This window comes from Homalodisca vitripennis, chromosome 6 (genome assembly GCF_021130785.1).
Source record: "Homalodisca vitripennis isolate AUS2020 chromosome 6, UT_GWSS_2.1, whole genome shotgun sequence".
Lineage (NCBI taxonomy): Eukaryota > Metazoa > Arthropoda > Insecta > Hemiptera > Cicadellidae > Homalodisca > Homalodisca vitripennis.
Window position 1 is genome coordinate 14,614,277 of NC_060212.1, and position 144,179 is coordinate 14,758,455.

Here is a 144,179-nt window from a genome sequence, read left to right on the forward strand (position 1 = left end):
TAATTTAATCAACTGTAACCAAGCAAGAAGCATATTATATTGTCTTCTTTTATAATTTTAGTTATTTACAACTATCTTTTGCGTCAGTACAAAATTACTCAATACATTTCTTGTTAGTTTGGTTTTGATATAATTTGTCTGTATGTTTACCTTGTTGTATTTTCCTGCTTAAATATTTGATTCTTGGTACAATAAACGTACACTGTAACGCTATCTCGCGGATATAAACGGAACTACAACCAGTCTACCGCAACAGAGAAGCTCGTCTTTCGGCCGACACTGCTGGAACTAACCATTACATGGGAGAGAAACATAATATATATGTGTAAAAATTCAAATAAATGTATATGTTTTTATAAAAGGATTGTTTAAAATACGTAGTTAAACTAAAGGTTTGGTTGAATAGCCATTCCGCTATCGACATGTATTGGGTTAATAGTTTTTTTTCATACTGTTCAGAAACAAAAGAGAAAAATGAATCACAGTTGTTATGCTTACTTTTAAGATATTTGATAACGCTATCGAGTTTCTCTATTGTACAAGACGTGTAAATATTTTCACTAGCAGATATATGCTTAGTTCCACTGATAATTACTAAATATCACTCATGCTATGAACAGTAATATCGCAGATATATGCTTAGTTCCACTGATAATTACTAAATATCACTCATGCTATGAACAGTAATATCGCAGATATATGCTTAGTTCCACTGATAATTACTAAATATCACTCATGCTATGAACAGTAATATCGCAGATATATGCTTAGTTCCACTGATAATGACTAAATATCACTCAGGCTATGAACAGTAATATCGCAGATATATGCTTAGTTCCACTGTTAATTACTAAATATCACTCATGCTATGAAGAGTAATATCGAAGATATATGCTTAGTACTGTTGTATATGTCTAAATATCACTCATGCTATGAAGAGTAATATCGAAGATATATGCTTAGTACCGTTGTTAATGACTAAATATCAGTCATGCTACGAACAGTAATATCGAAGATATATGCTTAGTACAGTTGTTAATGACTAAATATCACTCATGCTATGAACAGTAATAACTCGAAGATATATGCTTAGTTACCGTTGATGATGACTAAATATCACTGAGGCTATTAACAGTAATATCGCAAGATATATGCCTAGTACCGTTGATGATGACTAAATATCACTCATGCTATGAACAGTAATAACGAAGATATATGCTTAGTACTGTTGTTGATGACTAAATATCACTCATGCTATGAACAGTAATATCGAAGATATATGCTTAGTACTGTTGTATATGTTAAATATCACTCATGTTATTAAGAGTAATATCGAAGATATATGCTTAGTACCGTTGTTAATGACTAAATATCACTCATGCTATGAAGAGTAATATCGAAGATATATGCTTAGTACTGTTGTATATGTCTAAATATCACTCATGCTATTAAGAGTAATATCGAAGATATATGCTTAGTACCGTTGTTGATGACTAAATATCACTCATGCTATTAAGAGTAATATCGAAGATATATGCTTAGTACTGTTGTATATGTCTAAATATCACTCATGCTATTAAGAGTAATATCGAAGATATATGCTTAGTACCGTTGTTAATGACTAAATATCAGTCATGCTACGAACAGCAATATCGAAGATATATGCTTAGTACAGTTGTTGATGACTAAATATCACTCATGCTATGAACAGTAATAACTCAGATATATGCCTAGTACCGTTGATGATGACTAAATATCACTGAGGCTCTGAACAGTAATATCGCAGATATATGCTTAGTACCGTTGTTGATGACTAAATATCACTCATGCTATGAAGAGTAATATCGAAGATATATGCTTAGTACTGTTGTATATGTCTAAATATCACACATGCTATTAAGAGTAATATCGAAGATATATGCTTAGTACCGTTGTTAATGACTAAATATCAGTCATGCTACGAACAGCAATATCGAAGATATATGCTTAGTTCCACTGTTAATGACTAAATATCACTCAGGCTATGAACAGTAATATCGCAGATATATGCTTAGTACCGTTGTTGATGACTAAATATCACTCATGCTATGAAGAGCAATATCGAAGATATATGCTTAGTACTGTTGTATATGTCTAAATATCACTCATGCTATTAAGAGTAATATCGAAGATATATGCTTAGTACCGTTGTTAATGACTAAATATCACTCAGGCTATGAACAGTAATAACTCAGATATATGCCTAGTACCGTTGATGATGACTAAATATCACTGAGGCTATTAACAGTAATATCGCAGATATATGCCTAGTACCGTTGATGATGACTAAATATCACTGAGGCTATTAACAGTAATATCGGAGATATATGCCTAGTACCGTTGATGATGACTAAATATCACTCAGGCTATTAACAGTAATATCGCAGATATATGCTAGGTCAAGGTGCTAATGTTTACAAAAAATAACTCAGGCTATGAACTGTAATGGTAAACTCCCAATTTAAATGGTGTGTAATAAACAAGATGCAATTGTATACTCGTCCCAACCTTGTACATTTCTCAGGATTTCTTTTATTTTGGGAAGAATCTTTTGTAATGTCATATATGGTTCGAGCTACTATTTTCACTTTTGAAAATAGCTTCTTAACTGGTGGGCAGTTTCTTTCATAGGGATTTTTGTGTTATTTCTACTGTTCACTGATTCTAGCATTAATGCTTCAAGTAGGCTTAAACATTTTTTAGAAGCTCAAACACAAATTTTTCATTATTGTTACCTGAATTCATTGACGTATTTTTTATAATTTATTACACATGTCCAAGGGGAAGGGGTCGCCACACAGCCATATAAGAAAGGTCTTTACAGTCTAATTAACACTTGATAATTAAGAATATTTAAGTTTAAATCAACAAGCCGTGTAATTGCATCCAACCGAAGATGTCAATTACACGGCCTCTAAAAACTAGATGTTTGATAACATACGTAATAGTGATTGAAAATGCATTACTGTTCATATTTGAAAACTAAACGTTCAACTAAACGAGAAGTGTGGTATCATAAGACTAGTTATTATAGTTTCTTAAAATAATAAATATATCTTAAAGCTGCACAATTATAGGTAACTAATTTATTTTGTTCTCTATATGGTAATATACGGTAGAACTATACGAGACATAACCTACTGTAAATTCCTGAAATTGTGGAATGTTTCACACTACACGACACAGCAACGCTATCTAGCGAACAGAAGGGGAACTACCTTCTATATCAGAACACAACGCACTGAAACTACATTCTGGAGAAAGATTACCTTTTTATTGTAAATAAGATGATTAGTAGCAGTGTTTAAATATATACTGATAAATATTATATCTTTTTTATTTGTTCAATCTAAATTGCTAGCGCTGACAATAGATTGAAAAATCTGTCATTCTATCGCAATACTGACTGAAACATAAACGTTCATACAAGGCTACACGTTGGAGTGGATATTGGAAATGTTTCTGTCTCAAATAATAATTACACTAGTATTGCTCCAAATGATATGTTGTTGATTCTTATATGAAAAACATAGAATTTTGAAAACAAATAGGGAAATAAGTGCTAAAACCCTAAAATGAACTAAAAATTGTTATATCGCTGCTCATATGTATTTTTAAAATTGTGTGGATATTATTTTTTAAATCTTGTAACAGAGTTGTCTCAAAACATAAGCCTGAAGGCAATCTCATCCCATCATTATCTCAATGACCAATCAAGGAGTTTGGCTGATCGTCAGTTTTTCCTTTTCCTGCTGGAGGAAATGTAAAACTTTTTTGCGGATGTCCTTCTTCCTATCTGGTTGCAGGATGACTCGAGAATGCAATGTGGCGTAATGGCAAGCAGCCCTTACACTTTCAATATGAAATAAGTATCAAAGTTGCAAAAGTCATGTAATTCTAAAAAGTATGTTTAAAAGTTGCACAATATTCATGTTGGGCAAAGATATTCATTGCTTTTTATTTTTCAGCTACAATTCAATGTTCAGGCATAATGTATAAATGTTTGGTTAAGTATTTAATACTTCTATTTAATTGAATGCGCAAATGGTTCATAGCAAACTACTTATACATGTGTGGAAGGAAGGTTTGCTGACAGTTTTGGGCATCTCTACTAGGTAGCGGTGCAGTGTAGAGGTAATATGTTATGACTAAAACAATAAACCTGGAATTTAGATTGGGTTAATATGTTTACGCAATTTTATATCAAACAGAAACATAACAATTATAGCCTATTTCTAAAAATTACCATTATCAGGTTTGATTATTTTTTTATAAATTAAGATCACTAATATATAGGGTATTAGGCTATACTTCCCTCTTGGTTAAATCTGAGTATTACAAATTTATTATATACTCCTAAAAATGTAAAGTTAAATCGTCCGACGCCGAAGAAACAGATCTTAGAAATTAATTTTTGGAGGCTGTGTGGTTGTCGTCTTTACCTAGATGCAATTGCACAGCTAGCTTGATTATTGGTTGTGCGTTAGTAAAGCCTATTTCTCGAGGGGCTAGATACTAGTTCCTCGTCTGGCAGACGGCACGATATCTCTAGAATAAGGTGAACTTAAAATTGTGCATGTAATTTCTATGTAGGGAATTTTTAGATCGATGATGGTGCATATTACACTAAGGAATATGTCTGAGTATTAGTGAAAAGTTTTACATCTGTCTAAGGGTAACTAAGATTGCAACCTGAAAGTCGAAGAATAATTATTTTTTTAACAAACTCACGACAATCATGTGAATAAAAAATTTTCGTTCACAGTTAAAAAATGAGGTAAATAGGAATAAGTTCGGCAGGTGATCAACTGTTTGTGTAAATATTGTTTTATCACTGCACAACCATCTCAATGTTGTACGTATAGATTTGTAATTCCACAAAACCCCAAAAAGTGGTTTGTAGGAACTCTGGGTTTGCAGTGATATACTTTAACAACCGTATGTGACTAGTTTAAAACGAGATGGTAATAAAATCCCATATCGTTGATTTATAGTTTATTAAAAAAATATCAAAACTGTTTAGTGGAAAACTATAAAAATACATTTTTGTTAAAAGTTTCTTTGACGTGATTCCATTACTTTTTTCTTATGTGCCTTAAATTTGGAGTTATCTATTGTTGTCACGACATAACCCCCTATACTGCACCGCTACCTAGCCAGAGATACACGGAATACTATGTCAGCAACGTTCCTGTCACACGTGTTAACTAAGCACAGTCAGATGGTGGAACTCTAGATTGGTATGTCCTTCAGTGTGTCGGGTTATAAAGTAATGTTATAATATAAATACAAAAATTGTCATATTAGTTTTTAATATTTGAATGAAGGAAGAAATGATTTTTTTTATTTTCCTCACAGATACCAAAGATCTCTTAACATACCATGCTTCAAAAACAGGAAATTAGGCTCTCCACAATGGCATGAGCTTGTGTGTAGAGATGGGAATCACGCTTATCTCACTTCACGCCATACATAACCAACATAATCTCTCTCTCCATACTCTCTCTCTCTCTCTCTCTCTACTCTCTCTCCTTCTCCTCTTCTCTCTCTCTCTCTCTCCCACCACATACCCACACACACACACACACACACTCTCTTCGTCTCTCTCTCTCCCTCTCACCCTCTCTCTCTCTCTTCTCTTTCTCACTCTCTATCTGGTCTATATCGGATAGTTTGAAGTTTACCGTTCACAAACCATATATGTCTTGTGTGATCTATGCTCTTGTGATTTGAGGTAATTCACGAACTGGAATTAAAGGCCAAGTAAGAAACTCATCTTCTTGTAGCAGAAGGATGACCGACGACCCACCGTATTTGATATATATAAGTATACACAGGGTAAAAAAACATTCATTGAGGACGTGATTTTGTTTAAGGTCTGTGGAATTATTCCCAGTCCGGTTCTTATAGTTCTAGAGCTACAGGCTGGTGCCACGAGGAAATTTTGATTGTTACCGGTTTCTAATATTTTGAATACCTAACCCTCTTTTACTCAAACATATGGTAGTCCGATCGCTTTATATTTACCCGCGTCTCGAATGTATAGAAGCTGGGTATTGAGTTATATCTCTTGTATAAACTAATACAAGCAAGGGTGTGCTGTTGTTTGGTCTACAGTTTGATTGCCCAACATATAGATGCAGGCCGGGATGGCACAAAAATATTCTGTGCTACTAACTGTGTTCCAACGTTCCAGGTTCTCTTGTGTGCAAGTTAAGACTGGGTTGTTAGTTCCGTTTATATCCGCGAGAAAGTGGTGACAGTGTATCGTTTACTATACCAAGAACTAAAATATTTAGGAAGGAAATTAAAATATATGCAAAAATCTAGACAAATTTATATCCAATATAAACTGCAAAGAATTTTATTGAGTAAAATTTTTTCACTGTCCGGAATACAGATTTTATCAATAATTAAAAATTATAAGTGAAGAAAAAAATCAAAATAATATGCCATCTTGTGCTTGGGTTAAAGTTGATTAAATTAAAATATAAAAGGTTATGTCTGTAAAATAGAAATTACACTTATTAGTTTTTAGTTTAGGTTAAGTTTGATGGTAATATACTCTTAATTTAGCGGGTTAGCATGGGGAACCGAATGTATTTTATATTGGAGGCCGTGCAATTGTCTTTTGCACGGCTGAGTCACTGATATTAAAAGTAATTTTATACAGAGTAGAGTGTGTGTTGTAATGTGGGTTGAAGGTATCGACTACTCATTAGTAAACCCGAAGACAAATCGGTTTGTTTTAGTATTCAGTATAAAACCACAATAACATTATTTCTATTTAATTATTTACATGAATAAGTTATTAGTTTTCCATAAATATGGCTCCAAAACCGGAAAAAAGACAAGTGTTGGACATGTTGTACAGTACGTATTTGTATTATGACATCATACATATATACACAAAATACCAATCTCCAGAAGGATACTGGTACAAAAAAGTTTATTCAAGTTTCTTTATATAATTAAAAATTTGTGGTTTTTACTCGAATTGTCATACACAGACCTGTAACGACCACATAACAATAATTCACAGCGGTATATATATATTTTGGGGCCCCCTTAGATTTCAATATTCTCCAAATTACCACGTTAAATGCATTGTATTACAAGTTCAACACTTGTTACTGTAATTGTTAAAAATTATTTTTTATTTCCATCATCCTATCCGCGCTTTGCTTTGTTTATAATAGTTATTTATAATTATATCTAATAGGATCGGAAAAGAAAACCCAACTTGAAACGTAGTTTAACTATATGCTTATATGTGTTTACTATAAGCTACATGTGTTACTATAGGGCTAATTATGTGTTACTATGTCGCATGATTGTCGTCAGTTTTGTTTAAAAAAAATTAATTGTTCTTCAAACTTTCAGGTTCGTCAGTTCCGTAGTTTCACCTTATAAAACAGATGTAAAACAGTTTCACTAACGCTCAGACCATATTCCTTAGAATGAAATGAAACCATCATCCGGATCTAAATGTTTCCCGTACAAGAAATGAACATGCACAATTTTAAATGATAGTGCATAACTTACTGGATAACAATTTTTTGTAAGTTTAGGTTTTTATATAATTTTGTCTATATTTTGTTACAATATTTTCATTTCTTGAATACAAGTATTTTAATTCTTGGTACAATAAACGTATCACTGTAAACGCTATCCTCGCATCGGCGCGGAATTCTAACAAAGTTTTTGTGTTTTAAAGTTACAAAACAATATGTCAATGTTGTATCAAAGATATTACCTTGCTTTTTATTTTCAGCTACAAATCAAATGGTCTGAACATTAATGTATACAAGTGTGGTTAATTGATTTAAATACTTGTCATTCACTTGGGATGCGAATAGAAAGTTCATAAGAAACTAGAATTGTTTTGTTTACATACGTAGTTCCGGTTGTATCTCTGCTAAGTAGCGGTTTGCAAGTGTAGGGGTTATGTTATGACTAAATCAATTAAACCTGGAATTTAACGATTAAATTAATATTTATATGCTGATACATATTCACACAGAAAACATAACAAATTACCATTTATAATAATTACAATTTATCAGGTTTTATTATTTTTAATAAAATTATGATCTACTAATGCATAGAGGTTTATATTTCCCTCTTAGTTAAATCTGAGTATTAAAAATTGATTATATACTCCTAAAATGTAAAATTAAAATCGTTCCGTTCGCCGAAGAAAACAGATTCTTAGAAATTTAATTTTTTGGAGGCTGTGCGGTTGTCGTTCTTTACCTAGATGCAATTGCACAGCTATCTTGGATCATTGGGTTGTGGCGTTAGTGAGAGCCTATCTATCGAAGCGACCACTACACATTCGTTCGTCTATCTGTCCCTCACAAAACGACTATTTAAAATAAATGATAAACTTTAGGATGAAAGTATTTTTTTAATAATTTGACAAAGCAAAAAAAAAACATGGCATAGTAGTATCTCTTCTCTCTCTTCCTCTCTCTCTCTCTTCTCTCTTCTCTCTCTCTCTCTCTCGTCTCATCCCTCTGCACCCTCATCTCTCTCCTCTCTCTCCCTCACCCCCCCCCTCTCTCGTCCCTCCCCCCTCCTCTCTCTCTCCCCTCGACTGATCACCGAATACTCAAATTACTGAATTTGAGGGCTGAACAAATGATTAAAATAATTATTTGTTTCAAAGGAAACTAAACAGTTTTTATATAATAACTTTTGAGTTAAACGTGTTTAATTTGGTAAAACTATAATTAGATAGTGTATGCTTTTCAATAACCAAATTTATTAGTAATACTAAAACTGCGTTAATTTACCAAGAAAATTTTAATGACTTATAAAATATAAATCGATCAGTTTTAAAACTCGTACTAATTAATTAAAATATAAAGAATTATAAACTTAAAATAAAATTTATGTTTTACATTTAACCACATTTTTTAAAATTATTTGAGTATAGTTTTCTAGCAGCGTCAGCCGAAAGGCGAGATTCCTCTGTTGCCGTAGACTAGCTGTTGTAGTTCCATTTATATCCGCGAGACAGAGGTACCGTGTATGATTACTGTAACCAAAGATCAAATATGTAAGCAGGAAAATTACAAATAGTAAACAATATAAACATAAATTATATCAAAACTGACGTCCAAGAACAGTATAACGTAATTTGGTATTTATGCAATAGATATTTGAAAATAAATAAAATTATAAAAGAAGACAACCGATCTATGCTTCTTGCTTGGTTAAAGTTGATTAAATTTAATCCCCCCCCCACCCCCCCCCCCCCCCACCCCCCCCCCCCCCCACCCCCCCCCCCCCCCACCCCCCCCCCCCCCCACCCCCCCCCCCCCCCACCCCCCCCCCAGCTTGAGACTTTGCATCTTATGCAGTGACAACGTCTGGACTGGACTCCAAGTAGCTTTCGGGTATGTTTTGAACCCTTTTCTTTCCCCTTCTTTTCTTCATTCTGATTTTTTATTTTTTGTGTGTATTAATACCTCCCCCCAACCTGACGAAGAGGGTAGATTTCAATTCTCTAAATGTTGTGTTATACCTTTTGTAACGTGTAACAATGGCAAATGTGCGGAAACCTGTTATCCTGAAAAGATTTTTATACTTGTGATTTTTACAAACTCAAATTTCAATCCTATCAAAAATTCATATTTTATTTAAAAAAAAATGTTCATATGCTTTAAGGTGTGATCTTTACATTATAAAAGTATTCTTCGGGGAATAGTCGTGGATGTTTCTTTACAGATATTGGAAATCATATATAAGCATATCAATATAAATGAGAACATATTCCACATCTGTTTTCATTATAGGTTTACATATTTCGAAACAGTGCTTGTATAATTCAAGTCGTTAAATATTTCGGCCTCTTCGTGGACAACAGTATTCTCAGACAACATATGAAACTACCAATAATGCACAGCCATCTGTTACATATAAGCTAAAGGGGGGGGGAGTAACGCGATCCGGCTGAAGCTTAACCAACAAATAACCCATATGACTCACAATGATCATTATTGTTCATTATCAAAGACTGTAAGCCTGCTAAGTTACGGATGTTGATTAAAAAGGCAAGTTCAAAAACAAAATATCCAATACCAACAATGGTTGAAGAGAGGGATGCTGAAGAAAATGTGTTTGAAAATTCTCCGATATGGATAGGCCTACGCTTTATTCAACCACATTACTTAAATCAATCACAAAGAAACCACTATTTTATTGTAATGTACAACCGGTTTTGGCAGTTTAAAGACACTATCAACTGCATTTCCTTAGCGTCATTCATACAGGAATAAGGGCGACGGGAAAAAACACTGTGACGTAATGTTTTCTCGTGTTATTAAATGAATTTTACGCTAGTTTTTTCACGCCCTGTGAAACTATTACACCATCATTATGTTTTATTAGTTGACGAACACGAAATAAACATTGTTCTTCAGTTGGACATGATTTGTATAACGGTTTTATTTGTGTTCTTAACGAATACATTTATGGGTAGTTCTCGGAACACACAAGTATAATGTTATGTCTAAATAAAAACAGCATACATGCTTTACACATACAAACCTCTATTGTGGGATATATTATACGGGTTTTAACTGTTGTGCCGCTCACCACGTAGATGTAGTGCTAGCCCGGTTATTAGAAACTTTATCTCGGCAGCAATTTCGTGTTTCCGGACGGCATCTCACTTTTAAAACTGGCCCCCTAACCGAGGAACTGTGCTGGAAGTAAAAACCTCCAATGTCCTTTTCGTAGATAGATACTTTGAACTGCGTTTTGACTATCATCCTGGTGTTGAATGAAGAGTCTTGTAGTATTGATTCCGAAAGGCCTTGCAGTAAAAGAAATAACATATTGGAAAATGTAATTTATTTACCAGTGATAGTCATCCTGGTGTTGTTTTAAAATTGAAATAAAGTTGTCTCTATTTCATAGGTTGCCTACGAGTCTATTCGCTTACACAACTTTTAAGCTCTGATTTTAATCAAATAGCCACTTTACTATCAATTCCAATTCAAAGATCAACTAATTTTAATAGGTCGTTTACTGTTCAGGCTTGTCGCCTTTGGAAAGCTCTCCCTGAGGATATTAGAAGTATTGAGGGTCGTGCGTGCTTCCGGGCAAAGGTCAGGGACTTGATGCTGGGGAGTGGGGATCTCTGGGGGTGACAGGCGGTGTATGTGCGGTTGAATGTGATATTGTTGCTGTTATTTTTCTCTTTTACATTGTTAGCTTCTTTTTGACCTTTCATTAAGAATTATATTTTTTAAGTCCATGAGTTATTTTATGTGAAGCGATCTTGTTTACATTTTATTATAAAATATAAGTAGGTTAACAGTTTACATGTTTTATATATTCAATTATTGTAAATTTACTGTAGGCTATACAATATGAGGTTGAGTGGTAGAGAAGCCCAAACTCCGCCTCTTTAATAAAGGCATTTTTTCATCTCATTTCAATAGTAGTAGCAACAAAGGTCAACCACTAGGACACAAGCGAAGAATACAGTGACTGATCTGGACATATTATTGGACAAATCTTCTCCAGATTGGGAATGGTTACATTGTGTCCACAAAGTGATGTCACACTTTGAAGTAAGTTATACAGCATAATAATGAGATTGACATATGATTAAAGAATATTTTGAACAGTTTTATGTCTGTTATTTCGGATCGACATGGGTACCATGGATCACCGTCCAGGTGAACTTTGACCTCAGGATACCTTGATCAGGATTTCTAGAGTAAACTGGTTCAATCACAATTCTATCCAATTCTCGTCGCCTTAGGGGTCAATATTTTGAATTTGTTCACTACAAATTTTCCTTTATAGCTCCATAAATTAAAATCTATAGGGATGAGGTCAACTGAGCACGATGGGAAAGGCCTACACCCACCTCAAACCAATCCAAATTTTAAGCAATTCCTGTTTAAAAAGTCAAAACCCGTTGTCATAATGGGGAGGTGCTCATCGTGTTTGAAAAATCGCATTTCCATTTTTAATTTGTGGAAGAGCATACTGTCTAGCAAATCGAAATAAATCAATATGTTAATAGTGGTTCATCAAATAAAAATGGACCAATAAAACGGTTATCGCGAAAGAGCAGGCCAAATATTTATTTTAAATAAATGAACTGATGTTAGAAAAACACGTTACCACACATTACTAGACGATAACTATTGTTGACCAAGTTGATGAAAACAAAACTGCATAAACAGCTGTTTTTATTTACATCTGTTTCATACATTTGTGATCAATAATAAGTAATTGTAAACAATTAAAAGTGTGACATAACTTGATAACGTACTTTGCCATACTTGTATGTTAAGCGAGCATTGATACTGACCACTATTAAAGCCAAGGAGAAACCAAACAATATGTTCTGGAAATACTGCAAGGAATTAAATTTAAAACTTGAAATACTTTTAAGACACTATTGAAAGTAATTCATTCAGACCTTTCGTGGTTCACAGAGCGCAATGCAATATGCTATGCAATACTAATTTCATATTTCATAATTTCCTATTCTGATTTCATATTTCCTTGTTTTCCACCAATTTTGGAAAGCACTTTAAGTAATACATTTTTTGGAATACAAAGTGAAAATATTATCCTAGAACGAAGAAAAAAAAGCTTAAAACCTCTATATTATTGCCGCTAACCTGGCACAATAAATATTTAAATAAAATTTAACAATTGTTATATTTAAAACATTTTCAACTTTTGAATTTATGAGTTACAAAAATAAATGGTACTGTATATATATTGAGTTTTAAATATTTCAGTGTGCATCCTCCAAAGGCATAAATTTGTGATAATTGATTCAGTAAAGTTAGAAATTACATTAATTTACTCCGGCACATCCGTTCAAATCATAACCATGCAAGGCATGGTGCTGTATATATACAGGGGTGTACATAAAGTCCTGCACGGGTATAATATTTTCTGAACGATAACAGATAAATAAACAAGATTTGGTACATCAATACTACACCTAAAAATCTACTTTTTGAGGGAACTATCAGTTTTCTGTAATATCATGGGGACGTCCCGCAAGGAGTCAGAAGGAAATCTTAAATAGGAGCATAGGTCAATATGGTTTAATGAGTTTAATGCCGCAAACCGCACTCAAAAAGATTGATCCAGTACAAAATGGCGGCTGTTCAAAGATTTTACTTGGTTACATTTTATTAGTAGCCATAACCCAGTAAAGCAAAACTGCAACCAAACAAATACTGCAGCTAACTACTACATTATGCTTGTCAGTTGTACAGAAGTGAATTATGACATTAGTTATCCTCAAGGGTTACAAATTTGGTCCTAATATATTGATAACGGGGTTTTCCGGGTTCTTTTTGAGTGTGGTTTGCGGCATTAAACTCTGCTAGATAAGCCTTTAAAATGATGGTCCATATTGACCTATGCTCATATTTAAGATTTCCTTCTGACTCCTTGCGGGACGTCCCCATGATATTACAGAAAACTGATAGTTCCTTCAAAAAGTAGATTTTTAGGTGTAGTATTGATGTACCAAATCTTGTTTAATTTATCTGTTATCGTTCAGAAAATATTATACCCGTGCAGGACTTTATGTACACCCTGTATATATATATATATATATATATATATATATATATATATATATATATATATATATGACATTGTAACAGCACTAAAAATTGAATTCCAAACGATATATCCGACTTTTAAACATTCCCGTCTAGTCGAATGCAACACGAAAAAACCTAAAGCGTCTGTTATATTTCTGTTATGCAGTAGCGCATTTTCCAATGAATAGGTATTTCATAACGTCGGTGAAGCTAAAACCTATTAGTCGCAGTTATTTCTGGTTGGAGGCAATAAAATGTGTTGAAAACACTATTACCTACAGAAAATCAGTTTCAGCTGAAGTGTCATAAGTCCTTCGACGTAAAGTCAATACAGTAATAATTAACCATAATCTTTTGGATTGCCTTTTGTATTCATCTGTCAAGTGCTTAACAGAATTTAAAGTATTTAAAGAATTATAATATTATAGAATTGAACTCTGGTAACTTTAATATTCAAATTTGAGTTTTCTGAATCCAACCGATTAGAACCAATTTTTTTTTCCTGCAGTAAGATCGTGACCCTTCCCCTAATAGGGTTCACTTTTGGTTGGTTTATTCCTTCCAGTTGAACCCACACTGAGCAAAGCAATAAGCGACATGTAACTTTGGACAACCTTATGGATGTCCAGGAGGCAGCGCAAATCACTGACCGCAAATGTCGAGATTCCGGGGTACAAGGGCAAGGGTAAATCCATAGGTCTAGTCTATTGCGGAAGATGACTGTTAAAGTTGGAGGGATTAGTTTTCTAAGAGTCTAAAGTTCTTGCTGGCCTAAATATAAGGGTATGCCTGTTTTGACTGGAGAGGCTGGTTCACAGCTGGCTTCCGCTTCCTCTTCTTCCGAGGGAAATGACTTGAGATTAGTGTCCTACATTCTTTCTCATGGATCTCAACAGGAGACGGCCCCTTTCCACGAGCTCACCCATCCAGAATGTCCTGTCACTCCGGAAGCAGCGCAAAGGTCCTTTTAGGATGAAGTGTAATTTCTGAGATTTCTTGTCCTAAGAGAAAAAAAACACTGATTCGGCGAGTAGCTTCTATTCTAGTACGGGTGCATTCTTGTTAGTAAAAGTTTATAGAAACTTGATCTCAGATTAGTTTCATGCCGAGGCATGCCTTCATATTTAACATTTTTTTTATATTAAAATATATTTTGTTCTTTTTTGGGTTAACTTTCTAATTTTAAAATATACAATAATTATTTGTTTGATTATACATATTGCCACTGACAAACAACCATAAGTCATCTCAAAGAATGAACAATATTATGTTTTAAATCTAGTCTTAAAACGTTGAGCTGTTCCGTTGAATAAAGTGTTAATGATTTATAACCTCCAAGACTAAACAATGTTTGAATTAACCTCTGTAAAGTTTTTATTGGCACAGAAGGAACTTAACTGAAATTGAAAATGAGCAAAGTTTACTTACTTTGTTACTTGTTGCAAATCATTTATTTTTCAGTCGGAGGAACTTCCTTACTTTAGGAAGAGCCGTGGGAAGAAGAGGTAATCGTTGATGCAAAGTGTCGTCTCTCCAGTTAAACTGTTGTCACAATTTCCAGCAGGACGAGAACCCTTTCACTTTCTAACAACCCTCTTGGGGTTTAAGTTTTTATCTCTTTACGGTTCTCAGACCTCGCTCAATTTAAATTTGGATAATTACAATAATTATGTGGCGAAATCCAAAAAACAGACTTTTTAATTTAATCCTTATATTATCAATGTATAAAATGTAAACTATTTGTTTATAATATTTAGAATAGTACATTGTCTTTAATTCTTAACATCTCATTATCACATATTTAAGTAGATTAGAACATGAGGTTCCCACTAGTCTTTAGAAGTCAAATTTCTTTTTAAAATTAACCAGAAAAAGTTTTAGAACCATTCGGAAATCTATATAAAGTACAAAAAAATGTATGTATAGGCCTATAACGCTTCAATTTTATGAAAAAATTTAGAAGAAATGTTCTGTATATATATGCAGGAAATTTATATTTCGTTTTTCTTAAAATTAAAGGATTAAAAAATAATGAAATAATAATAAAATGTGACAAAATATTGTGAAACTAAATATATTTTAATATGTATGAAGAATCGCACAAATGTAATCAAATTATCTCAAAACACATACAAATCTATGAATAGTTGTCAAAATGTAATGCAACAGCAACTCTTAAGTAAAAAATTATTTTAATAAATACTCAAATTCGTCCTATATAAAAGGAGCGTTAATTAGATAACTGTCGTTACCGCAATCAATATTTTCAATATAGTGTAGCGCCAATGTTACGGTGTAGCGGTTACAACCGATAACCGGATATCGTAAGATAATCGGATCAAGCAACGTCGAGCGTGACTGTTGCTTGGATGGATGTGTCTTTCATGTTATTATAGCACTACTCTTGCTCTGATGAAAATAATTCAGAATATAAAAAGCCTCAATCTTCAATTTTTAACGATAATTATTGTTGTGTTATTTTACACCTGCCAACTATAAACCTTTAAATATATAAAACAGCTTATAAAAAGAAATTTTGCCTCAAAGACTGGTATGTTTCTACGGACCACATTACTTTTACAATATTTTGAATTCTTTACCTTATATTGATGTCTTTTGACCACTAACTTTAATATACTTTTAGCATGAATTAAGATTAAAAATGTGTTTAAGGTTAGATCTTAATAAGAGGAAATTAGGTTTTAATAAGGGAGACTTTTAATTTGGTATTTTTATTACAAAGAGATGACCATGGACAGCCCTTTGGCTAACCTTTTGTCTTTGATAGACTAGCCACATCATGTCAGTGGTTTCGCCCAGCCAATCTCTTTGTGCTATTATGTCAAGCTAGACTTTAAGAGTCGAACGTTTCATTACTCATCTCCCACCCCCGCCCCATTACCATCTTCAGTATATATACACCATTGCAGAGGAGTTCCTTTTTTCGATTCTATACTCTAATATAAAATGACCCTACAAAATTAACATTGACATCCAGAGTTTTCCTTATTTTTTTGAATTGAATTTTCTGGACCTCTGAAATCAATTGGCGTTATCCTTTACACCAGGACAACTCCTGGTTGTCAGAATTGACGATTCAGTTAGAATATGAGACTAATGGATAATTGTGTTGGCACAAAGTGAGCAAATAGTGTACACGATTAATGCATAGTACAAAAAATGCAAAGCTACAATAGATAAAACAAACAAAAATGAATAGAAAATACTATGCCTGATGCGTAATCATATGAATATAAATTGTTTGTTTTTAGTTTTTAGTAAGTTGGTAAAACATTTTATGAAGTTAATTTAGGTGATTAAAAACCTCGATCATTTTCTGAGTAAAGCTTTGTAACCTAGTATTGCAAATAAATGGACTATTGCCTGTGCCTATAAACTGTTTGTTTACGTTTTGTACTCAGTTGGTAACACATATTTCATATTGTTTTCGTGTATTTTACCATTTTACATCCACCAAAACCAACGCGACTCATGATCGATTTCCTTTTTAGGTCCTTCCGTTGATGACACTGTTAACAATTTGTATTTTCCAAGTAACAGTAATTTTTGCAATGATGACTCCAAAGTTTTTATTGGCACTGAATGAACTTTGTGAACCTGAAAGTTAACAAAGTTTACTTACATTTAACTTGTTAACAATTGACTTACTTTAGGCGAAAGAACTTTCCTGTTCTGGGAACTCCTGTGGAAAAACGGCGAATAGAAATGCCAAGTGTCTTTTCTCACCGCTTAACTTTTGCTACGAATTCCAACAAGTCGAGAACACTTTACACTTTAATATTTACAAATGTTTTCAGTTTTATTATTTTAGATCTATCAGGGCTACCCCACTTCAGTTTGCTTCTGAATAACTGTATACCTGAATTGGAAAGTATACGTACTTCCTTCGGTCATAGAATTATGAAATACATTTATAAAATTTCGTCGATTGAAATATTAATTTCATCAAAGTAAGTATTCAGTGATTATTGCATTGGGCATTGCTATAAGCATACAAAGGGGTGATTATATTGTTAATGTACTCTTAAAGTAAGGTGCACAGAGAAAAAAAGCGTGTTAAAAGTAGACACAATCTGTTTATTTAAAATCTAACTATTCTTAATTTTTAAATATTTTTACGTACACTAATACCTATTTAACATTAAAATTGTGATATTCATACACTATTTTGGAACACCTGAAATGAGACAAAACACAAATTTACATCAACTAAATGAGTTCGAACATAGCTTGCTACAACTTTAAAGCTTGGGTTGGGCGTGGGCGCGATGAGCTCTGCCAATGTCAATAACAGTTATCGAAGTCGGATTACTGGAATGTTATTAGCAGCACACAATTTATTAGCAGCACATCAAAGATTTATCTTTCAAAGTTGATCTCCAAAGTTGTAACTGAAGTCACAGCAGATCACTTCCAATCACAACTCCAATCGCAGACGTCTACCCTCAAAGGATAATTCTGTTAACTTTCCCTTTGTGTCTGGAATTGCCAGCCACCACTCAGTTTGTTTTAAGATCAACTGCGCTCGTCTTTAGTTAGAATTAGGCCTCAGAGTTTATTTTAAATCTCAGCTTTAGAATATTCTGTCTGCCCAGTAGAAAGATCGGAGCGTGTGAGGGTGCATAGAACAACATAAAAGGCTCATCCTAGATTGAAAACTAAATGTTTCGTTTTCAACAATATCGAAATTCGATATTGTATCACCAACGAATATTGTACTTTATAGCATTTAAAATGCTCTATGAACCATTCAATGCTGACAGGGACGTTTTTCTATCCTGAACCATTACACAAGAAGGTGGAACATGTCCTACTCTGACATGGAATAGACCTAAAATGACAAACGTAATGAAAACTTGAAATCTAAAATGTAAGAGCTGTATAAAAAAACTTTGAACCGACCATCACCAATCATTTTTAAAACTATATCAGAATTTTGTACTCTTTCTGTACCATTTCGTACCACCAAAAAAATAGGCCCACAGATCTACGTTTTGAAAAATTTTGTCGTAAGTTAAAAAAACTACACAATCTTTTTGTACCATTTTGTACAACCAAAAATTTATTTTTGTATCAGTAAAATAAAGGCTCAGGAAAATATAAGTTTTGCTTACCATGATGGAAGAGAACTAGACGTGCCGTTGCCCGTGCACTGCTAGGTTGCAGCTGACTAGTTGCAGGCGCGTGAGGGACTTGCCGCAATTTCACCTGCTAGGCGTGGTGTCTCTCGAAGTTAAGGTGATTTTTTTTGTACGTGAACAATACTCTACCATAGCGGGTTGGGTAATATAAAGTACTATAAATAGTCCAATTAAAAACCATATTAAATTACACGACCCGGTATGGTAGGGCATTATTCAGATGCACAAAAATTAAACAAAATCATCTCAAACTTCAAAAAATATCACCAGTAACAATTAACATAAACATTAGCCACGGCCAGCAATTGAAAGTGCGGTAAATCCAACACGCGCCTGCAACTAATCAGCTGCAACCAGCAGTGCATGGGCAACGGCACGTCTAGTTAGTTTCTCTTCCATCATGGCAAAACCTATATATTTTCTTGATCCCTTATTTTACTGGTACAAAAATACATATTGGTGGTACAAAATTAGTACAAAAATAAAGTATAGTTTATTTTAATTTACGACAACATTTTTCAAGCTTTAAAGTTGTAGCAAGCTATGTTCGAACTAATTTAGTTGATGTGAATTTATGTTGCGTATCATTTAAGCCAAAATACTGTATGAATATCATAAATATAATATTAGTGTGAGTATAAATATCTACAAATTAAGAACAGCTAATTTTAAATACGTAGATTGTGTCTATTTTTGTATTCTCTGTGCACTTTACTTTAAGAGCAATAAACATAAAAATACCCTTGTGCTTAAAAAAGACGTGCCCAATGCAATATCATTGAATAATACACGAAATTAATACTTTAATCGACGAAATTTTAGAAATTTATTTCATAATTTCTTAAATTCCAAGGAAGTACGTATACTTTCCAATTCAGATATACAGTTACCGTATTCGCGAGCAAATTGATGTGAGCGGGCCGTAATAGATTTAAAATAACAAAACTGAAAAAAATATGTTAATATTTAAGGTGTTCTCGACTTGTTGGAATTCGTAACAGAAGTTGAATGGTGAGAAAAGACACTTGGCATTTCTATTCGCCGTTTTTCCACAGGAGTTCTTTCTTCTAAAGTAATTAAATTGTAACAAGTTAAATGTAAGTAAAGTTTGTTAACTTTCAGGTTCACAAAGTTCATTCACTGCCGATAAAGACTTTGGAGTCATCATTGCAAAAATTACTGTTACTTGGAAAATATAAATTGTTGACAGTGTCACCAACGGAAGGGTCTAAGAAAGAAATTGATCATGAGTCGTGTTGGTTTTGGTGGATAAGAAATGGTAAAATAATAATTATATCACCATCAGCTGATTATATACTGGCCGAGTATTTGGCGGAAAGTGGCAATAGTCTGCATTTATCTAGACATAAATTACACATTACATTAATAAATGTTTATTTAGTCTTGAGTTCTTCCATCCATGGCCTTTCCTTTTCGGGTTAGGACATTGCCTGGTCGGTCCCTGGCAGAGAAGATATATCAATACCTTAACTTCCAAAATTAACAGAAGAAGTGAACTTCGAAGCCTCATGGATAAAATTCAAGCTGCCATATTGGCAGAGAAGATATATCAACACCTTAACTTCTAAAATTAACAGAAGAAGTGAACTTCGAAGCCTCATGGATAAAATTCAAGCTGCCATATTGGCAGAGAAGATATATCAACACCTTAACTTCTAAAATTAACAGAAGAAGTGAACTTCGAAGCCTCATGGATAAAATTCAAGCTGCCATATTGGCAGAGAAGATATATCAACACCTTAACTTCTAAAATTAACAGAAGAAGTGAACTTCGAAGCCTCATGGATAAAATTCAAGCTGCCATATTGGCAGAGAAGATTTATCAATACCTTAACTTCCAAAATTAACAGAAGTGAACTTCGAAGCCTCATGGATAAAATTCAAGCTGTCATATTGTTGGCTAAAAATAATAAAAGAAAAGTTTATTGTGTCACAGAACGATACATTTCTTACAGCAATACTCCATTTATTAGCAATATCAGGTTGACCAAGCGTACTCGGAATATGAGCAAGCTTTTTAATCATGTAAATTAAATTTATCAAATGTGTTACCAACTGAGTAAAAAACATTAACAAACAGTTCATAGGCATATTCTAACTTGCAAGCAGACCACCTATCCGGCCATTGGTGGTGGGCCATTGGTGGTGGTTCGGAAGTCACCTTTAAGTATTTATTGTATTTTTTATTCTTGTATGTTTGTTTACTCTATTGCAGCTTTGCATTTTTTGTACTATGCAGTAATTGTATACCCTATTTGGTTGCTAGTTTTGTATCCCACGTTTTACTTCGTGCCAACACAGTTACCCATAAGCCTCATGTTCTTATTGTTTCGTTATTTCTAACAATCAGGAGATTTCTAGGTGTAAAGGATGACGCTAATTGATTTCTGAGGTTCAGAAAATTCCATTCAAACAGTTATGGAAAGATAAGTAATAAAACGTTCGACTCCTAAAGACTGGCTAGACATAGTAGCACAAAGAGATTGGCTGTGCGAAACCACTGACATGTGGCTAGTCTAGCAAAGACAAAAGGTTAGCCAAAGGGCTATCTCTGGTCATCTCTCTGTAATACAGTACCAAATTAGAAGTCTCTCTTTACCTAATTTTCCTCTAATTAAGATCTAACATTAAACAGATTTTTAAACTTATTTTATGCTAAAAGTAACTAAGTTAGTGCTCAAAGGCATCCATATAAGGCAAAGAACTCCAAAATATTGCAAGAGTAATGTGTTCCATAGAAACATACCAGTCTTTGAGGCAATGTTTGTTTTTATGAGCTGTTTCATATATTTAAAGGTTTAGAGTCAGCAGGCGTTCACAAAAACACAATAATTATCGTTATAAGTTTTAAAATGGTGGCTTTTTATATTCTATTTCCGTCAGAGCAAGAGTAGTGTTTAAAATAACATGAAATGAATTTACTCATACATATTCAAATTTTAAAAGCATGCACGATGTCAGGGTCAGCATGATAAATGTACATAAATGACAAATTAAACTTTAAGTTTCAAAGATGTACTATTAATGGATTCTAGGCCGTGGAACAGTCAATATATACAAGGCATAAGTCTGATGTAGAAAACCCGCAGGTACTAAACTTGTGTGTGTGACGGTAGTATTTTATCTAGTACTGTAGCAATTCTCATTTCTTTCACCATTGATTATCAAATATTTTCTTATTTTGAGATGTTTCTTACACTTGTACATAATGTTGATAATATTTTTTTTTTATTAAAGTAATAAAGTAAAGATGTCTTATTTTACCAGGCGAAGTTAAGCACGGGTCACACTAGGATGATTGTAAGCCGCTGGCTATCAGCGGCTGGCAGTAGCGCCAGCAAGCAGCGGCTGGCAACCCGGTCACATTTCGCTTTTAACTCGCCTAGTTCTAGTTCTAGTCAGCATGTCGTCTGTGGGTCCACGTAAACGAGTAATTAAGCTGTAGATGGAGCTTATATTGGTCACTGTTAAATTACATTAAAAACGTTAAACCAATAGTTAAAACTTTTTATTTGTTTTGTGAGGCCTTTCAATAGCGAGTGAGGCCTCACAAAAGATTATGTGTCTGAAGATGATAGCCTCGCTATTGAAAGGCCTCACAAAACAAATAAAAGTTTTAACTATTGGTTTAACGATTTTAATATAATTTAAGAGAAATTAAACGATTATTAAGGATGTGTGTGAAGGAGCTATGTGAGAAAATGTTCAACCGCAAGAAGAGACGTTGGTGGAGTAGACCTTGGATTATGAGAAGAGAAGAATTTAGGAGCATCTGCAAGACTTCTCCAAGAGTTACAAGAAGAGGACCCTGAAACATACAGAAATGTTTTACGAATGTCAGCTCCTAAATTCCAAGAATTGCTGGAATTAGTTGAACCGTTGATTAAAAAACAAAATACCAAGTTCAGACAGGCGCTTCCGTGTAAGATCAAGTTGGAAAATTACTTTACGATATCTCGCAACTGGAGATAGTTTTTAGGTCTCTAGCGTTGTTGTTTAGAGTGCCGCACAATTCGATCTCTGCCACTGACAGCTCCATGCCAGAATACTTCTGCTGTTGGAAACCACACATGCTTTGGCTTGTATAGCTCGTTTGCACCAGCACCACTTTTTACAGATTTTTTTATCTTACTCAGTTCTTTTCTGTAGGTGTCGCGTAAACTCTTAATCTTCTTTTTCAAGAGTTCAACTGTCGCAGGCATCCCAGCATTCATTACGTTTTCCAACAGTTTTATTGTAGGCTGTCCTCTTTGACATTCCTATTAAGGTAATCCTGTGATGAAACGTCCCACAAGCACGGATAATTTTGAAATAAATTCAAAAATTCAATGACCTGCTTCCCCGACCACTTCAACTCAGCCATTTTTACACTATAAATTAACAGTTACCTACGAAACAGCAGTAGCTAAACGAACCCAATGAACAAAACAAAGGATGTAAACTCAAAACCACGTGTAGTTTACTCACCGCTGACACGCTACTGGGGTGGTCAGATTGCGCTGCAAGCTGGCGCCAGCTTGTGCGAATGAATCACGTTGACCTGCTAGTTGCCGCTACCTGCGACCAAAAGTTGAACATGTCCAACTTCGCCAGCCGCTGACAAATACTCGCCGGCTGGTAGCACCAGCTGCGGGTTCTGTGGTCACATCAAGCTGGTAGTAGCGGCTTCCTTTAATTCGCGGCTGCAATCAGCCTAGTGTGACCCGTGCTTAACACTTTACCTGGGGACCAACGGCTTAAAGTAACTTCCGAAGGGGCGATGGGATGGGGATGGTGAGGGGTGGAGGTGGTAGAGGGAGGGTGAGTGAGAGGGAGAGGGGAAGAAGAGGTGAGAGGGAAGGTAGGGGAAAGAGGGGTTATGATGAGGGGAGGAAGGGAGGGATGGAGTTGGAGAGACAGATATGACATTTTCTTTATTTTACCTCTCCTGGTTTAGACCAGATTCAAGAACTGCCCCGGTTGGAAAACTATATTCAATTTGTTCTCACAAGAATCAGACCAACATTAACTTGATTTAATTTATATATCAATATTTCATAAATGTTTAACTGTCAGGTTTCATCATTTTATTAAATTTAATACATTTTAAAACACCCAATGATCTGAAATTAATTGGTTGAAAAATATACCTATTATTTGTATCCTTTAATAATATTGTTATTGGTTTAGTTACCTTATCATTACTGTTATTAGGATTATATTATTCTGATCTCAGTAAAATTCATAATAGAGACAACTTTCTCCTAATCATATTCATTGGATCAAATCATACCTTTTGGAAAGAACTTAGTCTGCCGTTTGGGAACGATATACAAGAATTTCATTGGCTTTTAGGAGTGCATCAGGACTTCATGGACCCTTTGCTTATCTCATTGTATACATAAAATACATTAAACATCCTTCCTGATTTCTAGCTTAAAGTTTGTTGATGATTTGTTAAATAGAACACTATAATAGTACAGTTTAGTCTGCTACACTGGCAGCAATGGTACTCGAAGAGAGCTTTCAATCTTCAACTGAGTACACTGTAACACAGTGACAACTGAAATCTGCTGTCTGATGAGATGAAACAACGTCGAAACATCTTCACTAGGCGGAGTATCTGCTCCTTTGCCATCACAAGGTTTCCTAAGGAGGCCGAAGCGCAAGGCACAGTAGTGGTACCCACTATGCTTTAGCAGCCATTATAAGTGGTGGGCGACATAGTTTTTGAAGGGAACAATCCGTTTTTAGAAACTTAAAACACTATGTTTTGAGGATTTGATTCCATCCCATTTTCAGGTGTCAAAATTTGTCAAAGCACACATTAAGCAAACACAAAAATTAAAAACTAATCTGCATGTGGCTAAGAACTTGTCCAAGTCATAGTTAACAACAGAACAAAGTCCAAGACCTATGCATATATTCGAAGCAAAGGCATGTATATATATATATATATACTGTAAGGTGAGGTTCAAGGGTCTCGAGCCTCTCTTTCAAGAATTTTGAAAGAGAGATATTAAAACTGTAATCGGCATCGGAAACATTTTATTGTCGATTATTGAACAGTACTTATTGCTGTCACTATGCTGATTTTCACCTAAGTATAGTCAACCAAGCAGTTTTTAATGTGCTTTTACGCACCACTCAAGTCTTTTATTTCAGGTATTAACGGTATGAGGTTCACCTGAATTTATAAAAAAATTACATTCCTCTACGTTCAACCACAGCCCACAACACATTGTATAGGGCTTTAAAAGTTTAGATTTTCATCACTTTATCGATTGAACGATTTTCAAGGGTTGTCATTGTTTCCTTCTCCTCGACATAATCTTTTATATACACCACTGACTCGAGAGCCCAGCGTGATTAGAGCAAGTATCAATCATGTCACTGCAAAGAATGATTGCCCAGAACATCACATCCACACATACATGTGATAAAAGACTGATCAATGCTTGAAACTAGTGTTCCATAACCATTTAGTTCTCTAATCAACCATTAATTCAGCTGTAAGTAGTACTAAAAGTAGTCACATGCCTCTGAACCCAAGCAAAACCCTCTGGTTGTCCATCTGTGTGATTCTACGCTACAACTCTTAAAAGATCCTAGAGACGTGAAACTTGGTACATACATTCTTCTTGGTCTGTGGAAGAACCCTATTTATTTTTAAGGTCAAAGGGTCTAAGAGGAGTCCATACAAATATCTGCCCCTCTGGTTGTCCATTGTGCAATAACTACATAGAAAGGTCCAAGAGGATTTACTTTGGTACATAGATTCCATGTGGTCTAAAGTCGGTGGCATATTTCTTTCGTTACGTTTTATTATTAATAGGTTCTTGGATACTCCATCGTATCGGTTTTTTACCAATCAAATAATAAAATGAGACTTAAAAATTATAAAGTCCACCTTGGGCTGGAGGAAAGTCATACTTAATCAAGCTACTGTCCTACTTTTTAATACTCAAACATATTATTTACAAAGTACTTAGTGCACTCAATTGTGCACCTGATGGGCCAATGAGAATACCTCTAAATCACACTATATTTTGTAGTTTAGGTGTCTCTGATGTTGAAACGATGTAAAAATAAATTTTAAGCTTCTTCATCACCGACTTATATTGGATCTGTTCAGACGAACATGACTCCAGATTCCAGGAGTCAATTCTGTGACAGCATCAGATTCCAGACACTGCTCTAAAAGGAAGGTGAGCAGGAGCTAAACTCAATGTATGGCTTTCTGCACCAGTAAGGTAAGGAATCGCTTTTGTATGCCCATTTTCCTACTAAGTTTAATTCTATGTTAGTACTTTGACGAGTTTTTGGAAAATATAAATAGAGTATTTGGGTTTTTGCATTAACATGCACTGCTGAAAGTATTTTGCATTAACATGCACTGTGTGCTAAACTGCTGAAAGTATTCATAAGAACGCTAATATATCCAAGGACTGTAGCCTTGAATTAACTTGCAGATTGACACATAACGTAGCTATGATCTGAAGGGTTGATTCAATGTGAATGTCAAGTTTAGTTCTAATTAACCGAGTTTAGCGTCTGAAATTTGACACTGTCACAGACTTTGGTTGCTCCTCCGTGTTTAGAGATTTTGTAGTCTCTGATGTTAAAATGATGTAAAGTTTTTATTTGAGCTTCTTCGTGCTCGACTATTTTTATATATCCAGACAAGCATGACTCCACATTCCAGGAGTCGTCTGTGACAGTACAAAATTCCAGATGCTGTACTAAGTGGAAGGTGAAGTGGAGATAAACTCAACATTCACACTTCAAACGGGGTTTCAGCAACAGAAACAAAAATTTACCACTGGACTACAAAAGACAGATGAATTTAGGTTTATAATCGCTTTGGTTCCATTAACTTTAAAAGATAACGGTACTGTTACTTGGAAAAATAACAACCATCCTCAACATTGTTTTGCAGGCCATTTGAGTTAGTTTTTGTGAAAGAAAATGCCAAATTATTTTGATCTGAAGAATTGAAAAATAAAAGTAATTTATCTTGTATTGAAATTTTTGTAGATTCAATCAGTCTTTTTATTAAATTATCTATGTTACCTACTATGCTATAAGAAAGTATCATAAAACATATTATCAGATAGAAATTCGGCAGTGAGGTGTTACATTTGTAATTCAAATAATAATACATTCAGATATTGCCAAAAAACCTGTTGAAGCCAAACATTTTCAATTTGGACTGTCAACAATCCGTCTTTGGATCCAATGCTTTGAATGGCTATACACATTGTGTACAGACGTCCCTTCAAACACTGGCAAATAATGGAAAACGCCAAAGAGCATTTTGACTTCACTAAACGAAAAATTCAGTCAGATTTTCAAACGAAAATGGGAATCAATGTAGAGAAGCCAAAACTAAGAAAAAGTTCCAGTGTTGACATTAATATGGCTAGGAGGTTCTCTATCAATGCTGAACTCAGTCAAGTACCTGGGCGTCATCCTTTGTAAGAGTCCTGAACTTAGAAAGGGTTGTCCAAAGTGAAATGGTCTTTGATACAATGCAGACATGTGATGGGTGGGTCTTGAGGATTTAAGCCGAGGCTTTTGTATTGGCTTTATGTCTACGTGTAGTGAAGGATGTCCATGGTACGGCACATTTGGTAAGTATTTTACTCCAGCACTTAATTATAATAATACTGAATCTAGTCCTGACATCATTTAAGATGGGCCGAATACTTAAATATATATATTTTAGTTTAAAAACAAAGTTTATATATATTTTTTTTTATTTCATGCCTTTTTTCTGCGTTTCTTGTTATATAAATAAAATATGCCAAATTGTAAAAATATATAAAATTATGTGTTTGTTACATGTAAAATTTATTGAGATATAAATAAATAAATAAATATATATATATATATATATATATATATTATATATATATAGTATTTATTTTGGAAATTTATCAAATTATTAATATATGTGGAAACAAAACAACAATGTATGTGTATGTGTATTACAATGTATGTGGAATTTAAATTTTAAATGCTAACAAATTTTAACCTCCACGTTTGTATTTGTAAATTATAGTTCTAATATATATTTACACATGTTTTTCTTGAATTTTCCTCTCAAATAACTTCGGCAAGAAGGGATTAAAAAATCTGCATTGTAAGCAAATGGTTGTTATCGAATAAAAAGTTTCAACTGAAGTGAATTTATCTTTAATTTTCATTATTTACAAAAAGTAATGCTACAGCAGCATTATAATACAACAAATAGAATTGATGAAGCCGGATATGGCAATAGTAAAAATTTCATAAATGATATCACAAAATTGTGGAAGTTTTTGGATGAATAACCAATTTATATTAGAATTTTCACATTACGACCAGGAATGATTCCAAAATTTTCAAGTCACACAGCTAAATCATAAAAAATGCATTTATGGTTAAATTGTTGTAAAATAAAATCTCTTCAAACACAGTGGCAATTATGATTATATATTTACATTTCCGAACTTCATCAACTTATTAACTACTGATAATACAAAAAGGGGTTTCAGTGGTTTTCAATCGGCCCACTTCATGAAGACTGAGTCTCAGAGCTCTCTGCGCTGTCCGGTGGCTTTTCTGCGTACTGTCTGAGGCCTTCAGCGATGCTGGTCTGATGGTAGGTGAGTCCGCTGACTAGCTGCGACTGTGCTGTGTTCAGAACGCCCACTAGCCGAGCTCTGGCAGTAGTTAGGTCCTTCACATCGCTCAGCGCTCGTAGTTGGCTCACACTCATTAGTCGGTCCTCCTCCACCACTGCGGCTGGAAACAGTTAGTTACGAAACTATGATTTTACATACCATGCTACATAACGTATCATCCTGAACAAGCAACACCTGCAAATGTTGAGTTTAGCTCCAGTTCACTTTCTTCTTATTTATCTTTATAATTAATTACAATTCAAAAACACTTTATAAGAATTATATCGAAATGTAATATTAGAGATCCATCACGTCCTTTATTTAACCAATTAAAAATACTCCCATTGAGATATTTATATGTGTACAAAGTGCTAAATATATTTTATGACAGAAGTGGAAATTTTGAGCAAGGTGGGGAATATATATTAAAATTGAGAAATGCTGATAATGTATTTGTTCCAAAACCTAAAAAAACTTATTTTGCCAAAACTTATTAATTTTGGCACCTAGGCTATTTAACTACGTGCCTTATGGTATAAGGAACTCAAGTGAAAAACAGAATTTCTTTTAAATTGAGAGTTTGGCTTTTTAGTTTAGATAGTATTGAAATTTGCTTGTAAATATTATATAAATTATTATTATTTATATTTTTGCATACTTTCTTACTTAATTTTTATGATCTTAAATTATATTATTTATTTTGAAAACTATGTATTTTCTTTTCTTTTATTATTGTAAAACACCTTTGACTATTATATTTTGTTTTTAGTAATATTTATATAGACAGTTTTATTTAGAATTAAAGAATAGGGAGTTCATCAGAAAGTACGATAATAAAACCGATCTAAAATATTCATTTAAAAATTCAAAAATGGGACCTCATAACAAGCTCTGCTTTGGAGGCTCTGTATTTTTCTTAAAGACAGTTAAAGTTTATGTTATTTATATTATTGTTTATATTTTGTTACAATATAATATGTTATATTTTAAATATTATTATGTGTTGTCTTAAGGTCAGACTGAGCACGAGAAAGGCTTTGTTATACTCTATTTTGTTTTCAACATCTTTGTTTTTGTACTTTGTTCAAATTTGAAAAGAATATTTTCAAGAGGATTATTTTTTTATCTGTCTGTCAAACAAACAAAATCAGATCTATTACTTGCTTTGAGAAATCAATTTCTTTCTTTCCTTCTTGTCTTACATGCAGCGTCTGAAATCTGATGTATTACTTGCTTTGAGAAATCAATTTCTTTCTTTCCTTCTTGTCTTACATGCAGCATCTGAAATCTGATGTATTACTTGCTTTGAGAAATCAATTTCTTTCTTTCCTTCTTGTCTTACATGCAGCGTCTGAAATCTGATGTATTACTTGCTTTGAGAAATCAATTTCTTTCTTTCCTTCTTGTCTTACATGCAGCATCTGAAAATCTGATGTATTACTTGCTTTGAGAAATCAATTTCTTTCTTTCCTTCTTGTCTTACATGCAGCGTCTGAAATCTGATGTATTACTTGCTTTGAGAAATCAATTTCTTTCTTTCCTTCTTGTCTTACATGCAGCGTCTGAAATCTGATGTATTACTTGCTTTGAGAAATCAATTTCTTTCTTTCCTTCTTGTCTTACATGCAGCATCTGAAATCTGATGTATTACTTGCTTTGAGAAATCAATTTCTTTCTTTCCTTCTTGTCTTACATGCAGCGTCTGAAATCTGATGTATTACTTGCTTTGAGAAATCAATTTCTTTCTTTCCTTCTTGTCTTACATGCAGCGTCTGAAATCTGATGTATTACTTGCTTTGAGAAATCAATTTCTTTCTTTCCTTCTTGTCTTACATGCAGCATCTGAAATCTGATGTATTACTTGCTTTGAGAAATCAATTTCTTTCTTTCCTTCTTGTCTTACATGCAGCGTCTGAAATCTGATGTATTACTTGCTTTGAGAAATCAATTTCTTTCTTTCCTTCTTGTCTTACATGCAGCATCTGAAATCTGATGTATTACTTGCTTTGAGAAATCAATTTCTTTCTTTACTTCTTGTCTTACATGCAGCGTCTGAAATCTGATGTATTACTTGCTTTGAGAAATCAATTTCTTTCTTTCCTTCTTGTCTTACATGCAGCGTCTGAAATCTGATGTATTACTTGCTTTGAGAAATCAATTTCTTTCTTTCCTTCTTGTCTTACATGCAGCATCTGAAATCTGATGCTATCACAGACTTACTTGTGCACTTATGCACAATAATTGTACTTCTGAATTACACTACATTTTGTAGTCTGGGTGTATCTGATGTCGTTTTCAGCTTCTTCATTCTTCGTCACTGACTATTTTTGGATCCCTTCAGGCAAACAAGACTCCTGATTTCAGGAGTCAAGTCTGCAACAGCATCAGATTTCAGATGTTGCATGTAACAGGAAGGTGAACTCGAGCTAAACTCGACATAAAATTCTTATTAAATAAACCCTTCCCACCGTGGCTGCGTTATGTGTAAACAAGACCTCATAAACACATCCAAGGGATATTCTCATTATTTATATCTCTAAAATCAATTATGTTTTTACTTTAATAGAACAAGCTTCCATGCTTTTTATTTTCCAAAATGTAATTTATGTATAAGAGAATTTAAAAGATTTTACAATTTTTATGATATACACAATTATTATTATGCATGACATGCTGATGACTTAGTTCTACATACAACTACATTAACGTAATATAGTAAAAGTCATAAAACGTTACAAACCAATCTGTTTGACAAACTTCCTGAAGAATGAAGAATATTATAAGTTAAAATCTTTAGATAAAAAATTCCCAAATGGCTGACTACTCAAGCCCTTTACTCTGTTAATGAATTTCTCTGAGCCCAGAGGGAGGTTTCAATGTTTAGTTTATCCTGACGTTTACAATGTTTATATCTCTTTTTACACTGTATTTTTATACATTATATATATATGTAGGTTTTATAGCTGACTTTTTCTATTCTGTAAACAAAATTACGATAAAAAATCTATTCTGATTCGAATTATATTAAACATATATATATAAAACTATTTTTCAAGAATAGAAATTGAACTTTTTTGATGTGCCTAAAATCTCTAAAACAAAGTAAGGCATAAAAGAAAAATTTATTTTCTATTAATACAATTTTAAAAATAATAATCTTAAGTGTGTGCCTAAATTTATGTCTACGAGTTTTTAACACCTGAAGAAGAGTAGGCCTATAGATTCCAATCCTGCAAACTTAACGTTATATTTTTGTAACATTGTACAATGGCAAATGTCTCCAATCCTGTTATAAAAACTTTCAAATCATCCATCTTAATAACGAACTTTGGCAAATGTCTGCAATCCTGTTATAAATCCTTTCAAATCATCCATCTTAATAACGAACTCGAAACAAACAAAGTATTAGATGCTAACTATGAGCACATGCATTTGACGTAGTTTCATCAAAAGGAGCAAATACTATACGGTAAATAAACAAAGAAAACAATCTTAGCCTCTTGGTTAGACAATAAATGCAGATGGATCATGTTTATTGCACGTTTCAAAGTGAGATCGACCAGCACACTGATTTAACAGCTGGAAAGTGTGTTCTGTAAATATCCCATGATGCTAGCCAGTTCTGCAGTAAAATTTACCACATTGTAAATACGACAATAAGAGGATTGCTATTTACGTTCTGGCCTTGGTAACACTGGTTGTTACTAGACACCAGCTGACGTTTCCAGTGCAAAGTTCACATTGTTAAACATAACCTCAACCAAACATTTTTTATTTCACTGTTGTTAATATTAACACCAGGTTGAAAAATGTATCTTAAGTGAAAATGAAATGAAATTGTGAACTTTTTTGTGCAATTTTTCATAACATTCAACGTGGCCTGACACAACAATAGGGCACAGATGAACTTAATTCCTTATATGGTAATAATGTTCAAATGTAATGTGCAATAAAGACTTTGACTTTGACTTTGACTAAAGCACCTTCTACAGCACCGTAAAAAACTGGTGTAACGAATTCAATCACCACCGATGATCACTCCAGGACGAACCCTGGAGGTCGTCCAACATCGGTTGTTGTGAAAAAAGACCGATGCTGTGCATGAGCTGATAAAGCATGATCGTCATGTGACATATCGTGAGATTGAGGCATTTTTTTAGGCATTAGTATGACAAACATCAATAAGATTTTGCATGTGGAAAAGGTTTGTTCGCATTGGATACCGCACAACCTGACAAACACTCAAAAGTAGGCTTGTGTTGGTTGGTGCAAGAAAATGTTAAAGAAATTCGCTCAAGGTGCATCAAAAGCAGTTTATAATATCTGCACAGGTGACGAATCATGGATATATTCATATGATCCTTTAAAAAAACAGTACTCCACCGCAGGCTTAAGTCCAAGACAAAGCTGTAGAGATGTTTTCAAGAACCTGAACATCCTGACGGTCACTTCCATCTACTCCTAGATACTGTCCTTTACTGTGTGACCAAAGACCCCCCTAAACAAAGTGACGTGCATGAATACAACACCAGATATGCAGGAAACTATGTGCTGCCAGGTCACAGAACAGCCATGTATGAAAGGAAACCATTGTATGCAGGAGTGAAGATGCTAAACAAGATACCAGACCACTTGAAAGCTGGAGGCCCTGTGCTGATGAAGAGGAAGCTACAGAGATGGCTGGTAGACAAGGCTTTCTACACCCTAAATGAATTCTTTGCTTGGGGAGACCCCACATAACACTGAAGAAGCTTTTTCATTTCACTTTGTACCTATTATACTAATTTGACTTAAATTTGACGCTGTAACATTTCTTGAAGAAATTGTAATAAAGGATATTGTCTATTGTCTATTGTCTATGGATCTTTCAAGATGAGCCAAATCCAACCAAAGTTATTCGTGGAAGAAGCACATCAAAGCAAATGGTTGCCTTGTTTCTTCGGCATTACTGGTCATGTGGCAACTGTGCCGTTAGAGCAACGTAGGACAGTCAATTCGGAATGGTACACCACTATTTGTTTGCTAAAAGGCTTTGAGAAAACTTCGGGAAAAGACAAAGAAAAGATGCATCATTCTATATCATGACAATGCGAGCTGCCACAGATTGACTGAAAAATCTACTTTTTGACAGGGCAAAACACATTGAATTGATGGGTAATCTGCCGTACAGCCCTGACTTGGCATTTAATCACTTTTTTTTGTTCCCGAACATCAAGAAAGAACTTTGTTGGCAACGGTTTCCTACACCTGAAGAGCAGTTGTTGCATTAAAAACCCACGTTTTAGAAGTACATGAATTGTAGTGGAAAAGCTTTGGAAATCCGTTCAAACGCATGCACAAGTGTATCAATCTTCATAAAGAATATTTTAAAAACAATAAACCGATTTTGTCCTTAAATTCTTGTATTTTCATGCTTAGGCCAGAAACGTAAATAGCAGCCCTATTACCATTTAACAATAAAAATGCCAGTCAGAAAACTGCTGGGCTGGCAGTTCCTTTGAGTTGTTGTGCAGAGGTTCACTAAATCTGTTATACACATGTGATACTTAAAATTCAGTATCACATGTAGTAATCATGAGTTTTCACAGTTTATGATTATGGTAGAAACATAATAATTGATGACTATAAGTAAGTCAGTAATGTGTTATTTTTACACATTATTCCTAGAACACGGATCCAAGAATAATGGTTAAAATTTTCTTTAATAAATTCAAAATACATAACAGTTTGAAAACTTATTTCTCTATGTAACAATACACAGAGAAAACACACAGAGTTTTTATGTATGTTATAGCTCTTTAACTAATTACAGTCTGTATATCCAGATTTATAACAGCACATTTAATTTTTTTTTTTATTATACTTATATTTTTAGTCATGTACACAAACAAAGTGATATAATTCAACAAAATACTATTTAATGTATAGCATGAATTAAGCAATAATATGATAAAGTGGTTGATTCAGACTTTGATAACAAAAACTATACGATACCTAAGTTAAAAATAAAAATGTATTTTACATATAAAAAAATTACACAAAAAATAAATTAAGCAGGTTGTTATAAATTTTTTTTTTTTAATCGGATCACAATTAATTATAACATACACAAAACTGAAATTTTTATTGATGCAAATTATAATTAAATTCACAAAATAAACCATTTGGAATTTTCCCCAACAAATTGTACAATTTTACCACTTTGATAGCCGGAGGGAATCTTGAGTTTTGTAAGTGTCTTTCTTTTATTTTAAAATATATTTTATGAGAAACATAATACTTCAAATATGTTCTAAAAATAAATATATAAGCTTATAACCTCATCTTTAGATTGGTATAATGTATTTATTTGTGTTTATGTTATTATTAAACATAAAATCATGAGTTGAACACAAGTATTACATTTTTCTTAATGATTTCCATTTTTACGGTTAAGAGTTTAAGATTATTTCAATCTTTTTAACCCCATTGTTCAATATATTGAATACATCAGACTGTGGACTCTTGCTAATATGCCCATTGCCCATTATACAGGACATCTCCATATTTTAATGTAGCTGGCTTATGAAATTTTCAAATGCCACCAGTTTTGGTATTACAATGGATGAACAAACCGGCTGCATGCAAACACAACAAACCTTATTACTGGGAATGTATTTCACAATTTAGGAGACAAGTTTAATTATCAGTGTCAGCTATCAGACGCCGTCAGCGTTACTCGTTCTTCACTGTTCATCAATTGTAATTTCGTTGAGTCTGAGTGATTGAAACCGTTTATCGTGTGAAATTGTTTATCTTGTTAGTTAAGTATACGAAGAAATTTCCTGTGATGAACCATTCGTATAAGGGGTAAGAAAGATGTTCATAATAATTGCTTTGGTATTCAAGAGTTCTTGGAATAACGTTGTTTTAAAAAGTATAAATATCATACTATCTTATTGCCTTTATTACCTTTGTAAGAAATATAACAAATTTCAATGTTAATTTACAGTACATATTTTTACAATTTCTTAACACTACTTAGACTTTAGTGTTAATGTGTAAAGAAGAGAAGGAAACAGGATTTTTCCGGCCATTTGCCATTATTTAAAAAAAATGGCCCACTCCTGTTCCCTTCTTTTTTTGCTGCCATCTTGTTTCTGCCATGACAATCGCCATTTGCTATTGGCTTCTGGTTCGACAAAAGCAGACCAATTGTGACCTGTATTCTGCAGTTCAGTTTTAATAATTAGTGTTGTGTTTAGGTTTCTATTAAGTGCATGTTTTAGAGTTAGTGAGTTAGTGACACACAACATGGTGGTTGTGATTCCTGACTTACACGTGTCACAACGCTTTGGTATGGTTTGTTTGTTTTAAACTAGTTTGTAATTATGTGTTAGGTTAGTTATTTACCTGAAAAAGAGATCAGATTGCAGATCTCGAAACATAGTGTTTTTGATTTTAATTTGTATCACTGAACGATGGCAAATGTCCGGAAAAATCCTATTTCCTTCACAATCCTTCCATTTAAAAAAAAACTTCAAACAACTATACCTCTAGTATCAAGGTAAGTTCTTCAACTTTTTTGTAAGTAAAAAATAATGTGTTTAATGTGTTACACACAATTTTTATGTTTCTTAGGGCTAAACAAGAAATTGTATTAAACAATATTTTTATGTATACATGTTTAAATTACTTTTTTCATTATATTTTTCAATTCGATATAAAAGTATACTTACTTATATGAACAATTAAAATAACACAATATTATCTTCAAGAACAATAAAATTACAGCTTCTACTCTACACCATGAACCATTTTCTTCCCTGGGCTTTTCGGCAAATCCATGGAAAACTGTTCATGGGTGTGGTATGAAAGTGTTACAAATTTTATCACTGTACAATCGATTGACAATATTACTCACCGAGATATTGCTGACGCAACTTCCAGCCACCTTCAATAGTTCACTCACTTTGGGCTCACTACAACTATCGATTGATGATATTACTCACCGAGAAGAACGTGCTGACGCAACTTCCCAGCCACCTTCAACAGTTCACTCACTTTGGGCTCACTACAACTATCGATTGATGATATTACTCACCGAGAAGAACGTGCTGACGCAACTTCCCAGCCACCTTCAACAGTTCACTCACTTTGGGCTCACTACAACTATCGATTGATGATATTACTCACCGAGAAGAACGTGCTGACGCAACTTCCCAGCCACCTTCAACAGTTCACTCACTTTGGGCTCACTACAACTATCGATTGATGATATTACTCACCGAGAAGAACGTGCTGACGCAACTTCCCAGCCACCTTCAACAGTTCACACACTTTGGGCTCACTACAACTATCGATTGATGATATTACTCACCGAGAAGAACGTGCTGACGCAACTTCCCAGCCACCTTCAACAGTTCACACACTTTGGGCTCACTACAACTATCGATTGATGATATTACTCACCGAGAAGAACGTGCTGACGCAACTTCCCAGCCACCTTCAACAGTTCACACACTTTGGGCTCACTACAACTATCGATTGATGATATTACTCACCGAGAAGAACGTGCTGACGCAACTTCCCGGCCACCTTCAACAGTTCACTCACTTTAGGCTCACTACAGAACACCATTTCTGTGTGAGTTATGAACAGAGGCATCACAGAAATGTACGGAGTTCCCTCCAATGCCATATTCACTGTATGTCTGCCAAACTTTTTAAGGTACATCCCCTCTTTTCTCAACTTCACTTCAGCCTGAAAATTTAACAAATACAATTTTAAAACCCAACACAAACTGGTTAATTTATTTTATAATTCAAAACTACAAGTTACATAACATTTTAGTTATTCAAAACTTATGTATTTATTTATTGTAATATATTATTCACTCTAGATCTATTGTTTTTCATTCTTTATGATTAGACATGTATATCAAATATTTGACATTGTCATTTGCATCTTTAAATGTGCTTACCAACAATAAAATCTTGAAACCTGACTCAATTAGGTAACTATTGATATTGAGAACGTAGAATTCTTTATGAGTACCTTATTAATAATAAATCGACTTAGTGTTTGAATTTTCTGTAGGTAGTATCCCACTTTTATGATTATTAACAAAAATCTGAAATTTTGTTTGGATAAACACTCGCAGGAATCATTTATTATATCAGTAATCAATCTCATTCTTTACCATATTTTCACTCTGATTTTCCCATCACTTAACTTTTATTACACATATACCCATATACTGCCATGATAGACATGAAACATTTATCATGTAGTTAAAGAGCAATAAATAAACAAAACAGAATACAGTAGAGCGTCAATAAAACAAAAATATTCATATACTGAACACTTGCTTTAAAAGTGTGCACACTTTAAAAATGTGTACTATTTTTCACCTCCTAATGTGCCTTGTACAGTGTCGTACTATAGCGTCATCAGGGACATTGAAAGAAAATTTAATTTAATTTAATTTCTAACTATAGAAAGCAAACTCAAAATATTAAATAGACTTGAAGGACATGAAAATTGCTTGTCTTTAACAAAACATTATAGAGTGGGTAAAGCTACCAACTCAGATATAAAAAAAATAAAAGGTAGCGTTCTGACTTTTGCTTTAAAATTAGTCTCACAAGTCAGAAAAACAACAAGAACCGCAAAAGAAAGTTTAATAGAAGGTGCTGTGTTTTTACAGTTTTCTCAGAGATGAATACCATATCTGGAGCTTTGATCTGTGGCTCTACTTTAACGATAAGTTAGGGGGTCCAGTGACTTTAACGCCAGCACAGGTTGGCTAAAAAATGTTAATTTCATCACGGGACAAGGGGACTAAATGTTCAAGAGGAGACCTTTGTCTTCTGACAGGTCTGCCACAGAGGATTTCAAAATAAAGTTTATGAATTTTTTTTCTACCAATGGCTTTAAGAGATATGATGTTTACAACTGTGACAAAACTGGGATAAACTGGAAGGTTCCACCACGAAAAATCCCTTGCCTCTCTTCGTAAAGCTGTTGCTCCAGTATTGAATGTTAATACGGAGTGTATTACAAGGATGGTCTGTGCAAGTGATAGTAGAGCTAGTGGAGACCATGCGTTAAACCATGCGTTTCCGTTATTGATTATTGGAAAAAGCATAAAACCAATGTGTTTTTAAAATGAGACTCAGTTGCCAGTTAAGTACAGAGCACAAAAAAGATTCTGGATAGATTGTGAAATATTTGCAGACTGGTAAAAAAATATTTTTATATCAAATGTTAAGAATTTCCACAAAGAACAAATTCACGGAAAAGTGTTTCTGGTTATGGACAATATGCCAACGCATCCATCTGTTGAAGTTTTAAATCAGATTGATAAGAGATTAAAAATAATCTGGGTGTTTCTTCCACCCAACATTACGCCGCCGATTTAGCCAATGGATCAGGGTATTATTGAAAAATTTCAAAGAATGGACAAGAAACAAACGCTGAATAGGCATCTTTTGACGGAATATAATGTGGAAAGTGAAGTTCAGTTTTTAAAAAAGTTGAACTTAAAAGACTTGTGCTACATATTAGCAGATTCCTGGAACTTACTAAATCAAAGAAGAGTTAATGAAAGCGTGGAATAAACATTGGCAAGAAAATAAACAATCGGGTGATGACACCGAAGAAAATTAGTCTGAAAAGCCTGAAGAGTGTGAGACATTTCTGGCTCTTAAGAATGCGACGGAACCGACACTCTGGAATAGATCTCAATAAAAATTACATGGATTACAAGATCCTGGATGATAACCGCATCGTAACTTCATGCAAGAGCCAGAAAATCAAGTAAGCAGTGACAGCGAAAAAGATGCAGCAGTCAACACCGTGCCTTCATATTCTCAAGCGTTTATCATTAGAGACAGTAATGTCTAGGTATGAAGCACAGCCTGAATGTAGTTTAGCTCAGTTCCTGCCACTCAAGTAAATAAAGGATTTTACCTAGCAGGGATCACTTCTGGCTGGTTTACACCTTCCAGTTGAACCCACCACTGGGCACAGCAAAAAACCGATGTGTCACTTCAATCTGGGCAACCTTATGGATGTCCAGGAGCGGCACATCACTAATCGCATATGTCGAGATTCTGGGGTTCATGGACAATTCGATAGGTCTAGTCTACTGTGGGAGATGACTGTTGGAGTTGGTGGGGTTTGTTCCCTAACCTCAGAGGTTCTTGCTAACCTCAGAAGTTCTTGCTAACCTCACCAAGGGTATGCCACCCCCTGCCTATTTTGACTGGAGAGGCTGGTTCAGAGCTGGCCTCCCCTTCTTCCAGGGGGACATGACCTTGAGATGTAGTTCCCTAATTATTCTTCCTCATGGATCTCAATAGGAGGCGGCCCCTACTCCCTAACCTTACCCATCCTGAATATCCTGTCACTCCGGAAGCAGCGCAAAGGTTCTTACAGGACTAAGTGCAATTTATAAGCTTCTGGTCCTAAGAGAATAAAAAAAATAAAAAATAAAGGATTTGGCCAGCAGGAAACTAGTTTCATAACTCACACAACCCTTAATCAGAATGTTTCAAATAAACTATTTTACTTATTTCGTACAGTTGTGTTTATTTGCTTGTGAATACATACATGTATAATTTTTAAATATGAGCTGGATTGTTTCTGTAAAATGAGTGCATTTTTCTACATTTAAAGCTATGAATAAATCAAAGTACAATATGTATGTGCATACATGAGTACGTAAGTGTTTATCATTTTTACCCTACCATTCTAAGTGTAACTAGGAATTTGTAGGTTATGTTTGAAAATTGGAACAAATCGGAATTCTGGACTCCCTCTTCAGTCAGAATTAGTTTGAATGTTTTACGCTCTACGGTACTTGCATTAAGACAGGGAGGTGAAATCGGTTGCCAATCAAATAATCTTGGATTACTAAAGAAGCCTTAGATGTAAATAAAAATTAAGTTACTTACCTCAAATCTGTCATCAAATCTAATTGGATTGCAGTGAAAAAATGCAATCAGTTTTGAATTTAAAAACCAATTTCTTAAATCCTTAGCCAAGAGACGTTCATACGGGTTATCCTATAAATGAAAAAAAAACACATCAGTACGCCACATATGAGCCCCTAACTGATTGCAGTATAGTTTACAAATTACCTAAAATATAATCTTAAAGCTTTATAAATTTATCTAATAATACAAACTCTAATTTAGCCCTAAAACAATTATTAGTCTATTTCATAAAGAAATTCACTGATGTGGTTAGCTTGTTAGTACAAGTATTCCTTTCAATTGTATTAATACTAATAACTAATACGATAAAACACGTCTTTTAAACACTATTTTGGCATTATTTCATAATATATATATCTGAGATTTAATAACTATACACATAATCAAACAAAGGACCACTGAATTACACCTTATTTATTAGTATTAATCTGATTTACTCTATCAATTTATGTATTCTGTGACTCGTGATGGATAGCAGAAGAGGTAGCAAGCAAAACAAAAACAAAGTTCTTTTAAAACAAACGTAATAACATTTTTTTGATAATGAGAAAGGTTAATAAAAAGTCAGTAATTTCTCAAATAATCGCACAAGAAAAAGTTTGTTTTTGTTCATTGTTATACTAACTTACATTTGATTGTTCAATGAAACTCAAATCTAAGCTACATGCAAGCCAATCAAATATCCTGATATTATTATTGGTTATGAACCAACCCAAGGCATGCTGTGCTCCATCCTGCATGAAAATGAATTCTTCACCTTCCTTGTATCCTCTATCAAGATCTTGAGGGCGCTACAGCTCTCATATCTTTAAGCCGTCCAAACTCCATTCATAATAGTAACCAATGCACTTTTCTCAAGCAAGAAAATTCCTCCCCATACTTTATGAGATAAAGGTTAGAGTGCACGGAGAGCAAATCTCTCTCATCTTTACACCCTATTTCGACCATCATTTGTGTATAGAGTGAATTTGGACCAATTCGTGAAGAGCACTCTATGCCATTGCCTGATTCTCCAGTTTCGATGAACACTAGCAAATTCATTTCTGGCATTTTATGTCTCTTTGTCAATCGTGACACTCTTACTTGGTAACAGGAGTGCAATTCAGATTCACTGAACTGGTTGCGAACAGTTTGTGCATAAATCAGTGTACCAGTAGTATGTCTTAGGTTACTTTGTAATGTAGATACTACAATTTGACAATTTCTGAGTGCTTGCAGTCGTATATATATATATATATATATATATATATATATATATATATATATATCAACAAATATAAGCTTCAATCAACAATGTGGCTCTACGGTGACCTTGCCCTGACCTTCTAGTGGAATTTTCAGTTTCTAGGTACCCATGTTGTTGGCTGGTGATCACTTGGGATACCTGAAAACAACGGCCAACTTCACGTAGTCCAAGGCCATCTTCCAATAACGTCACTGCCCGGCACATGTCAGTATCACAAAGACAACATCTAATGGATCTGTGGGGGGTCCATCTTCACTAAGAAAACTGAAGGGTGAAGAAGAACACGACACTAAGCAATTTCAAACCAATACGTTTGATCAAAGATCAGGTATACAATGACGATAACTTCCTTGGTAAAATGTTTGCAAAACACAAACGAAAAGCAATAAAAGTAAACAATGGCAATATATAGGCCATCCTTATCACACTATTAGTTTGTGATGACAACATGAACTTTGTACCGGAACTAAGTTAAAAAGGGATCTGACAATAGAGTGGTCCTTTGTTTTTAATGTTTTATTTATATGGGGCGATAATTATTGAACATGATTTATCATCATCCTTGAACAACTTGTGTATATTTAAAACAACCGGAAGAACATGTTGAGAGACTAACCAAGCTCTTAATGTTATTTGTCAGGATGGAGTTATAGATTTTATAATCTACTGCACATGTTGTTTCCAGTGACCACCTCTTAATCGATTAGGTGTCCAAAATGCTGTAACATCCACTTCAATAACAGTAAGCAGTTTCAATGTAAAATGAAACTTCTTTTATGTTTTATTTATCAGGAACATTACACATCAGGTATTAAAACACAGTTTGTGATTCTTTTTAGAGTAATGGTGGGGTTTTAATTCGTATTTGTTCAGTTTGTAGCTGTCTCAATAGTAGACTACATTTGAATAATTCACTAATATTTTAGTTTTTTACCACTCTGCTATACATTGTGATCTCTCATTTTAAAACTTTTTGAAAGACAAGAAATTCTGTGAATAATAAATTGAAACAAGAGGAACGGTTTGGAAGTTGTCTGTTAATAAAATAAGTTACATCATTAAACTTTGTAATGAGGTGTAGTTTTTATTCAAAAAAGAAATGGATAATCCGCACAGTTTTTATCATAAAATTACAATTTTTTAATTAGAAGTATGTCAATTATTGATGAGCACTGTTTCTATATTCCTCAAGCTTGAAAAACTTATCAACTTGTTTTCTGAACTGTTGAGATTATTCGGAACAATCATCAATATCATTCTTTGTATTACTCAGATTATTGAAATTGGGATTTGCAACCTATTGTTTACGAGGTACAAAAGTATCCTCGGAAACTCAAAATAGTCTCAGAAAGCTAACTTAAACATTTAGTAATTTAGTAAGGCCAAACCAAAACGAAACCAATACGAATCAGAACTAAAACTGTGATTTGCTAAATACAATTTTATTTGTTTGTATAAAACAAATGGTATAATTATGACCTAAAAACAACGTAATAAAACCCTGCAAGGTGTATTTTTTTAACACAGTGAGCAAACAAGTGGCTTTGAATTTGTAATAAAAAAGAATTTGAACATGAGTCACACTAGTTTTGGTGGTACCAAAAGGATAAAATACATCCAACAATAATTATTTCACAAAACTTATTTTTCTCACTTACACATAAATAACAGTTATATTACTGTCACAAAACCAACTAAAGATATTGAAAGTTGCCACTTTTAACCAAATAGTAAGTCTGCGTATGGTAGTTGAAGCTGATTTAACATAAACACATGGCTCCTGCCCAATAAGTTTTAAGTGTCTCGAGCTAAAAAAAACACATTGTCTGAAAAAAAATATATTGGTTCATAATCTTAACCTTTTTGGTTTGTTAGGAGAAATTCTTTTATCATAATTTCAAGACACTAAGTTGTGAGCTTAATTCAAATTGGCTTTTGGCTTCTGGCCCATAAATGAAAAGCCCTAGAATTATCTTGGAATTATGGTGATAAGAACATTTTTATGAAGACATCCAGCTGATTAAATGAAACATTTAATTGTATCAGTTATACAAGAGATAACTCATCCAATTCTATAATTTGAGGCACGGAAAAGTGAACGCTCGGACTGCCCCCGTGGGGTTTAAGGCTCAAGTAGTAAATATTTTAGTGGTAACAACCAAAGTTACGTGGCAAAGCCCTGAACATTTGAACTACCTGAAATAATCGCTCGGATCTCACACACCTCGTCCGTACGAATGATTTATGTCCTGTATAACTGATACAATCAAAGATGACTTGTACTCAGTTGAGTATAAACAATGTTCCAGAGAAGAAACCATACCTCTTCTTTACGCGATCTCTTCAATTCTTCTTCCTTCTCTTTTATGCACTGTGAAACTGAAGGTATGAACCATGCATCTCGTTCACCTCTTTCAAAGTACTTTGGCCTTGTAAGGTGCTCAATTTTAGCTCTGTTGTAATGAGGAGGCCTAGGCTTTTGTACGTTTACTCGAGAGGAATTCCTAACTGTTATTCTAAGAGCTCCTCTGTTGATCTGAAGTAGACCTTAAAACAGACAAGTAAATTAACAACCATAGAAACACAAACAACAGATAACCATTTTTTTTTACAGTATTATTCATTAAACTAGACCCATAACTACCAAGACATTACAAAATGAGAACGGAAACTTTATTTTCCTCACCTCATACTAAGTATTTTAGTCAATATAACTGACTATACCTAAAAATACATTCAATGCAACTTTATTCAGGGGGTAAATAAATTCTTACTTTTAAATTTCTGCTGCATTTACTGAATTTTGGATATCAAGGTTTCTTTTATATTATATGGGATCTTATTCAAACAAACATTCTGTTTAGAAGACATACAAGTTGAAATAAAAGTAAAGGAATGTTTCAAGTATGCTACCAACTCACTGATCAATAAAACAGGCCTACAAATATAACATGATACGTTACTTTTAATATTTCTAATGTCTTGAATTTGTTCTATTCTTGACCAAATATGGATTCAACCTTGACAATAATAAATGTAGAATGAAAAAATGTAAAAAAAAAAAAAAAAAAAAAAAAAAAAAAAAAAGTAAAGAATGTCTTATTTTACCAGGCGAAGTTAGGGCTAAGAAGCCCTCTCTAACACTTAATCTGGGGACCAAGGCGGGCCGCTTGCAAGGACAGGATCGCTCAGCGGTCACCTGTCCAAGAAGCAGCAGCCACGCTCGGCGTTGCTTGATCTGGTTATCTTGCGATAACCGCCGTACCCACATACATACATACCATGAATACCCATGTATTCTTCTTAGCTACATGTTAACCATCACGAATAACATTGGCCAGGAGCATTTTTGATCGGATATTCCAAAATAATTATCGATTACATGAAAGTGGCTGCTGGTGGGGAACAAAAACGTCCTTCAATATAGTACCTATTAACCCTTTGAAGGCCAAGCCATAAATTCATTTGTACTTCTAAACACCCCAGCCATTATATCCAGATTACTTGCCAAAAAGGCCAGCCTCAAAATGGCACTTTTGACACACTCCTACAAACACTGGTGTAACTCATCTATAAATAGTAGTATCTTAGTGATGTTTGTTTTGTTTTATTTAGTAGTATATATAAAAGCATCAAAATATATTTTTGTAACAATTAAACTTTTTTATTATTATTATTTTTATTTATTTTTTTCAAAAAATTAGGATGTTTTTTTTATTTTTTGTGTTTGATTGGTGACAACTAGGATAAAAAAAATTATTTCAAGGAAACCATTATTATTATAAGAAAGTATACATATTTTCAAACAAGTATAGAAAAAATCATATGGATATCTTTAGAAATAAAGTTTTTAGAAATATTTTTATAGAAAACTACAACACAGCACACCATGCGAATCAACATGAAAGTTTGGTATAACAAGTGTTTACCTTGTAACTTCTTGTTTGTCCATAGGCCATGTGAATTACTGTACAATGGTCACCTTATAGTTTTCTCTTGTTTACACAATTGTCTTCAAACACTTTATACATGAACATTTAAAAATGTATAGTAATAATAATTATAGTTAACAAATCTATATACAATATTTACACGGTCTTTTGTGCTTCTTTATGCACATTTGTGTTTATGGAAACACTCTGCATGTACTCCTTTGGTACATTTTAAACAATGCAGTCTTGTTCTCCTTCTTTGATTTTTTGTACTGCAGACACAGCAATTCTTTTCTTTCTTTTCAGGAATCTTATCCATTCCAAACCGACTAAGGGGCATTTGGCCATCACCTCCTCCTAAATTAGCTGGAATGTTCTTAGCAATTAGCCAGTCTTGAGCAAGTGTCTCAATAACATTTATTGTGAAATTCAAACGTGACTTAGGTTTGTCTTTGCAGTTCATTTTGTATAGAATATAAGAATTCAAAATCATTCTAGACAAAATATTGAATGTGATCTTACGCCAATATTTTACGGTACGCCTCTCGTCTAGATATGAATATAACATCTGGTCCGTGGTGTCGATCCCACCCATAAATTTATTATACTGGTGGATCATGTCTGGTTTTGTTTTTATTACCACTTTTGTTCCCTTATTCTTGCTTACTTGTACGTTAGCAGCTTTGCTATCAGAAGACACAAGAATCACCTGACTTTTTTGAGATGACTTCTCTCTATAAGCTAAACCTAAAATTTCCTTACTCCTCATGTATCTTTTATCCCCTACCTTGTATTTTCCTAACAATTCATCAGGGATTCCTCTCCTATTCTTCCTGATTGTACCTGTTACAAATGTCATTTTTGAATATAAATATTCAATTAGAGGAATGGACGTGAAAAAGTTATCAGTATACAAGTGATAAGCCTTGTTCAGATAGTTCCCCATGTCCAATAATTTTGTAACTACAGTAAAAGCTAGACCTCTTTTTCTTATGTTTTCCTGGTCTTCATTGCTTTTAGCTCCTTTATAACAAAAGAATGCTAAGCAATAATTTGAGACGGAATCACACAGCACCCAAAGTTTGATCCCCCATTTGTGGTGCTTTTTGTTAGGCATATACTGCAATAGTTGGGTATGATTTTTGGTTCCAACTAGAGACTCGTCAATGCTTAGATGCTGGTTAGGGATATAATATTGACGGAAAACTCTATTAGCATGGTCTACAAGTGGCTGAAATTTTGCTGTGGGGTCATAATATGGGGTACCGTGTTTTGCCAATTTTTTATTGTCAACCATATGAAAAAATCTTAAAATATCTTCAAATCTATTTCTGCTGAACAATCGAGAATACCATGGTGTAACCTGAGAAGAAGAAGAGCTCCAGTACATATCTATAGAAGGTTTTTTATTCAGTCCCATATTCAAATTTGCTGCTATGAAAGCTTTCATTTCCGCAAAAGAAACTTTTTCCCATACCCTGTTCATTCCACTACTATTTATGGCATCTTGAGCATAGCGGTTGGTCTCGGTAACAAAATTTTCAATAAGATTATTAGTGAGAAAAAGCAGCACATACATAATGGGAGCTGAGTCTGGAGGTGGGCAATGTCTTGGACCAGGAATCTCATTGAATGAAAAATCATGTTTAGGCCTAATAGATGAATCATCATTTTCACTGACAGGAACCCATATTCTTTCTGGAGAATAGGCTAAGTCACTATCATTAGGAGTAGCATTAGTACTACCCTTAGGCCTACCTCTAGGCCTTGGAATATTTGTTACACTAGGGCCTAAGCTAACATTTTGCTCAGAATCAGAACTAGAACTCACATCAAAAAATCTAGGCCTAGTTTGTAGGGGCAGATCAAATCTGGTTTGTGATGTAGACGGTCCTAAATTGGCAGGATCGAACGTAGGATCATCGTCCGTATCGTCCAAGTCACTAGTGCTGTCTTCAGAAGAAAAGAGATCATAATTGGAAGTGTCATTACTAATAGTCCTTACATTAGCATTTTGAAGACAGGAAAACAATGTGTCCTCACTTACAGGCGATGCTTCACGACGTCTTTTGTTACTCATTGCTAAATGTAAACCAGAAAAGAAACATTACTAAACTTCACAGCAAATGTAACATAACCTCACATTACAACGTCTAAGAACAAAACCAAGTGTACAAAGCCACAACGAACAAACAGCTGCTACCAAAGAGAACCGAACATCTTGTTTGACACGTCACTGCCTTCTGAATTGCATCTTTCTACTGAACAAAAAAAAGTAAAAACATTTTATAATAATTATAATAATTTGAAAGGATATATGTTTACGTTTCGTTTGATATTATATTACAAACCGAAAATAAAGAGGTAAGGGAATAATTTAATCAAATGAAGGGTGCCGATTTCTCGGCGCGATGCCGTTTTCGAACTGATTTTTCTATGCCGATATCTCGGCTCACGGCCGTTTCGGAAAAGAAATTCGAGAGCCAGTATATCGGCCCGTGGCCGTCAAAGGGTTAAGTAACAGACAATAATTCCAGATACTTTGAGCATTGGAGTTCATGTCCCACTCTAGAGTGCCACAAGGTTCATATTTATTTCTTATTATTTAAATTAGCCTATAAAACCATGAAAATATTATAACCTGACATCAATTAACTGTGGTGGTTCCAGATACGTACGTTAGCTATATAAAATAGGTTGTTCAACCGAGTACATATACTTAAATTTGACAGTAAGTCCTTGAAATAAAAATTGATACAAATAGGCTTATGTATTTTTTCTGTCATGCACATATCAAAATAATTTTTACAGCAATGCACATATATATAATTTTTAAAGCAATATTCCATACTATGATCTGGAACAATTTCTTAAAATCTATTCTTAGGCCTAGTCACAAGATACACAAGATAACCAATCAAACCTTTTAGCCTTACCTTTAAAAGTAGAAATTGCTACATTTTCCATTCTGACCAGATTTCAATGGCAAAATATTACAGACCAACCAAAGCTACAAAAAATTAATTAATTATACTAACGTTAAAATGTACACATGAACATAACCTATTTATTTAGTATTATTATAATCAAAATTATCCAACTGTTTTTTTTTCTATCTGCATAACTACAGACTCTGTTTTTTACCATGCTGCTCTTTTTTTTCGTCTTCTGCTTACCGTGTAATTTATATAAACTCTTACATTGTGGCTTAAATTACCCATATACAGTTAAAGATTATAGCTGTATAAATAACATAATATAAATATCATAATTCTATATTCAATTATGCATAATTATTTATGTTATTTAAAATACATTTATGTTTTTATGATATGTGTTAGTAACAGAGTCGGATGTATCTACCGATGATTATATGAGACTGATGGTTCGGAACTCGGAATATTGCCTTTTTGTCAGAAGCCCATCAGTCTGCCTTATCTCGAAAAGAATGAGGATAGGGGCTAAAGAAATCAAGAATATAACAACATATATGCAATGTGTGTTATTTTGTCTGTTTAATTATGTTTACGGTATTTAAAAATTTAATAATTATTTTTATGAATTTTCATATTAAAGTAAATGTATAATATTATTGAAGTAGTTTGTATCCTTTTTAAGTACTAACGTCAAATTAATTTCATTAGGACTGTCTACAAATCTATGCCATAGTACCTAAAGATAAATTAAATTACTGATCATTAATAAATTAAAGAACCAACAAATGCTCTGCCATTGAATGTTGATAAAGATGTTTCGGATTTATCATTCAAACCACTATTTTACATTTGCATAGTCATCATATCATCAATACTTTTTTTATTCAATTCATTGTCGTTCATATTGTTTCTAGATCCGTAATTGTGAACGCAATAACACTTTTTGGGAGCTCCCGCAAAATATTGAAGGGACCCTTAAATGAATAATAAATCAAATATGTTTCTTCAAAATGTATTCGGGGATTTTGGTAGGATTCCCAAAAGAGACACTGGGTAGCTGAATGAGAGTGTCATTTTAGTGAAACAAATGACAGAGAACATAATAACAATTAGAAAGAATTTTTATCCAGACTTTATCGTTGCTCATCATTCATATTCCTAAACCGAACATTATGTTTGTTGACAATATAGTGGCTGTGGGCCCTCCTACAAAAACCTTTAGATGCCCCTCTTGAAATTTGTAATACATTAGATAAGTGGTAAGATTATGTATTTTTACATACACAGTTTAAACTCATTGTTTAAACACAGTTGTAAACTCATTTCTAGAAATATGCAGGTGATAATTTAGCAATGATGGAAGTTTAATTCAAATATTATATGATAAACTACCATTATTTATACATTTTCTTCTTCACAAATTATAATTTCTTAATGAGGCCCAGTGCCTTATAAGTGATAGTCTTAGAGGCTTTTGCTGAAACTATATTTTTCATAAGTTAATATAACGCAATAACATAAAAAAATAGGAAGAAGTAAGTTTTCAAAAAAGGTTTCAACAGGAACAACATGGTGGCCGATTGTTCTGTCTTCTGCCGCGATGTAGTGTCCTGATGAATGTCGTGTCTTGTGATGGGCCTATTAATCGTCGTGTGTCATGTTATTTATTTACTCATGTGTTGTCCTATGTTAGTAAATTTAAAATTTTGACGACTTCAGATGGATAATCCTCACTTCTTAATACATCTTGACGCCAGAACCCGACTTGTTAGAATTCGAAACTATAGAAGCGTTTACGAATAAGTGCTTCTGAACTGTTTAGTGATTACATATGTTACTATTAACTAGTGACGTTCACAAGTTTCGAGTTTGAAGAATATCCTTGCCTGAAGATTACAATAGTTCAACAGTCATTCGGTCTAGAACACATCTGGTAACTGCTAGTCAGTATTAATAGACAAGAATTTTTATCGTTTACTGAGAAAAGTGATTTTCAATAGTTAATATTTTTAAATAATTATTCACAACGGACACCATTTGTCTTGGGGGAGAGGGGTGTGTTCCATACCATACGGCAAGACAGGTACTATTCTCAAGATCACAAGGGCCCACATTTGTTTTCAGCCGAGAGTTCCCAATAATGCGAGACCACCCCTGGCTCGGGCATCTGAAGATGATTGCTAAACGAAGACTAATGGTCGTTACCTATGTTTGTCATTTGATCTGGAGGTTAGACATTTTGTTTCTTCAGCTGTAAGAATTTAATTATCTGTAAGAAATTCCTCCTTCCGATACCTTCACTTCCCGACATTGCAGGAGGCCAATCATAACTTTTAAACTTGTATGTTTTAATCTGGTTATAAATTAACAATCATTTAAAATTACTTAATATTTGCAAAAACTTTCTTACGTAAATTTGAACGGCCACTATCTTAGAACTTTTAATTGGTTGAATCCGACAAAAAACTTATACAAGCTTTGTGTAAGTGCTGTCTATGGTTTATTGTTATGGTCTAAATCTATTAAGAATTATCACATTTGTTATCGTTTTTATATTTTTCAAAGTTATTGGTTGAACATGTGCGAAACCTATAACTGATGAGACTGGAAAATTTCTTTTCTGTCTGTCCGTCCGCATAATGTATCGATAACTAATTAAGGTACACACTTTAAATATTGTATGGAGCTTTATTTCTATACAGGCAACATCAGTTTAGATGATAGAGCAAGTCCCTCTGTAGGTTCTGTCTTAGTATAAGCGAGGCCTAACTTTCTAAATTATATATCAAGAACTGATTGAGTTGTATATTTAACGTTTTACTGTTACTCAAGTAGCTTTAAAAAAACTTCCTATGTGTTTTTTTTCCGGCCAACTGTAAGTCTGTATACCATAAGATATCTCGAAGAGTAAATGTGGTATGGACTTTAATTTTTCTTGAAGCTTTATTTCTATATTTGCAATATCCAGTTCGGTGCGCCAATATAATTTGGATTAGAGTTAGAATGACTTATCACTCTGGAAGACACCTCGACACTAATAAGCTGTAGGCTTCAAATTTTCATGAAGCTTCATTTCTACATTGTCAAAAGTTAGGTAGATAGTTATTCTATGTCTACACACGAGATTTGGCTGAGCATCAGTGAAGCCTAACAATCCGCAGGATATCTCAACACGATTGAGCTATAAATATGAAATGGTTTAAACTTTATTTCTTACATATACATCGTGAACTTTGATGATGGTGAATTCTTCTCCATGGATTTGACTGAATTTCAAGGATGCCTATCACTCTTAGAGCTCGTTACATTGGTCAGTTGATCTGTCTCTTTTCTGTCTATCTGCCTGTCTGTCCACTTGTACGTAGGATTTCTCCAAAACAAAATTAGCAGTACATGTTTGATTTTCATGAAACTACAGCTAAACCATGCTTTTGCATGTTACACACATGCGCGTGCGTATTCTGGCGTACTCCTGCCTTGTTGTATTCGTTGTACATATTTATAGTTTTTTGCTACTCCAAACATATTTGCTGTAACAACTATAACTCTATGTATGCAACTAGACTGATCTACGTCGTTTAAAAAACAAAATCATTAGTCATGTGTTGATTTGTCAGTGCTATTAAAAATAACTGTACTATCATAGTCACATAAACTGTAAATTAAACAAGCTTTCGTGTTTTGAGTATTTTTGAGAATTTCGATGTTTATGGTTATGCAAAAGCAGTTTATAAACCAATTAGGGCTTAGTTAACGTAGACGGTATGTATTACAAAACTAGGTTAATACTTAACGCCTAGTTGTTAACTTTTTATCTTGTCATTATGGGGGCAATATTAATAATAATGATTACCAATTACTTTTACTTCCACGCCAAATAGCAGTGGATTATTAATCAACTGCACCTAGCAATAGCTCACATAATATATCGGTTGTTTGTATAGTAATAGTGTTGCTGTAGATGATGCCTAGGACGAAACAAATACGAAAGAAGTCTTCAGTGAATGAAAAACACAATTTAGGTGGAGCATCTGTTTCCAAAGGGAATTTGCTTTCCGATAGCCATGGAGCGCCGCCTTTGTCAGCACAGGAACTTGTAGCTAATGAGTACGAGTCGATGCAATGTTTCCATGAAGAATTCAGTATTTACTGTGAGTAGTGCAACGGTAATAGTAATTTATTGTTTTAGTACTACTTTCCAGCAAACTATTAACAAAATCAATGTATATCCAATTTAAAAAGTACCCTACAAATTAATGAATTATACTTGTGTGTTTTAAGGCAATATAGCTGCCATTTACAAAATAAAAAACATTCACTCCTTATTAAGTAATAAATACTTTTATATTATAGTAAATATGTAATCTAAATGGGACAACCATCATAAGCACTACAGTCAGAACAGACTATTTACGTATTAACCCTAGAACTGTTAATCGACATAATTATGTCGGTTAATGCCGCTTTTTTGGTGTTAACCGTCAAAATTTTGTCGATCAAACATTCCCTCGTATAATTACTTTTTATAATATACTCCGGTAACGTATCGATATAATTCATGCACCATTGGATTCGGGAAGAAAAATGCTAAGGAACAGATGAGTTTTATTCCTCTTTGTATTATGGTTATGACGTAGCAAGCTTGTTATTTTGAACGTAAAAGAAAACGCGACGCCGTTTGTTGTGACCGCCATATTGCCGCTGCCGTTCTGTATCACTTTCGTGCCGAGCTGTGGATATTTGTAAGTTTTTAATAGTTTTACGCGTGTTTTAGTGTCGTATTTAATGTGTAGTGTGTTGTTTGATGTCGTAGTAGTGTAAACATATATATTTTAGAATAAATCAATTTCTATTTACTGAAATATGTTTGAGAAATTACCGGCTTTGTGTAGGCTATGGCAAAATGACTTGGCTAAAATTCATTTCACATAATTTGTTATTGTTTTCACTTACTAAACGTTATTTATAGCACTCTTTTAGCTCTGAAGTAACTATTTATTTTTGGTAAATAGATGGTTTTCACAATAATATATATATATTGCCTGTAATTTCTTTGGTTATATATAATAACTGTTTGGGTTATTCTATATTTTTTTCAATATCTTTAGTTATATTTATAGTTTTCTAACTACATAATATTTCCTATTACTTATAAACCGTAAATTTATAAATTTTGGTATAGTACAAGCTTTAGAAACTATTTTATATTTTGCTGAATGAAAATGTTTCGCAAAATTTTTGAATAATGGCAAAATTTAACTTTTTTACTTTTCAAAAAATAATTTATATTAATTATTTCATTACTATATTACTATATATTATAATATTCTATTTTATTCTAAGTAATAAAATATGCAAAATAACATGTATTCATAGATAAATGTATTAGCAAAACTTGTTTTACCAAAGTCTTACGTGTACACCCGATTTTCAGAATTTATACGCATCGCTGCTTTTTGTTCTATAGCTTTATGATGCTTTCATAAATGTGTATAATGTTTATGTTTTTCTGAAACTAGATAAAATTTGACACAGAATGGCTATCTCACTTATAAATATTTCTCACTATAACTTCATTTGCTAGGTATGGTCCCCCCCAAATTTAAGAAATATTTTTCGTAAATTTTATATTTGATTAAAAAAAGTGTTTATTAGAAAATTTTTGATGGTTAATTTTACAATATAGTGCAATTCTACGTTTAATTCTGAACACAAAAATATATACTCTTATTTATATTGCTTTTATTTTATATTTTTAATAATTTTTTTAAAAAAAACCTTGCGCGAAGCTCCAAAACAGCCCGACACTACAGGATGAAATGACCGCCAGTTCTAGGGTTAAGAATCAAAAGTAAGCTCTCACTTTCAACAGTCAAGGCAGCTACAGTCTTAAAATCTATTGAAGTTTTGAGCAAGTTGTGAAAAAGAAAACTGAAAAAGAATATACAGATGTACGCTAGGATAAAAACGTTTCGTTTTTGTACTTTTTACCTCAATATTTTGTTTAAAAAAGCCCTTGCTCAAAATTTATTTTCAGTGTTGATATACGAGTAATTAATATCGGCGGGGTTACATTGAAATTGAAAATAGGAGTTATGAATTAATGTTAAATTTGTTAATTTGTTCTTATGAGTAATATTATACCTATTCCGAGACCGTTTTTTAATTAAAAGATCAGTTTTATAGATCCAAAAATCTTTCAAGAATAGAGCATCTTAATATAAAGAATTTGCAAACCCATATAGAGACGGTTTTTTCGTTTTTTGCGGATGAAGTATTTGATGTAGTGATATTATATGAATGTAGAAAAGCGGAAGTGTGGCCATTTATTTAAGGCAATGTTTCAGTCATAAGATTATATCGACCTTTGCTGCAAAATATTGCACGAAGCCTCGTCTATAGCAAACAGAGCAATACCATTGTGTTTAATAGGTATTTTGGGTAGTATTATTTCAAATGACAACATTTGAAAAAGAAAACACTGTGTAGGCTGATATATTATTTACCACTGTCATATTTTACACACTAGTGAGGTTGGAGGCAGAGGCCGCCTTCTGTCGAGCCCCCATGATGAGGGATAACGGGCATTATCTCAGTAGTGTCCTTAGAAGAAGGAGTGCGAGCTCTCTTCTATACCTCTTCCTGTCAAAGCGGCAAGGGAAGCCGTAATCCCTCATGCTCAGCTTTACAAGTATTTAATATTAAAGCAGTCACGCGCATTCCTACAGTCATCCTCTTCAGTCTACTAGACCAGCCTTTTTCACCCCACTATAATTTATCACCCCCCTTTCAGTGATATGTCACAAACTGTTTTTTATAATTAATACATACTATAAAATTAAATATTCTTGAGATAACGAATATGTGAAATTTTAAAATGGAGACATATCAAGTAAATCTAACTTCACATGGTGTTCAACTGCCTCAGAATCGCTTAGAGATGTTTACGATAATTAATTACAAATAATATACAGTATAATGTAAGAGAGATGTAAGAGGTTATTTGCTCATAACTTTTGCTGGGAACGTCATAGAGATGTTTTATTCATGTCATTGTGTTCCTATTTAATGGCCGTTAAAATTATCTATCACATGATAATTGTTTCAATTTAAAAATTTAAAGTTAACCCCCGTACTCCCCTTTAAAAAGGGAGGATTTTGTATCATCCAAAAAGTATATTAATAAGTAAAAAGGTTTTACATCGATATCTCAGTCAATTTGGAATACATCCAGGCGAATCAGGTCTTAATCTAACACATATCAAGTTTTTAGATCGACATTTATTACAACATATGGTTAAAGAAAATTAAGTTAATATGAATAGAGTGTCATGTTATGGAGGAGTTATAATGTTGTTAGAACAATAGTAATAACACCTTTTTATAACTATCGTAAAATGTTGTTTCAGATGGCCTTCAAATAAACAAACACAAGCTTGCTTATAAAAAAGCTTGTGAAGAAGTGAAAAACATGATATACGATTTACTTCAGCAGCTTCCAAATGTTATCAAGCTATCAAACGTCCACGGAGATATACATAAGGCAAGTTGATACGATTAGATTAAGTTTTAGAATCAGAAGGGAAGACGTCCTCCTAATTCCGTGCATGATAAATTTTATGTTTGTACTAAGTTCTCAAAATGTATTAAATATATAACCTATAAAATTCACAGCTTGTAGATGGATGCATTTTCTTTACAATGACTCGCTTTCAATACTCTAACACAAGTCTAAAGTTAGTTCATAGATTATGAAATATTGTTTATTTCTTTTTAATAAGTCTAAAATTATATAAATTCGTAATTATTATTAATATTACTACTAAAGAGGATTCACAACAACTAGAAGCTTACCTAAGTATGGTATAAAATTTTCATGCCCCTACAACTGCTAGTTCTTGAAAAAAAACCAAGAAAAGTGCGAGAACGTCAAAAATGTATTTACAAATCAAGTTACATCTACTATTATCTTTAAAGCTTCCAGGTTTATGTTTTCTTTGTCTGCATTCTCTATGAGCACTGACTTTCTTCTTTTCTCTATCCTGCCTTCCATTGTGAAAAGTAGGACAGCAATTTCTGTGTTCCTTACATGGAATTTTTCGAGTCCGATCATTGCTTCTTCAGCGCGTTTGGCAGTTTCACTTACACATTTTTTAAATACTTTCAGTCTGGAGACATTGTCATCATTGTCATTACTGCATCCCATATTTCTATTTATAGTACTTCTCTTCCCACAAATATATTTTTAGGTATTCGTGTCCACATGACGTTGTTGAAAGATTAATTGGCATTTTGTATTCTGCCATGCAAACACTTCCGTAACAAAACTTTATTGGATAAATCTTTTTGTAAATTGATGTTATAGCACCCATGATTGGCTTTGGTGTTAGCTTATGTTTGTACTGGCATTCGGTTCCATTGTCCTTTGTCTTTTTGCATGTACACCATAGTAAGTGTGTGAAAGGGCAGCAGTGGAAGTCACAAATATTTTAAAACATGCAATCGTGAAATATTTTAAATCGTGTTTTAGTGCTTGGGTATGCATTTATTATGCGTCTAACTATTCTCAAGAAACTAATCTACTCAAATAAAAATAAATTTAAAATATTTGTTTGGTGGTCTCTCATTTAAGAGAACCGTGCGAATGATTCAGAAATATTTATCTCCACATACACAAAATCCTTACTTCATTGTAAAATGTAAATTGACGTGAACTAATACTATGGTTTGACCATCACACATTTTATTCTACAGATTAACAATTGAATTACAACGGTGCAAAATGAATAAGTGTAAATAAACTCCTACCTAATCTGAAAATGTTGAAACTACTAAGACGACAACCTTATTAATAATACTTCTCCATCGCTTTAGAATACTACACTATTTATGAATTTCTTAATAGCCATTATGGTGAAAAACTACAAGATTTCATGGTGAAATTTAATATGCTTAGATATTTATTTTTATTTCAGATTAAATCACGAATTTATTTGTAGTAATAACTGAATAGCCAGTTTTCTAACTACACTTAGCCTAAACAATATAAACTGGTTTAACATTAATAAATGGATAGTTGTCAATTGAATAACAATCTCTTTATGACAACTTGTTTAAAAATCAATGATATAACATCTAGTTCATAGCTCTCTGGCCTACAGGTAATGAACAATAATGAATGTTTTTCCCCTCTTAACACAACACATGGGTGTATAAGAGGGGCTTAAACACTCCCTCCAATTTTTAAATAAAAAACGTTACAATTGCACCCAGTAGCTTTTTAAGAGTAGAATACATTTAGGAGGTGTTTAAAGCCCCTAATTTTGGAGGATATTATATACTTCCTAAACCACAAAGTATGTCAGCCCTAACCCCAAAATAATTTTCTATGTGCGTCACTGACACAACTAAGTCCACAATCCTACCAAAACAGCCCATGAGAAATAATTATATGACCGCATAGGAAATTATAAGGCATTTGAAAATTGTAACGTTTGTGAATTCCATATTGCCAATCTGAATAATATACCTTCAGGGTTTGTATACATGATACCATATAATTCATTCCCTAAGGTAACGTTTACTAAAATATTATACGTTTTAGTAATAGCCTCTTAATAATATATTATATGTTTTAAAGGATAACTTGGAAGAACAACAAGAAATGGCCTCAAATTTTGATTTAAATATCAGCCAATCAGCATCTAGTAAATCTACAGAAACTATTCAACTGAAACAATTTAAAAGTAAGTTATAGTAGGATTTGATTAAGAAAATATGCCATAAAATTAGCGTACTTCCATTATTTTAGTAATTGTCCTATAGTCGTATTGTGATTTTGACTAGAACACTACTTTGTGTGAAAGAAGGCGCGATAAGGGAGTATATCACTATATTACCATCTAGTATATTTCCAAAATATTATCGAGAACTAATTCCTGAATAAGTAGATACTTGATAGCAATCTCAATGTATAAAGAGGAGAGCCCTCACTCATTCATCATTAATTCTCCAACTTCCCGATACCCAGAAGGTTGAGATTTGGCACCCGTATGCCACAAAAAGAAAACTAAAGCATTCTTGTAAATTTCAAGCAACAGTAGATGCTGAATTAAGGTTGCAGCCCTTTTCAGAACTATATTTTGTTTTCCAACTTCCCGCTGTCCCCTAGAAAGCTAAAGTTTGACACGTACGTGTCTTATACTCTTGAAGACGAATAAACTATTGTTCATGAACGTCATTAACCCATAGGGGTTAATAATATGATTGCAACCCTAAAAGAATTATATTTTAGTTTTTCAAATCCCAATGACCTAGTACGATGACACAAGTGCCTCATGCTTTGAACAGAATAAAAAAGGGGTTTCATGAGTTTCAACCATCCATAGGAGCTAAAATAGGTTTGTCTCTAGAAGAACTATATTATGTTTACCAGCTGTCCGATGTCCTAGAAAGATCATGAATTTTAACACCATATATTATCTTCTCATCAGAATACCGGCACCAGAAATGCTTTAACCAGAAGTAGATTACAATGGCCGAAAGTAGTGACTTTTTTTAGAAAAGTTGACCTTGTTCTGGTAAACATGGCAAACGCAACTGTAACCTTTTAAATGCCTAAGACCAGAAGTAAAAAATTAATATTGTAGTACAGTAGCATTGTAGACCAAAAATCGATAAAAATACAATGACCGGGAATATTCACTTTTGAACCAAAGTATACTTCTCTGAGCAACGTTTAATATGTTGCCTCATAGTTCGTATGACGTTCAGACGAAAGTTCATCACAAGGTCTGAATGAAATTGTATGGTAGTTAGTCAATATGTCTTTCATTAATTGGATCAACACTAATGTATTCAGAAGAAATAAAATATTTTCTCAAAACGTGCATTTGCCCTTAGCACCTCGAAAGGTCAACACTCGAAGCTCCACAAAGAAACTTCCACTGGCTACAGCCCCAGGTCCAGCTCTTCAAGTTGAAGTCTTTAAGGTGCTGACGGCTCTTAGAATATTAAATAGTACCATGTTTAAACTTATGATTACGTATTAACTTGTAAATGCACATTTTTATAATTAAAACTTATTCCATGAACTACTTCCAGAACAGTGACAGTACTAATTATTTAGAAGCAACACGTAGAAAAATTAATTGAGTAGAAGAACATGGTGTTATTAATTTCATGGAAAAATTCAATTTATGCAAAATACAGTGAGTGGAAAAATGATTTTTATGCCTAAACCAGTGAAAGAAATTAAAACTGATCAATACTTACTGCCAACCTAATCTCTCCTACTTATCGTTACGTTTCGAATATAACATATTATTCTAAATCCATTGTCATTATGCCAATTCAAATAGTTTTCTTTTCGAAAATGTCAGTAGGTACTGCTTTTACAAAGGTCGTGTCGACAAGATATTGACATTCTCAATAAATATCCGTAATTTAAATAAATAAAAATCAGTACAAAACCAAGTATTCTTTTTGGAGAACTCATATATTTATGGTTAGACGTCTTGACAGTTCGTCACAATTCGTAAAGGAAAGTAAGAGATGATGAGTATTACTTTTTACGCATTCTTAAACGTTTACATAATATGCACTTTAAATATATAATAACATTTGATAATATTATTATACTTTTAAATTAAAAATTACATTTTTAATGTGTAAATTCACTGCTTGGTAATACTTAATCCATATTTTGTCTAAAGACGCCATTGTTGAGTGCCAGGCGCCTTCCACTCGGAACAACCATAACACCCAAGATCTACAGTGAAACTCCAATCACTGTGATGAGACGTCCTCTCCATGGAGAACTGGCCATTTCATTGAGTGGTAGTCCTCTAATGGTAGGGGCCACATCATGCGAGGATATTCCCACAGTCAACGTGCCGCTACAGGATGGGAGAGTAAGATAAATCAGTATACTTGAAGATTATATTTTACGAGTCATCTGAGAATTTATTTTTTTGATTACTCACTCCATAGCAGATGTGATGTTTAGATCATGCATTTCTAATCAGATGTCATGTTCACTCATTTAGGAGAAATATTGTCTTTATTAGATATTATACAATGTGAGTGACATTCACCACATACCGCTGTGACATTCAGAAGTGGTTGACCTCTGAGCGATTCTATCCTTGCAAGCATTCCGTCTGCCATGCCATTCGTTGTGGTTCGGAAGTCACCTTAGTTGGTCTCCAGGTTAATTGTCTTCTTATCCCTTACCTTGCCTAGTAAAACAAGACATTCTTTGCCTTTACCATGTTTACATTCAAAATAGACGGTGACTTACACTTTCATTCAAGTTTTCAGAGTCCGTTTGCACAGAAACAGTGAAACACCCAAAGCATACTCTGTGGTTAAGTCCGATTTCATGTTAACGCTCAGCAAAAGATTGATCATTTTCATAAGTAGTCATTTTAACCCACATCACACTTCAACATGACTGAAGTCCACTATAACATAACATACATTCTGGTACAAAGTAGTTAATACTCACTGTATAGATTTGTTAGTGCTAACATACAATCAACTTGTACCGTATGACGATAACACATGGGGGTGGTGACTTCTGAGGTCGTAGTAATAAATACTAGAAATACAAAGTTTACTTATAAGTTCAGTTTAATTACGAAAACTTAAAAGCACCACTTTTAGATGGTAAAGGAAAAGTTATGTAATGCCACGTTGCTGCCAATTAGAATATAATAACTAAAAAGTATATCTTCTAGGTGGGCCTAAAATATCCAATGTTCTATTGAATTATGCGTACGACGTTTTACTTTACAAAACAATAATATTTCACTTCCCTTCGCAATAGGTAGACTCACAACCCGGGTGTCGGCGTCTTGGCACGAGTCATTGAAGCTGTAGTCTAAGAACGGTTATTTCTAGAAGAGGAGTAGAAGTTGGGAAGTGGTAGCCATCTATTCAAACAACACGTGAGATACATCAGCTACGTAAACTCGCCTAAAACAAATTCGCGACGGTATTAGCCATTTAATGATACAAATTACTATTTATAACAACGTGCTCGTCGCCATAAGGACGACGCCACAACCTTTATCTATCTCCATCAAGCAAATAAAAGATCTTCAAGGGTAAGTTACTTTACTATTCACGTCTTTACTTTACGATACATTCATTTTATACGTTTGGCATCAAAGGGCTAATTTAATAATACGAAAAGATAAATTTTACTTACGGACAAAGCGCGCGAGGTTACGTAGTTGGGCTGCTACAAAGGGTTAGAAGAAAAAATTCATACGCGTGCCAATTAGGTAGTTACTCCGCCCAATAATTTAGTTCCGGAACATTGGATGTAAAATAATATTATATTATACTGGCTGATTAGGTTGCGAAATTTACATTGTATGAAATTTAATTAACTAATTTACGGTACAAACTATAGATTGATATAAAAATAGATATTCAAAATATAACTTTTAATCTTTGTCTTTTTCAGATATTTTCAATCATGCCAGAGGAAGGAGCTCCATTTGACATTCCCTCTCTTGACGAGACAACAAAGAAGTACTTAAAGACTCTCCGTGATCATCTACAAATTCTTGCCCCAAATAGTCCATAAATGTTCATTTTAAATTGCTTTTTTTAAGTTTTCTTCTCTTTATGCTCCTCTAATATGGTATTTTTGTATATCTCTGTTTCTTTTATTGTAAAAAGGTTGTACAGTTTTCATAGCTTATATTTTCGTAAATGGAACTTGAATATGTCTTCGATAGACAGTTTAAATACGTATAATCAAGTAATACAACGTGTCATTTTTATTTTTACCTACGTTATCTTTAATACAAGTGTATTATAAAACGATGTGATGTTAGTAATGTTTGTTTAAATAAACATATTCCAATTTTTAAACGACTTCTTAGTTATCGGCAATTGAAAGTTAATATCCATACAATTCATTAACAATTTGATGATTATTTATGGTTGATATTGATATGAAAATGTTGATATGTTTGATGTGTTCCTGTATTTTATTTATTAAAACAGTTCAGCAAAAAATATACATTCGGTTGAACCAACTCATACTAAACGCAGAATTGTTTATACTATATCTTGTCAAAAAATCCAACGTTACAGAGGTAGTGCTGGAGCGTTTGGTCCATAAGGTTGAAGTAGCGTAATGTACTGTATTTTAAAGTACATATTTTCAGGTGCGCGAAGAATCGATTTCTGAACATACGTTAAAATTATCTTATCATACTGTAACCAATCATATTTGTAGATACTAATTTACTATTCTTAGTTTAAAATTAGTTTAGAGTGTTAGTGATGGCAGCAGATCTTTTTCGGACATTTGCTATTGTAAAGTGAAACAGTTCCAATAAGTTTCAAGCTCTGCATTTTGATATCTTCCTCAGGTGGATAAAAAAGTTTTTTATTTAAATTAGCCATTGTAACGTAAAACAAAAAGTTTATGTATTTAGTGGTATGTTTTTATTTGTGAAAAACTGAGGAACTTACTGTATTGCCAAACCGCTAACCACAACACGAGGTCCTCATGCCACATAGTGTTGCAAAACACATACAATTCACAAAAACATTACACCAATCATATATTTGTATAATAAATGTCACATTAATATTTTATAGTGGTAATCGAGTACATTTAATTTGAACTTTATTAAAACATAACAATAATATAAACCTTTACACACATTATATGTTATTAACTATTTCAGAAACTACATTTAGTACTTGTGAAACGCTTTCTTTGAAGCAGGTGGAAATACATACCATTAACTATAAAAACTAAACAAAGATTAGTCTTAATTTACATTAAGGTTTATATTTCTTTGCTATTTTTTTGTCTACAATCCTACATTTAGGATGTTATATTTATTTTGAAATTATCTGTATAATGTATTTACAGATAGCTTCCTGTGCCTGTCAATGAGAGTTTTATTTTATTTGTTATGCTGTTGCATCACATTAAATGCATTTTTGTTAACACTTCTTCCTCGAACAGTGACTTGAGCAATACGTCTCTCTATTATCACATGAAATCTTTTGTGTTGCTTCCTGTGCCTTTTATGTCACTTTCTTAACATAAAATATTATATGTATACAACAACAGTGACAAATCATTTTGCACTTAAAAAAATGTATCTCGAGTGATTTGTTTTAATGCATCGATTTTAGTTTCCTTAGTCCAAGTGGTTTATTTACATTTAATCTTTCAAAATTATGAATCTGTCTTATGCATTACATATTTACAACTTATTTATCGAGTTATTACAAAGGGGATTACAACTACAAGGGATTTAGGGATATTCTGTAGCCCCCAGTCAGGCTGAGGATTGGGAAGTACATGTTATATGGTTTATATCAGAACGGCTATAACTTAAGTGAAAATTTAACCAGTTAGAGACTATTAAAAAAAACAAAAAGTAAGGATTTGGCACCTCGCTGAGAATTAGAAAAGGCGTTGAAAGATTTTGTTTCTCTCTGTCTGTTAGTTTGTCTATCCGCAAGATATTTCGAGAGTTAAATCATAACAGAAACTTACCTATAGACTTTAAATTTTGCCTGAAGCTTTATTCTTACTTAGACAAGAATTAATGCTAGGGTGGTGCATCCTCATCTTTAGGTTTTGACTTAGCGTCATTGAAGCCTGTCACTAATTAGCTTATGGCAGGTTAGCACTTAAGGACTATCTCTGTTTTCTGACACATTTCTCTTTTTGATGCTGGGGATGTGAGAATTTCTGTTCGATTTGTTGCAGTATGTCTCTCCGCAGGACATCCCAAGAATCAAATGAACTACAGACTTGAAATTGTGTGCGCAATCTCAGCGAAGCCTGTTGCGTGACACGTGGTTTGGCCTACTCCTACCTTATTTTAATACACTGTAACAAAATCACCTAAATACTTGAACATATCTAAAAATTAATCACATTGGTGAAAGATTCATATATTTTGTTTATTTAAAAGCAGATAGATTTCAATTAATGTTAAAATATTTGTTTATCAAATGGACAGAATTCTCCCGGAGTGCTCTTAAAGCTCTTAAACTGATTTTACAGAGTCCTAAAACGAAAGTAGGCGGATTCCCCACTCCAATGTTGGGAATGGTACGCACGGACACCTGCTGTTATGGATAATAAAATTATGGTTTAAAATATTTCAGGCCTTCAGGCATATTTCATATTTTTATTCTTTGCTAACTATTGTGTAGTTATGTGACGATGGATCGTCTTACCCCTTTACCTCCACATAACAATTCTTGGGGGTTGGGAGTTGTTGGTGAAAATGCTAGTCTTTGTCGATATATTTAACTATGATAACCCGAGTTTACTTCGTATTGCATCGGAAAATAAATAGAAAAGTTTGTGTCTGTTACATTGTCACATTTAAAATATTTTACTCCATGTCTTTTAATTTGTTATACTATGTCTGCTAAACAGCTGACAAACTTGAAGCTGTAGTTTGGGTTTGGTTGGTTTTGTTTTGGTTTGAATTTAAAACTACGAGAATGTTATCAGTTTGAGGTTAGCTCATATACGAACCGATGATAAGTTATTACAAAGTATCGTTTGTTCACATCCGCCATGAATTTTAAAAAATAACTGTTTATATCCAATTGGAAATACGTATGAAGAATTACGTAGAGTGATAGGTGCAGTAATCCGTTTAAATCATACATTTCCATCAATGTGTACAGGCTATGTCCTAACTTGATACCTCGACTTAATAGTATCATACATTTGTCTTTATTAATTTTCAAAGTATTTTTGTTATTTTGTAAGTCTAAGAAAATTGGCATTATGCCGTAATCAAATTTATTTGAATTCAATATTTTGAGAATGGTTTGAGGGTATGGTGTATTGGGGGTAGGGTACGATAAGCAGACCCGGTTTTTTATATCGAAGAATATAGTCATCGATACCTAATATTCGCATCTCAAATCCTAGACTATCAATCGATATAAAAGTACCCATAGTCCTCAATAACAATCATATGTTTTAAATGAAAATATGAATTTAATATTTATAGTGATCAAACAAATTATTATAACCAAAATTAGGAAAACTGAAGAGGACCATATTTACTCCTCTCACAGTTACAGTTGTTTCTTTCCCACAAATTTCACATAATGAGTTTTACGGTACGAGTCCAACATGTTGAAGCCACAAAAAAGCAACGTCGTGTAGTTTTCTAAAATTGACTGCCAATTTTAATAATTACTTATGTAAAATTGAAATATTATCCTACGTGTAATATTTTAGAGTGTTTACAGCTGTTGATATAGATTATTTAAGTTAATAGTTCAAAATAATTAATCAGTATCGATTGATTATATCGATGGTAATGATTAAGTAATATCGTTTGCCAATTTCGATATAAATAACCGGGTCCGCTTATCGTACCCTACCCGTGTATTGGAATGTAGTTTTTTTTTTGTCACTTAATCTACTATGATATTGGCCCAAATACATAAATCTTAAATTTTTTACTGAAAACCTGTTATTTTGAATCTTTGTGTATTACACAATGCATGAGTTATTACAGCAAAACAATAGATTTAAATATTAACAACTCTAGATAAAACCTAACAAAATTAAAATAAGCAAAGCTATGATTTATTTTGGGGAGACTTTAAAAAGTGGCCTACACTCGTTATTGAATGGTTATTATTGAATAATTTGGTGTATTGTCCAACTTCGATATTATATAATAATCATACACAACAAGACTTATAATAAATTAACAAGAATAATACATTACAATAACAAAAGTAATTTAACAATAGCATTAAAAATAACAAAACCAACTATAACCTAGAGCAACATAATATGTATCAGAGATACTTTACAATACTTGCAGCTTGCCCAGATAACAGTGAGCAGCTGCTTTTGTGAAATTGTGGAAAAGATTCTACGCAGAGAGGCACACTCACTGACTGCTCACAAGAACCATTAATATCAATTCATTGCCACTTAAAAATTCTCTGAACATTAAACGTAGTTACTTCTTATTGTTTATATTAAACATTAATAAGTTGATCATATTTTTAATTAAATAAATTGTAATATTTAATATCGAGTTATTGTAACAAATCGTAACGAGTTTACGCTGCTTATTAAAGTCTACCCGTTATTTTATGTTTAGTATTAAAAATAACAATATTATTAGAAGCTCCATCAGGGTGACCCTCACAGGCTCCAAGAGTGTACTCATTTCCTATGAAGCAATTCTTTTATTTAAATTTTGGTTAGCAGTTCCCTAAAAGGCAGGCAAAATAATCAGTTGTAAATAGTTATAGTACTCTGAAATATCAATTGAAAATATTTATATTATCAAATTAAATCTAGTATTGCTTTTCCCTTTATGTATGAATGTAATTTGTTTACAAAATAAATTATATTAAAGATGACGGCAAAACCAAATGTTATGAATCACTGTTTAGTTTGTGTATTTGTAATGATATTATTTATATATATATATATATATATATATATATATATATATATATATATATATTTTACAGCAAAAATGTGTAATACCGAAAACAGCACATTTTAGTGTTCAATGATGGGTTGAAGTTGGTTATTCATAGTTTTGTTTCATTCCTCTTGTCAAATTGTAAATACAATTTTGCATAAAGTATTTTTTTCATTTATATTTGTTAAAATATAATATTTATACTATACAGTCAATATTAGTTTAGTTTTTATAAATATTTACAATTAATTGTTTTGCCGGCCTCTTATGGAACTACAGCCAAATTTTGAAAATTTGTTCTGTGCCTTTCCAATAAAATGCAGTGTACAATTCATACCAATGTATTCCTCTTTCTTGGGGGACCCCCTACTAAATCAATTTTTTTTAGTTGTTGGATTTTCACAATTTAAAAAACCGTTTCTATATCTTTTACGTAAAAAAACATCAAAAATTATTTTTTCACTCATATTTTGCTGTTTGAAAAACCTTGTAAAATAACATAATAACGTGTGAGGGGATGCATCGTAATAAATACTTATAAAGATTTAAATTAACATTAAAAAATCAATTAAAGGTCTTATGATATCCAATTTTGAAAGTTTTGTATTTTCAACTTTTTAAACACATATTAACATTCATTTCTATGCCCATTCTTAATATTATTAATCTCAGATTTTAATTAACCTCTTATGTTGTTTTTGTGTACGTGTTTTGTACTACGGTATACTAAAATTATTAGTTAAAGGATAAGGTTCTTAAGATATATTGCAAAAATTAATACAAAAAATCATGCATGCAAATTCATTTTTTTAAAGCAAGATTATAACATATGTGCACATTTGGTAAAGTCTATCTCTTGAAGGTACACAAGAATGTGTAAGATCACATGGGCTGCCCAAACTAATTTTATTTTTAACACTGTAACTGGGTAGTTTGGTTTTTAAATGTTTAAAAAAATTGGATCCAGTAACATTCCTGATCTTGTAACAGCCCGAGCAGTCATGGAGCCACAAAACATATCTTGTTGGTTGGTGAGAGATATATCGCAAGCTTTTGAGGATAAGGTTTTGTGCTTTTTGTGACTTGAGCGGGCTTTTGATTGTGTGGATCACAACGACTTATTATGAAGTTATCATACTACGGCTTTGACCATAAACCAGTCTTGTTTCTCAAATTCTTCCTTAGTAACAGAAAATAAAAAGTATGCATTGATGAAAATTGGTTTCAGGTAGCAATTTAAAAATTGGAGTCCCACAAAGTTCCATACTTGACCCATTGCTATTTCTAATATATGTAAACGATTTTGTCTTTCTCAAGTTCAACTACAAAGATTTTGTATGCAGATGTACAACTATTATTTATATTAGCAAACAGTTAAATGAATTACACGTCATTGCACAAAACTTAATTTCTGAAGCTTCAAATTTGTTCAGAACTAATGGCTTTCTCTTATACAAATTGAAAACTCAGAACATTCTATTAAATTTGGAGACCTATAGACAACCATAATCTGTATATCAGCTTTTTGGACTATGAAATTCCTGGGAGTATCTGTTGACAGAAACATGAATTGGGATTCTCATATCAATTATCTTTTTTCTAACTTATTAATTAGGATTTATCTCCTCAGGCATCTTACGTCAGGTGTTCGAACTAATTTAGTTATAAAACTGCCTATTTAACTTTTTTCAGTCCATACTTAGATATGGACTGGTTGTGCAGGGCAACCATAAAGGATTAATGACGTACTGATTCTTAAAAAGAAGGCCACAAGAATAATTTCCAAATCAGATAGTTCTAAACATTATAAACCTTTATTTAAATATTGAAACTGTTATAAATTTATATGTTTGATCTGATTAAACATATTTTTTCAAAATTCAAATATAATAAAGCTCATTAGTGATAACTATTCACATAACACCAGAAATAAAACCTCATTAATATTACATTCGATAGACCAAACTCTATGTAGAGTTCACTTAAGATTTACAGTCACTTTGTGTTTTCACAGTTGAAAATAATAAAGTTGTCCAGTTTGGTTACTTTAATTAACATTATGTTCAGAAGAAAAAAAATCTAGCCCTTTTCCATAAACAATGGATACGAGGGTATTATAAGTTAACTGGAATGCTACCTAAAATCGTGCACAACCGTCATAATAACATGCCATTATTTTTAACTATACGTTTATTGCCATCAAGAGGAAAGGATGATTTTGCATTAATTACAAAAAACTGAAAGCACATTTTATTAACAAATGTATTTGTATAGTAAAAATATTACAGAACTAGTGAATCCTACATATTGTATAGTATTAATTATGCTGATTGTATCCAGCTGATATATTAATAACTAGATGTGTTGTCCTGTTTAAGCAATATAAATATTCTTTTAATTGTAACGCCTGAGCAAGCATAAACAAAGACATCTACTTCATTTCCATCAGAGGAATGTATCAACTACTGTAGTGTTCACACAATGGCTATCAGAAAAAAGTTTTACTGGCACATTATATGCAAAGGCACATAAAGTTTCAATATTATCTTTAATTTTATGCTTAGTTTTTTCTGTATAAGATATCTTTGTATTTTTATTAGTTTTTAACAGCTTGTGTCAAAATTTTACACAATTGTTTCCACTTTGTTTTCATATTTCAGTCAAACTGTGATATATATCTACTGAATGGTTATTTTATGTAACTTTTGCGCTCATACGCACCAAATATGCTTGGTGTTTTCCTCATTCATTGATTTGATGGTCATTTAGGAACACTTAGTATTGGTTGTCATGTAATAGTTTTTCTTTGCTAGTTTACTCAGCATATTGCTACTGGATGAATTGAAGAAATTGACAGATTTTTTTGTGTAGAACTTTGATATTCCTTGATCATTCCACAAGTGTTGGAACAATTTTATATGTGAACAACAGCAGGTAAGCTCTAGAGCATTAGACTGTGTCTACTTGTTTATGTCAATTATATCAGCCTGATTCTCCATTATTTTGAAATCAAAAATTTAATTTTAACTATTTATTAATTTGTAACCATTTTAATAGTTCATATAAAAAATGTGCTTGTGGTCCTGTTATGTAAACTCTGATAAATGTGTCCTTCTCAATTATAGCTGCTGCATTATTGATTAAAACTTAGGTGAAAGCAAATGTTATTAGAAAATTAACTTCCTGAGAAACTACTGTGGTAATAAAATGGATCTATTAATTACTTTATAGCATGTTTAAAATTACTTTTCCATGTAACAAATTTACCCAGCAGGGATCACTTCTGGCTGGTTTATACCTTACAGTTGAACCAACCACTGGGCAAAGCAAAAACCGATTTGTCACTTAAATCTGGGCAACCTTATGGATGTCCAGGAGCGGAATTTAGTGCCCAGAATTAGTGCCCTAATTCTTTCTCATGGATCTTGATAGGAGGCTGTCCCCCTACCCCCTAACCTTACCCATCCTGAATATCCTGTCACTCCGGAAGTAACGCCAAGGTTCTGATAGGGTTAAGTGCAATTTATAAGCTTCTTGTACTAAGAGAATAAAAAAATGGTAAGAAATTTTGTTTAGTTGAATTCTTGATCGAAAATGGCTTCATCAAACTTCTGCTTGACTAGTATTTTAATTTGTAATTATAAATTATATAATTAATGTGAATTAGCCTCATTATTACTCAAATTCAATAGATTTTTATATTAGACATTGGTTGCAAATAACATATCATCTGTGAAGGATTTTGTTTTAGCACCAGGCTTTTTGTTTCTGCCAGTCTGTTTGTTTCGTGCATTTTCAAACACTTTCAAGTCCCATCATTGTTATATTCCTCCCCCACTAGACAGTACAATTCTTTTTTTATCTCTCTAGCTGGTTAAATAAAATTTACATAAACTTTTCCTTGCTGATATATTGGGGCCATTAGGACCTTATCTAATGAATAAGACATAGGTGATATGAAAACCTTTAATACTTCATCAAGGGCATCATTAAACTTATCATATTTTCTTTAATATCGTGAATATTTACATTTTCCATATTGCGCTGATTTGTGGGCTACTCATAATGAGAATTGCACAAGTACTGTAGAAATATAAATAATATAATATTTAATTTCCAATTTAATATGCTTTATTGTTTTGGGCTTTTATTTCGTTAAATCTAATGTTTTGTAATTCAATAATAATCAGTATAGATAAAAGTGGTGATAGTTCAGTTAACCTATTAGCACTAATTGCAAGCTGACAACATACTACTGTTATCAAGTCAGTGAATAATTCACTGTCATGCGTTGACATCCCCATGCATGCACATAATATTGCATAAATTACTTTCCTTCTTAAAGCAAAGGTAAAGTGTTTGTGTAAAATAGCATCGTTGTTTTGTTCCATTTTTTTATATAAAACTAGTATTCTATCTCTTTTTTAGTATGGATTATAATAATAATAATACTCTTTATTGCAGGAAACAATTAACATAATTGTATTGCAAGCGTCATATAGAAATAAAAGTCCTAATCTAATAACTAACACAATTAATTTTAATTCTGAGTAAAAAAATATTCGAGTAAATTTAAAATAAAAATTACTTTTTGGGTATGTGCCACCTGCCGCCGTTTTCTCGATAGTGGCCAAATTTTCTTGGATATCAGAAGGGGAGTTGTAATTTTTTTTTTTTATGTTAGTGAAGACTATCCCAGCGACCCATCGCAAACTCGTCAACTGAGTAAAATGCTTTGGACACTAAAAAGTGTTTTAATCGAGATTTAAATTGTTTGTGGTTATTGACGCGTTTTGATCTCTTCAGGGAGCCTATTGATTTAGCCTCACACCAACCTGAGATGGCAAGCGTTCAAAAACAGTAGTTCTGTGCTGTGCCATACGAAAGTTGTCCCGGCCTCTAGTTCCGTATTGGTGTACGTCGCTACCTACCCGAAGTGAGACGCACTTGAATCGGCAGTATAGCACGACGTCGAGAATGTAGAGGCTAGGCAAAGTGAGTAATCCAAGCTCCCCGAAGGCTAATTTACACGACTCTCTCTGATTTAATTTGTAAATGATTCTGACAGCTTTCTTTTGCATTCTAAACACTCTATTAAATTTGTATCTAGAACGGCCACCCACAATCTTAGACCATAAGCTAAATGTGGATGTATTAGGCCAAAGTAAGCTGTCTTCAGAATATCCAATGAACAGAATTTTGCCAAATTGCGTAAGACATAAATGCCAGAAGCAACCTTTGAACAGACACTCTCAATGTGAACGTCCCATGTCAGCCCTCGATCAAGGTGCATCCCAAGAAACTTGTGGATTCTTCTTCTTCTTCTATTATGGGTTTCATCCACCATCACAATTGGTTCGAATTTCGTTTTCATGTTGCCGAAAACAGAAATTAATCACGCTTGTTTTAGAACAATTTGTTTTCAAATTGATATTGAAAAAATGATCAATGCATGAGTTGAGTTCTTCAAAGGCTTTGATTTCAAGATCTGGTTTGGTTTTTGATCTAATGGAGAGAGTCGTATCGTCAGCATACTGAATCATCTTTCCATTATGGATTGATGAACTCAATCTGTTGACGTAGACGAGAAAAAAGGACAGGCCCTAGAATCGATCCTTGTGGGACTCCATAGGGCATTTTAACTTTTTTCCTGAGAGGGTATTCGCGATCTGCACACACTGCTCTCTATCATTTAGGTATGACGAGAGCCATTTGTGAGGCAAACCACGAACACCGCTTGACCATAACTGGTGCAACAGTATTTCATGATGCACACAGTCAAAGGCCTTTGAGAGGTCGAGAAATATGCTAAGCACATGTTCCCACGCCTCTCCAAACCATCGACAACAGAATCAATGAGACTCGTGACAGCATCAAAAGTCGATTTGTTTTTCTAAATCCAAATTGTTCATTACAAATAACTTCAAAGCGATTGAAGAAATCTTCTAATCGTCGAAGGAAGGCTTTTTCGAAAATTTTGCTGAGGACCGGAAGAATGGAAATTGGACGGATAGTTACTTGCGACATAAGGATCGTCCTTTTTAAAAATTGGAATGACTTTTGCTGTCTTCAAAGTGGACGGGGGAAAACGCCTTGGGCGAACGACAGGTTAATCAATTTTGTGAGTGGTACTGAAATGTGCTTAAAGCAGCGCTTAAGTAACCACACAGACATCCCATTGATGTCACCCGACTTTTTCGGCTTCAGCTCCCGCACACACGGACCAACTCCGCCTCGCTCACACAGGAGACAGGACCATGGACGAGACCGGTCCCATAAATGAGTCCTCTCGGGTGCTGTTCCCACTAAAACCATGGGTCCGGCCCAGCAACCGTGGAGAAAAAGTTATTAAATTCACTTGCCACTTCAAGCGGGTTTTTTGTTATTTTACCTTGTATTTTAAGGTTAGGTTTGAAATTTTTTAGGACTTGTGTTTGAGTTGTATTTTTAATTATATTCCACGCACTTTTTGAAAAATTTTCAGAATTCATTAGTCTATTTTCGATATCCCGAGCCTTAGCGGCTTTTATTTCTTTGCGGTAATTTAGCTTGTAATGCTCGAAAGAAATTTTTGAATTTTTCATTTGTCGATTCTATGTAAATTGAATGATACAATTTTAATGTTTTTTCTTAAATTGAGAATGTTTTGATTTATCCAAGTGTTGTGTTTTTTTTTGTCCTGATCGCTCTTTGAATGACTTATAAGGGCAAGTGATGTTCAAATAAAAATTAAAACGGTCTGTAAACGCAGAAAACGCTTCCTCCGCATTATCAAAACTATTAATAAAAAACCAGGATTCTTCTGGAGAAATCTGTTAAGAATTTGGATATTTTTGAATTTTAAGATCTCTTCTTATATTTACCGAAAGAGGTTCGATCTTCGGACTGAGATTCCCGATCACGGCCTCCTGCGCGAAGTGGTCGGAGACAGCCGCGTCCAGAACGGGAAACCGAAACGTCTAATACGTTTGTAATAACGTTTGTCGATGGCCGTACTCGATGTAGCACTCACTCGTGTTGGCGTGTTCACGGACCAAACTAAGCCGAAAGAGGTGAGAATATCGCGTAGCCGCTGGGTCAGGGGATTGGTGTGGTCCAAAACATCGATGTTAAAGTCACCTGAAATGATAAACTTCAACGAATTAGAACAGAGAAAATTTAGAAGGGATTCAAATTTTTCAAAAAAATTTATTGAGCAACCATTTGGGGATCTGTATAAGCCAATGATTGTAATTTTTCCTACGGAATTTAGATTGACTTTTATACCTCCCACTTCAAAGTCTAGATCACAACTGTAATCAACCTTGAAGGGTTGGAATATTAGTCTTTTCTTAACGAAAATTGCCACACCTCCGCCTTTGCAATGTTTTCGGTGAAATATTGCTGCCAATTGAAAATTGTCAATTTTAAACACAATAATCCGCTTCAGGTGAGAAGCTATGCTCAGTGACTATGAAAACGTCCGGATGGAGCTCCCCAGCCATGAGCGATAGCTCATCAACTTTATTAGAAACTGTTTGTGCGTTTTGGTGCACAACAGAAAATTTTGATTGTGAAAAACGGAATTTTGTTATTTTGTTTTTGTTTAAAATTTAGGTTATTCTTTTGTACAATCCGATGCTGATATCCTCGATTTTAAGTCACATTTGATGTCACTAGAATTAAAGAGTTTTTTTTTTGGTTGTAGCCACTCTTGTTGTTGTTGAGCTTCACTACGTCCGTAAACGTCTCAAAGGACAGCGTCGGAGGCTCCACTGCAGCCGGTGTCTTACAGGCAACTGACTTCTTCGACAGGTGGTCAGTCCGGGGCAGAGACGGTCTACAGAACTTGAGAGGAGGCGGACGCGATGTAACAGCACGGCAGAACCTTCCCATTACACTCCATCAGCAGCTCGGCCAGCAGGCGCTTACACTGAGGCTTTAGATGCATCCCATGGTTCGTGAATGCACCCCTTCCGATACGGTTTGAAGTCCACCACCTCCACTCCACTCTGCCTCACGCAGAGCTCCTCTATGTAGGCGTTAATTAAGGATGTCTCCCTGTTGATCGGATGTTGGGCGGGTAAGTCGTGTCGGTGAGGCAGAGTGGATACCACTACCTTAGCTGTCCTCAATTTGGAAGTGATGCAGCGCTCCAGATGTGTGTAGATGTTGCGCTGCTGACCGATGGCGACATCGTTCGTGCCTGCAATAATCACATAGCAGCTGTCTGGCGGAAGAGGACTGTCAGAAGTGACCACTCAGCAGCCCAGCCCCGGGTCTGCAGACACCCTTCACTTTCGTGTCAGCAGTCACCATACAGCGGACGAGGTCGACAACATCACGGCTGTGGCTATCCCCGGCGATGTGGATGCTACGAAAAGGGAGAGATCTTATTTGATTGGGGACCGCCTGGTCTAACTTTGTTTGGTCCTCCGTTTTGCTCTAGACCTCCTTCTCCTTCCCATAGGCTTGCGAATCTCTTGCTTTACATTCTCCATTGCGCTGTTTTTAGCACAGTAAAGCTGTTTGTTGTCTCAAGTGGTAGTGGGCTCCTTTTTCCGCGTTGAACCGTCCATTCGACATCCCCACCTCCCACACCACACTCGCGACTAGCCATAGATCCTTTTAGGCACTTCAGTTCGGCCTCGAGCACCTCCACTGTGGTCCTCAGACTGCTCACTAGCTCTCTAGCTTCGACACACAGTTCGTCCGTACAGGCTACCGGTAATTCACACTGAATTCCGCATTCAGCTCTGGACACCCGGGTAGTCACGAAAGGCCGCGGTGAGTTGGCGACAAATATCTGGTCGGTATATTGTAGCAGGCGCTTGTCATTCTCTATCGTGTGGTCGATGACGTTCTGTAATTGTTCCTTTAGCTCACATATCTTGTCTTTGAGAGCGGCGTTTTCTGCTACTAGATCTACTTCTACTGATTTTTGTTCAGTGTGTAGAACGTGGCACTGGGGAGGAGGGCTGCGAGATCCGGGTGCGAACCATGGACAGCGCAGCGACGGACGGTGAGGTGGGTGACAAGGAGGCAGGTGATGAGGAGATAGGCGAAGAGACAGTAGGTGTCAAGGAAGGAATAGAGAATGCGGCCGTGACAACAGGCGTCGAGGCGACCGGCGGCAGCGTCTTGTCAGATAACGAAGCGGCTGGTAGTGCAGGAGTGGACACTCCGGGAGACGAAAGAACCCCGCGGCGATAACAAGTGTCTCATGGTAACCGGGTGTGGGACCAGTGTGTTTGTCATTGCCCACTGTCAAGTTTTTAAAGTTAGAGTCGGTTTTATGGTTGCAGCACCGCAGTTTCTTCCAAGACAACGCCAGGAAACATCCTCCATTCTTCAGAATTCTGTGATGCCTGAATTTTTTGTCATTATAAATTACACAAGGTTTTTCCTGATTTTGTTTTTTCAATTGTAAAATTCATTATAATGTGCGTGCTGATTTTGTAATATAAAAAGAATTAGTTGGTTGTAATAAACAAAATAAATAAATATACCAATAAATACTGTAAACAGAAGAATAAAATTAATCAACAATAACAATAAGACAATAAATAGCACAACAATAACAATAAACAATAACTACATAAACAGTCAGTACATAAAATTGACAAAGATTAAAATTGCTTAAACAGATTTACATATAATATATTTATAACAAAGTAATTTAATGATAAAATTTGATAAATTTTCAACAAAAACAATAACAAAATATAAGTTATTAATAGTTATGATAATAAATAACAGTTTTAAAGGTTGACTAAAAAAGTAACAATTATAGAATGTGACTAAAATGTTTCTCTGTCGTATTCTTATAAAACAAAAAGTTTTCTCCGGAGAGGTGAAATCGAACCCGCGTACTTGAAGCTGCGGTGTCTAGACGCAACCGTTGCTGCCAACTTGGCTTGATAAGAGTGTCTTTGTAATTGCTGCTATTTAAAGCTCGTCGCTCCGTAATTTATTTAAAAAAGGTGGTTATCAAGTCTAACCTTGTTAGTTAGTAGGTTAGCTATTTCATTATTACTCACGTACGGATTGATAATTTAGTTCACTATGCAGACTTATAAATTAAATTAAGTTTGTCGTGAGAGTGGAAAATTAAAACTTATAAAAAGTGATTTGACCACTGAAACAAATTAAAACTACGGAGCGTCGTAGACCATATAATAAACTTGATTTAAATAGATCTTTATGTCTTATTCATTTAATATGTAAATAGTATTGTGGATTATAGTACCAGTAAGTACACAATTGCTCATTAAGTGTATTCCATGCATATAAAGTACATTAAATGTATGTAATAAGTGTGGATTTTAATTTAAAAATCAATATTTACTTTTACTTCACAACAAACTTATATTTGAAGAATATTAATAATAATACAATCTTTATTTGTTGTTTGGATTTTACATTTCTTAACAAAGTTAAAATTCAGCATAATGCCAACAAGTCAATAAAAAAATATACTAATAATAAGAAGAATAATCATTAATATAAGTATTATTTTAATGATCATATAAAAAAATTAATATATATTTTATATTTATTTTATAATACACATAAAATGATTTTATAATATATATAAATGATTTACCATATATATTTAATATTTATTTTATGTGTATTATAAAATAAATATAAAATATATATTAATTTTTATATTATATATATATATATATATATATATATATATATATATATATATAGAATAAAAATGAGTGGTCCAAGAACTGATCCTTGTGGGATACCTATTTTACCACAAACTTCATCTGACTATTTATTTTCTAGACATACTTTTTGCTTCTGGTTATTTAAATATGATTCAATAAATTAAAGTGATGATCCTGAAAATCCATAAAAAGTTGATTGTGTAATAAGATCTTTGTGACTTACACAATCACAGGCCTTACTCATGTCACAAAAGGTATCCTGAGCGAAGGCCTTTTTCTCAAATTTCAAATGAATATATTTTATAATATTGTCTAATGCATCAGTGGTTGTTTGATCTCCCTTTTCTATAACCAAATTGAGAAAAATTTAATAAATTATTATTTTCTGAAAAATTACTTATCTGATCATATGCTAACAGTTCAATTTAATTTGACAAGACTGGAATTATACATGTTGGCTCGTAGCTTTTAGGTTAGTATCTAGGGCCCTTTTTATAAATAGGACAACCCTAGAAAGTTTCAGGCACCCTGCAAATACCCCTTCTTTTAGAAATTAGAAAGCTTTATTCATGAACATAAAGTACAGAATAAGTGACAACATTTCATATAATCAGATCAAAAAGTAATGAAAATACATGGTTATGTGTTTCTTTGAAGTTCTTTAGCACAGGTCAAAAACTCGTCTAGGCTGTAGACAGATTCCCCCAGTAAAGTAAAGCTTCTAGCTTCATGAAAGTTCTGGGCCTCTAAAAGAGGTGTCTTCAGACACCCTTCTCCAGTTTGCTAGATGTCTCCAAACTCTCTGGGTGATACACTTATAAACTTTGGAGGAGACTCCATCTCTTCAATCCACCAAATCTTTTTTAAATGCACCAAATCCAGAAAATTTAAACAAATGAGTTACCATCGGGAACTTTTACTGGCTTTGGTGTCAGATCACTTGAGGAACACATTTGCCATGCTTTTTAACTTTTGTAGTTAACAACAAGCAACACAGATTGAAACAAAGTTAATCAAATAAGTTCATCCATTAGCATGGTGGGCTAAAATATCAATACGATCATGGTATGTGCTTTTTTACAAGACGCATAGTTACATTTTCACCACTAAAGATTAAGTACCAATTTGTACTAAAACTGAGTTTTATTTTTAGGTTCCTTAAAGCAAAGAAGTTGGAAAACTACCTAACGATGTGTCAGCGTTTACGGTTGAGTGTTTCCATTTGGTGCGTTCTGCTACAACTTGGGTTTGGACTGTGCTATTTATACCCGTATGAAACGCCGACAAGGGAGTTGAGATCATTAAATGGACTATGGGATTTTATAATACCACCCAGCAACGACATTGATCTCGGATTCAAAGAAGCTTGGTTCGAAAAGGACTTTAAAACTGTGAGCAATAACAAGCAGCTAAGTACACTAAATTATAAATTATACACCTTAATAATGTTTGTGTTATTATAAGTTATTAAATTAGTCCTAATATATAAATTGAACAAGATCTTTACTGAAAGCTGAAGAGGTAAAATTCTTGGGCCTAACTTTGGACAGTTTCCTAAATTGGAATAAACATTCAGATAAGATCGTCTCAAAAATTAATTATGGTTTATAAGCTCTTCGTAAAATGTCAAAATTGTGTACAGATCAAAACCCTAAAGTCTATATATTTGTCGCATATTCATTTACATATTACATTTGGTATTTCTTTATGTGGATCTACTTCCGCAAAAAATTTGGATTCAATTTCAATCATTCAGAAAAAAAATCAATCCGTATTATTCTAAAATTGCAATGGAATGAATCAGTTATAAAACCCATTTTCCTCGATTGGGGATGACAGTTTGTAGTGCATATTTTGTACTGTCAGTCAAAAATTGTGCAAGTGACATTAGTACCTGTAGTAACATTGACAACTATAACACACGAAATAGAAATAATACGGTTGTAGATTGTCATAATTTGCAATTCTATTGTAAAAAGCCAAAATATATGGGTGCAAAATTCTTTAATATACTTCCAAATTACTTAAAATGAACAGAACAGACTAAAATTTTTCAAATTAAATTGCGAAATTACCTAACCAACTTATCATTATATTCCTTCTTGGATTTTTTTGAAATGCATAATAGGTAAAGATTGTATGTATTTATAATTATTACCATTTATTTTATACTTATCTAAATTATTCGTAATTAATATTGTTTATTATTTTTATGGATTTATTGTGGACTTTACAAACACCCACTCATGTATTTAAATATATCTATTGTGTTTATATTCTTCGACACCATTCATGTACACCATGTGTAAACTATGAATAAAGATGTTTCTGATTCTGAATAATTTTCATGTTGGCTGTCGTAGACAATGGATTCTATAAATATGCCAGTGCCTGCAAGCTTCAATGACATAACAACTAACAAAACCATACGTGACCACGTAGGATGGGCCTGGTATCAACGGACATTTTACGCACCGGATCGTTGGCTACAAAAAGAGGGCTATCCTGTGCGTGTTTTCCTTCACTTTGGAGGTGTACACCACTTGTCAATTATAGTAAGTTCTGTCATCGAACAATTTAACTTATTTGCATGGTATTCTAATTTAAATTTTAACGCCATCAAAATCAGAATCAGAATCATTTTATTGTCGTCCAACAATTACAAAATTGTATTGACAAAGTCAAATATGATATTAAAAATATCACTAAGTAGGCCTACAGAGCCTAAAATAAATACAATCTATATCTATGTTAAAAGTTTAAAAATGTTTAAAATTTTAAAATTGTAAGTCACTAAAATTAGCATTACAAATCTCATATACACAATAAAATGTTTTTCTCTTGAGCCACTCTGCAACAACATTCTTAAACCTACCAACAGAAATTGATCTAGCACTTAATGGATATACTAGCAAAGAATATACTAACAGATAATTGATTGTTATGTTTATGGCAATATTAGTTTGTTAACCACATAGGAGTTCCCCAAGGCTTGATCCTGGGTACTGGACCCGTTGATGTTTATCTGTTACGTAATTAACCTGTTGGCGAGTACATCAAAATGATCCCAAACGAGTTCTGACGTTTTAAAACATTTGTTTAAAACAGTGTGATGTTTAGTATTTTGTGACCTATTACTGTTCCACATCTGTTTTAACTGTATACTCCTGCACTGTAGCTATTATAAGCACTAATAGAGTTGACTGTGCAATCATAATGAACAAACATATTAGGTTCAGTTACATTTTCCGCCTCAAATACACATCAATTTGCAAACAGAATCGCCCTATGCCTATCTAGACAACACTTCATGTGCTCGCTGCCATTGAGGGAGATGGTCTAGTAAACACATGGAATGCAAATTTGATGGCTCAGCTGAAGTCTATCCTAAAGGAGGCCTTTAAGACATGCCAGTGCACTAGAATAAATAATTGGAGCCCCAAGGGAACTAGTTTTCATTTGTTAAAATATGTTGATGAGTAATAATGAAATGCAAGTATTAGATAGTTAAAGTATAGCATAAACCTTAGTTATAATTTATTTTAGCTAAATATATAATAAAGAATTTTAAAATGTCCTTAATCATCTGAAAAATTCCCTAATAAAAAGCTTTTAAACAGGATTTTAACAATTGGTATACTCATTTGACTTATAGGCTTAACAAATGGTTTGATTTGATATATGTATGTTGATAATGGGCAAAAATTAGAGGTTTGTTAATGTTTTCCACTCAAAATTGTCTAAAAACAATTGTAAATAAATTCACACAAATCCAAGAAGGTTTTGCTTTATACTGTAAGCAGTGCCTTTTTTATTACATGGAGGGAGGTAGAGATATCTTCCTCCTTTCTTTCAAGGAAAAAAAACACAGACGGTTGTAATCCACCTACCTAACAACAATATAAAGTGGGGGTCATTACATATGAGGGTGGTTTGATAAGTCTGATAAAAATATAATAAAATATTATTTTAAAAACTCACTCTATATCTCTATATAGTCTCCTTGCGAGGCTATATACTTAAGTCAGCTAGTTTCCAATTTTTTTAAACCCATTGGCAAAGTAGGCTTTGTCAAAATCTGCAAATTAGTCTGTCACAACGACGGATACTTCCTCATTCAATAAACATTTCTTCCCAACAAGCCAAATTTTCAAGTTTGGGAATAAGAAGAAGTCACTCAGAACCAAGTCTGGTGAATAGGGTGGTTGAGGAGACAATTCGAATCCCAAGTCCACATTTTGCGATTGTGATTGCTGCTGTGTGGGCTGGAGCATTGTCCTGGTGAAACGGCACCTATTTTCCATGCCAATCTTGGACGTTTTACAATGAGTTCCTGTTTCATATGATCCACCAGAGCACCATAATAGGGCCCAGTTATGGATCTGCCTTTTTCCAAATAATCTATCAGGATCACACCCTGGAAATCCCAAAAGACAGTGGCCATAATTTCTCCAGCTGACAAAACAGTCTTCGCCTTCTATGGTGCACTCTTCCCACCTTTGTTGACTTTGTACCTTTGCCTGGACTGTTTTTTTTTTTTTTTTTTTGTCTCTGGAGTGTAATGGTGGATTTAAGTTTCATCCACAGTTATGAATCTGCACAAAAAGCACTGTGGATTGAGCCTGAAAAGTGTGAGATTCTGAATAGAAATTTTTATTTGATTAGGTTTTTGGTCCAAAGTGAGCAGGCCCGTAACCATCGCGCACAAAGCTTCTTCATGGCCAGTTTTTAATGGACGATGCAATGCACTCATTCAATTATGATGCCTACAATGTTAGCTATCTTGTGAACTTTTTATCTTCGATCTTCCATTACAATATCATGTACCTTATCAATGGTTTCCTGCGTGGTGACTTCAGCGGTCGATCAGAGCGTGCTTCATCTTCCGTTCTTCTTCGATCACGTTTAAACTCATTGATCCAGAAGTAAATGGTCTTAAATGTTGGTGCAGAACTCACATAGACTTTATCCAACTCGGATTTGATATGTACAGCCGTCCAACCCTTGAAATAAAAATGTTTAACGGTCACATGGAATTTGTTTTTCTCCATCCTAAGGAACTAAATACACAATTACCACTTCAGATGGCTGCCAACAATCAACTAATAACAGCTGTCATTTGAAACTTGCTGTAATATCTGTGGAAAGATTAGGCTTACCAACAACAGTGTAGGTTCCGAAAATTTCCCACTCTTTCACACAAATTTACCAGACTTAGCAAACCGCCTCGTAAGTATTGCTCATTTTGTCAGTACCCAAACTGATGGTTGTATTCCACTGACATGACAACAATATAAAGTGGCAATCAATACATAGTTATTGATAACTAATTGTATACAATTTTCCTTCAGTACTTGAATGGAGTGCTTGTGGGCAAACACAAAGGTGGCCATCTGCCCTTCCAGTTGGAGTTGCCTAGAACTGTCCTGGGCACCTTTAATGTCCTTACAGTGGCTGTCAACAACACCCTGACTCCACACACGATTCCACAAGGCTATGTCACGTACCCGAACAACACCAAGAGGTTTGTGAAATCAGTATAAATTACTACTCGTGGAAAGTAAGTACGTTATGATTCAAAAATGTGTTCACAATGCTTTAGGCATAAATTGAGAAATATCCTCTACAAACTTTATATGGTTATTTACTGTGGTATGAACTAGCGTCCTAAAGGTCTGGTAAGGCCTATTAAATGTTTTAATAGTTCAAGTTATGCAATAGGATAGGTTTTAATATTTTCACATATTAACATATGAGTTAAAATTTAATATATATTAATATTTCTTGATAATAAATATTAGTTAATTAACGCCTTGACCTTCACCGTAGCGTACGTGTACGGCTGCGGCTCTCTAACCTAGAGGTTACAGGTTCAATTTCCGTGTAGGTCAATAAATATTTGTAAATAGGTTTGGACCATTTCCCATCAAACGTTTTGTATGCTTCATTGAAATGCTGTTGGCGTAAATCAATAATTTGTTGTTTTACTATAATACATAAAAAATATTTATGCTTTAACTTTCTCAGATGTAACTCATAACTTTTTACATCTTACTGTCCTAAATTTATTCATTTGTTTAGTTTGTCAGTATAGGTCTAAAAGTAAACAGTAAACCTAGTCAGTTATCCACAATTCTGTCTTCAATTTTAGATTTAGTAGTTGTTTATTTATTATCTAACTTATGTATTGGTATTACTATCAACTGTTTTAAATTTATAATGTCCTATTATTCTGTTGGATATTATTAACTTTATTGTGTAATCTTTGTAATTATGTTGTAATGACGATTTCTTTACTAGCCATTGGAAAACATTTCAAAAACTTGTATTACGTTGTATGTACATTTAGGAACTATGTTTTTTTGAATACCAGTATCATTGTGATTATTTTGATTATACAGGCATCAACTAAAAAGTTATTCACTATAATGTTTCTGTTTTCACAGCTATCCCGGAGGTTACAGACTGTACCAGCATCAGTGTGATTATTATGATTATTCAGGCATTAACCGGCCTGTCATGTTATTCACGACACCCGCCAATTACATCACAGGAGTCAATGTGATAACTGATATCAATACAGAATCTCAGGGTATGTTAAAAAAAATTAATTTCAAAATGTTTTATCTTAACGAATTGGTGTGCTAAATAACTTGGTTTTATTAAAATATTTAAAAAAATTTTAAAGCCCTACTAAGTAAAAGGTAAACTTATATTTAGACGTCACACCTTTACATTGTTTTCTACATACTTACCATCCAAATTAATGAGGGAATTTATTATCATATTATACTAGTTTTTCTTCTTATCATGGTAAAATTGGCTGTCTTATACGTCAACCATTCATTCATACCAGTACATCAGTTCTATGTTGTTTCCCTGGATTCCTGATAGAACTTGCATGTAGCCCTCTGTAGACTTTCTAATAGAATTTACATGTAGCCCTCTGTAGTCTTCCTGATAGAATTTACATGTAGCCTTCTGTAGTCTTCCTGATAGAATTTACATGTAGCCGTCTGTAGATTTCCTGATAGAACTCGCATGTAGCCCTCTGTAGATTTCCTGATAGAACTCGCATGTAGCCCTCTGTAGACTTCCTGATAGAACTCGCATGTAGCCCTCTGTAGACTTCCTGATAGAACTTGCATGTAGCTCTCTGTAGATTTCCTGATAGAACTCGCATGTAGCCCTCTGTAGACTTCCTGATAGAACTCGCATGTAGCCCTCTGTAGACTTCCTGATAGAACTCGCATGTAGCCCTCTGTAGACTTCCTGATAGAACTCGCATGTAGCCCTCTGTAGACTTCCTGATAGAACTCGCATGTAGCCCTCTGTAGACTTCCTGATAGAACTCGCATGTAGCCCTCTGTAGACTTCCTGATAGAACTCGCATGTAGCCCTCTGTAGACTTCCTGATAGAACTTATATGAAACCCTTAGTAGACTTCCTGATAGAAGCCCTCTGTAGACTTCCTGATAGAGCTTGCATGTTGCCCTCTTTATACTTCCTGATAGAACTCGAATGTAGCCCTCTGTAGAATTCCTGGTAGAACTTGTATAAAGCCCTCTGTAGACTTCCTGATAGAACTTGTATAAAGCCCTCTGTAGACTTCCTGGTAGAACTGGCATGTAGCCCTCTGTAGACTTCCTGGTAGAACTTGTATGAAGCCCTCTGTAGACTTCCTGATAGAACTTGTATGAAGCCTTCTGTAGACTTCCTCATAGAACTTGTATGTAGCCCTCTGTAGACTTCCTGATAGAGCTCTACAATACAATATACAATATGGAACTAAACAAATGCCAAGAACAGACTCCCAGCTCATACCAGATCCAAGTTTCGTATATTACAACAATAATAATAAGTCTACATATCCACACATACGTTCACAAGCTAATAATAAGTACATAATATAAAAGTACTAATACAAATAACAACAATATACATCTACACATTATAATAACAAGAAATTATAACAATAATAAATAAACAAGTCAAACAAAATAATAGTTCATATGAATAACAATAAATAAACAGATAAAATTATTAAAATCTCTGATTATAAAAACAATACAAATAAAATTTAAATATATACATAAATTAACAAACCGTAGTCTAAGTTATAACAAATTTGTGTGATTACGCCCTCCCACTAGAACTGAAGAGGAGAGACCAACTGCAGTTTGGACACAAACTAAATCTCTGGCTTCAAGACCATCCATTCTACACAATAAATAAATTATAAGCTAACAGAAAATACACCAATACTGTGAAATATAAAAAATTTTGAGAGTAATTCATTGAAAGAAGAAGATTGTGTGTGTGTATTTATTGTAATAATATTCTGTTGCAGGAATAGTGAAGTATTCAGTGACGACTTCTGCAGACTCAGAATGTAATGTAAAATTGTACAATAAGGAGGGAGCATTGGTGACTTTCGCTTATGGTTGTGGAGGTACACTCATGGTGGAGAATCCCCAGCTGTGGTGGCCTGCATTCACCTGCAACAAGACTGCTGGATACTTGTACACATTAGAGGTACGTACCTCACTCTTCCACTGATAAAATAATTGGGTACTCTATGTTACCTCTTGTTGCAGGAAATTGACTACCATTGTTACTCTCTACAATTAAAATCTGGTCCAGTATTTGTGAGATTAACCCGTTAACAGATTTTTTACTTAATATTACGTTCATAGCGATTATGTAAAAGTACGCTACTGACACAATATTACTCATTGTTGTATTTTTCCTGTTTTATTCTGTTGTCTGCAATAACATTGTGCAAGAAGCATTTATATGACAACCGTGTGTCGCTCAAGTAGTTCTGGCCGTTTTTACTAGATGTCAGCACTTCCTAGGTCCTCTGTCATGGGTGTTTGCACCTTGATGAGTTCGCTGAGACTCACTGTGCAGACAGCTACCGCGTGATGTTACATGTCACCCGTCCTGGAGTATTTTATGACTATTTCTAGTGTTTATTGTACCATGGAAATATACAACACACAAATAGATGGTTGGTTTTGTTCATGCGATCATGACACAAACACAGAGAGTGAAAATTACTTATTGGATGATGTATAAAAAATAACAAATTTGGAAGAAAAAGCTCTAAAAATGACTTGTTTTGCATAAAGTAGTATATATCTAAACTCTGCAAACCTGTATCTGTAAAAAAACAGCAAAACAACATAGTTTAAGATACAAAAGAAATCCGTTAAGGTGTTAATAAGATAAGGTTTGAGAACTTAAAAACTTTGGTAACATTACTGTTTTGGCGAGTACTACTAAAGAAGTTTTTGCACGAATTACACTCGAATAGTGAATTATGCTTTGTAGAAATATAACTGACTAACTATTTCCCATTCCTTATGTTAACCAACATTTTAGCACTATACCATCACTTCAAACATCAGATGATTTGTCAAGTCAAAATATACAAGAAATGGCATATAATATATAGTCCTGTATTTCTTGTTTCTCTTTGAAATCTTCATAAAGTAGTTTTCAGTTTAAGTAGTGCAATTTGGCATGAATAATATAGTTTGCTATGTAACTTACAATCTCGTTTTTAAAATTGTCACCTCTTTCAAAATGGCAAAATTTTTACAATAGCCTACATTTTCATTTTAACAAAATATTAATGTGTGTAAAATATGTCCAAGAGACTAAACTACTAGTTTGTACAAAGATAAAACATTTAGTATTTAATTTTTTGTGTGAAGTGCTGGAATATGCATTTTTACAGAATAGCTGCGCAAAGCAGTAAAAATTAGTTTTCTCAGTGATGTATCATCCAATTTACAAAGCCTTCAGACTTTTGGCAGTTATCTCTTCAGAAATCACTCTAAAAGCCTGAAGAGAGGTCCAGTATTGCCGCAATAAAATATTTAGTATGTTTTCTACAGAATTTACAATCTATCCTGTATCAATTTTGTTATAACATAACAACGGCAAAAGCCTACTATAGTCATGTTGTTCATTTGCATTATTTTTGTTATTGACTTGCAGATATATCTGAATGGTGAATCAGGATCAGGCCCTGATATCTACAGGATGCCTGTTGGGATCCGAACTGTCAGTTGGAATAACACCTCCATTCTGATAAACAATAGACCGATTTATCTCAGAGGTTTTGGGATGCATGAGGATTCCGATGTAAGCATCGTTTGTTTGTTGAAAACTAATGTACTTGTCAATTAAAGTTATTTAAAGAGTTGAAAATGTTGCTTAAATTTTTAAGTTTACGTATTCTTGAAAGAGAAAATCTTTTAGAATTTTTAATGTGTTATTGACGATGGATGATTTCAAAAGATAGTAGGACTTCGGACATTTGCCATTGTTATATAACAATAATAGAAAATAGATTTTTATTTCTCAGTCAATACATAGTGTACATAGAAAATTGTCATAGATTTCAATATAAAGTCAAGGTCAATATAAACTAAACATTTGTTTAGATAACACAAAGTTAACAAATTCAGTAAGAAGTTTGAAACATTGTTGACTATAAACTATCATAATCTAAAACTACTATTACAATTTTAAATAATTCTATTTTATATGAAAGGGTCATCAAAACATTAATTTACCAAATAGTATACTTTCATTATCAAAGTGTTTTTTATTTCCTTTAAAAACCTTTTACACAAAAGTATTACATTACACTTCAAGGTATGAAATCTACCCTATTCAGGTGTAAAAAAATGTCCTAAGACATTAAAAAACAAGACACAATAGTGCGGCAATGGAAACTAATTATAAAGTTATACCTGACAAGCAGCGTGAAGTCCAGATTGGGGAAAATGAAGCAAGCAATGTCATTGTACCAAGAAGAACTGAAGAGGGTAGATTTCAATCCTCGAACCGTAGTGTTTTACTTTTTTGTAATAATATAACAATGATAAATGTCTAGAATCCTTGTATCCTTTTTAGCAATAGTTGTAGCATGTTTTAAGTCAGAAATTCAATTCTTTGTCTCTCTCTACATCCAGTTGAAAAACTGAAACTGTGTAAATTTCAAATCCTTAAAAAAATCTTAAGAAAGTGCATGTAAATGTCTATAATGTAAATAACCTAACAGAATGAGTATGTTATTGCTTCTTCGATAACTATATTTTTGCAACAAGTGAACGTATTTTGTGTAAACAATGAACATATTTTGTGCAACAAGGGAACGTATTTTGTGTAAACAATGAACATATTTTTGTACAACAAGGGAACGTATTTTGTGTAAACAATGAACATATTTTGTACAACAAGTGAACGTATTTTGTGTAAACAATGAACATATTTTGTACAACAAGGGAACGTATTTTGTGTAAACAATGAACATATTTTGTACAACAAGGGAACGTATTTTGTGTAAACAATGAACATATTTTGTACAACAAGGGAACGTATTTTGTGTAAACAATGAACATATTTTGTGCAACAAGGGAACGTATTTTGTGTAAACAATGAACATATTTTGTGCAACAAGGGAACGTATTTTGTGTAAACAATGAACATATTTTGTGCAACAAGTGAACATATTTTGTTAGTAGATTCGAGGCCGAGGTTTTGATTATGCTGTGATGACTCGGGACTTGAATCTCATCAGTTGGATCGGGGCAAACGCAATCCGAACATCTCACTACCCTTACGCGGAAGAAACTCTGAATGAAGCGGATGAAAAGGGGATAATGGTGATTGTCGAGGCACCTGCCTGTAGTTTGATGTAAGTTTCTGTTGACTATGACTAGTTTTGATGTATAATCTGTCAGCAGTATGTTTTTCAAAAGTAATAAAGTTATTGATCAATGTATGAAGTGGGATTAATTTGAATTTTGAGTTTAGCTCCAGTCTACCTTCCTGTTAGTGCAGCGTCTGGAATCTGTCGCTGTCACAGACTTGACTCCTGGAATCTGGAGTCATGTTTGTCTGAAAAGATTGAAAAAGTCGATGACGAAAAAGCTCAAAACTAATAATTTACATCGTTTCAACATTAGAGACACCTAGGTGTCTAGGTGTATCTAGATTACAAAATATGAAATATAGTGTAAATCCAGGTGAGTTGGCGCTCTCATTGGCACTCAATTGTGCACCTGATGAGACAATGAGATGCTAACTCACCTAGATTACACTATATTTCATATTTTGTAATTTACGTGTCTCTGATGTTGAAACAATGCAAATTGCTCGTTTTGTGCTTCTTTGTTGTCGCTTTATTCGATGTCTTCAGACGAACATGACTCCAGATTCCAGGATTCAAATCTATAACAGTATCAGATTCCAGACGCTGCATTTTGTGGAAGGTGAACTGGAGCTAAACTCGACATTCATATTAAATTCACCCCACCACAGCTACATTGTGTGTGGAATTAATTGTTGAGTAAGGTTTGGAAAGGCGTTGTACCACAATGGATGTATTGATGTATTGTTTGTCAAATAGACAATGTCAGAAGAATTACCTCTATATAACTGTAGTATCACAACTGTTATCATTTTTAAGTTTAGCAGATGCAGTCTGATTCTTGATCTCACAATATTCAAGACCTTCTCATCCTCTCTATCTCACCATTCTCCTTTATTATCGTTTCTCTTTTATTTACCCTTTATGTGCCTCATTGTGTGAGGTATAGCGAATTGCCTCCCAAGAACGTGGAATATTCCATATGTGTGGAAGTTGGAGCTAACACTCACTGGTCTCATACTCCCTGGTCCAAAAAATCTTTTTTTAATTGTGCTCAGGAAAGAAAACTTCTATTGGTTAGTAACTTTATTTGGCACATTCCATTAAATTTCTCCCACCCTTAAATTGTCAGTGACAAACGACTGAGACAATAATTATACAAACTACTCCACCACTAAGACAGGCCCTCCAAACGTCTTAAAAATAATTATTGTTAAATACCTAATTGATTTTTTTCTATACATGACAGGTGCTTTGAATTGCTTTAAAATTATTGAATAAGATCATAAAAGGAAGATAGGGGTAGAGTGGTGCCTCCTTGTTCCTTTTGAAACATCTACACTTGGCATGTCATGTGAAACCTGAGATCAAGTGTAATATTGTTCTACCGAAGTTCTTGTGGTTGATTATTAGGCTTAATTAGAGCCTAATTAGTTAACATATTACAGCCCAAACTACAGAGAACTCGAATGCCAAACCAAACTACAGCCCACACTCTGATACAGCATTCGTCCACGCCATGTGATAATAAAAAAAATCTTATTTGTGTCACCGACTGAGTAAAGTCTAGCAGGATAAACTTCTTCCTACTTACGCGTATATCCCATAAAGTATTGTTTTTTCCTTTATTCAATATTCTGGTTCACTTCATCGCGAAAGAAGTTTTTGTAAAATATAAAAATAGAGTAAAATACTGTTTTATTGGGATTATTGATTTTTATGTAATAATTATACGACATAGTAACATAAACAAACTGTGGTAGACTTGCAGAAATATTCAAAATAAATAAATAGTTCCAATGATAACATTCTTTAGATTTTGTCAAAGTTCAGAAACGCTTAAGAAAGAAAGAAGACGAGGATAAGCAGAACATTTTCATGATGATACCAACAGATGAATGATATGTTTGTTCACAATGCACTATTAGAACAAGTAGGGCGGTAATAGACAGCACATGGCGGAAGTTACAAAACAGTAACCCTCACCAAAACTCTATAAAAAAGGATGAGATGCGATGGCATTTGGTAAACAATAGACAAAGATGTCTTAAACACCTTATTCATCAAGCTCGACGATATGATCTTCGGTTTTACCTGAAAAACACGAGGAGTATATATATATATCTATATCTACGTCATCAGCACTTACCACATTCTCAGCTGCTGACGTAGATATCGGTATAATATTAATAATGCATAGTCATGTTCACTCAAAGCAGAACAGACACTGTATAGTATACTATGTTGTTCCAGAGGTTTTGGGGACAAACTATACCAGTACCACGAGGCCTATTTGTTGGAGATGATGAGCGTACACAAGAATCGGCCCAGCGTAATCATGTGGTCATTGGCTAATGAGCCTGAGACCAACTCTGAGAGGGCGGGCTACTATTTCGGGTGAGTTCTAAATCAGTACTTCTCAATCAAGGGCTCCTATCATCGTGGTAGCTGCTTCTCAACGCTATTTAACGTTCTTTGTTTGAAGCTTATTTTTGACGATGGAAGGATTATGAAGTAAATGACTAATAATGAATAGAAATTATAATAATAACTATTTAATGATTCGTAAATTTTAGTTACTAAGCAGGTTCAGTACGGAAACGGTACAAACTAGAATATTAGTGTATAGTTTTAGTTGATAATAAAACAAAACGGAAACATGATTGACTTTACAATTCATGTAAAGTAGTACGTAAAAATACAAATATGTTGTAAAATAATGTAACACCTAAAAAAATATAAAATATACTGTGACAAAATGGTTGTTAATAAAATAAATTTGTTTTAGTATAAATGAAGGTGGCCTCTGTAATAAAGTTGACATGTAATCATCACTACATTTTACAGTAGGAATGTTCGAAGCAGTTGTTACAGAGATCAAATCCCACCTTTTAGAAAGGCATTTAGAGATTTGGTGGTGGTATTCTGAGAATTTCTTATGTCTATTAAGGAGTGCCTCAGGGCTCCAGATTGGACCTCTTTATTTCTTAATTATTTTATCAGTGACATAACAACGATCCTAAACTGTGACCTCCACCTTTTTGGTTATAAGATGTCTTGCTGATCGCCAGGTAGTGGACCATTTAGCTCTGAACAAATTAATCATATGCTACTGAACTGTACCAAAAAAGTGGTAATTAATCAGTGTTAATTCTATTAAGTGTATATATGGTTTAGAGCTGGTATGTATGTTAACAAGACGTGTGTTGTGATTACTGAATTATGAATGTCACACAACAACACTTTGATGGGATTTGTTAACCTTAACCTAGTTTGTTGTAGTGACGTATTAGTTAGTTATCTACTAAGGAAGAGATCAGGTTGTATATTCGGATTCCGGTTGACAAAGGCCTAGGTCAATGAAGTTTGTACTGTATGTTTGTTGTTACAGTGATTCAAAGAACTGAAAAGTATCATTGTTATATTTGCTTTTATCCAGGAGGATCAGACACCAAAACTTATCAACATCTTTTATTTCAGAAATTTAACCAAAGTTGCAAAATCATACGACTCAACCAGACCTGTTACTTTTGTCACAAGCCAGAATGTTGTCAATGACACCGCGGTATGTAAGAATCATGTCATAACTATTTATTGTAACATGGATTTTGGTTTTTTTTTAAATAAACAGGAGATAATGATTTACTTTGATACTAATATTCCTCAGTTCTGGGATTTAAAATAATTACTTGTATGTGCTTGCATCTCATTTTTGTTTCCTCTGTATTATGGTTTAATATGCAATAAAAAGAGAACTAGTGTCATGTAAATAAATAGATTATTGTACTACAGAGACCATTCTTTTGAATAGTTACTCAACATTAAATTCTTGAGTAGAAAATGAATACTAAAAATCAGTTAAGTATAATTGTTCCAAGCAATCTATACGTTTGCTAGACATTTTAAGGTTTATATTAACTGAATGCAAGCACATTTGTTGGGCTGTTGTATGCTGATGGCAATAATGTCAAACAAATAATAGCAAAGGTCCTAATATAGATCCCTTGGGAACTCCATATTTTAAGAGGGAAGTTTCCAACAAATTCTAAAATCTATTCCTACACTAACCGTTAATTTATATTCTATAGATTTGAACTGCTGTTTCTCAATGAAGTCTGTAAATTGTATGTAGATTACTCGTTCACAGATTTTTAAGAGTGAAGTAGAAATAGGTCTATAATTTTACAGACTAGTTGAATCTCCTTTCTTCTAATTGGTTTTACCTTAGAAATTATGTGAGACATATACTTTGGGAATGATTGTGAAAGTCCCATGTTGCGTGTAGAAATTTCAAAATGGTATATATGTATATAAATACATATACAAGCAAACTTTCATTGCAGTATGTGTTAAGACTTCACACACAATGAAAATTCAACAAATATCAAACTGAACAAATCACCATAAGGACATCTAATTTATTTCGGTCATGGTCCGGCTCCAGAACGTCTAGAAACATATATGAGACCCACTTCAACCACTGTCCACTCTAAAGTGTTACAGAAAAGGATACTTTCCCTGCAAAACTGTACGGACAATAAGCTGTCTCCAAAATCAGCTGGAGAACTTTCCCACTCTGTTTGAACCTCATTATTCACAAGACTGTGCAGAAGGAATTTCAGAGATATTGTGTTCTCTTTTTAAAACTTCCATCACATGAAAAGCAGATGTTCAGTCACCATTCAGCTGCTCAGAGTCGGTTATGCGAAATATTGTTCGCAAGATCAAATTAATTTTGACAAGCTCAGCATCTCCACTCTATTTTGTTGTTTTGCTCTATTTTATCACCTAGATAATTCTGATTTCGTAATATGACATTACATTCAAATAAATTTTTATTTTATTAATTTAAAACCATAAAAAATTACTTTTAAAAGTTTATTTGTACAGCTATTTGTTCTATGTTGTGTGATTTTAGGTCCCTCACATGGATATGGTTTGTGTGAACCGGTACCGAGCCTGGTACAGCGACTCGGGTCTTACTGATCTGATAGTGCAGCAAGTGATGGAAGAGATGCGAGAGTGGCACAGCAAGTACAATCGGCCTGTTGTCGTTACAGAGTATGGAGCTGGTGCCTTATCTGGACTGCATACAGTCAGTAGTCTGTCATCATTGTGGTCGTATAGACTTTCTCTTATTAGAAACTATTATTAAATAACAATTTTTTTTCTTTAACCCTTTAAATGCCACTCTCGTGTATTCACGGCGACACCCGATTCCCGGGCTTAGTTACATACTAAAACCCCCCAGCACTGAGTATTTTTTTCCATTTTTTGACATGACACGTTAAACATGTTATTTAAAGTTTAATAAATAGAGTAAACCATTAACAATGTTTACAAAATATTCAAATAATGTCAATTTGTCAAATAATTACAACATATTACCACTATCACACAACTATCTATGAGTAAACATAGGAAAAAACCTCGTGAAATATCAACGTAACCATTCCCGAACTCGTGTACAGTACAAAGCACGTGGTGTCCAAATAGTTTGAGTAATGTCCACAAGATTGCACCACCAACTGGACAGCTGTCTTATAGACATTCCTATCATAGTAGAACGCCAAGTAATACTATATAACAGCTGATACAACAAACATAAAACAGCTGATAACATGAAACAAGTATACTCTGACAGGGCGGTTATTCACAAAACTAGAGCTGCACGATATATCTAGTGGCAGTTAAAGAGTTGATACGTAAATTGTGTTTGTTTATTGTGATAATGCATATGTTCACATGTAGAATGTAAAAAAAATAATCCTTGCTCTTCCATTTCAGATGTTTTAAATGAAAAGGGAACAAAAAATATGAGGTGTATACTAAGCAATTTAATCCAATTTTAAGTTTTGTCGATATAGAATACTACATAATTTTAATTATTGGGAGTGCTGATGGGCAAGCTGTGTAAGATGTTGAACTTTGGATCTGAGTTAAAAATAGCACAGGTTCAAATCCTGTCTGTGACCCTAGCACTTTTTATCAGTACCATGGACATTGTACTGTATCGACTCTCCCCCTTATTCTGTTTGATAAGATCCTCGCACAGGCCAGTGGCCCATGAGGATGGCCAGAATAAGGCTTAAAAGGGGATCAGCCTCTCCTTTTATTTTTAATTAAATTAACTTAAAATTATTTTGAGCTTGTACTAGTAGGTCTGTATGGTGGACACCCTCGGCCTACACTCGTCTGTGGGAAAGGTCTTTCTATTGGTCAGTAGCGTTTGCTTCAGAAGAATGGACCAACAGAATTCAGCTGCTATTTCTCAACCAGGTATACGCCTGGTATACGCCAACCAGAAAAGAAGACCACCATCTAGCAAAACAGAAGGAGTTCTGCCCCTACCCTACCAAAAAGGATTAATATAGTTAAAAATCACTCCTTTTCTATTGTGGTGGAGGGTGTGGTGCTCAAAACACAATTTCACTATTGTGTTCAGAGCTGAGCATTTTATTGCTACTATGCCAACCCCATAACACCTGCCCTTTGTGAAAGCACAGTGTTGGGTAGGGGAGTAAAGTAGGAAAACAGACATTTGGTGGCCGGTTATGCAACCTAGGAAAATTGTTCCTGCTGAATTTTGTTTTTTGTTCTCTTAGGACAAGAAGCTTAAATTGCACTTAGTCCTGTAAGAACCTTTGCGCTGCTTCCGGAGTGACAGAATATTCAGGATGGGTAAGGTTAGGGAGTAGGCGATCTCTTATCGATCCATGAGGAAGAACTAATCTAGGGCACTAATCTCAAAGTCATGTCTCCCCAGAAGAAGGGGAGGCCAGCTCTGAACCAGCCTCTCCAGTCAAAGCAGGCAGGGGGCGGCACACTCTTATGTCTAGACTTGCAAGAACCTTTGAAGTTAGGTTCCAACAGTCATCTCCCACAGTAGACTATATCTATCGAATTACCTTTGCACCCCAGAATCTCGAAATTTGCGGTTAGTGATGTTCCGCTCCTGGACATCCATAAGGTTGCCCAGATTGAAGTGACACATCGGTTTTTGCTGTGTCCAGTGGTAGGTTCAATTATAAATTCGTTTATTTGTCGTAAAACATGTTACATGCATTGACAAAGTCTAATTCAGCTACAGACTAAGTAGCATTGTCTCTAAATAATATTTAATAAGTATAATACATAAATATTATATATATAACAATATAAGACATTAATTGTCTAGTTGATAATTATACTAGTTATATTATGAGTTTATCTTAAAACAATCATTAAAAGTCTATTTTGTTAATAGAAAAAAACTCATCAATATTATATAAAGGGTTTTTTAATAGCCATTCATAAAGTTTATTTTTATAAATTTTAAGGGGGTATTTTTCTATCAAATGTTTCAATTTGTTATACACCTTCAAGCCAATTATAACATGACTATTCAAAGATTTGCTCAGTCGACAATATTCAATTAAAATGTTATTTTTGTTTCGTGTGTTATAATTATGTGTTTGTGTATGGTTTATTAAGTCCTTATTATTTAAAATGTAAACAGATAAGTCAAACAAATATAAATTAACTATTGTAAGTATTCCTTGGTTAATGAAAAACAGGTTTACAATGATCAAGATATTCAGCTTTACCAACAATTCTAACAGCTTTCTTTTGAAGCACCAGTATTTCCTGAACTCTAGCACTATTTCCCCAATTGTAAGGTATAAACCAGCCAGAAGTGATCCCTGCTAGGAGTTCCTGCTGATTTTATAGTCAAATAGTGTAGTCTGTAGTCTTTGGTGAGGGGGGGGGCAATTCTTGGATTTGGCTAGGTAACAACTGGTATAACAACTAGAAGACCCTATTATTTTATTAGACCTTTTAACGAGTGACCAACTCAAGCAGTAATCTGTGTCGGAAATTAAGTAACACATGTTACTATTATATTAGTAGATGTTAGATATTTAATAATTATTCTATCAAAGCTGGGAACTAGAGTGAGACGTAAAATACAGCTTTGGATTTAGTATTAATAATTAAGGTTTTTCATTGTCCATAACTTGCTAAGTTTACATTAACAGGATTTCGGGGTCAATTCTGGTTGAATGTAGCACAAATTATAAACATTTTTTACTTTGCCATTCAGATTTATTTTATACTTTGGCACTGTTTATTTTATAATAAGTTAACAGCTTCGGAGTACGAATGTTCCCGTTATCAGATCAGATCAAAACTCGAGGTACGTTTGTGTTGCAGTTGCCAGAGACTATGTGGTCAGAGGATTACCAAGTAGTCACCCATCTAGAGCATTTCAAGGCCTTTGACATGCTCCGACAGGAAGGAACCATTGCTGGGGAGCTCTTGTGGAACTTCATAGACTTCAACACTCCACAAGGTTAGTCAGAAGAGGTACTCTATTTAGGGTTATAGCAGAGATTTGGTTATCCAAACCAAGAGATATGAGATTAATTATCGAGGTGGTATCAGAAAGTTCCTGGACTGTACTCTCCATTTTTTTGGATGGAACTGTACAAGCTGGCGCATCAGTAGTCTCAGCTGCTGAGTCATTGTGCTGAGTTTTGTTGTTGTGAGTGATTAGGTTATGTCTACAAGTTGTGCTTTTTTGTTGTGTGTTATTATTACGGAGCGATTTTTGTGATGGTTGATCAATTCGAGCAACATGCAATTTGCTGTTTGTTGGGTTTCCTGGTCATAAGGGGATCCCTGGGAATGAAAGAGCTGATACCCTGGCCAACAGGGGCTCAACATCAATTATGACGGGTCCTCAACCGTTCTGCGATATTCCAAGGTGTGAATCCTTTGGGGCTGTCTCGAAATGGGTTCACGCTGAACATGAGAGAAGGTGGAGGTTGCATCCGGGCATGAGAATGGTCTTACGGTTGCCTTCCTCTAGGGTGGCATATGACATTTTCTCACTAAGTAGATCGGTGTCTTCTCGGTTATAGGTCTGATCACGGAACATGGTCACCTGAGGAAGCATCTTTACAGAGTCGGCATCCTTCAGGAGGATTCACTCTGTAGAATGTGTGATGAGCAGGATGAAACTGCCGAAAACTTGCTCTTTGATTGTCCTGCAAAAGCAAGGGAGCGGTATGCCATCTTTGGTAGTTTGGACAAGGGTGGTGAATTTCCCCAGGAGGACCTGATATGTTGTTTTCGGCGGTTTGTGGAACTGTTGAAATCATAGACGGGTAGGCCTCGTGGTGTGCTTCCGGGGTGCGCAAAAGTTAGAGAAAAATAGAGAAAATATTATGCTAAATCATCTTTACAGTACGAGAAGTTTTGAAAGTAAATATTTTAAACTAAACAAAGTAAGTAAATCGATTTTCTGTCATTCCTTTAAGTAATTGGGTCTGAAATTTTTTAATCAACTTCCACTTCACATAAAAATGCAAAAAATGAAAAATATGTTTGCAAGAAGGCAATCGCTTGGCTTTATTGTGAACAGGACATAAGCTACCTCAAAAGCTTCTTAGTATAGCAGTTTATACTCTTATACTAACATTTATATATACTCTTTAAATTTTTACACAATTATGTTTTCTATACTTTAAATTATGTATTATCTTTCAAATAATGCTATACTGCAATGGTTTTTATTTTTAATTGATATTCATTTATTCCTTGCAGAATATATACGACCGGGCCGTTGCGTTAAAGGCCTGTTCACACGGGAACGCCAACCCAAGCACGCAGCTCACACAGTTAGGAATCGGTACCTGCAATTCGCAAACTGTTGGGCCGACTGTGAACCTTCCTTGGATATAGTTTAGTTTACGTATCATAGTTACCTACCAAAACATCCTTCTTCTTCTTCTTACTAGCTGTGACAATTTTATATTAATAAATCATTAAAATTTAACTTTTAGGGCTCTGTTTAGTAGGTGATTGGTGACAACTTGAGCTCCAATTAAAAACTGCATTTATAGTATAAGCAACAAAATATATATAAAACCAGGTTTCCGTTGAATGTGTAATTTAAAATTTAAAAATAAGTAATGAATAATTTGTATATTTAGAATGGATAACCTATATTATTACATATTAGGAATGTTTTCAGTACATTCTGATGAGCAGTAGTATTGGATTTTGTAGATAATAAAACCAGGTTTCCGTTGAATGTGTAATTTTAAAATTTAAAAATAAGTAATGAATAATTTGTATATTTAGAATGGATAAAATACATATTACTTATCATCAAATACTATAGAGTTAGAAGCACATATTTTTACTGAAAAGAACCATGTATAGTTTTAGTAGTTTTTTAAACATAAATAAATAGTTGATATGATTATACTATATTGTTATCAATTTTAATATACTGTATATTAATTAATGTGTTACTTATTTTGTCCTTTTTTCTCTCTCTCTCTTAATAAGGGAGGCTTCATAGGACTTTGCTCTTGTTATTATCTGATTTAATGTATTTTGCACCTGTATTTTTTATCTTTTAGTTTTTTATCAAAATCTTTCCTACATTGCTTCTTACATTTGCATATTTTCTTTAGTTTCATATTTGTATAGTGCTTTTAAGGGCGTTTCACACTAAATGTCCAACCATCTGATGGATGGATTATAGGTCTTGGATATCCACGGAGTAGTACCTTAGACCGCAAATGCCCATCCAGCGGATGGATGGACAAATTTTTCTGCATCCCTTTTTTCAGTTTCTTGTGATCTCTGTCAGGGAAACATTGAAATCTTGGCGTTTAGTGTACCGTGGTGTAACAGTGAGTTTACGAGAAGTGTACCATGGATTGCTGCGGACAGTTCCAGTAGTGATGACAAAAATATACAGCCCTGCTCTATTCAGCTGGTGAAATCAAAATCAAAATGTCTTTATTACGTGAACATTAAGTACAGTAATTTGTCAAAATATAATACATAATGCAAAGTTAGATAATTACAGTTTAATAGTGTCATCATTGTGAGTTTAGGAGGTTTATGCTTCAATTTTTAAAATCACGTGGTTCCAGTGTTAGCAGATTCCAGGACTCTTCAATGGTGTATACAGGTCTCTTCAGCAAAAACTCTCGAAGTAGGTTCTTTAGTCTGTTTCCTGTCAGGCTGCGGAGGTAGTCTGGTAGAAGGTTTTTAAATTTCCGGCCAATGTATGAAGGTTTCTTCCTCGTATAAAGCTGTTCTGTGTTGAGGTAGGGTGAGCCTTGAGGCATGGCGTGTGGGTAATTATGGAGGTCCATGTGAGTCTGCAGATGTAGTTTATCTACGTGCAAGATGGCTTCATAAATGTAAAGTGCAGGTACTGTAAGTATGCCTAGGGTCTGGTAGGCCTGTCGGCAAGTTTGTAGTGGCTCAAGGTTTGCAAGGGTCCTGACTGCCTTCTTTTGGAGTACCAGAACTCTCTTGAGGTTTCCTTGGGAGGTTCCCCAGACTATAAGGCCATACCTAATGTGAGACCCTATTAGCGCATAGTAGGCTATTTTTGCCGCTTCCAGAGAGCCTACCCATTTTAATACGTTTAACAACGTAGATGCCTGTACTAATTTTATTGCATATGTTGTTTACATGATCTGCCCATGTGAGTCTGCTATCGAGAGTTACTCCAAAAACTTGATCTGGTTAGCCACTGATATATTGGGAATGCTTGCTGGTACCTCTTCTCTTCCTGCTAAAGTGTACCTGTGTAGTTTTGTCAGGGTTTATTGCTAAGTCATTTAATTTACTGTAGATTATGGCGCTTTCTAATGATGTGATAGAGTTAACTGTACAATTGTTTCAGCTGTGTGTCATTTCTTAGAAGAAGAGTGGTATCATCTGCGTACATTATGCAGCTCGTACTTTCATTTTGAATTAGAGCTGGGAAGTCGTTAGTCAGCAGAATAAACAAAATGGGTCCCAACACAGATCCCTGTGGGGACTCCTCTAGTAATTGGTTGAGGACAAGATCTGAACATGCTAGTGACGCCAGATGTAGTATGCTGAATCTCCACAATTTGGGATCTCCTTTGAGATAACTATCAAACCACTTCTTTTCCAGACCTGTTTACTCCCAAAGCTGCAAGTTTTTTAGAGATGAGGCTGTGTCCTAAGCAATCAAAGGCCTTACTGTAGTCTAGGAATAAAGCAGTGACAAATTGTCCCTCCTCTATGCTGTCAATTATAGATTCGACCAGACTTATGATGGCAGATAAAGTAGATTTTCCCTTCTGGAAGCCATGCTGGCAGTCAGTAATTAAGTCCTGTTGTGTAAGATGTGTCATTAGTCTCTTCAATACTATTTTTTCAATAATTTTTGAAAACGTTTGATATTAAGGAAATGGGTCTATAGTTTTTTGGGTCAGTTTTTGGTCCTTTTTTGTGCTGGGGATAGACCTTGGAGACTTTAAGCTTTGTTGGGAATTGGCCCAGGGAAAAATGATTTATTTATAATTGATGCAAGAGGATGAATCAATTCCACTGCGCAATGCTTTACAACTTTTGATGAGTATTCGTCTGTACCACTCGATGATTTGTTTTTTAAGGTTGTGTATTACTTGACTTACTTCTTCCCATGTTGTGGCGGTCAGATCCAAATGGGTTGTATTAAAGGGTGGTTTAAGAGGTTTAGGTCCTCTTCTAATCTCCTGTCTCCTGGGCTGTTGGTTGTTTGCTGTAATGTCACTTCTGCTATCTGAGTAAAGAAAGTGTTTAGTTGTTCAGCTACCTGAAGAGGATTGTCTACCACTGCATCGTCAATGTTTAGCTTAGGACATGTTTTGCTAAGTTGTTTGGCATTGGTCTCTGTATGTATTATGTCCCATACAGCTTTGGATTTGTTGTCAGATGTCATTATTTTCTGTGTATTTGCATTTTGTTGCAACATCCTTAGTTTTTCTGTCGTACTTCTTTTTTTATGTTTACCATAGTTTCTTTATCTTGTGCCCTTCCGGTAAATTTCATAGGTGTTTGAGGCTCTTAAGTTAGGCAGCTTTTATCTCAGCTGATTCTTGGTCATAGTAGTGAATTGGTTTACTCTTAGTTTTATTTTTGCTCTTCTTGTGAGGGCAGGAGATGTCAAGGGCAGTTTGCAGCACTCCTTCGAATATGTTATATGCTGTTTTCCGCATCTTCAGCATTATAGACAGTATCCCAGTTTTTTATGGAAAGCAGTGACTTGAGCTGGTCAAGGTTTCTCCTTCCCATTTGTCGCCGAAGAGTTTGCGTGTTGTCGTCATTTTTACAAAAGTCCAGGCTACATATATTTGGGCGGTATGATCCGATAGTCCAGTTTGTAAAATTGTTGCACTAAGGTCATGTCTGGAATATTAGTGCATATACAGTCAATTGAAGTGCTTTGTGTCAACTGTAATGCGAGTTGGTGGCAAAGGGAGCCTTCTTATGTTGTGGGTTGTTGGGTTTTAATCTGTCAATGTTTATGTCTCCTGTCAGAATAAACAACCTATTATGTGCTTGACTATTGTCCAGAATGTTTGATAGGATGTCCAAGCTATTTTGAATGTTTACCCCCGGGAGGGCGGTATACGCCAAGGAGAAAGAGATGCTTCCCTTTGATTATAATATGTGCCATGCAGCCTCAAATAGTTTTTTTCTTCGCAGTGGTTACTCATGTCTATGGCCTCTATATTGTTTATTAAGTTGTCTCTACAATAAATAGCAACCCCCCCCCAGTCTATGTTCTTTTCTGCAGTATTCAGATACGAGAGAGTATCCTAGAAGTTTTGTGGTTTCAATATCGCTTTGCTTGAGACCGTGTTCAACCGAAAGAAAAACATTGGGTGCACCACATTAATAAGAAAAGGAAAAGCATTTGGTGAATTCTTCCATTTTATGGCTGATCTAGTGGGGGGTTAAAGAGAGAGTCAGGCAGTATTTTAGACTAAGTAAAGAACAATTTGAAGAGGTTTTTTCCGTTTTCAGAATTTCACCTCAGCGGCAGACATCGAGGGAGGAGGGACCGTGGCCTTGATTAACTCTTTCAATGATATCTTTTCATAAGTAGATCTGAGTTTGGCGAGTAAGTTGCCGCAGTCTGTCGACCCACCCCTGTTGATGACGCAGTGTACCGATCTGACCATGTATTTCAGTTGGAGTCGCTCACCAAGCACCGACAGAAAGGTGGAGACGTGTGTGGCTCTGCTCTTGGTTGTGACGACTGCCCTTCTAATACCTTAAAAACAATATTAATTTTCTTCATCCTCTCAAACATAATCAACCTTAGCCTAAGCTCTGGCATTTTCCCAAAATATTTTAAATGGATAATACGTTTCACAAGAGACACATCAAATCGGACATGATCAACTACAGACCCATCTCTTTGTGATCGGTGAAGTGTTTAAAATAAATAAATGCGTAAAAAATAAGATTTATTTAGAACTTAATAACGGAATTACAATGTGGTTTGATACAGGGAACAAATACTTCAGACGTATTCTTTCAAAATCAATTAACTTATTCAACTGGCCGGAAACAATTTGTAAATAATAATCTAGAGCTACTTTACAAGTAAATTACGGTGTAGTTCAAGGATGCACGTTTGGTCCGTTACTTTTCCTCGTCTATATAAACAACATAGTAAACCTTAATATAGCAGAAACATTACACCTGTTCGCAGATGACACAATAATTGTATTTCAAAGTACCACACCTACAAAGAAGTTTATTTTGTTGCTTCGAATGAGTTAATGCTCAATTAAAACTGCCTTCATACTAACATTTTCACAATGAACGTTAGTAAAACCAAATTTTTACCAGTTGTATTGAGAAATGCAATTGATTCATCTCCGGAACTACAATTAGTAATACACTCGTGCGGCAATACGACTAACACCACCTGCCACTCTCAGCCTATCGAGAGGGTAGACTAGTACAAGTACTTAGATATAACTATTGACAAAAAACTTAGATGGAAACATTAATTATATAAAACGTTAACTTACAAAAATGATTTACGTGTTTTATCAGTTACGGTAAATCTTAAATTATAAAGAATTAAAATCAGAAATGTAATGATCTACACCAATAGCCATGGGGGGTACTCGAACACCATTCACGGCTTCTCTACCAGCGCCGATATGGGAGTGGCGTGCGCTTTATCATTGAGATGAATTTGAATCTTAACGAATACATCCTATGTGGCGAATACATTGCACAGATGCTTGCCCCCGCCCCTTGAAAAAGAACTTGTGGCCCGAACCTACCAGTGAGTTCAAACGGCTAATTACAGTCTGGCTGGGATGGTCGGCTCTGATAACGCCGAGTCTCTCCTCATTCTTACAGTCTTTAATTGCATTTTAATATAACTACTGTACTTCCATCTGTCTTGCCGTCGTCTCAGCATATATTAGCCGATCAACCGCTTGCTCAACCAACTGTTTATTTTTGTGTGCAACTTTACTGATATTAAAAACAAACGGTAATTCGGTTTGGTCACAACTTAAACTATCCGCAATGTACAGTTCATTTCCTTTTCTTATACACAATTCGGAGATTATATGGTATTATCTCCATTATTATACGCCTCCACATTGGAGATGTATTCATGTAAAGAGGTTTTTTTAATTGATTTGATGGGCTTAATCATCAGTTTCGATAACTAGTTCCCGTGATCTTAAAACATATTTGTGAAACTTTTAACATGCTAAGGAAACAGCTAAAACTTTCTTTCTGCAATTGGCTATAGTTTAGTTAATAATTTTAAGAAATGTGCTAAAAGAAGAATATTTGTATTAATTCCACCCACTGAGTGTGAATATGCCTCTGCAGATTATTTTATGGGACGTTTAGGACCATAGTAACGCAATATAGGAGGCTTCAAAAGAGCCTGCTTTAGTTTTTCGTATGCTGACTCATGTTCAAGCTGTCCCAAATCTAAGCTATTCCTTTGAAGGACTCGTGTCACTTCCGAGAAATTAGGAGTGAACTTTCCCAAGTAGGTAATCTCCCAGGATACCGATGTAACTTACTCACATTTGACGGAATTTTAAGATTCTTAATTGAGTCAAGTTTAGTGGTCTGGTAGGGGACCTTCTCCAGTAAATATGTGTCACAAAACTTGTATTCCTTTGCATTAAAACGTCTTTTTCTTTATTGAGTTTAAGACCTGATAAGTCTAGGGCTGACAGAGCTTTACGGGTTCTTTACTCTAATAATTAATTGGCAGGGGCATGAATAACAACACAATCCATGGACACTTCCACTTTATCTAAACCAGAGAGAATCGACCTCATACATTCTTGAAGGATTTCTGGAGCAAAATCGATGCCAAATGGCATCCTTAAATAGGAGTACCTTCTATATGGGGCAGAAAATATCAAATACTTAGAAGATATACTTAGAAGAATATCAATACCTCTTTTAGATTTATTTGCCAACATCCTTTTTACAATCAAGAAAGGTAAATAAATGTGATCCATTTAAGCGAGCAGTTATTTACTCTAGCATTTGTAGAGGATGGTGGGACGCTTTATGTTTTTTCCGCATCAGTAGGATCGAGACAAATTTATACCTTATTTCTCTGGCTTAAAATCACCGTTGGAGATACTACTGGGATGGCTTCAGTTACAGGTTTGATAACAACTGATTGTACCACGGAGTCAAATTTACCTTTAACGCCATCGCGTACTGCATGAGGAACTCGTCTATCTGGAAAAATTATAAGAGGGGTTATATATTATGGCAATGCCATGCCCATATTTTCTTAAGCAGCCAATGCCGTTAAACATATTTATATCATAGTTTATTGCTTATACTGCGGGAGCCAGCTAGCTTGAACCACGGCGCGGGGAGTATTCGTGTCTGCAGCGTCGTCCCCCACCACCTACAACACCCATCTCGCGGTGCGACGACGTTAAGTCAGTAACAAGCCGAAGCGTTGCTTAGTACGTCTACCTGTCTTATCACAACTCGCTCGCATGTCTCTACCTCTATAAAAATGGTAGTTTTTTTTAATTTGATCAAAAGTATTATTTTGTCAATTATGAGTGAATTAAAAAACAAACAAAGGAACTGTTTGTCTGGCACTGACTGTATCACGTACTCTAGCGTGGAGTGGAAAGGGAACCGTTGCTTGTGCGCATGCGCTAGGCACGGTTCAAACTGCCTGGCTCCACCAGTAAATCGTTTATCCTCTTGACAAACCTTAATTGTTGATAAGGTTTTTGACATATTATCGTATATTAATCGTTAAAAACTACAATAAAACAAACTATTTTCCTCTGTTAAACTGGTTTCTACATTCGCCTAAAACGGGTGGTTTTTTATTAGCGTAGGATATTAAATGCTTTATTTTGGAATTCAGTACTCCCAATCCACTTTTGATTGCAATGCTTTCACTTATTACGTTACACTGTGCACATGAGTCTAATTTGAAGATAATCTTTTGTTTTGAGGTATTAACAGAGTTTTAGTCCAGTCATTAACATTGTATTTAATTTCATAATTTAAAGCGCTAACGAACAATACCTGATCGTGAACTGTAGGTTGAAATGAATATACTCGACTTTTTCCAATGATGTTTTCTGTTGTTTGAGTGAAAGCATTCTTAGGTAGTTTGGAATGGTAAACCTTAGGAAACTGTCCTGTAATCTCACAAGTAGAGCACTTCCTCTGGTGTTCAGGGCAGGCTATTAGGCCGTGTTGAGAGTCGCATTTACTACAAAGGAAGGTGTTTAATCTCGCGATTATTTTAGGCTGTCACTTCCAAACGTTTACCTATATCATAAATAGTACAGCCATTGCTCTCAGACGTTACTGATAATTGAGATTCAACTACTTCAGAATATCTCTCTAAAGTTAGTCCTTATCGTGGAATTAGTTTCTGAAGAGATTGTTATTATTAATGCCACACACCAGTCTATCGCGAAGTTAAAGATCCTTACTAGCTCCGTAGGAACATTTATTTGCTTGATTGGAAACCCTAGTTGGAAATTCATAGAAAATCTCGCTTTCGTCTTGAATTAGAGTAGGTACTGAAGAGAAGACGTTAATATAGATGTTACATTTGTTTTCTTTTTAAAGTAACAGCTTAATTTAGTTATAATTAATCCTATATCAGTTGACTCCTTTTCAATATTAAACGACCCATGTAGTTCAATTGTACAATCTCCAGTGATACTCACAAAGTTATTTGTTTCCCCATCGATTCACGCTTTAAGTTAATGACAATAGTAGACAACTTAAATTTGTTGTGCCATAAACTCAATTTTTATCATTTCTCCAACACTACTAATTACCAGTGGCTTAGGAGGCTTGATCAGTTAGCAATCTTCATTAGATTTAGCTTCAATACTATTTTCGTTACCACAAGTATCTTTCTCAAATGGAGACGTATGTTTCACTTTATTGCTCTTTTGAAGAACAGAGTTTCGGCACTATTTTATATAATTAAATAAAACAAAAAATACAGAACAGTTGTCATTTTAATATTTTTGCTTTTACTTCAAATCTGAACTGATGAAAGTACAGAAAACAATACTAAAACATCTTAATTACAACACATATAATATTTCAATATTACAGTAACCGTTAAAATTTGGATTTTTTATTGATTTCTAGTTTTTAAATACTGTAAACAAAATTCTGCCTATTGTATTTGAAGGCAAATTATATAATGTATAATATAATGCATTCAATACTACATAAGAACTTTATAATGCTGTACGAATTCCTCTTTGTTAATGGTTTCCCGGTGAGGGTGTGTGTAGTTTCAGTTTGTCAAAAGGAATCATTTTAGTTCTATCTATGAGTGGAGAAAGAATATGTCAAGTTTGAAAATAGGTAGGTGGTCAACGATTGTATCTTTAGATATGCTTAAATACATATTTAAATATAATTTTATTGCGTTTTTTATCTGTAGAATAAAGTTTGCTTTGCAGAAAATAACGTTATCGGTTTCTGTCTTCCTTCATAAAGATGGCTAGCTGTTCCATTAAGTGCTGTTTGGGTGGTTCTTAAATGATCTTGAGAACCGCTATTTTTCTTTACGCGTAATCTCAGTTTGGTAGTTGAATTTGCTTAGCAATTAGTTATACCAAAATACATACTTTAATTTTATAATCAAACCAAGTTTTAAAACTTGAATATGATTATAGGCTTTAACCACAGTCAAATTCAAGCCCAGTGACAGCCAAAGTGAAAATACTTATTCCATATGTATAAAAAAAATAATAACAACACATGACTAGCCTGTTGTTTTGTTTCATTTAAATATCAGACTAGTAATTTTAGTTGAACTAAGTTAGAAAGGGCCTGTGCATATAAAGGCCTAATTAATTCACTAAACCTAGGCCTGTTAAGTTACTCTTAGTAAGACTAAATAAAGGCAGCAGTATAAAAAGCAGCCACCACCACAATCGAATTATCAGTATTTATTTTCATCTAAACTACCAAAATCAAGATGTTGGACCAAATTAAGTTGTAGGTATTTTAAATTACAGTATACTTCAACTTTTTTATATATTAAAAGTAATAATTTAATTATGAATAAAAAAAATAACCTAGGCTAGGCTATGTGTTTAATTGTAACAAACAAATCTGTGAAACATTTACCTACTTTTTACTATTTTGAAGATAAACATATCTGACAGCTTGTGACATAAATAATGCATGTTAGTCGCTATTGTATTTACATCAATTCACTATGTTTACAATTGTTTTAGTTTATTTGAATTAATTTTGAACAGTATTAATTGTTATCCAGTACATTGAAAAGAGTAGGCAATTATTAATTTTAAATAAGTATATAATTAGAATGTTTTTGTTTTCAATGGTTAAAGTAGGCTATTTCTAAACAATAATTTTATTGGCCTAACCCTTTGGCTGCAGTTAAATAAGTGGTTACTACCACAATCGAATCAGGGTACCAAATTATCAATTAGTAATAGTCTACAACTATATACTATTTCAACTAAAATAATACTATAAGGACAAAAATGTGATGTTGTATACACAATTAAGGTTCGTTCTGAAAACGAACGAGGTGTAAAAACCTTCTTTCCTCTTGTATTAAAGCATGTAAAGCCTGAAACAACCATAGTCACAGATATGTGGTAGGCATATTTTGGATTGAGTAAATATAGTTATGTCTATTATACCGTCCACCTTAGTGACAACTTTTTAGAACCAGCAACTGATGCTAACACTAAGATAGCTGAAAGCTTTTAGAGGGCCGCGAATTGAAGTTTGAACCCACTTACGGGTAGGGTACGATAAGCGGACCCGGTTTTTTTATATCGAAATTGGCAAACGATATTACTTAATCATAACTACCGATATAATCAATCGATACTGATTAATTATTTTGAACAAATAACTTAAATATAATCTATATCAACAGCTGTAAACACTTTCAAATAATACACGTAAGGTAATATTTCAATTTTACATATAAGTAACATTTGATTATTAAAAATGGCAGTCAATTTTAGAAAACTACACGACATTGCTTTGAAAGATGATAAGACATGTTTTACATGGCTTCAACATGTTGGACTCGTAACGAAAAATCCATTATGTGAAATTTGTGGGAAAGAAACAACTGTAACTGTGAGAGGAGCAAACATGGTTGTCTTCAGTTTTCCTAATTGTGCTTATAATAATTTGTTTAATCACTGTAAATATTAAATCCATATTTTAATTTCAAACATATGATTGTTATTGAGGACTATTAGATACTTTTATATCAATTGATAGTCTAGGATTTGAGATGCGAATATTAGGTATCGATGATTACATTCTTCGATATAAAAAACTGGGTCCGCTTATCGTACCCTACCCCCCACTTACATACCGTCTCTGTGAATACCTCAGAAGAGAGGTATGGTTTTCTGTAGAGAATGCGTTCAGCACTTTCTTAATGAGGTTAAACATTGGTACCCAGGAGAAAACACGCAAATTTCCTATTTTATATTCTAAATATTGTAATCATTTCATTTTCTATTTCTAAATGTTTGTTATCATTTCTTAACCATTTATGAGTTTATCCAATTTTTATTCTAATCATTTGTTTGATCATTACGGTTCATTTATTATTTGTGAGATATTACTGTATATATTCAAATTCATTATTTTAATTTCAAACATATTATGATTGTTATTGAGGACTATAGATAGGCTAGATACTTTGATATTTATATTTCATATACAAATATTATGTTTCAGCGATTATACTAATCGATATGCAATAAACCGGGTCGCTTAACATACTCTACCCAATAGTTTTTATTCATCATTAAATTATTATTTTTTAGATTTAAAAACAACTGAACTATACTGTAATCGTAATACCTAGACTATAAAATAATTATGTTGGACATTTTAGTTTCAATAGTTAAAATAATCATGAATATCTATGATTTGATTTTGGAGGTAGCCACTTATTATACTGCACACAATCATTTGAAGTAATTTTGGTAAATATTACACTTTACCCAAATTAGGTTAACATTAGCCTGCAGTATAAATAGTGGCCATCACCACAATCAAATCATTGTTATTCATGATTATCTGAACTACTGAAACCAAAATGTCAAACTAAATTATGTTATGGATATTTCAAATTACAGTATAGTTCAGCTGTTTTACATTGAAAAATGTAATAATTTCATAACGAATAAAAAAACTATCTATGCTATGTGTATTTATAAAATGTAAGAAAAAATAAGTTTAACATTTAGTTACTTCTTATTATTTTTAAGGATAAATGTACCTTACAGTTTGTGATACATACAAGTTTATTTGTTAATTACCTTTGAAGAGATTTTCAAGGTAGGCTATATTTTTGAGCTCAAGGTGTAATTATGAAAAGCCTTTTGTATATTAGATTTACAATTAAACACTAGTAAGTCGTCCAATCCTTCCTCTTGACAAATTTAAATCTAGACTTATAGATGTAGTTGAACGTTTCTGTGTTTTCAAAGTTTTATTTTAACATACACACAAATGCTTATTTGTGTTCAGAAAATTGTGTGTGCATCACTTACATTAAACAGGACTTAACTGAATCTATGTAATAAACTTGACAATGTATTCTGGAAGTGAGATTAAAATCATACAAATGATATTCCAAAATATTATTTTTTATCCATAATAAATATTTTAGTGCAATAAGATTGTCTACAACTCCCTTGTGTGATATATACAGACAGTTCAATTTACCATAATTTGTCAAATCTATGTTATTGAATAGCTCCAATGATTTCAATAACCAATTGAATTATTTTTGGCCAGTGTAGAGAAATGCTGAGCCTAAAGGGAGACTAAAGTCCTTATCTTTTCAGTTAACACTCTTACGATATAATAAATTATGGCATTTAACTGTATTTGATTAAGATCCCAATAAAATCAACCCAGACAAAGAAAACCTTCAGTTTGTAACATGCATTTTGTTAAGTTTAACTAAACACATTGAGAAACACCATTAGATTTGTATGTAGGCTAATAATATAAATAACAGTTGTTATTTTTTTAATTTTGGGTCAGATTTTGTAAATGAGAACTATAATTCTAGTTTGTTCAACGTTTGGTTTTGTTTTGTAGTGTTGGAAAATAAATAAATATTCCACAGTTTAATATATTTTAATTCTTATTCCATGTATATAAATACAGAAAAGAAATACATTCTCAAACAACTGAAGAAGCTGCTTGCTGCAATTTAACCTAAGGTATTAATTATTGCTCCGAAAGAAAAATTTATACAGCTATAAGCTGGATCAGTGGTTGGAAATTATTACATTTTGAAAACAATTTGGAAAACTGAAATTAACACTGTTATTGTTCAAAGTTATCATTTATGCATAAGCCTGTACATATTACATAGCTTCAAATTAGCATCATCCAACACAATCATTATTGTAGAGGTTTACTCTTTAATTCAGGTAAGTTAAACTGTAAGCGTTGTTTTAAATTTTGACTATAATTTGTTGTTTAACAATATAGTATAATTGGTTATTAATACAGTAATTCAACTAAAGTAAAACCTATTTATGTCCCGGCCAGCCGATCAGCAGAAATCCAACAGTTACACAAAACCATTTAACTGAAGAATATGTGGAAAAATTTTAGTACTTTGGTACCTCAGAGCTCTAGATTTAAAATACCTGCACTTGGCAGATGTTTGAAAATAAATCCTTATATTTCATTTTATGAGTATAACTAAAAACCGTACCTTTGTGCAAAACTTTATTACTTTAAATTGACGTTATACATTTCTCAAAGAAATTGTAATGAAAAGTATTTTATTCTTAATTCTCTATTTACATGGAGACTGTATGATCTGTGAAAATAGAAATTGTTATGTGATTAATGCTCAGATTTGAGGAGGTTATTTGTAGAAAGTAGGAATAATGATCAGATAGTATATCTATGTATAGCCTTAGAAGAGTTAAAAATATAAATTTTAAAAATACATTATAGCCCTATGCATAATTAGATCAATTCTTTTATTAATAATCACAAATATAGTACAGTGTTTTAAATGTAATTGTTTTTATAGGTTTTTTTAGTAAGCTCTATAATAAATCTGGTTTTTGTGCTAATAGACAATAGACAAAACTCTTTATTAACATGCTCATTGAGAACAGTATTAGCGTCATAGTAAACAATACAAGTGTTTTTTACAAAATATAAAGTTTTGTAATGATATAAAAGGTTCCATTGTAAAATTTAAATGTCAAATGCACATTGAAAGAATTCTTCTATGGAGTAGAAGGGGCTAATAATATATGAAGAAATAATTCCAGAGGAAATCTGTTAACTTGAGGAATTTCATTTATGACAAGCCTTGAATATTTAAACATCAATTAACAACAATGAAATTCTTTTCTCGCTTTTTCTATTATGAGGTTACTAAAAAGAGCTTGGTAGATTTGAAGCAAGTTACTCTATTGCATATTAATTAATATTTTACTAATATCTTCATCCTGAGTAAGTCTTGGATTCAAGTTCAGTGTACAATGGTCTGACATAAATTAACTACAGGTAGAATCCATTTTATGGAAATCTCATAACTTTCAAAGTCATGTTGTTGAAAGGATAAATTGAATGTTCTATTCATTGTCCAATTAGGAGGTACGGTAACTTAGCATGTTTAACACATTTGTCTTTTAATGTTTCTACAGGCAAGGTTAATCTCCAGCCAGAAAATCTTTTCCTTGAGGCAGTTTTTTTTACATTCTTAAAATGTTTTTACAGAATTTAATGAATTGCTTTTAACAAATAATAAAATGGCCTGGTATTTTTTGGAATTTGAAACGTTTTAAAATGGCATGCAGTTCTTATTTCCAGTACAAATTATCTGATAACTACCAGTATTTGGGGGAATTTCAGGCTGAATTTTATATTATCAGCCCTTTTTTAGTGTGTCAAATTGTGAGAAATACATGTTTTAACTCTTGAAAAATTACATAAGATTGTTTTTATTTATTACTGTTGATCTAATTCCTGCTGAAGTTTCAATCATATTGTGAGAATCCACTTTCTGTCTTCTTGGTTCTTCTTTCTTTTTCTGTCTCCAGTGAACAACCTCTTTGGAATTCCGATACTACCTAAAAACACAATTGATGGTGGTGCTTCAACAGAAAAAGCCAGTTTGATACATTCCATGCATTCATCTTGGAATAAACCAAGTTTAAATTTGTTGAAAATCATAATCAAAAAAGTTTTTTTTTTCATTTCTTCTTAATTAATCAAGCTATGACTTCATTACTTTGAACTTCATGTACAGACAGCACAAATAAACTTACTGCTTTTGAATACTAAATAACCTTCGAACAGTCAGATAAGATTGATAAGAAATACAAGAATGCACATTTTGTCCGGATCTCAAAACTTTGTAAGTGATCCTCTCATTAATGGACAGTGCTAATGATCTACAAAATGTAATCATTAGAACAAGACAAGTGTTCAGCGATCAACACATAGATTTCAACAAACAACGATCGAACACTTCCATTTCTTCAAATCACTGTCTATTACCAAAACAACCAATAAAACAATTTGTCTTAATAATCGAAGTTGCCGAATGATCATAGTCACTACCATAACTATCATAGATCATGACTCACGCAACACTATTGAGTTTGTAACCATTGGTTAGATACAAAACAAGAGTCAATGGATCGTCACTTCTTTTTCGCACAGTAATGTGCACGATGGATCGATTCAGCCCTAAGAGGGATGAATGGAATATTAAAAAGGAATAGAGGAATAAATTCTGAAACATTTAACTTCCAGCAACTGGTATTTCCCCTCATATGGTTATGCATGCACAAAATAAGATTCGATAATTTTTAATGAACAGAACAAGTACATCTTTAAAATGAGTTATCTAGCTCATAATTTGGACGTGTTTAACACATTAATTACAGTAGACGCACATTACAACTATTCCCGACTGTCCTAATGTCGGTCCATGACTCGTGTTATCACATAACAGCGGTAGATCTGCAGTAGCCAGAAATTCCAAAAGCTGATAATGAAAGGAAAATGCCATTGTTGTATGTTACAAAACTGGAACACAATGTTTCAAGGATTGAAACCTACTCTCTTCTTCAGATATAAAAAAAAAATCCCCAATACATAAGGCTAAACATCTAGGCTACATGTAATTTAAAACTATAAAGAGTGACGACACACTAAACTAAATTGACAGCATAATATGTAGTACATAAAAAGGTTAAGGTCCCTTTGATAGTTACATTTCTTTTAGGTTTTATAGTAAATTCTTTCTTTAATATTGTAGCCTAACTTCAACCAAAGTTTAACATAGCGGTTGATCTGCTAATTTTATGTTTGAAGCCTTGATAAGTTTCTGTTTCAAAAAGTGTCTTCGCAGTATGTTATATTGACTTCATCCCACTTCATGTAATGATTTCAATTCATTAATGTTAAGGAAATTAAGACTTTTCCACTAACGCTTGTTTAATGTATTTTATGTTCTTTAACTCCGATATTTAGTGGTTTTTTTTTTTTGTCTCAGCTATGTATTTATTCCCCATTATAAGTATATGTTATGAACACAGGTTTTGTTTTTATGTTGTGTGTGCAATCTTTTGGTTTGGTGTTTATAAGATTTTGTCTAAGAGTGTTTAGCATTTTAAAAGCAATTTTAATATTATATTTTCTTCCTATTCTTCTTATTCCAATAATCTCGATATATAATAGATTGACATGTAAATTAATTTTCCTCTGTTTTCATTACCCGTTACTTCTTGTGCACATACTTATAATAGACTAAGGGTTTCCATTTTGTGTAGTCTGATTCGACATTATTTTTAATTTCTTCTTTGAACTTATCTTTGTCTGAGCACAAATCACTTCACTTTGTCAATCAAAGAGTGTGCACCTCCTTCTTTAGCAGATGTTTATGGTTCGATTGAAAATCCTACAACAATAACAAACTTTGAACAAAGGACGTTGATAATGTTAGTGTGGCAAATAGCAAATAATATTTTAGCAAATAATTTAACCATTTTGTTGCTGATTTTGAATTTTCAAATGGTCTATAAAATGTTAAATAATTCAAATGAGTTGTATGACTCCAAATTGTGCATTTTGGCTGTTGGCAGAGATTAAATTACTGTAATATATTGAAATTGAAGAATTGGAAAATATACGACAGTATGAAAATAGAACTACTTCAAAACAGACAGTTGAGTGCTTGTAACTGTCTTAACAAAATTTGTTTCATTAATTTCTATGAATTTGTTAAGCAAAAACCTTTAGTTTTCAATAAAATTATGCCATAGCCTGTGTGGTTTTACAAGCAGATGTAAATTGATAGTGTATGTATATATATATATAAATTAAGTATAATCAATTCTATTAAATTAAATGTAAACCAGGTGAATAATATTTTTATGGAAATATTTTGGTATGTTTAGTATCATTCTTCAATAAATCGGTAACATTAGAAAGAACGTGAGTTAGTCACTCTGGATTTATTGATATTCACAGTATCCAATCTATAAGGATCATTATTATGTATTTTGTTTACTTGCTTCTAGTTTGTGTTTGGGTATAGTTAATTACAAATCGAGCAACAAAGAAAAGGTTTTAAACATTTAGTGTGTTTGATCGTACTGTTGAGTTTATGTACAAAACACCGTTAATTATGATCATAATTCTATAATATAATCTCACCTAATTACAAGTGTAAATTAGTGATTTAAAAGAATTTTCTACCATGTATTTACACGAATTGTGTAGTATTAATTTTTTAACAACTGGGCTAAAGAAAAGTAGTATTTACAGAACTTTTAATGTGTGTGTGCGTAACCAAATAAACAGAGTTGACCTCAAACAAAGGTGTAGATAGTAAATACTCAAACACATTCTTTTTAGTTTTTTTTTATGTAAGTCATCATCATCATCTGGCGTTTCCATTATCACGGGTCGTCGTACACAGCCTCCTCCACTTTTGTCTGTCATTCCAGGTCTCCTCTTCCTCCACCTGCATTTTCTGTAGTCCCCTTCTCTCTATGTCTTTCCACACTTGGTCCTCCCATCTTCCTCTCGGTCTTCCTCTTGGTCTTCCTCCTCTTTCCTCCCTCTCCAGTGCTATTCTCGGCATTCTATTATCTCCCATCCTCTTCACATGCCCCTACTTACATACTTTTATGTAAGTAATACAGTTTAATGTCAAAAAAATTTCAAGAACCTACAAGTTAACAATTCAACTTAGTGCCAAATGATTTCCACTTGTTCCGCTACCTAAAGGAGTTTCTTGGCGGCAAGCGCTTCGACACAAATGATGAAGTGAAAGAAGCCGTTACCTTCACTAATTATCTTGATATGCGGCCGATTTCTACAACATATGCATTCAAAAGCTTATTGAACGATATGATAAATGTTTAAATAAGTATGAAATTTATGTAGAGATATAGAGAAAGATGTAAGGAATGTAAATAAAACAAATATTTTTGAAAAAATTTGAATTTGTTTTCTTAACCGGGACTTGCTTTTGGAATAACCCTCGTATTTGGTACAATTTTGTTGAAATTTGGCATGTGAATCTACAAACATCTCAATAAAACTTTTCTTCTTTTTTTATAGTCATTTGTGTATCTAGTAAGGTTGATTACATTTTCTAGCCTATTAAATGTTTCAAAGTACTATAAGTCACATTAGTATATAAAAGTTCTCTTTTTAAAAAAAATGTTATTTCATGTAGAAATACAATTCAAAACCATGGATATCCGAACATACTGTAGGTGAGCCATGAGTCGACCCCTGGTTCTCTTTGCATACCGGCAAATTCAAGGCTGTCTAACTGTAATCGTGTGCACTAATGTTGCAGAGATAGTTATTGAACTTAGTGCTTGTAGAGCTGCACCGTGTGCAGAGCGAGGGGTCGTCTTATTGCTCGCCTACAGTAGTCTCTGTTTATACTTTTATAGTTCTGTAACTTTGTCTATCTCTCACTTGATAACTATATCTAATTACACGTTTCTTCTCTCTAACCTGGCTTCGTGTTGGAATGCTGAAGATGGCTGTTGGTAGTGTTGTGGTACTGATTGGTCTGGCACTGTTGTGTTGTGTTGTGTTGTAGTGATTGGTGTGCAGTAGTAGTTGAGATGGCTCGTGTGCTGTGACTACCAGCCTTGGGTCTGCTGCTCCGATATGTTGGACTCACGGTCCGTCACCGCTGACAGACATCTGGTCAAGTCCAACGGCGTGCGGCCCCCTCCCCACCATATGGCAGCGATGCGCTCTCACAGTACGTCTCTATCACTATCGACCTTTACCCTGGTGGATGGTATATTAAAAGTTATTTGGCACTTTGGTAGTTTCTGAAGGCCACTCGGTCCCTATGTACTATTTAATATTACGCTGTATAAGTAGGTAAATACGTACATACGTAATGTATACGTAGAACCATTTTAAGTTAACAATTACAAGCACTAATTTGATCTCATGGGTTGCTTTTCTTTTTTTCGTCAGAAGTGTGGGGTGGCACCAAGAAGTCAGATTATTAAAAGTCCAATTTTTCTGATATCAGATCACGTTGAACGATCCGGCGTGTGATCTGAGATCAGAAAAGTACTGATTGGAAGTGCCCCTGGCTCTCAGCACAGGCCTCGGTGGTGTCTTTGGCGTCACACTTATGGCGAAAAATAAAAACACTCCTCAAGATAGTACCTAAATTCGAGCTCAGATTACATAAGCGCTCGTGAAGGTTAACCTTAATAATCGGTACTACTAGTAACATATTTATGATAAACTAATCTAAATCTATGTGTATCACGTAATAACAAGTAGTATGTAGTGTCAGAGTGGCCTCGGGATAATAAAAGTCCCAATTATTTAACAGTCTGACTTGCTAATTTTTTAACAAATGCAAATTTCTAACTTTTGGTGTTTTAAAAAAATGTTAGAAGGAACATCCAAAGGAAGAGTGCTCGAATTCACAGTGTTCAAATTGAGTGTCACAGAACGTACTGAATACTTTAAAGCGTACACATATCAGAAAGCAGCGGATGTACTGGGTATGTTTAAAGAGTTTAAAGATGAGAGTGCCAAAATTTGTAGTTTTCCTTTCCAAGAAGAGATTTTCAACTCAATGGATATTTTGATATGATAAGTGGTACCTCTTCTAACGAAGGGGACAATTCCTTCAATCATTGTTCAGTTGGAAATATTGCCTAATTGACGTTTTAATATTTGCAATTATTGTTGGGAAAAATTACCAGTTTGTGAAAACACATTTTTAAATTGTATAATTCATTATTATTTTTTAATTACAAATTTATATGGTTTATGGCTTACCCATTGGCCTATTTTGATGAGACCATCTTGCTGAGTGCTATGCATAGTGAAAAATTGATGAGACCATCTCGCGGAGCGCTATGCACCGTGAAATACTTTGATGAGACCAACTCGCTAAGCGCTATGTGCATGAAATACTTTGATGAGACCAACTCGCTGTGCTCTATGCACCTTGAAATACTTTGATGAGACCATCTCGCTGAGCGCTATGCACCGTGAAATACTTTGATGAGACCAACTCTCTGAGCGCTATGTGCATGAAATACTTTTATGAGACCAACTCGCTATGCACCGTGAAATACTTTGATGAGACCAATTCGCTGAGCGCTATGCACCGTGAAATACTTTGATGAGACCATCTCACTGAGTGCTATGCACCGTGAAACTACTATTGCGTTATTGTTTCACTTTAAGGTTATGTAATATCATAAGATTCAATTCTAACGCGTAAAATTATGACCATAAAAAAAGTTATGATCATTCTTTACTAAACATCCCTTAAATCTATAATAAACATTTTAGTAAAAAAATAACGTTATTGAAACTAAATTAATTTAATTGAAAAGTAATTATGTTGAAATAATTTGTAATTAATATAACATTAACAAATTTTCCAATTTAACATTAACTTGATATTTTAAAATTACAATTCTGTTTATAATTCAAATGTAATAATACAATATAAATGCTTATTTTGTAATTAACATTAATATTTTAAAGTTTTATATGATTTTTCTAATAAAAATGTAGTTTAGAACGGATATCTAACAACTTCCAATCAAGTTTCATTAAAATCTGAAAAACACAAGTATAGTAACAGAATTTCAAGCATAAGACCATTTTCATTAAATTAATTGGATTTATTGTGCGGTTCTGATGCTGTATAAACTAGTAGGCCAATTGGTTAATGTATTGTGATTGATCGGATCGAGTTATAAAATGATGATTGGGAATTTTATTTTGTAGTTCTAGAAATCAGTATCCTTCTATGATGATTTGATTGGATAAGACTGAATGTTGGTTCCATTTTGAAGAAATTTGTATTCAAATATAGTTTACATTTCTAGTTCTTTTTATGAAAATGTACTGTTAATTAATGTGTTTTGTTAATTTTTGGCGAGTTTCTTCTTTAGAGTGACAATTTTTTAGCCCTACAACTGTATAATTAGAAATCAACTAATTATTTTGTTTCGAAACTCCATCGTTTTGAAAACTTGAATAAACCATCACATTACTACAACTAACAATAATATCATGCAATTTAATAGTATTGGTTAAAATTTACTTAACAAGTTACCAATAGAATATAATTTTTGTTAACAGGCAAAACTGGCCAAGACGATGTGTGCTACGTGGTCGCCAAGTACGACTACGCGGCGCAGGGAGCTCAGGAGCTGGACTTGCGCAAAAACGAAGCGCTACCTGCTACTCGACGATTCCAAGCACTGGTGGCGAGTTCAGAACGCTCGCAATCAGGCCGGCTACGTACCCAGCAACTATGTCAAAAAGGAGAAACCATCGTTGTTTGACAGGTGAGTAACTTCATATCCTTCAAGAAATTTGTTTCAGGAAGAGATGACAGTCGTAGGAAGCTAGGTATGATGACTAAGCAGGACAAGTTGCCAAATTTTGTTTACAAAACTGAATGCACTCAGTGCGTTGTCTTGAAGAAACCACTTTTTTTGCCATTAGGATGACTGCTGTAATCATTCCAAAAGCGAAGTTGTATTCATGAGTAATAGTTTTGTCTATTCAAGTTAGTGAAGCAAATAGTTTTAATGAGCCAAAACATTGATGCCATCATGTTTTTAAAAAATGAAACAAATTTCACATGTTATGGAACCGATTCTCTTTGTATCAGAGCACTGTTGTCTTGACTGATGTTTTGTTCAAGAGTGAAGCGATTTATTTAGGTTTCATCCTTCATCACAAAACAACACAGAGACTTGACAACATATGTTTGCATTGATTTGCTTTAGTTTGGGAATGATTAAATGTAGCAACCATCTTCCTCATAGAAGTTTCATGTTCCCCTCCTTACGTAAAATAAAATAAATCCTGTTAGTTTTTGTGGCCTCTGTAACTCATGAATTTTTTTCTCATTTTTTGGCTCAAACCAAATCATTGACTGACTACATCTATAGCTTTGAATGTGATGTCTGGTTTTGAGGCTGCAGAATGTTATGCATCTTCATGCTTACTTAAATGATTTACCCATGGCTTCAATAGTTTCATAGGTTGGACATAAGTCTTAATGTATATAAAATTTCCTCTTGAGTTTTCTTCACAGTTTTCCTTTTCAGATAGTAGAAATCACTCAACAAACTCCTATTTAATCATTTTTTTCACTTTACTCAATAATACTGCCACTTAAACAAATGCCCAAACAAAGAAAGTCTAAATGACATGGGACTCCTTGGTATCTTATCACAGGAAAGAATTTTAATGACTACATTTATAGATAGGTCAGTGTTATCTGTAAGTACACAAACCAATATACTTACAAAGCAAACCGTGCATTAACCCTTTCTAATTCAGTAGTTGAAATATCTATAGCCAATAATTGGCTTTGCATATACTCACTCAAAACGTTACGGGATGGCTAAAACGCTTATTGGTTGATAATTGACCCACCATAACTTTCTTGAAATGAACTTATCTAGTTTCTTGAAAATTAACATTTTAACAATTAAAAATTGTTTAGTATAACTTAGGTGTTTGACATAAAAATATAATTAAAAGATCTTTATGTGTTTTCCAGAGGATTGTAGATTTTTCAACCTGTAAAACTGTTTTTTAGAGACTTTGTGTGGTAATATTTGTTGATATGTGGTAAAATTCTCATAATAGGTATTAAATCATTGTTTATAACAATATTTATAAGATATTGCAGAAATAATTCCAAACATTTGTACCGTAAATTGTTACTAAGTAGCTTGTTAATGGTCTAGTACTGAACATTACAACAGCAATATCCATTAACAAAACTGAGTGCTTAACACATTTTAATTACATGATTAACTGAAAATAAGGTATATTTTTTATTGCTACTTTAAAACACAAGAAACATGACAAACGCATTGTATTCATCCCAAAAATAAAAAAAAAAATTAATATTTTTACGTAAAATATATTTTACGGTTTATAAAGTCCGGCAGGCTGTTTATATTTATGTTTCTTCCATTCCTGCGGTTGGCTTTCTTCAGAAAAACCCATTCCAATACATATATGAAAAGTAATTAGTACACAACACACACAAAGTGATAATAAAACAATTTTTAACTTGCCGTCCCAAACATATACCAAGTTGTAATATTGTTATGATATAAGCGTTCTATTAGTAAAAATAGACTTTTTATGTTTATGTCACTCAAAAAGTTTTTCAGGTGAGGTTTAAATGGAAATTCATAAATTTTGTAAATCTACATTTTAAACAAATGTCTTAAGGATTCTTATAGTAAATATATAACATGTCTGAAATTTGAAACAGTTCTGTTTCTGTTAACAGTTATTATTACCATCTTCTATAAAACATTTTGTCTTGTCAGAACAGTAATGACAATGTTTTTTTTTTTTTTTTCAGTATTAAGAAAAAAGTGAAAAAGGGCGGTGGGGGATCGAAGACCCTCCCCTCCAGCAGTTCCCCACGAGCCATTGAGAGTCCGACGATGGCCAGGCGGCTCCCTGCCGATCCTTCTGAGGCCATCGGCACTGCTGTAGTCAAGTACAACTATCAGGCGCAGCAGGCGGACGAGCTCTCCCTCATCAAAGGCACCCGCATCCTCATCCTGGAGAAGAGCAATGACGGGTCAGCAACAATCTCTTATATATCAGTCAGGGTCGAATTAACTAGAGGAGATAAAAATGTAGCTGACTAATTATACCCTAAACCAATTACAAGAGGAGTCCCACAGGGATCTGTGCTGGGATCCATTCTGTTCACTCTGCTGACTAACGATCTCCCAGCTCTAATTCAAAACAACGGTACCAGCTGCATAATGTACACAGACAATACAACTGTGGATTTAGTCTTATTCAATAGCTAAGGTATTAATGTCTGAATGTAAGAATGCCTCTCGTTTTTTATCAGAAAATAAATTTGGCATCCGTCCATGTGTACAGGGTGTGGTAGATAAGTAATGAGAATGGCCGCCGCGCAGCGCCCCAGTCGCTCGCAGTGCGGTCTCCACATGCAGGTCACGTGGTGGGGGATCTGAGCTAACAGTAGAACCGGTTCGCAGTCGCATTGTAGCTCTGGCGCAGTGAGGGTCGAACTTCGCGTATTACGTTTGTTTGTGTGCCCGTGACACTTGTGAAAACGCTGAAGATGGATCGCTCAATAGAACAGCGGTATGCAATCAAATTTTGCTCTCGCTTGGGCAAAACTGCTTCGGAAACTTTTGCTATGATTACGGAGGCCTACAAAGAGCACGCCCTATCAAGAGCTCAAGTGTTCCGGTGGTTTAATGAATTTAAAAACGGGAGGTAATCCGTTGAAGACATGGAACGATCTGGACGCCCTTCAACGAGTCGTGTGGATGAAACGGTGGCCAAAGTGAAAGAACTCCTGGACTCCAACCGTCGTTTAAGCCTCAAAATGATCGCCGATGAGGTCTCCGTGAATAAATTTACGGTTCACCAAATTGTTACGCAAGATTTGATGATGAGGAAAGTTTGCGCAAAATTGGTTCCCCGAGTGCTTCCCGCGAACAAAAGCCTCGTGGCCTCCTATTTGACCCGAATTGGAGTTTAAGTTCTGCCACAGCCACCATACAGCCCTGACATGAGTCCTCCTGATTTTCTTCCTATTTCCGAAGGTAAAAAGATGCCTGAAGGGTCATCGTTTCGACGATATTCCGAACATCCAACGTGCTGTCACGAAGGCACTAACTGGGATAACTCCAACGGTCTACAGTGGGGCCTATGAAGCTTGGAAAACGCGCTGGCAACGTTGTGTCGACGCCCAAGGCGAGTACGTTGAAGAATATTAACGTTTTGTACAAATCGGATCAATAAATTTGTTTTTTCTAGACTGAGTCTCATTACTTATCTACCACACCCTGTATGCATGATAACAGCCGTGCAGATCTTAGCTACGAGTTGAAAATTTTGTTCATCTTCTCTTTTGTTATGAATAAGGCCCACAAACCCTTTTAGGAACAGATTAATATTGTGTTATTGATTTTTGTTCAAGTTCCAATAACTGTGTAAATTTAAAATGTTTGATTTATAAAACTGTTAAGAGTGAATAATTGAGTATACTGAACTATTCATTTAATAAAAAGCTCTGGTTATGAAATTCTTTATTAGTAAACAAGTAAATGAGGCCATTTTAATAAATGTTATTTGCTGCAAATAATATATTTCGTCCAATGGTAATAAAAAGTCCTCGAACTGTATATTCCTGCAAATAATACTGTCCAATTGAAGTAATTACAAGGCCGAAAGATTAACCCATGATAAAGTTTGTGCCGATTATTATCATGGTGACTGAAAGTAACAGTGCATTTATGTTTTATTAGATACAACACTCAACTGTTAAAATAAATTTGGTTAAAACCGGCACAAATTTAATACTAGTTTAGTGTGATACTATAGAATATGCATATAACGGGTCTGGAAGCCAACACTGTCACAGACTTGACTCCGGGAATCTGGTGCTATGTTTGTCTGAAGAGATCGAAATAAAGTCGAAGACGAAGAAGCTCAAAATGAAACCAGATTAAAAATATAGTATGGTCTAGGTGAATAGGTATTCTCATTGTCTGATCAGGTGTATAATTGTGCTCGAATCATCAATTTTTTGCATCTCTTCAGATGAACAAGACTCCAGATTCCAGGAGTCTAGTCTGTGACAGCTCAGATTAAAGACGCGCTAAGAGGAAGGTGAACTGTAGCTCTCGCATGTAGAAGAATATGAACATGTGACACATCCCAAGTATGTAGTGTACAATCATGATAGTCCACACTGAATATGTGGAGTAGGAATAAATGGTGATATGACCGACAGGTGGTGGAGGGGACAGAGCGGGTCACAGGCAGGCTGGTTCCCCAGCAACTACACGCAGGAGGAGGCGGACATTGACGACACGCTGCACACGTACGCGATGGCTGAAAACGTACTAGACATCGTGGTGGCGCTCTACTCCTTCACTTCCACCAACGACCAGGAGCTTTCCTTCGAGAAGGGCGACCGGCTAGAGATACTGGACCGACCGCCTACAGACCCCGAGTGGTACAAGGCCCGCAACGGGCAGGGCCAGGTCGGTCTGGTGCCGAGGAACTATCTGCAGGTACACAATAGTGTGTATTACAACACACACATGTAAAATATACACTATTGTCAGTGTGTATTACAACACGCACACCCACACGTAAAATAAAAACTATTGTTAAATAGTGTGTATTACAGCATGAACACGTAATATATTTACACTATTGTCAGTGTGTATTACAGCATGAACACGTAATATATTTACACTATTGTCAGTGTGTATTACAACACGCACACACACACGTAAAATAAAAACTATTGTTAAATAGTGTGTATTGCAGCATGAACACGTAATATATACACTATTGTCAGTGTGTATTACAACACACACACCCACACGTAAAATAAAAACTATTGTTAAATAGTCTGTATTACATTTTCTTTTTTTTTAGGTTTGAATCCTTACATATGTAGTAGTACAGTCCACAACAAAGCTTTTCATTACTTGAGATCTTGACACTGTCACTGAAGATTTATTAAGAATCAAATGTGTTAGATCTTTAAGAATCAAAGAATGTAATTAATTAGATCTTTTTTGTGAGATGCGCAGAGATGGCATGGTGAGCTGAGTAAACTGATGTACCAGTGTTCATATTGTTGACTGCAATAATAGGCTTAGTTTATTACCGAAGAATTGACAGTGAAAAATATGAAGAATTAGTAAATGCATGGCTTCTTAGTTACATCACTGACAGTCCTCAAGGCTTATGAGGAGTATCTGTCGCTCAACACATGAAAGCTCAATCTTGTCACATCTGAGGATGAGGTATGGACAGTTGAAGGAATATGGCCCTTCAAATTCTCTCAGGCAACCAATGAAACTTTGTGTTAGTATAAATGAGTCGTTGAAGTCTTGGGCACTAGAATTTTAAAACTGGAATTGATTGGAATTACAAAAAAACTGGTGTACCCTCATTTGATTTGGAATTAAAAAACTGGTGTACCCTCATTTGATTTGGAATTAAAAAACTGGTGTACCCTCATTTGATTTGGAATTAAAAATCTGGTGTAACCCTCATTTGATTTGGAATTAAAAAAAACTGGTGTACCCTCATTTGATTTGGAATTAAAAAACTGGTGTACCCCATTTGATTTGGAATTAAAAAACTGGTGTACCCTCATTTGATTTGGAATTAAAAAACTGGTGTACCCTCATTTTTGATTTGGAATTAAAAAAACTGGTGTACCCTCATTTGATATTGGAATTAAAAAACTGGTGTACCCTCATTTGATTTGGAATTAAAAAACTGGTGTACCCCCATTTGATTTGGAATTAAAAAAACTGGTGTACCCTCATTTGATTTGGAATTAAAAAAACTGGTGTACCCTCATTTGATTTGGAATTAAAAAACTGGGTGTACCCTCATTTGATTTGGAATTAAAAAACTGGTGTACCCTCATTTGATTTGGAATTAAAAAAACTGGTGTACCCTCATTTGATTTGGAATTAAAAAACTGGTGTACCCTCATTTGATTTGGAATTAAAAAAACTGTGTACCCCCATTTGATTTTGGAATTAAAAAAACTGGTGTACCCTCATTTGATTTGGAATTAAAAAAACTGGTGTACCCTCATTTGATTTGGAATTAAAAAAACTGGTGTACCCTCATTTGATTTGTGTTACAATTTGGTAGGTGGAAATTTAACCCTTTGCATGCCAGCCCATTTTCCAAAAGTACTACCTAGAAACGCCAAGGGCATTTTTAGCAGTTTTGCAAGCTTTCACTAAATGTAATCATAACTTTTTATTTTTTAACAGATATTGATGACTTTTTTTACCATTATTTTGCTTATGAAATGCCCTTGTTCTGTTGGTAAATTTTAGTTGCATAAATGTAATTTAAACTTATAAAAAAGTTAAAAATTAAGGAGAAAAAAAATTAAAATTTCCAAAAAACATTTTTTTTAGCACAAATAAGTGGTTTCAAAAAAAAATGTATGGTGATTTCCTGTTATATCCTAGTAAACTATATCTAACCCTTAACCTAATTACAAAAATTTCAAAAGCCTACCTTATATAGAAGTCCAGTTATGATTTTTTTCACTAAATGTGACACGGGCACAGTTTTTTGTAATTTGCATGGAACGTTGTATGTTAATGTTACACTATATTCACAAATCAATATTTGACACTATACAAATCTGTACTTTGGGATTATACCAACCACACCACTATGAAGAACACAAAAATATAAATTTATAGATATATTATAAACAAACATTGTAGAACGAAAAAACAACTTTTTTAATTACAAACTTACAAAGATTATCAATTGTTAATGAGGTCAGATTCGCTTATAAACTTTTTTTCAAATGAACTTAGAACATTATAAAACGATGTATTTGAGTAACAGAACTAACATTCCATCAATCAACAAGCATTTTCCAGGTATTGTGATCGGTATTGTTGTCGCTGTTATCTTATCTTTCTCGAGAATCCCGATTAGGGCAGGCTGTGCGCATCACATGATTATTTAAGTTTTTTGCACGGGCACATAATTGCCTTTCCATTACAATTCAATTTATATTTCTGATCAGCCCCCTCTAGAATTATATTTACTGATAGATACTATCTCGAGGGATGTTTTTCTTTCGTTGACATCAGCGCGGGCTTCGGAAGCACCTTCGCCATAGGCACTCGCATTTTGGGTGGCGGAGTTTGATCAAGAATAATAACAAGTTTTGTGTGTTTTTTTTTTTCAATAAAAGAGTTTAGTTTTTTGTTTGGTAATGTTTGTTTTTGTTGAATTTTTGTGTTTGGAGAAATGTAGGGGTAAAATACGAAAGTACAACAAAGCGAACGGGCGGCGAGACTCTGCAATCACGTTATCTACTACACACCGCTCGACTTTGACCTCTGTCTGAGGATGGGGAGGGGTTTGCGATAAGACAATTCCTGTTTTATATCGAAGAAATATTGTTTCTAACACGCTAATCTATTAATCAGTTGAAGCTAAATGTCAAATAACGATTCTGTCTGGTGTGGTCTGTATAAATAATCAAAGTACCAATGAATCTAATAAAAGGGGCATAGTAAAAATGCCCTAACAACAAAAGTAATGAGAGAATTACAAACGTAAACAACGCATAGCAACACGAACGTAACCTCAATCTCGACCAAACAATTCAACAGCTGCGAAGCTCAAATACGACCAAACAAACAGTCCATAAACGAATTAACTACTTTGTGGTTGCAAAGCAATTAATCGACTATCGATTAGTCAAAATTTCGCGGCAATAAGATGAACTATAAGAAAATTACAGGCGAAAAACGTGACGTACCTATATTAACGGCCGTTGGCAATTTTCAGTTGAGTAGCCGACGGCCGTAATACCGGTACATTGGCATGCAAAGGGTTAAAAAAGTGTAAGAATGTGCCATTTAATTGTATATATATATATTGTGTGTGTGTGCGTGCGCGCACATAGCTTCAAAATTTAGGTTTTTGTTTAAAATAAACCCATGTAGATCATGTTTTATTTTAAAACAGAAGTAAAAGTTAATGACAGAATTCGCCAATAAATTAAAACAGACTAATCCATACTCTTAAGTTAAAAACATGTGGTAAATATAAAATGTTAAACAAGTTTTAATTAAAGTGTATCTTTAAGCAAAAGTTTATTTTTGTTGATCAAAATATTTATATTAAACATTGAAAGTGATTTTATTTGTTAGATAGATTAAATTTCTTAATTGGAATTGTTACGTATGCTCAAAATGTTTGACTCAAAGTCAATTTAGTGTATTCAAAGTGATGACAAAACAGTAGATTAACCCTTAAATTGCAGCATACGGATGTCCGCACCAATCAGAATTGAGCTAAAAGTGGCATACAGGAATATCTGTATTGTCTTGTTTTAGTTTATTGTGTACAATATAATTCCTGAAAATGCTGTAAATGTGTTGATTTATGTCCTTTGGATTAAAATTAAATTGTGTATCATGTGAAAAATCAATAAAAAAAGGGCAATTCTTTTATTGATGTTCCATTTTGCGATGCAAGGAGAGGCATGTGGATATAACCGGGTGCGTCTATTTATAAAACCGGTAAAGCTATTTAAAAAAATTGTTTATTTCTTAATCAAAGAAATTGAAAAAAAATTCCACTTTGGTCAAAACAGAGTTTTTTTATCTTTGAATGCAAGCTAGTTTAACGGAAGTGAAAGTTGCTTCAATGCTTTAAGGGTTCAGATTCAACACGTTTTACACAAATTAAAATAGTAATTGCATTTTATGTTTACAGACTAACATATGTAGATCAATGTCAGCCTAGTAGCATCAGGGATCTGCTATGAAATAATTATTTTTTGTAAAACTAACAAATTGCTACATAGTCTGTGTTTGCCAATGAAAAATAAATTCATTTGATATTTTCCAGTTCTATTTTTGCAAAGAACATGGTTAAATTTATCAAAATTTATATAAAGGGAAATAAAAAATTGTTTCCATCTTGAAAATAAAGAATTCTATTATTTTGACTACCAGTATTGGTGATGCAGGAACTGAGTGAGTATTTGACACAGCCGTTGAGAGACCGAGTGGCTGGCGGGAGGTGTGAGCGAGGGGACTCGCTGGAGCGGCGGAACAACGTGCAGGACCGGCCCCACCTGGTGGGCAAGGCATGGTACTACGGCGCAATCACGCGAGCGCAGTGCGACAATCTGCTCAACCAGCAAGGACACGACGGCGACTTCCTCATACGAGACAGTGAGACCAATGTGAGTCGCCCCTGACATCTTGTATCTCACGATCTGTGCTAGTTTTGGTGAAGGTCAAAAATTGCACGGTATCAAAAGGGTTAAAAACGCAAAACTGTAATTATTTTCTCTCATTAGATTTTTCCTCGCTTGTATCTCTCAAAACAGACCATCAGACACAATAATAGTAGTTATATCATCGTAACGTAACTAGACAGAGAGATTTAAAGTTGCTATTTTTATGGTTAGCTGACGCAGATTTAACGTTTATTTTTGTGTTTGCAGATTGGTTTCAAGTGTATCAAGCTAAGAAAACTATGAAATGAGACAAAAATAATCATTTTGTATTTTTAACCCTTTTGATACCTCTAATTTTGACCACCACCAAAACTAGCACGGCTGATGATTAATTTATTTACAATGGAAGACTTCTCTATCAACTGCAAGAAAACCCATATTTTTTTGTGCTTATACAATGCAAATTGACTTTCGGCTCCAGGTATACAATCTACCGCTACAATGATACCTTCTCATAGATACTGTTGATAAAAATCAGATGTTTATAAACAAGTAATCACCATTGTTGTTGCAATATCAAGATGAATATCAAGTCCAAAATAACATTCCAAGCACTTACTGTAAATAATACACAAGTGTTTTCTTTTACTTGTGACAATATTTAAACAACATTTGATAACATAACGGTGACAATTCATTTGGTCTCTTCATTTTTATACAGTTGTTGATAACTCTGCTCAAACACAATTTAACAATAATTGTTATATTCACTGAAATATTTTAATCAAGAAAATTTGTTAAAATTAACATTATTGAACAATTGTGTATGTAATTGTAATTTTGTGTGTGTTTGTATAATAGTACAATTGTAAAGGTTTTAGTACACACGTTCTTCCATTTGCTATGTTTTTTAAAAGTACTGGTGTACTGCACTTATTGTAATGTAATTAAGCTGTCATTATCTCATCACATCACAGGATGAACAAAAATACATTATTACATTATCGACATCCAATTATTTATTTATTAGGTATTGTTGATCAAAAAGGTAGATTGTCAATTAATTTTTAGTTTTCAACAAAAAGTTAATTGCCCTAATACATTAATTCCAAACGTACAAATCTGAATTTTTACAGCTTATTTTTTATCAATCTTTGTTTAGTAAATACTATCTTTTGTCTGCATTTAGACAGCAAAATATTCAGTAATTTACTACAAAAATTGCATTTCCACTATGACTTGATTTCAATCTGATTACATTAGTTACCATTTTGGCAAAATGAAAAACTTCTTTTTTGTATTTTAAACTATGTTGTTTTGCTGAAATTGTTTACTATTTTTTACAGAAACAGGTTTGTAAAGTTTAGACATATACTTTTTAATGCAAAAAAGTAATTTTTAGTGTATTTTTCAAAATCTTTTCAAATGTCACCCATTAAGTCATTTTCCCTGTTTGAAGTTTGTTTTTGGCAATGGAAGATTTGTGAAAGAAACAACATTTTTTTCCGGACATTTGAATTGTTCAGTGAAACAATAAAATCAGTTATAATGTTTCGATTCCATAGTATGAAATTTGGACTCATCTCTTGTATGTAGTTGCTAATCTTTGTACATGTACAAACCACTTCAGCAGTTCTATCTCAATCCTTTCTAACACTAGTTCTGTTCTGTGTTGATTTTTTTTTCTGGTGATTTTATATCTAAATGTGTCCTCTTTCTCACTATTCAAGGCTCTCCACCGTACAATTGCATATGCAGGGAGTATCTTCTGTTTAGAACATTTTTTCTGTATCAGTGGCCGGCACGACTGCTTATCCTGATCGTTCATTACGTTTTTATTAATTTTTCATTTAATTCGTGCACTCTTGTTTTGTATTCGAAATTCTTTTCATCTTTTTCCAGCAACGTTCTCCTTTCCTTGTTCTTTTCATATTACGTTCCTCGAAACTCGTAATTACGTGTTAGTGACGGTGTGAATTGTAACTGTTTGCAGATGGGTGACTATTCAGTCTCGCTAAAGGCGCCTGGCAGAAACAAACACTTCCGTGTGCACGTGGAAGGTGCGCTGTACTGCATCGGCCAGCGCAAGTTCCACACCCTAGATCAGCTGGTGGACCACTACCAACGTGCCCCCATCTACACCAACAAGCAGGGCGAGAAACTCTACCTGGTGCGCCCGCTGCCTCGGCCCGCCAACAGTTGCTAATCTCTCAGTTCCGTTACCAAAGCGAGGACTCGACAGCCTCACCAGTAGTCTTTAGTTTTTTATCGCTTGAAGCGCAGCATTTTAGTGTGATTTATTTATATTTTATCCGATGCTGTGAACAGAGATACTCGATTCGTACAACGACGTTCAGTTTTATTTTTGTTTCGTGACGACGGTTGCCGTTTTACATGACAGCTCAAAAGTTTTTGAAGGGCGTTTTGTAACTTTTTTATTTTTAAGTTGTTTCGGAGAGAGTTCTGTGTCTCCTAGTCTACGGCTAATACTCGAGAGATGGACGGCCTTTCCAGGTTGTGATGTGATATCTGTACTGGTCCACGATAGATTTTTATAACATGGAAATTGATTGCTGTTTTTCCAATTTTTGTATCGGTCCTAAGATCGCGGCATGCCGGTTTGTAATGTATTTTGTATTTAAGAATATATATATTTTGTAGCATTGTTACAATTGAAGTGTATATGTGTTGTATGAGTGTGCACCATATTTTTTTTATTAAGTGTTTTAGTTTAACGCGAACGTCCAAAGCCTCCACTACATTTACTAAAGCTTGTTGCATTTCGTTTAACACCAGTAGTGTTCTTTTCTTTTTTCCACGCATTTATTCACAGTGTTAATCTTCGCTTGTCAGTTTGAGTTAACACCAAGCGGACGTGATTCTCATTTGAGGCAATAGTTTGCAATCACTGTTTACGCAGCAGATTTATTTCTACAATTATTATAACAAACAAGACATCACATATTTATTTTTATCATAATGTTGTTATTTGAATCTCGAACTAAAGTCTGGACAGTAGAACTAGCCTAGTATAAAAGTAAATTAATGTTGTCAACTTTATTATGATCTAATTATATGTAAGGTGACACTAAAACAATATTAGTGTTTGCTAACGCAGTCATGATTTCTCACTCTTTGTATATTTTTTCACCCATTAACAATTTATTTATATACTGTGTTATCTTTAATATTCGAGGTGTTTATGATTTTCTACAGTGTTTTGACAAACCCTCGGTCGCAAGGTATGAACGCTTTCCGCAATATATTGTAAACCATAAAATGCTGCTATCAGTAATTGATTCTTGGAAACAACAATATTTTAGCAGATTTAGTTAAACGCGATGAATACCATTGCACTCTGATGGATTCCAATCTAAATTATTTTTCTTCACCAAAACCTTGTTGGTGAAGATGAGTCGCATTATATTGTATCACTGATAGTTGAAATTATTTGGAAAATCTGTGAATAGTTGGCATTGCTTGTATTTCGGAATACAACAAAAATTTACTGAACCTCAAGATTTTGTGTTTTATTAAGATATTTTGACTTTTTGTTTCGACTGTTGGTACTAGTCAAGTTCTGGGTGATTGGTTCCAAAAAGGAATTCTTAATTTTGTTCTAAATGAATGCTTAATACTTTATCTGAAAATAAAGAAATGTTCCAAATTTGTGTTTGTTACACAAACATTTCCACCACCTGGCCACTGATTATAACTTGGTGATGAATATGTGTGAGTGTACGTGTTCATTCCTGCCTAAAATTGAAAAAATTTCATTCCTGAGTTCTTTAACGGGAAAGAATAAATTCTAAATCATTGTTATCTGTTAAAATTAGTTACCAGTGTTGCTGATTGTGCCATTAGTAAAATAACTAACTGAAGGACTGTACAGCCCTAGCTAGAATGCTGAAGTCAATCGGGAATTGTGGTTAAAGTAAAAACATTTAAATATATTATTTTATCTGGTTAACAGCATTCAGGTCTTCTACCATATAAAACTGTCAAATTCCTTTAGTTTTGCCTTTCTTGATTAAAAACACTGGTTTTTAAGAATGAACTTTTGGCGGTAGTTATTTGCTTCATTAAAAATAATCATATCTACTAATTAATCTCATTAATATCTCAGCATGTGCTCCCATTGTTTTATAAAATGTTTTAAATCCGTTGACGTTTTTGGGGATAGTGGTTTAATTACTCCTCAAAGCTATTGCAACAACTTTTAGTATACAAGGTGTGACCAAAATATAATGCAATTTTTTCGCAATAAATTTATTGTAGATATTTGCAAAAGTTAAAAATCCACAAAATCAATCCACCTTCGCGAGCGATATACTGTCAAGACAGTGTACAGGACGTGACAAGTGAAATAGATTAATAGAGCAAATTATTTAATTGCTTATAACAATGCCCTACTAACAATGTCTGGAAATTAAAAATAATATTGTTTCATTTTATAATTAAATAATATGCAGTAATGATTTGTATTGAAGTGGAAAAGTGACTATTTAATACGTATAGGTGTGCTTACAGTCTGATTCATCCAAAGTGCTATTCAATATCCTAATTAACTCCTAGATCTGAGTTAGGAGGATATAAGAATGATGATAGGGTTGCTGACAGGACATGGCCCTCTTAGGAAACACCTCATAAAGGTGAGCCTTAGCCAGACTGATGAATGCAGACTCTGCGGAGAAGAGGAGGAATCAGCAGAGCATATTTGGCTAAACTGTCCTGGCATATAAAAAATTCGGAGCAGATTCCTGGGAGCATATCTCCTCAACCCCAAGAACATCAGAGAACAGGAGCCCTCAAATCTGATCGTCTTCTGTAAAAGCTCAGAGTCTAAGGATAAAAATAAAAGGTATGGCCCAAAGGTCCTTTTTAGGACTAAGTGCGGGGACAATCGTCTCTTTCCCTCAGGAAAAAACTCCTTGGGGTTTAATCATTAAATGAAATTCACATATCAGCTTTGCAATACTTTTCTTCACTGGAAGAGCACCGTGTGTCAAATTTGTAAAACTTCTAGTAGGTACGATTTTCTTCTTGAGAATCTCCCACCGTTGAGTATCTATTCTAGGCTAATATCACCTGTGAATAATATTGCGTTATAACATGACAGATTCTAAAGATATGCCTCAACAGTGATAATTAGATCATTTATAATTATTTCGGAGCTACAACAGTCTCTACTGAGAATTTGTAGCTTTAATTGAGAATTTGTACATACAAATTTGTTAATTGCGCAACTGGACCCTGTTGAACTGTCCTGTTGCCCTGATTACTTGGATCAGACTGACAAAGGCATCACTTCCAAGCTGGGAATCTCTGGCGCCTAGTTTGACCGGTAGGAACATTTTGTGGCCACTTTTATGTTCCAGCATAAAAAAATTGCATTAATTTTTAAACACACCTTGTATACGATCAGTTGCTACCAATTCTCATAATGGTGAATAATATTTATTGTCAACTTCACAGTCGTGGGGAACAAAAACGTTTAACCAGTTAAAACTGGTTTTCCATTCAAAATGAGTTAAGCGGTTTGATGTGTATTTTTAAGTATTTAAATATGTTTGATGTAGCATATGTGTAAGAATAAACTCGTACTTAGGAAAATGTTTTGACAAAAACAAAGTCACACGCGTTAAATAATTTTCGCACAGATCTAAAACAAAAATTATAAATCAAACCACTCGCCAACGGCACAGTCAAGCAACATCGAGCGTGGCAGCTCACTCACGAGCGACTGTCCTGTTTTTGCAAGCAATCCGCCTACCCAGCCATCGATGGTGGTTCGGAAGTCACTTTTAAACCGTTTGTTCCCAGATTAAGCATCAGAGAGGGCTTAGTAAAATAAGGCATCCTTCCCTTTTACCTTTATAATGCTGTTTAAGCCCTATAAGGGCAAAAAAAATTCAAGTGGCCTGGAATTGTCATAAGTATTGTGAAATTAAACGTTTACAATGAAATCCCAAATGTTTATTTCAACAACAAAAAATATATCTTCAATAGTTTTACTGATCCCTTAAGGCAGTAAGGAAATGTAAAAAATCTAATAAAAGTTTCAGAAATCTACATCTATATAATTATCTAGTATATGCAGTGTTGTAAACCCGATTCTGTTGGTGCCTGGGCAGTCATCCATGGCACTCAGCATGATCGTGTTAACTAAAACCCCAGTGAACATTCCTAGTGAAGAAAAGTAGTTGAAAAGATTCACTGTATACTCATTGATACTGATACTCTATCGCTATTTATGTACAGTTTGCTCAGGGAAATATACATTCTTTGATGTGAAAGTACGTTTTGTCTGTATTACGGTCTAGATTGTCGTGTCTTACTCTTAAGCTAACTGTTTCATTTTTTGCGACTTAACTGACAAACTATGTGTGTACGCAAAACACGAAACAGTTGTCATATTCACCATTTATTTATTGTGTCTTCTGTTTCTGTTCATCGTGTAAGGTACCAGTGTGTGTTGCTCAAATTCTTACAACTGATTCACCTTACAGGTTGAGTGATTTCTGACCAATTTAGTTCACACCTAGTGTTGTAAAAGTATTGTATCCTAGATTTAGACTCGTCTTTGAAGGAATCAAAAGTACATTCCAGCTAGCAAATTGACGCAAAAATAGTTTTGGTAATCCGAAAACGAGAGACACTAAACTCTGTACCTAACTGACCCCCGATCGAAAACAAAATAAGACTTTGCAAATTCGGTAACTCGTGAGACTGATTTTTTAACGCCTAAAGTTTAGGAGGTAGCAGAGTGCAAGAAATCAAGATTGAGCTTATTTTATTTGGACTCTTAAGAGTGGCTAACCTGTATTCCTCTTTGAAATATCACTAACACGTTATTCTCTTAATTACCTTGCACTGTACGGGCCTTCACTTGCGTAATTATTAATTCAACTCGACTCCCACGATTCCCTCGAGTAACCGTAGTGTACAGTTCAGTGTCTACCATCACCTGTCTTCTATGTAGAGTAAGCGTGTAATATATAATTTTGCTTCCTCACGGTATGTGTGACAGATTATTGTATCGTAGCCTTGTGACTCGACGCAAGTCTAATATTACATTTTAATTATAACAATGTATATCGTTATTGTTTTCGTCTCCTAACTTATTCTTACGTCTCGTAGGAATTTACATTTGTAACGTTTTTTTTTGTGTTTTTACAATTTGTACACGTAGGAAAGATCTTTTTTAATTTGTGTTAGAATATTCTGAGAGTAAAAGTATTGATTTTGTTTTTTTACGATATGAACGTGCGTTACATTTCATTATACTATCCCTCTTTTATCAGGATTGCTGTGTTAAGATCTGTCGGAAGCACAATTACTAAGGCAACTAAGGATGGTCAAAGATTGATTCTTTAGTTATTTTTCTCATCATGTTATATAGGACTGAGCTGATACGAACAGAGTGAAAAAAAGTAATTTCAGTTGCTGAAGTATTCATGCCATATGTTTTATAAGGACAGTTACCAACTAAAATAGATTATTCCTTTTGGTGTCATACTGGACACTGGAGTTACGAGTTGCCATTATTTGTGTACCGAGTAGAAATCGTGTACATGAAAATTGTGCTGTTCTGTTTAATACATGTAAATTATGGGTAATTTAATTTCCATATCGACTAATAACTGTAAATAGGTGAAAACGTCTTAAATTAAACTTAATGTGTAACGTAAAGCTTTCAATTGTTGTTTAAATCTAGAAGGCGTGGAAATTGCCGATTAATTCGTGGAAGGGTTTTATTGAGTGTTGAACAGGCATCACTGCTGCCACCTTTGAAGTCTGGTAAATGAATGTCAATAGGAAGAAATACTCAAAATAAATCATGTTTCTTTCAAACTGTAGAGAAAAATGTTTTTTAAATTAGGAATTAAAATCCACCATTTATTAATATTTCTGAATAGTTTCATCATTGTACCCCTTTTAGAAAATCAACGTATGTCGAATAAAAATTTCTTATTTCTTATAAAATAATCCATATCTTCCAAATGCAGTTGGCAGACCTGTCAAAGGTCATACTACTCTTCATGCCAGAAACATACTGTGATTGCAGTACCAGTTAAAAATTTTGAGTGACTTTGTATTTGCGATCTTGTATAAAATAATCTTGAGGATGTGTGAAGTGATGATTGACAGACCAAGTTGGTTGGTATGGATTAATTTGTGGAAGTTTCCTTATACCCGATGCTTGTGCAACTCTCGTACAGAATTGGTTACGTTATTTTATACACCTATTGCAAAAGTATGTTAAATTAAGAGATTACGATATCTTCAGCGGAAGGTTCACTTATTTTTGTATCAAAATAATATTATATTTTCAAAATGTTATACCCTGGTGCTTTGTTTCAAGAGCCTCACACTGCTTTATCTACAATGTCTTCTCAGTGCTGCCTAGAAGTAGTTGTGGAACACTGCTCCATTAAAAGTATTGATGTGCTAGTTTTTGTTTCAATTCCCTCCAACTTGTGCTTTTATGTTATGTAAATATTGGAACCACCATAGCTGACAATCACGTTTTATTGAGAATTAATTATTAATAAAAAGAATTGAGAAAAATTGTCTCTACAACCACTATTCTTCCAAAAATCCACTATCTTCTCCCTACAGTTTTGTATTTTCAGTCCATAAACTAGCAAAAACAGATTTCCTCACCGAACACAAGACAAATCCAATGTTTCAGGAGCTGTTTAGTGAAATCTTTTTATTCCTTGGAAGAAGATATTAAGGCACCCAAATGCTTAAACCTGTAGCCTTCTGCTCAGCTTATGGTGTGGGATTGGAGCCATCCCGGCACGAGATCCCATGGTACACCCATCGTCATGATGGATACTGGTGCATGTCTGGAGCCATCTTGGCAGATAACCCATGGTACACCCATCATAATGAGTGATAGTTGTCCATGTCTGGAGTCATTCCTGCAGATATATCATGGTATACCCATCATCATGAGGGATACTGGTCCATGTCTGGAGCCATCTCGGCAGATAACCCATGGTACACCCATCATAATGAGTGATAGTTGTCCATGTCTGGAGTCATTCCTGCAGAGATATCATGGTATACCCATCATCATGAGGGATACTGGTCCATGTCTGGAGTCATTCCTGCAGATAACCCATGGTACACCCATCATAATGAGTGATAGTTGTCCATGTCTGGAGTCATCCCTGCAGATATACCATGGTATACCCATCATCATGAAGGATAGTGGTCCATGTCGAGTAATTCCTGCAGATATACCATGGTACACCCATCATCATGATGGATACTAGTCCATGTCTGGAGCCATCCCTGCAGAGATATCATGGTACACCCTTCATCATGAGGGATAGTGGTCCATGTCTGGAGTCATTCCTGCAGATATACCATGTTACACCCATCATAATGAGGGATAGTGGTCCATGTCTGGAGTCATCCCTGCAGAGATACCATGGTACACCCTTCATCATGAGGGGATAGTGGTCCATGTCTGGAGTCATTCCTGCAGAGATACCATGTTAAACCCATCATAATGAGGGATAGTGGTCCATGTCTGGAGTCATCCCTGCAGAGATACCATGGTACACCCTTCATCATGAGGGGATAGTGGTCCATGTCTGGAGCCATCCCTGCAGAGATACCATGTTACACCCATCATCATGATGGATACTAGTCCATGTCTGGAGTCATCCCTGCAGAGATACCATGGTACACCCTTCATCATGAGGGATAGTGGTCCATGTCTGGAGCCATCCCTGCAGAGATACCATGTTACACCCATCATCATGATGGATACTAGTCCATGTCTGGAGTCATCCCTGCAGAGATACCATGGTACACCCTTCATCATGAGGGGATAGTGGTCCATGTCTGGAGCCATCCCTGCAGATATACCATGTTACACCCATCATAATGAGGGATAGTGGTCCATGTCTGGATCCATCCCTGCAGAGATACCATGTTACACCCATCATCATGAGGGATAGTGGTCCATGTCTGGAGCCATCCCTGCAGAGATACCATGTTACACCCATCATCATGAGGGGACAGTGGTCACCTTGGTAGGAGGACTCTGCCCCAATCAAAGTGGCAGTGGAAGTTCTCACCAAAATTTGGCTCTCTATAGCCTTTCAACATTAAGTGAAGCCTCCTGCGCTCTGACAATCGTCTTCTGCAGTAATCAAGTCAAAAGTTATCCAATGGTCAAGATCCTAATATCTCAAAATTTGTGGGTAGTGATGTCCCAACTCTGCACATCCATTGATATGTAAATGGCAACATCGTCTGTGCCCAGTGTATCATTTGTACTGTCCTGGAACCATTTAAGCCTTCAATTGAAACTTAATTTAATAACACTCTTTTTGTAGACTGGCATTACAGTATTTCTTCACTTAACATGCCATTGGAAGTGCACAATAGTGGATTCTAGATTCTGTGTTTATTTATTGATCAACCCTGAGATTGTGTATAAAAGAGTACTTTTAATATTTCTAAATCCACCTATTTGATTGGTTCTCTTTAATTACATTTCACTACAGCACAGTTTTCAAGGAAGGCTAAACTCGATTTTGTGTACGGAAATTTGCAAGATCTTCTAACTGATCTTAATTCAAACTTTGTTCACACAAAAATATCTACTTTTGGACCCTCAAAATGTTATGAGCTACTAACTAGAGATAACTTGTGGTACTTTGAACAATTAATTGTTTTACTACAGGTTGTATGTAACATTTTGGAGGAGAATTTAAACTGAAAACTAAATTACATTCCACCAAACATGCTCAACAAATATTTGTTAAATGCAGTAATAACATATTTTAAGTTTTACTGCCGTACTTTAAGATACATGTAAAATTCTCGATTATTGTTTACTTTCCTATCCTTAACCTTGAAATTCTCATGATACATCTGATTGGTTTTATGCAACAATCCATTACATAGTTTAATCCGTCAAGGTTTCGTCTAGTGTGGCTAAGTCATACAGCTTTGCATATTAAGTTATATTATTTAATTACTGAACGACTATTTATTATTACTAAATACTGCTTAAGTTTACTTATTATTTACATCACTGTAACGTGTTTATTTAGGATTTGGCATTCGTAACTTTGTATTTTAAATTTGCAAGAACATAATAAAAGTGATGCATGTTCATATTTTAAATTGACGGTACTTCCCAACAGTTGCTATTGAAGTGAAGATGCTGTCAGTACATATAACAAATTTGCTGTCAGATTTTATCTAGTCAATCAGTGAAATACTCAGCCATTCTTCAAGTTTTGTAACGGAGCGGACTGCTGAACAAAATGATATCTTTGGCTCAGTTCTATAATAATTATTATGCAAGATATATTGTATTTAAGGTAGCTTAATTTGTATAATATCTGATAAATTGAATAAATATTTGAATATTGTACTTTGTCAGTTCTTACCTCTTCTAAAATCAACCTCTCTATTAAGTAGTAAAGAATACATGTAAACTCAAAATAACTTTACATTGGTCAAAAGTCAGTTGAACAGTCGAGGTTGTGGGTGTTTAAGGGAGGATTTTAAAAGCTCCCTTAAAATTTGAGACAAATTAAAATTGAACCCAGTAGTTTGTTTTAGGCTAGTACACATTTATGAGATCTTAAAGCTCAACTATTTCTCAGAGGATGATTTTTTAACATCTATTTTTGGAGGTTATTTTATACTTCCTAAACCATCCAGTGTGTAGCCCCCCCCCCCCCCCAAATAATTTTCTATATGCATCACTGTAGCTGTTATATACACATATACAGGGTGTAAATTAAGTCCTGATACGCTTGGATATATTCCAAACGGATTGAGATATCAATGTACAACGCTTTACCGTACTTATTTACTTTTTCAATTTTTTGATGGTTACAAAATTTTACCCATCTTTTCAAAGGGGAGTATGGGGGATAACTAAATTTTCAAATTGCAACCCCTATCGTTTGAAATGTCATTTTAAAGGTATATTCAATGGAAACACAATGACATGAACAAAACATCTCTACGATGATCCTCGCAATAGTTATGAGCAAATAATCCCTTATACAAAAGGAAGACACCTAGAGAAGAAGAATCCCACCTAGAGAAAGACACCTCTTACCAAAACTATGCACACCAGAAACATTAAATACTACCTAAAGGGATAAGCTGGGCCCCTCAAAGTATTACTAAATGATCACACATGCATTGTGTTGATATGCGCAATAAATTGGTATTGTTCCTACAAATTAGTTTTTGCGTTATTTGCCCATAACTTTAACTAGGAACGATGCAGAGGTGTTTTCATAGTGTCATTGTGTTTCTATTTAATAGACCTTTAATATGGCATGTCACAAGATATGGATTGCAATTTGAAAATGTACCCCCTTTAAAAAAAAGAGGGTAAAAACTCTTTTACCCTCAAACAATCCAAAAAGTAATTTGATAAGTATCGTGAATGCTGCACATTTATATCTCAATCTGTTTAGAATATATCCAGGTGTATCAGGACTTAATTTACACCTTTACATGTAAGGGGTTCTAAAAATTGGCATGTAGGTGGCCCGTAACTTTTGCTATCATCGTTGTACAGATGTTTATTTTTCTTATCATTCTGTTTCTTTGGAATTTACCTTTCAAATGATATGTCACAAGATAGGGTTAGCAATTTCAAAATTTAAAGTGACCCCCCTTTCAAAAAGAGGGGGGATATTTTACCCTCTAAAAAGTAATCGATAATAGGTATGGTGAAGATTTTACATCGATATCTCAAACCGTTTGAAATATATCCAGGCGTATCGGGACTTAATTTACACCCTGTATAAATATGATTAGCATGAGGGAGAAGTAAAATAACCAATACTTGGGAGTATAGAAGGACCCGACGGAACAACAGAATGAGTTATCGCACATATCGACTGTGTCTTTTGATGACGTAGATCCCAAAATCAATAGAATTCTTTTATGAACCAAAGTAACCTTGATACCAAGTTTCAAATCTTTTGGACTTCCTATCAAGAAGTGTCACATAGATAGATAGCCGTAAAAATGATAGTATTAAACAAGCACCGTTAAACTTGTTAAGAAAGCATAATCTTAACATATGCTGGCTGTGATACATATATTTTGAATTCTTTAGAACAGTATGAGCCTGTCACATAACTTAAAATTAAATACCTCACAAATCAAAGTTTAAAAAAAATGTTTTATATTTAAAAAAAACAAAGTGAACGCATGGTTAGTTTTACCTGCAAGTGCTATATTTGTAGTGTATCAAATAAATTAAGTTATTTATGTGTTAATATTAACAATCATGTTGATTTGAAACGTCACAAAAGTGAATATTTTAATTCATCCTAAACATTTTGACATTAATGTATGTGTATTTTTTGCAAACTGAAGTTGTATTCTGAATCTCCAAACCTTCTTTGTAATTTCATATTATGCTTAGGATACTTGAGCTCACAAGTTTTACCCCAGTGTACATAATAATCACAATTATAGTAAAAATAATTAAATATCTTTGGCTTCTGGACAATAACGGTTTTTGGATGAATTTTATTAATCAATTTTAGGACTTAGCTTTTCTGGGTGTATTTGTCATTTATATTGACACCATTTCTGAGTCGTAGTTATTAGTATGCTCATGAAGTTATTATAGAGAGACAGCAAAAAATAAATTTATTGAAAAATGAAAAGTATATTGTGAAAACTTAAATGATTTATGCTATAATATGCAAGTGTTGTAGGAAATTTCAAGATGAACGAATTTATGTTGATGCTGTGGGTCAAGAATGCAACTATAAAGAAGTCCTCATATAATAACTTACTGTCTTTCTGTCTATAAGGCTTCAAGCAAACTTTTAATAGCATTTTTTATTAAAGATGATAAATAACTAAGTATAGGGAAATTTCTAAAAATAATTATTCAACATTGAAAATTATGGAAAACCTTTTATTAAACACATTACATTTGCAGCATAAGTACAATCAATAATAAATGAAAAACAAAACCTTTGGAACGTTGAAGAAAATACACTAATTTAAACATAATTACTTTGTTTAAGAAAATAAGAGGTAAGCATCCTAATTAAGTATATAGACTCCATGGTCCAAATCTGTAGTTGTTACATAATTTCTTCACGTG

The 144,179-nt window shown here is 34.0% G+C and overlaps 4 protein-coding genes across 10 annotated transcripts; 3 read left to right on the forward strand and 1 right to left on the reverse strand.

Annotated features, from left to right (window-relative positions):
* Positions 1-27,987: 27,987 nt before the first annotated feature.
* Positions 27,988-48,760, reverse strand: LOC124364128 (39S ribosomal protein L10, mitochondrial-like). Its single transcript, XM_046819339.1, has 5 exons — positions 48,569-48,760; positions 44,024-44,247; positions 40,413-40,523; positions 37,017-37,215; positions 27,988-28,594 (listed from the first exon to the last, which is right to left on the reverse strand). The coding sequence occupies exons 1-5, from the start codon at positions 48,597-48,599 to the stop codon at positions 28,365-28,367; spliced, it is 795 nt and encodes a 264-aa protein (XP_046675295.1). The 5' UTR covers positions 48,600-48,760; the 3' UTR covers positions 27,988-28,364.
* Positions 48,761-52,179: 3,419 nt separating this feature from the next.
* Positions 52,180-62,458, forward strand: LOC124365150. The gene is made up of 7 exons (XM_046821104.1): positions 52,180-52,330; positions 52,530-52,719; positions 55,978-56,111; positions 58,209-58,314; positions 59,471-59,559; positions 60,283-60,480; positions 62,043-62,458. The coding sequence occupies exons 2-7, from the start codon at positions 52,530-52,532 to the stop codon at positions 62,163-62,165; spliced, it is 840 nt and encodes a 279-aa protein (XP_046677060.1). The 5' UTR covers positions 52,180-52,330; the 3' UTR covers positions 62,166-62,458.
* Positions 62,459-62,897: 439 nt separating this feature from the next.
* Positions 62,898-99,670, forward strand: LOC124364129 (beta-glucuronidase-like). 7 transcript variants are annotated; one of them, XM_046819344.1, is made up of 13 exons: positions 62,898-62,961; positions 78,859-79,096; positions 80,069-80,260; positions 83,057-83,229; positions 84,152-84,297; positions 86,056-86,240; positions 87,714-87,860; positions 89,249-89,421; positions 91,630-91,773; positions 92,857-92,941; positions 94,295-94,471; positions 97,570-97,708; positions 98,965-99,670. In XM_046819344.1, exons 2-13 carry the CDS (start codon positions 78,896-78,898, stop codon positions 99,105-99,107), a joined length of 1,905 nt encoding a protein of 634 aa, XP_046675300.1. In that variant the 5' UTR covers positions 62,898-62,961; positions 78,859-78,895; the 3' UTR covers positions 99,108-99,670. The 7 variants fall into 7 exon arrangements, with proteins under 7 accessions (XP_046675300.1, XP_046675298.1, XP_046675297.1 ...); XM_046819342.1 differs by lacking the exon at positions 62,898-62,961 and adding an exon at positions 65,016-65,090; XM_046819341.1 differs by lacking the exon at positions 62,898-62,961 and adding an exon at positions 65,045-65,218.
* An 8,308-nt stretch (positions 99,671-107,978) lies between these two features.
* On the forward strand, positions 107,979-133,162 carry LOC124364130 (cytoplasmic protein NCK1). Its single transcript, XM_046819347.1, is given in 8 exon segments — positions 107,979-108,069; positions 117,839-118,006; positions 120,379-120,470; positions 120,472-120,587; positions 122,639-122,863; positions 125,066-125,348; positions 129,830-130,048; positions 132,039-133,162. Coding segments are annotated over 7 exon segments (1,245 nt in total). The 5' UTR covers positions 107,979-108,069; positions 117,839-117,909; the 3' UTR covers positions 132,252-133,162.
* The last annotated feature ends 11,017 nt before the right edge of the window (positions 133,163-144,179 follow it).

Coding starts and splice junctions, on each gene's coding strand:
- LOC124364128 (XM_046819339.1), bottom strand. CDS start 48,599: ATGGAAAATGTAGCAATTTCTACTTTTAAAG. Junction 44,248..48,568: donor AGCAATTTCTACTTTTAAAG/GTAAGGCTAAAA, acceptor GTCTGTTTTAAG/GTCTACTTCAGATCAACAGA. Junction 28,595..37,016: donor GCGTCAGCACGTTCTTCTCG/GTGAGTAATATC, acceptor AACTGTTTCCAG/CCGCAGTGGTGGAGGAGGAC.
- LOC124364129 (XM_046819340.1), top strand. CDS start 71,351: ATGCACATAATATTGCATAAATTACTTTCCTTCTTAAAGCAAAG. Junction 91,774..92,856: donor AGGGCGGGCTACTATTTCGG/GTGAGTTCTAAA, acceptor CTTTTATTTCAG/AAATTTAACCAAAGTTGCAA. Junction 94,472..97,569: donor CCTTATCTGGACTGCATACA/GTCAGTAGTCTG, acceptor TTTGTGTTGCAG/TTGCCAGAGACTATGTGGTC.
- LOC124365150 (XM_046821104.1), top strand. CDS start 52,530: ATGATGCCTAGGACGAAACAAATACGAAAGAAGTCTTCAGTGAATGAA. Junction 56,112..58,208: donor TCCACGGAGATATACATAAG/GCAAGTTGATAC, acceptor TATGTTTTAAAG/GATAACTTGGAAGAACAACA. Junction 59,560..60,282: donor TTCAAGTTGAAGTCTTTAAG/GTGCTGACGGCT, acceptor TTTTGTCTAAAG/ACGCCATTGTTGAGTGCCAG.